The sequence below is a fragment of the Mirounga leonina genome, unplaced genomic scaffold, assembly GCF_011800145.1.
Source record: "Mirounga leonina isolate KUSES-001 unplaced genomic scaffold, KU_Mleo_1.0 Mir_101529, whole genome shotgun sequence".
Lineage (NCBI taxonomy): Eukaryota > Metazoa > Chordata > Mammalia > Carnivora > Phocidae > Mirounga > Mirounga leonina.
In genome coordinates, this window is record NW_023270143.1 from 1,224,794 (window position 1) to 1,356,759 (window position 131,966).

At 43.6% G+C, this 131,966-nt stretch overlaps 2 protein-coding genes and 1 pseudogene across 3 annotated transcripts; 2 read left to right on the plus strand and 1 right to left on the minus strand.

Annotated features, from left to right (window-relative positions):
- Window positions 1–65,869: 65,869 nt before the first annotated feature.
- Window positions 65,870–66,439, plus strand: LOC118026538 (annotated as a pseudogene).
- Window positions 66,440–70,431: 3,992 nt separating this feature from the next.
- On the plus strand, window positions 70,432–75,444 carry TSR2 (TSR2 ribosome maturation factor). 2 transcript variants are annotated; one of them, XM_034989525.1, is made up of 5 exons: window positions 70,432–70,518; window positions 70,681–70,771; window positions 73,286–73,377; window positions 73,991–74,161; window positions 74,389–75,444. In XM_034989525.1, the coding sequence occupies exons 1-5, from the start codon at window positions 70,438–70,440 to the stop codon at window positions 74,521–74,523; spliced, it is 570 nt and encodes a 189-aa protein (XP_034845416.1). In that variant the 5' UTR covers window positions 70,432–70,437; the 3' UTR covers window positions 74,524–75,444. The 2 variants fall into 2 exon arrangements, with proteins under 2 accessions (XP_034845416.1, XP_034845333.1); XM_034989442.1 differs by having other exon boundaries at window positions 70,437–70,518; window positions 70,636–70,771.
- A 259-nt stretch (window positions 75,445–75,703) lies between these two features.
- FGD1 (FYVE, RhoGEF and PH domain containing 1) lies at window positions 75,704–116,179 on the minus strand. Its single transcript, XM_034989218.1, has 18 exons — window positions 115,744–116,179; window positions 98,423–98,596; window positions 97,941–98,118; window positions 97,380–97,815; window positions 95,982–96,071; window positions 95,132–95,280; window positions 93,603–93,759; window positions 93,359–93,497; window positions 84,267–84,325; window positions 83,983–84,129; window positions 83,522–83,614; window positions 83,276–83,355; window positions 79,771–79,801; window positions 79,160–79,261; window positions 78,680–78,805; window positions 78,342–78,503; window positions 76,894–77,037; window positions 75,704–76,345 (listed from the first exon to the last, which is right to left on the minus strand). The coding sequence occupies exons 1-18, from the start codon at window positions 116,048–116,050 to the stop codon at window positions 76,040–76,042; spliced, it is 2,880 nt and encodes a 959-aa protein (XP_034845109.1). The 5' UTR covers window positions 116,051–116,179; the 3' UTR covers window positions 75,704–76,039.
- Between the last annotated feature and the right edge of the window lie 15,787 nt (window positions 116,180–131,966).

Consider the following 131,966-nt stretch of genomic DNA (forward strand, 5'->3'; position numbering starts at 1 on the left):
GTTATCCCCAGCCCTAAGGACAGGAAGTGCTAGAATCTCTCTCTAAGCTGGATAAAATCCTTTGCCCTTCATATTTTCTGACCAAGACACTTTGTCTTTGCCCCTAATCTCCTCCCCTAAGGACATGGGCTTTTGAAACACAAAAACAAAGAGATTGGCAAGTGAAATCTGCTTTTTGTCCTTCCACATTCCCTTCCCCTGAGGCAATAAAACCTGGGTATGGGGAAAAAGGGTGTGAGAGGAAGATACAGAAATTGAAAGCAGTAACTACAGAAACATTAAAATATGTTTCAGATATGTTATTTGCAAATATATTCTCCCATTCTGTAGGATGACTTTTAGTTTTGTTGATTGTTTCCTTCAGTGTGCAGAAGCTTTTTATTTTGATGGAGTCTCAACAGTTTATTTTTGCTTTTGTTTCCCTTGCCTCAGGAGACATAGCTAGAAAGAAGTTACTAGGGCCTATGTCAAAGACATTACTGCCTATGTTCTCTTGTAGGGTTTTTGTGGTTTCAGGTCTCACATTGAGGTCCTTAATCCATTTTGAGTTTATTTTTATGTATGGTGTAAGAAAGTGGTCCAGTTTCATTATTTTGCATGTAGTTGTCCAGTTTTCCCAATACCAGTTGTTGAAGAGACTTTTTCCCATTTCATATTCTTGCCTCCTTTGTTGAAGACTAATTGACCATATAATCGTGGGTTTATTTCTGGGCTCTGTGCTGTTCAATTGATCTATGTGTCTATTTTTGTACCAGTACCATACTGTTTTGATTACTACAGCTTTATAGTGTATCTTGAAATCTGGGATTCTGATACCTCCAGCTTTGCTTTTCTTTCTCAAGATTGCTTTGGCTATTGGGGGTCTTTTGTGGTTCCATACAAATTTGAGGGTTGTTTGTTCTAGTTATGTAAAAAATGCTGTTGTTGTTTTGATAGTGATTGCATTAAATCTGTAGATTGCTTTGGGTAGTATGGACATTTTAACAATATTGGTTCTTCCAACCCATGAGCATGGAATATTTTTCCATTTCTTTGTGTCCTCTTCAATTTCTTTCATCAGTGTTTTATAGTTTTCAGAGTACGGGTCTTTCACCTCTTTGGTTAGGTTTAATCCTAGCTATTTTATTATTTTTTGGTGCAATTGTAAATGGGTTAGTATCCAAAATACATAAAGAATTTATAAAACTCAATGCCAAAAAAACCTCAACACCCAAAAACCAAATAATCCAATAAAAATGGGCAGAATACATGAACAGACATTTCCCCAAAGAAGACATACAGGTGGCCAACAGGCACATGAGAAGATAATCATCATCACTTACCATCAAGGAAATACAAATCAAAATGACAATGAGATATCACCTCACACCTGTCAGAATGGGTAAAATCAAAAATACAAGAAATAAAAAGTATTGGTGAGGATGTGGAGAAAAAGGAATACTCATGCACTTTTGGTGGGAATGCAAACTGGTGTGGCCACTGTGGAAAACAGTATGGAAGGTCCTCAAAAAATTAAAAATAGAACTACCCTACAATCCAGCAATCACACTACAAAAACACTAATTCAAAGGGATATATGCACCCTTATGTTTGTTTGTTTGTTTATTTTACAGAGAGAGTGAGAGACAGAGACAGAACATGAGCAGGGGGTAGGAGGCAGAGGGAGAGGGAGAAGCAGATGCCCTCCTGAGCAGGGAACCTGACATGAGGCTCAATCCCAGGACCCTGAGATCATGACCTGAGCCGAAGGCAGACGCCTAACAGACTGAACCCCCCAGGCACCCCCACCCTTATGTTTACTGCAGCATTTTTTACAATAGCCAAAATATGGAAGCAGCTTAAGTGTCCATTAATTGATGAATGGATAAAGAAGACATGGTATAAATATATACAATGGGATATTATTCAGCCATTAAAAAGAATGAAATCTTGCCATTTGCAACAACATGGATAAAGCTAGAGAGTATGATGCTAAGCAAAATAAGCCAGTTAGAGAAAGACAAATACCATATGATTTCACTCATATGTGTAATGTAAGAAACAAACAAACGAGTGAAGGGGAAAATAAGAGAAAGAGAGAGAGAAACAAATCAAGAAACAGACTCTTAATTATGGAGAACCAACTGATCGTTACCAGAGGGGAAGGGGGTGGGGGCATGGGTTAAATAGGTGATGGGGATTAAAGAGTGCAATAGTCGTGATAAGCACTGAGTGATGTATAGAAGTGTTGAGTCACTGTATTATACACCTGAAACTAATATAGCAGTGTACATTAATGAATTAAAATAAAAACTTTAAAAAATAAAAATAAAGTATCTGTTTCAATTCTGTGCAAAAAGGATAGTTTATTTAATAATCGGTGCTTTCAAAATTGGTCATCCAACTAGAAGAAAACAAAAATCTCTACCTTATGCCATATACAAAAATAAATTCCAGATGAATGTCTATTTACCTGCTTCCATCCATTGCTGATAGAAGTAGGACTCACACTACCTTTTTTGAATGTAATCTGAAGAATCTAATAAAATTAAAAATCTACAGTATTAGTTCAGAATGGTTTGGGCTGCAAGTGACAGGATATCTGACTAATAGTGGCTTAAACAAACAGCGGTTTGTTTTTCTTTCTCACATATCAAGAAATATGGAGGGACACACATTGGATCAGCTGCTCAACAAGGTCTCAAGAATATAGGCTTTTTTTCCCTCCTTCTAATCCACCATCTTTGACATATTGTCTTTTTATCCCTAGGCTTTTTACTTCATGTGTGTAAGATGGGCTGTTGAATCTAAATATCACAACTGCATTCAAAGGTAGAAAAGGAGAATGGCAGTGGCCAGGGAAGCAAGGGAGGTGCCATTCTCCTTTTCTGAAAGAAGGGCAGTTTTTTCCAGACATCCCCCAGAAAACTTGTCCATGCATCTCCTTTGCCATAACTGAATCACATGTCACATACATACCAGGGAGCAGGACCACCTTCCTTGAGGTTAGGGTTCTCTGCCTAATACCTGAACAAAATTAGCATTCTGTTAGCAAGAAAGAGGCGGGAAAATGCCAACTGATTTTGTCTGCTACATACACTTACCCTTTGACCAAGCTGTTTGGAGTCTATCCTACAGAAATAAAAGCACCAAGAAACCTGCGTGCCCATCAATAGAAGAATAGTTGAATAAAGTATGGTATATCCACACTAAAGTATATTATGCAGCTATTAAAAATAATGCGTTACATTTATTCCTATTGACCTGGAGAAAATTGTGAAAGAGTCCACACCATATTTTTAATAATGATTACCTCATTTGGGAGTGTGTGCATTTAGGGATAGTTAGCACATGTTACTTCTATAGCAAAACTTTTACCTAGCTGAAATGGAAATGGCATAATAATATCTTTTACCATAATTTCTTGAGAGAAAATTGCTTTTGATTTGCACAATTTTAAACCATGCATGCCTTTGGGATGCTTGGGTGGCTCAGTCGTTAAGCATCTGCCTTCGGCTCACGTCATGAACCCAGAGTCCTGGGATCAAGTCCTGCATCGGGCTCCTTTCTCAGTGAGGAGTCTGCTTCTCCCTCTCCCTCTGCTGCTCCCCCTGCTTGTGCTCTCTCTCTCTCTCTTTGACAAATAAATAAATAAAAATCTTTAAAAAGAAAAAAACCATACATGCCTTTTCAAGAATACATCCTTGCATATGCCAAGGGATACTTATAATTACCTTGGTAAACTATTTATGTTAAGGATGCTGGTTAGTGGAATAGTTAAACAAGAGTATTGGACTGAGAGTCAGGAAACCTGGGCAAAATAATTATACTAATGCTGCTACTTGGGAAAAAGAGAAACACACAATTATAGTCCCTGCTTATGGTGGACAGAGACTACAGAAGAAGAGAGACGGCATAAACAAGTAAAAATGAAAATAATAATTCAAGAATTGTTACAGGATACTGAAGAACAAATTAACATGTACATATTTTTATAATAAGTGCTACAGGCAGTCAGGCATTCATTCATTCATTCATTCATTCATTCATTCATTCATTCATAGGGTTTTAGTGCATAAGCTAAGATGTCAGACCTTGCCTGGTAAGGAAGCTTCTGTTCTAAAAGATTATATTGTTTCCAACAAGAAGTCTGCTATCATCCTTATCATTGTTCTGTACATGAAGTATCTTTTATTTGGAGAGAGAGGATCCTCAAGCAGACTCCCTACTGAGCACAGAGCCCGATGCGGGGCTGGATCCCAGGACCCCCAAGATCATGACCTGAGCCAAAATCAGGAGTCAACCCCTTAACCAACTGAGCCACCCAGGCACCTCTATAAAGTATCTTTTTAAAAACAAGTTGCTTTAAGATTTTTTTGGACATTGGACATTGCAGAAGAAAAGATTAATGAACTTGAAAATATAACAATAGAAACTATCTAGTTATGGGGTGCCTGGGTGGCTCAGTTGGTTAAGTGGCCAGCTCTTGGTTTCAGCTTAGGTCATGATCTCAGGGTCCTGGGATAGAGCCCTGAGTCAGGCTCTGCATTCATGGGGAGTCTGCTTGAGGATTCTCTCTCTCCCTCTCCTTCTGCCCCCCTGCCCACTCACATGCACTCTCTCTCTAAAATAAATCTTTAGAAAAAGAGAGAAAAAAAAGTTTTTTTAAAAAAGAAACTCTCTAAAGTTAAACACACAGAGAAAAAAGACTGAAAAAAAATGAACAGAGCATTAGTGAGCTGTGAGACAACTTCAAGAGGCCTTAATACACATGTCATTGGAGTCCCAGAAAGGGGGAGGGTGTCAGAAAAAAATATTTGAAGAACTATTGGCTGAAATTTTTCCAAATTTGTTGAAAATTAGAAAACCACAGATCCAAGAAACTAAAAAACAAAAGCAAAAACAAAACCCCAAGCAGAAGAAACAGGCAGAAAACTACACTAAGTCATGTCAATAATGAAATTTCTTAAAACCAATGATGAAGAGAAAATCTTAAAAAAGCTTGTTTTTAAAAGAAGATAATTTACGTACAGAACAATGTTAAGGATGATAGCAGACTTCTTGTTGGAAACACTATAATCTTTGGGAACAGAAGTTCCTTTCACAAGTAAGCCTTACACTTGAAAGCATTCTACTTTCAAGAACTGTATTATCTCTTCTGTGGACCTCAGCAAATATTTGTTGGAAAATAGTGAGGTTCATTTATTTATTACATTCATTAATTTAATACTTTATGCTTAATTTATGGTGAGAACCTATAGTCCTAGAACCCTTAGGCCAAGTCCTAGCACTTGAGCTTACAATTTAGTCAAGGGCTGAAAAAAAGGTCTGTGGTTTTATAATCAACAAATTTTGAAAAAATTTGGCCATTAGTTCTTCAAGCATTTCTGGTTTTAATGTTGGGAAGAAGGACTTGATAATGACTTTCAAAGGATTAAGCAGGGAACTTTCATGTTGACTTTGAGGTATCTTTTCAACTCTCTCTTTTTTTAAGATTTTATTTATTTATTTGAGAGAGAGAGAGAGTGCATGAGTGGGGAGGAGCAAAGGGAGAGGGAGAAGCAGGCTCCCAGCTGAGCAGGGAGCTGGACGCAGGGCTTGATCCCAGGACCCTGAGATGACCTGAGCCAAAGGCAGCCGCTTAAACAACTGAGCCACCCAGGTGCCCTTCTTTTCAACTCTCTTGACAAATTTGTTCAAAGGAAGTTGAACACCAGTCTTCTTTTTTCATTTGATAGCACTATACATAGTAGTTGTGCCCTAATCGATAGCTCTGTGGAATGGTGAATTTCTTTGATTCTAGAAGCCCATATATATATATTAGAAATCTATACTGATTCTCAGACTAAAATCTTAAAAAATTCTCCATTTCCTTCATCATTACACTGTACCTTTTTTGACTCAATTTTCAATGATGTATTTTCAGTCATCTGCCCATATTCTTTTACCTTGTTCTTTTCCTTCACAGTTGAATCCCCTGTTGACCAGCTGCTCTAATATGTTTGCCTCAAGTCATTGCTTTTGACATGTTTAATGATATTAGTCTTTGTCTAAATTGTAGTATTAGCCCTTTCACTTTTTTGGCTTTCCATTTGTATTTTTATAAAATAAGAGAAAATATAATAAAACATTTGATCACTGTGCAAAATCTGTTCTACCAAGATGGTTTCACTGTAGGAACTGGAGGGTTGAATGGCAGGCAATAGCTTGAAATGTTTGTTGTCTGATGGATTCAAGTTCAAATTCAGTCAAAAAATATGGTGTGGGTGTGTTAATATATATGACTATGCAGATGTTATAAAAATCAAATGCAAAAGCTGAAAATCTCTTGTGAATCAAATAACCCTAATACAAAGTAGAAAGTAATATGTGCTATAAAAAGATATCCAACTTTGAAGAGCTGGGGAGTTATGGGGGATCAGGTAAGGAAACATTGATGTGGGCCTTAAAAGTTTAGTAGGATTTAGACAGGCCAAGATGGTGGGAAACGACATTCTAGCTGGAGACAAAGGCTTAGATTTTGGAAGTTTACAACTTACTTGGGTTCATGGGAAGAGTTCAAGTTTTCCTTATTCCCATCTACTCCCAAAATGGAGCTCTTGTAATAATATTCAAGGACACAGAATTGAATCACTCTTCTAGGGGTGGAGTTTTATGAGGTAAGAGCTGAGAAGTTAAAAGCTGTTGCTATGGGGATCTCTCTTTTGGCATATCTCTGTCTTGACTTTGTCCTTGTTTGGACATCTTTCTCTCTCTAGTTAACCTATTGGACTGTGCCTTTTTTCCTGTGCAGGTAGTGGGGTAGAAATGTTCATCCCTAGACCATTATCCTTCACTGAGCAGGCTAAGAGGGAACTTGAATGGAGTCCAAAAGATCGGAGGCCTGATGGGAGTGAGGCATATTCTGCTCTAAGCCCTCTAGGCCAAGGCTTCTCAACTTCAGTACTATTGATATTCTTTGTTTGGAGAGCTGTTCTGTATATTGTAGAATGTTTAGTAGCATCCTTGACCTTTACCAAGTAGATGTCAGTGGTACCTCCTCCCAACACACTTGTGACTACCAAAACTGTCTCCAGGCATTGCCAGATGTCCTCTGGGCATGGTGGTGGGGAGGGTACAAAGTCATCCCTGGTTAAGAATCACTACTTTGAGCCTTATGAAAAAGTTTTCTAGGGGCTAGCTCTGTCAGGAGCATCTGACTCTCGATCTTGGGATCATGAGTTCAAGCCCCACATTGGGTATAGAAATTACTTAAAAAAAAAAAAAAAGTTTTCTCTGCCTCCTACTGCCCATAGTCAGGGTAGTAAGACTGAGAGGAACAGAACCCAGGGTATGAGCCCAGAGGGAAAGTGACAAAGGAGCTTAATTGGCCAGTCTGTAGTTTAGACCTTAAGCTGGAAAGATTCATCCCTTTTAGATTCCTTGTGGCTCGTACACGTTCTAGTTCCTCTTACTGGGATAAGACCTAGAAATCTTCCTGGGACACCTGGGTGGCTCAGTTGGTTAAACGCCTACCTTCGGCTCAGGTCATGATCCCAGGGCCCTGGGATCGAGTCCTACATTGGGCTCCTTGCTCAGTGAGGAGCCTGCTTCTCCCTCTGCCTGCCACACCCCTCCCCCACTTGTGCTCTCTTTCTCTCTGTCAAATAAATAAATAAAATCTTAAAATAAATAAATAAATAAATAAATAAATAAACCTAGAGATCTTCCTGATCCTGCATTGCAAATTTTCTTCTCATGGAGCACAATTAACATCTAGTGTGGCTCAGTCACCTGTGGTTGATATATACACACATGATGTGGTGATGCCAGTACCTCTGCTTACTATCTGGGGAATGGTAGTGGATGCCTCTCAATATCCTATGGAGGTTTGGAGGGTGGGCAGAGATCATAGGAAGGGGCCTGATGATCACTCACTGGCCAGTTTGTAGATCTTGGCATCTGACACAGAGTAGGAAAGACCAGGGCAGCTCTAAGGTTCATCTCAGCAAGAGCTAGGCCTCTCCTCTTCTTGAGGACTTCTTTCCAAAGCCAAACAAAACAAAACAGAGGCAGAAGACAGCCAAGGACATGACAACAGAATTAGGAATTTGGGCTCCCACCAGGCACCCATGTGAGATTCCTCTGACTAAAAAAATGAGAGAGATAAGATGCTTTGGATATATTTGGGGCTTTAATTTTTCTTTGGGAAGAAAGAATCACTTGCTTATTGGAAGGACTTAATATTATTTTTTTAAAGATTTATTTATTTATTTGAGAGATTGAGAGTGGGGAGGGGGAGGGCAGAGGGAGAGAGAAACTCTAAGGAGAGTCTATGCTGAGTGTGGAGCCCAATGTGGGGCTCAATCCCATGACCCTGAGATCATGATCTGAGCTGAAACCAAGAGCTGGATGCTTAACCAACTGTGCCACCCAGGTGCCCCAGGACTTGATATTATTAAATTATATTAGGCATTGTATAGGTTATTGTAATTACTTGATACATATTGTGAAATCCAATATGTAAAGCTGGTTCATTGTTTTCAATTGCCTTACTCCCTATACTCACTTCTTATAGAGCCTTCCCACTGCCCCACTGAATGGGCAATGTGCCATTATCACCTCATTCCCAGACTGCAGCTGATTGGACCAGGATAGACACCTCATCTAAGCTAAGCTAATCAGCTTCTCTTCCCTAAGAGTTTGGAAGGGGACCCAGACCCTCCTGTAGTTAACTACAGGTGCTGAACTGATAAGGATATAAATTTGTAGTTTTGGAGGTCACATTTGGGCTACATGAACCAATGAGCTGGCAGAGAAACTGAATTTTATCCAGTCCATTTAGTGTCTGTCTCCTCTACAAGAGCATAAGCTAAGAGCACAGGAACTACATTTCTTTTGCACACTACAGTAGTCTTAGAGTCTGGTACTGTGCCTCATGTATAATAGACAGTAAATACTCATTGAATGGAGTTACGACCCACTTTACCACTTAAGAGTATAAATAATGGTTACTTGTCTTTTGTCTCTGATCAACCGTTTAAGTACTCATCTGCTTTTGTTAATAAGAAGTTGCCATCTCCCTTTTGAGACCTCTGTCCCTGCTAACTTAGTAAAGAAACTAGGTACCTATTCATTCCAAGGTGATGAGTCCTATTTCTAAACTCTAGGCAGAAAGAGAGAGATCTAGAAAGTCCATTCAGTCCACTAGCTCTGTTACTTCTCTTGCCATCTCCCCCTTATCCTGCACAGTGCAAGAGTTTGGAGTGCCAAGGTTACAGCTCTTTGAGTTAATCCTTCATTCTTAGCTGTTGACCCTGAAAACATACCATTGTGCCTGCCAGGTTCAGTCCTGGGGCTTTAAACTTTAGAACCAGTCCAACCCTCAAGAACCCTTAGGTTCTGGTGTTGAGATTAAGGGCCTAGATAAAAAGCCTAGATTCTTGCTAGCCATCCAGGTAATTTCTCCTTTGGGACCACTGGCTCCTTTCTTACCACTCCAACAGATTTCTAAACTTTAAATCTAAGCAAGAAGGGATTGAATTCTCTGCTCCTTTCCTCTCTGAAAGCACCTTGCCTTCTTATGCTAATTGGGTCTACTCCCTCCCAAAGACTCTTCAGAACTCTGAATAACAATGCTAAAACACAGAAAAAAAGATCTTGTAATTCCTTAGCTAAGAGTAATAAAAAACCTGCCCAGAGTGAGTCACAGTCTTTATGACATAATTTTTTTAAATTCCACTTTACTAGGTACCTAGTTATAAAAGAACAAACAAAGGTGCAGTTACCTGGAATGTGTTTTCAGCATAACTCAGGAATCTGCAGAGGTAGTACGCCAAGGACTTGGGCCATCAGGGCTCTGACTGTTCTCTAAAGTGCCTAAAAACATGCAAGGGCAAGAGAGAGGAGTATCCAATATGACCTCATCTTAACTTGATTACAACTGCAAAGACCCTATTTCCAAAGAAGGTCACATGTACAGGTACTGGGGGTTAGGACTTAGATCTTTTGGGGGAACACAATTCAACACACAGCAGAGGATAACATCCACCATGAGAACACCAATATCTGCATAAAGAGTTGTGTCTCTTGCTTCTTCCAATCTTTGAATTGGTAGAGATATATTGTATTCTGTGTAGAAGTAAAGACAAGTTCCATTTTCTCCACCTTGTGTCACCTTTTGTCCCCCTGTGTCTCATGGCATCCCTTATAAAATCAGCCCCTCATATCCTGCTTGAAACCTCTCTCTCCATGAGGTTTAGACACCAATCCACAGGGTTAATCAGGTGACAAATATAGAGTGGTCAAAAATATACACTCTGCAGTTAGATTTCCTGGATCTGCTAGCATGTATGGTGTTGGATAAATTATTTTCTTAAAGATTTTATTATTTTTTTGAAGTAATCTCTACACCCAACGTGGGGCTTGAACTTAAAACCCCAAGATCAAGAGTTGCATGCTCCACTAGCTGAGCCAGCCAGGAGCCCCAGATGTTGGTTAAATTATTTAATCTCCTTAAGCCTTAGGCTCCTTATTTGGAAAATGGATATGAATGGTAATCCACTTCATTTGAGGATTAAATGAGATAGAAAATATATAAAACATTTAGCAAAGTTTCTGGCACATGGTAATTGCTTAAAGGAGTATAAATCCACCACTAAGATTAAACATATTAATATATTTCCATAATTGCTGCAAATATTTTTTTGAAAGACATAATGCATTAAAGATACTTTTAGAGCCCTATCTCACATCCTTTACTCTCAGAGGGGCAGTCATTCTGAGGTTGGTATATATTATTCCAATGGATATATATATTTTTTTCTTCTTTCTTTTTTTTAAAGATTTTATTTATTTATTTGACAGAGAGATAGAAGAGCACAAGCAGAGGGAATGGCAGAGGGAGGAGGAGAAGCAGGCTCTGCACTGAGCAGGGAGCCCGATGCGGGACTCGATCCCAGGACCCCGGGATCATGACCTGAGCCAAAGGCAGACGCTTAACCATCTGAGCCACCCAGGCGCCCCAATGGATATATTTTTTAAAGATTTTATTTATTTATTTGACAGAGAGAGACACAGCGAGAGACGGAACATAAGCAGGGGGAGCGGGAGAGGGAGAAGCAGGCTTCCCGCTGAGCAGGGAGCCCGATGCAGGGCTCGATCCCAGGGACTCTGGGACCATGACCTGAGCCAAAGGCAGACGCTTAACACCTGAGCCACCCAGGCGCCTCCAATGGATATTTTTAAAGATTTTTTTTTTTTGAGTAATCTCTACACCCAATGTGGGGCTAAAACTCACAACCCTGAGATCAAGAGTCACATTCTTTACTGATTGTGCCAGCAAGGCACCCCTCCAATGGATGTTTTTATAGGTTTCTTTCATATGACACTAGCCATAAACCATACTTACCTTGTTTTTACATAAATGGTCTCATGGTGTATGCATGATTTTGCAGCTTGTATTTTAAACTCAACATTGTTTTTCAGATTTATTCAAGTTGATTGATGTAGATCTAGTTCCATTGTATGTTATATTCCATTGCATGAATAAATCACAATTGATCTATCCATTCCTTTACTGAGGAACAGGTGAGTTGGTTCCACTTTTTTACTATTACGTACAGCGCTGTAGTGAACATCCTTGCACATGTCTACCTATACTCATGTTTGAGATTTCTCTGTAGGGCAAATACCTAGAATTGGATTGCTGGGTAATATGGGATATGCATCTTAAATTTTTCTCCAACATTTATTATTTATTATTGTTTATTCCAAGCATACAGAAAAGTTGAAAAATTGTACAGTGAATTTACATGTACCTACCACCTAAATTCTATAATTAATATTTTACTATACTTGTTTTTTCTAATTTAAATTCAATTAACCAACATATAGTACATCATTAGTTTCAGATGTAGAGCTTAGTAATTCATCAGTTGCATATAACACCCAGGGCTCATCACATCTCGTGCCCTCCTTAATGCCTTTCACCCAGTTACCCCACCCCCCACCCACATACCCTCCAGCAACCCTCAGTTTGTTTCCTATAATTAAGAGTCTCTCATGGTTTTTCTCCCCCTCTGATTTCTTCCATTCAGTTTTCCCTCCCTTCCCCTATGATCCTCTGCATTATTTCTTATATTCCACATATGAGTGAAACCATATGATAATTGCCTTTCTCTGATTGACCTATTTTGCTCAGCATAATACCTTCCAGTTCCATCCACGTTGATGTAAATGGTAAGATTTCATCCTTTTGATGGCTGAGTAATATTCCAATAAATATTCCATTTATACACACACACACACACACACACACACCATCTTCTTTATCCATTCACCTGTCGATGGACATCTAGGCTCTTTCCATAGTTTGGCTATTGTGGACATTGCTGCTATAAAAATTGGGGTGCAGGTACTCCTTCAGATCACTACATTTGTATCTTTGGGGTAAATACCCAGTAGTGCAATTGCTGGATAATAGGGTAGTTCTATTTTTAACTTCTTAAGGAAACTGGCTGTACCCAGTTTGCATTCCCACCCACATTTACTACACTTGTTTTATCATATATAACTATCCATCTACCCATTTCTCTGATAACTCATCAGTTCATCTTATGTTTTAAAAAAGATTTTAATTAAATATTTAGAGAGAAAGAGAAAGCACACATGAGTAGGGAGAGGCAGAGGGAGAAGAATCTGAAGCAGACTGTGCACTGAGCAGGGAGCCCAATGCAGGGCCCGATGCGGGGCCTGATCTCATATGTGTGAGATCATGACCTGAGCTGAAACCAAGAATCAGACACTTAACTGACTGAGCCACCTAGGCACCCCTAATCCATCTTATTTTTTTGATGCATTTCAAAGTTGCAGATATCAGTACACTTCATTCCTAAATATTTCAGCACACACCCCATTAAATACAGTTGAATATTTGTTTATATTTTTTTTCTTTTGAGGTAAAAACTTACATGTAATAAAATGCACATGTAATTAAATATAATTTTAAGTGGTAATTTAACAAATTTTGACAAACGCACATACTTGCATTGTCAAAACCCTTATCCAGACACAGAACATTAGGGGCACCTGGGTGGCTCAGTCGTTGGGCATCTGCCTTCGGCTCAGGTCATGATCCCAGGGTCCTGGGATCGAGCACCGCATCAGACTCCCTGCTCAGCGGGAGGCCTGCTTCTCCCTCTCCCACTCCCCCTGCTTATGTTCCCTCTCTCCCTGTGTCTCTCTGTCAAACAAATAAATAAAATCTTTAAAAAAAAAGGAAAGACACAGAACTTTAGCATCAACCCAGAAAGTTCCTTCATACTTCTTCCCGAACTATTACCCCCCACACACAGGCAACCACTGTTCTGCTTATTTCCACTATAGACTGGCAGTTTTGCTTGTTATAAAACTTCATATAAATTAAATTATGCACTATGTATTCTTTTTTCAATATTTATTTATTTGAGAGAGAGAGTGAAAGAGAGCATGAGAGGGGAGAGGGTCAGAGGGAGAAGCAGATTCCCTGCTGAGCGGGGAGCCCAATGTGGGACTCGGTCCCAGGACTCCGGGATCACGACCTGAGCCGAGCCAAAGGCAGCTCCTCAACCAACTGAGCCACCCAGGCGCCCCTGCACTATGTATTCTTTTGTGTAAAGCTTCCTTCATTCAGCCTTTTTATTACTGAGTGTATTCTATTTTATGAATGCATCATAGATTGTTTATCCATTCTCTTATTGATGGATGTCTAAACTGGGTGGGCCTGTTATGAATAAAGATGCTGTGGTAGGCAACCTCTAAATGGCCCCAAATTGATGCAGCAAAAGTGTTCTAAGAGGGAAGTTTATAACAATAGAGGACTAACTCAAGAAGCAAGAAAAATCTCAAATACACAACCTAACCATACACTTAAAGGAGCTAGAAAAAGAAGAAAAAACAAAATCCCAAACTAGTAGAAGGAAGGAAATAATAAAGAGTAGAATAGGGATAAACAAAATAGAGACCAAAAAAGCAATAGAACACATCAATGAAACTAGGAGCAGTTTCTCTGAAAAGATCAACAAAATTGATAAACCTTTTAGCTAGATTCATCAAAGAAAGAGAAAGAGAGAGGATTCAAATAAACAAAATAAGAGTAGGGTGCCTGGGTGGCTCAGATGGTTAAGTGTCTACCTTCGGCTCAGGTCATGATACCAGGGTACTGGGATCAAGCCCCACGTCGAGCCCCACATTGGGCTCCCAGCTTGGTAGGAAGTCCGCTTCTCCTTCTGCCTCTGCCTCTCTCCCCTGCTCATGCTCTGTCTGTCTCTCTCCCTCTCAAATGAATAAACAAAATAGGAGAAATAACAAACAATACCACAGAAATACAAAGGATCATAAGAGAATATTAAAAAAAAGTATATGCCAACAAATTGGGCAACCTAAAAGAAACAGATAAATTCCTAGAAACATATAACCTCCCAAAACTGAATCAGGAAGAAATAGAAAATTAGAACAGACCTATTAGCAACAATGAAATTGAGTCAGTAATCAAAAAACTCCCAACAAACAAAAGTTCAGGGCCAGATGGCTTCACAGGTGAATTCTACCAAACATTTAAAGAAGAGTTAATATCCTATTCTTCTCAAATTATTCCAAAAAATAGAAGAGGAAGGAAAACTTCTAAATTCATTCTATGAAGCCAGCATTACCCTAACACCAAAGCCAGATAAAGACACCACAAGAAAAGAAAACTACAGGCCAATATCCCTAATGAACATAGATGTAAAAAATCCTCAACAAAATACTAGCAAAGCAAATCCAACAATATATTTAAAAAATTATTCACCACATTAAAGTGGGATTTAGTCCTGGGATGCAAGATTGGTTCAATATTTGCAAATCAATCAACATGATACATCACATCAATAAGAGAAGGATAAAAGCCATGTGATCCTTTCAATAGAAAAAGAATTTGACAAAGTACAACATCCAATCATGATTAAAAAAAAACAAACCAAAACCCTCAACAAAGTAGGTTTAGAGGGAACATAACTCAACATCATAAAGGCCATATCTGAAAACCCACAGCAAACATCATACTCAATGGGGAAACACTGAGAGCTTTTTCTCTATGGTCATGAACAAGACAGGGATGTCCACTCTCACCACTTTTATTTAACATAGTGCTGGAAATCCTAGCCTCAGCAATCAAACAACAGAAAGAAATAAAAAGCACCCAAACTGGTAGGAAGAAATACACTTTCACTTGCAGATAACATGATACTATATATAGAAAACACTAAAGACCACCAAAAAAACTACTAGAACTGATACATGAATTCAGTAAGGTCACAGGATACAAAATCAATGTACGGAAATCCATTGCATTTCTATAAACCAATAATGAAGCAGCACAAAGAGAAATTAAGAAAACAATCCTATTTACAATTGCACCAAAAATAATAAAATAGCTAGGATTAAACCTAACCAAAGAGGTGAAAGACCCATACTCTGAAAAGTATAAAGCACACATGAAAGAAATTGAAGAGGACACAAAGAAATGGAAAAATATTCCATGCTCATGGGTTGGAAGAACCAATATTGTTAAAATGTCCATACTACCCAAAGCAATCTACAGATTTAATGCAATCACTATCAAAACAACAACAGCATTTTTTACAGAACTAGAACAAACAACCCTCAAATTTGTATGGAACCACAAAAGACCCCCAATAGCCAAAGCAATCTTGAGAAAGAAAAGCAAAGCTGGAGGTATCAGAATCCCAGATTTCAAGATACACTATAAAGCTGTAGTAATCAAAACAGTATGGTACTGGTACAAAAATAGACACATAGATCAATTGAACAGCACAGAGCCCAGAAATAAACCCACGATTATATGGTCAATTAGTCTTCAACAAAGGAGGCAAGAATATGAAATGGGAAAAAGTCTCTTCAACAACTGGTATTGGGAAAACTGGACAACTACATGCAAAATAATGAAACTGGACCACTTTCTTATACCATAAATAAAAATAAACTCAAAATGGATTAAGGACCTCAATGTGAGGCCTGAAACCACAAAAATCCTATAAGAGTGCACAGACAATAATTTCTCTGACATCTGCCATAGCAACATTTTTTTTCTAGCTGTGTCTCCTGAGGCAAGGGAAACAAAAGCAAAAATAAAGTATTGACACTACATCCAAATAAAAGTCTTCTGCACAGCAAAGGAAGCTATCAACAAAACTAAAAGACAACCTATTGAATGGGACAAGATATTTGCAAATGATATATCCAATAAAGGGTTAATATTCAAAATATATAAACACTTATACAACTCAACTCCCTAAAAAATAATCCAATTAAAAATGGGCAAGAGACATGAACAGACATGTCTCCAAAGAAGACATCCAGATGGCGAACAGACACATGAAAAGATCAACATCACTCATCATCAGGGTAATGCAAATCAAAACCACAATGAGATATCACCTCACACCTGTCAGAATGGGTAAAATCAAAAACACAAGAAACAAGTGTTGCCAAGGATGTGGAGAAAAAGGAACCTTCATACACTGTTGGTGGTAATGCAAATTGGTGCAAACACTGTGGAAAACAGTATGGAGTTTCCTCAGAAAAGTTAAAAATAGAAATTCCATATGATCCAGTAATTTCCCTACTGGGTATTTATCCAAACGATATGAAAACACTAATTGGAAAAGATACATGCACCCCTATGTTTGTTGCAGCATTATTTACAACAGCCAAATTATGGAAGCAGCCCATGTGTCCATTGATTAAGGAATGGATAAAGAGGAAGTGGCATATATACGCAATGGAACATTATTCAGCCATAAAAAAGAATGAAATTTTGCCATTTGTAACAACGTGGATGGATCTCGAGGGCGATGCTAAGCCAAATAAGTCAGTCAGAGAAAAACAAAACCTTATCATTTCACTCACATGTGGAATTTAAGAAACCAAACAAAGGGAAAAAAAGAGACCAAAAAACAGACTCTTAACTATAGAAAACAAACTGATAGTTACCAGCGGGGAAATGGGTGGAGGGATGGGTAAATAGGTGAAAGAGATTAAAAGAACGCTTATCATGATGAGCACTGAGTAATATATAGAATATTTGAATTACTATATTGTACACCTGTATATGACACTGTATGTTAACTCTACTGGGATTAAAATTTTTAAAGGTTTAATAATAAAAAAAAAAATGGCCCCAAACTATCTCTGTCTCCTGGTATGCATGACCTTTTGTGATCTGCTCCCTTTAATTGATCTTTCAGATAAGAGCACAGCCCCAGATGATGCATTAATTGCAGCCCTGTGAGAGACCTTGAGGCAGAGGCATTCAACTAAACCATGCCTGAAACTACAGAGACTGTTAGATAATATTTGTTGTTTTAAGCCACTAAATTCTGATGTAATTTGTTATGTAGCAATGGATAACTAATACAGTGGCTATAAACATTATTGTAGAAGTCTTTTTGTGAACATGTGTCTTTCTTTCTCTTGGACATCAATATTTAATATTACTAGGTATTTCTGAATTAATGTCCAGTGTAGTTGTACTGATTTATACTGCAAACTTTTCCTTTTTCTTTCCTTTTTCCTTTTCTTTTTCTTCACATTTTTACCAATATTTCATATTACCACCTAATTAACTTTTTAAAATTCACTTAATTTTTGCCAATATGATTGTTGTGAAATATTAGCAATAAGATTGCATACATGTGGGAATGTGTCCCATTCCTTTTACTTTGTGTCACCCTACTTTTAACTTATTTTATTTTATTTATTGATTTGAGATATATAGAGAGTAAACGAGAGAGAGAGAGAGAGAGCATGAGTGGGGTGGGGAGAGAGGGGCAGAGGGAGAGGGAGAAGCAGGCTCTCTTCTGAGCAGAGAGTCTAACATGGGGCTCAATCCCAGGACCCCGGGATCCTGACCCAAGCTGAAGGTAGATGCTTAACCAACTGAGCCACCCAGGTTCCCCTCTACTTTTAATTTGTTGATTACATGTAAGATTTACCATCTTTTCATATGTTTATCAGTTCTTTTGTGTGTCATACTGTGTAAATTGTCTTCATATCATTTTCCCACTTTTTAATTGAGTTGTGCATCTTTTTTGTTTATAGGAGTTTTTACATATACTGGATATTAATCCTTTGCTGCTATATTTATGGCAATTTGTCTTCTCCCAATTTGTGGCTTAAATATTCATATTCATCTCTATCCATCCATGATCCATCTTTCTTCTATATATCCTTCTTGCTGTTTGAATACATTCTACAGAGAGACCTCACCAATTGCTAACTCTGGTTATACTTGGGTGGTGGGATTTGGGGGTATCTGTTGCCTGTTTCTTTGTTCTTTTTTTCTATTGCTGAATTTTTCTATAAAAAGCATACTTTTTTTTGTAAGAGCAATAAAGTTTGGCATCTTCTGTTAGTTGAAGGTGTGAATTGAGAATCTGGAAAAGGAAAAAAAGGAAAAGAAGAAAGATAATTGCAATTTGTCAGAAGATGGATGAGTTCGGGCATCAAGTGAAGTTGGGCAAGTAGGTTCAAATGAATTGCTGTCCCTCATTTCCAGCTGAGGTAGGTATAGACTACCAAGTTTTCCAATTTGTGACAGCCTACCATATTTAATGAAAACCTACATATGTGCCTAGATTACTTTATTCAGTTTCAGTAAAAGGACCTATAAAAGAAATTTTGCTGAGTCCTCTGTGTTCCAGGAAAGTCTGCATAGGGGTATAACCAGGAAAAGTGGAAGGGCAGTACTTAAAAAGCTTTAAAGAGTCATTGGTTATTTTGGTGAATCACATTTCAGAGTCTGGCCCTCAGATTTGCAGGTGCAATGTGGCTGGATAAATTTCAGGTGAAAATTTTATAGGTAAATTTTTAGTGAAGTATTACATATATATGGAAAAATGAACAAATCTTAAGTGGAGAGTTTAATGAAGTTTCATAAAGAGAACACAGCTGTGGAACCAGCATCCAGATCCCAAAATAGTAAATGGCCAGTCCCCTAGAAGCTCTCCTCATATGCACTCCCAGTCACTATTCATCTCAAAGAAAACCACTATTCTGATTTCTAACACCAAAAATTAATTTTACTTCTTTTAAAACTTTATATAAATTGAATCATACAACATGTACTCTTCTGTCTGTCTTTTTACACTTAATGTTGGGTTGGTGAGATTCCTCCATATTTTATGTAGAAATAGTTTCTTCATTTTCATTGCTGTATGTTATTCCTTTGTATGAATATACTACTCTTTATCTGATTACTGCTGATGAGCATCTGGCTAGTTTCCATGTGGGGCTATCATAAATAGTGCCTCCATAAACATTCTTAGATATGTCTATTGTTAAACATATATATTTATTTCTTTTGGGTATATAGCTAAGTGGAATTGCTACAGTTGTTCAGCTTTAATGGTTAATGCCAGTTTTCCAAAGTGGTTGTACCATTTTATGTTTTCCATCAAGATGTTCCACATCTTTGCTAACATTTGGTATTGTCAGTCTGTCCCACTTTAACCATACTGGTAGATGTAGAGTGGAATTGCATTATGATTTTAATTTGCATTTTCATGATGACAGGAAGTTGAACAATTTTTCATGTTTACTGGCCATTAGGATAACTTCTCTTGTGAAGTGCTGGTTTTAAGTAATTTTTCAATTGGATTGTCTGCATTTTTTTATTGATTTATAAGACTTTGTTATATATTCTTAACATGAACCCTTTATTTGATGTATGTATTTCAAATATCTTCTTCTTTTTTTTTTGCCTTGCCTTTTTACTCTCTTAACAGTGTATTTTGATAAACAACAGTTCTTTATTTTAAGGAGTCCAATTTTTCCCCTCTACAGTTAGTGCAGTTTTTTAAAAGATTTATTTATTTATTTTAGTGGTGGGGGGCAGAGGGGCAGAGAGAAAAGGAGACAAGCAGACTCCCTGCTGAGTGGGGAGCCTGACATGGGGCTGGATCCCAGGATCCTGAGATCATGACCTGAGCTGAAACCAAGAGTCAGACACTTAACTGACTGAACCACCCAGGTGCCCCAGTTAGTGTTTTTTTGAGTCCTATTTGGAAAACTTTTGCTTATCTCCAGATAGCATTTTGAAATATCGGGGGTTTTTCTTCCTGTATTTCACCTTTTCCTTTTCTCCTTTTCTGGAAGATGCAGATTCTGTACTTCTTCGCCTTCTAGAAAGCATGTGGTTGAGCTAAAAACAGGGCAGCTGGCAAGATATTTGAGCTTTCTTTTCTAAAAACACAAGCACATAGGAGAATTGTGTTTGAGGGAGAATGGGACTTCCATCAGATTCAAAAGCAATGTCCCATGGGCTGGGGGGCAGGAAGGTGGGAGAAGTCAGCTGGCAGCTGGGCCTTTCTTTCCATAGCCACCCCATGAGGCCCCAGAAAGGAATGTCTGCTTTAATAAACTTGAGGGACAGGAATGTAAGGCCTGGTGTTACAAATATTATAATGATTTCTGTGTCTTAAGGCAAGCACAGAAGCCACAGAGAGACTGCCAATCTGAAGATGCCAAGTGGACAATGTCCCTCAGTAATAACCTGTAAAGACAAATGATCCTCCTCAACACCTATTCAAGATTTGGCATTGCATAAGACCCCAGAACCAGTTAGGAAAACCCCAAGAATGTAACTGAGACTGGTTCCCCTCTAGCACCAGTAGAAGTAGCTCTATCTACTTCCTTATGTGGCAGTTTCTGAAGTTTGAGATTGATTTGAGAAGGGAGAGCATTAAAAACTATTTAAAGATGTAGACGTGGAACATGGATGGAAATTACTTGATGTGAACTGCAGGTGAATGTATAATCTTCTTAATAAATTCCTGTTTTAGCCAGAATAGCTTCCTGAATGATCTAGGATTAAAATAATAACGTAGTTTAGAATGGAAGATTTTTTCTTTTTCCCTGAATTGTATTCCTTTTCTTGATCCTCTTAGGAGCTCACCAAACTTTTCTCCCTTCTGTATTTTTCCTTTCCATTTAAAAAATGAACTTGGTTGCTTTCTTTAGATGTAAAAAAATGCTCTTAATTTTCCATAATAAAAAATAAAAATGCTCCTAATTTGTTCTTTAAAATGTTTTAAATGAAGTAATATTTGATGCATTTAAAAGAATATTTGTAACTAGGTCTAAGTTATAAATCTTAATAATAAAACACCCATGAATCTACCACTCAGCCTAAAAACTGGAAATTACCAATAACTTATATTTATCTATATGATTCTCTCTATTCCACCCCTACCTCTCCACATAACTAACCACTATTTTGAGTTTTATATTTATCATTTGTTTAAAAAATTCTGTTGCCTATGTATGTATGCATAATCAATATATTGCTTAATTTTTCCTTATATCTAACAATAAATATAATATGCTCTCCATAGTCGTCTGCATCTTGCTCTTTTCATTCAGTATTATGTTTCTAAAAGATTCATTTTGTTATATGTAGATGTAATTAATTCATTTCCAAAAATATATAATATTACACTGTATGCACTTACCACAATTTAATTTTCTCTCAACAAACATTTAAATTTTTTTCCATATTTTCACTATGACCAATAGTGTTGCTGTGAACATGTTTCATGGGGCACTCATGAAAGACTTTTACCAGGGCATATACCTAAGATTGAAGTGTCCAGATTGTAGAATATGGGCATGCTCAGCTTTATTAGGTAATACCAAAATATTTCTGAAATGGTTGTCTCAGTTTACATTCCCACTAGTAGTGTATAAACATTCCCCTTTCTATTACTTTGTATTGGCAGACTTCTTAACTTTTGGCAGTTTAATGAGTAAAATGAGATCTTATTTTGCCTTGGTCTGATTATTAATGAGGTTGAGTGTCCTTTCATATACTTATTTGACATTCCTCTTTCTCACTCTGTGAAATGCCTATCTTTGTCTTTTGCCCATTTGTCTATTGAGCATTTTTTTTCCCATTCTCATCTGTGGAAGTTCTTGATTTATATTCTGGTTATCAGTCCTTTGACAAGCATGTGTATTTCAAATATTCTCCTCACAATTTATAGCTTTGTAGTTTCTCACTTTAATAGCATGTCTTTCGATGAACCCAAATCCTTAATTTTACTGTGGTCTATATTAGCTACTTATCAATATGTAATAAATTACCTTGGAACTTAGCAACTTAAAACAACAAACTTTTATTCCACATTTTCTGTGGGTCAGGAATTTGAAAATGGCTTAGCCTCCAGCTCAAGGTGTATCATGAGGTTGCAGTCAAGCTGTTGGTTGAGACTGTGGTCTCATCTGAAGGCTTGACTGAGGGAGGACCACTTCCAAACTCACTTATGTGGTGGTTAATGAACATTGGTGCTTGTCATGGATGCTTCTCCGTAGAGCTTTCTCAGGACATGGCAAATGGCTTCTCTGAGGGTGAGCAATCTAAGAGGGAGAGTGAATAAGAAAGAGAACCCAAGATAGAAGCCACAGTCTTTATGACCTAATCTCAGAAGTGAAATCCTATCACTTCTGCCTTATTGTATTCATCAAAAGCAATTTACTACACCCAGCCCACTGCCAACAATAAGGATTACAAGAGTGTGAAAACCAGAAGGAGGGGATCATTGGGACCATATAAGAGGTTGCCTAACACACACTCAAATTTATCAATTTTATTCTATATTGTTAATGATGTTATATATTATTTAAAAAATACTTCACTACCCCAAAGTAAAAATATATTCTCCAATATTTTTTGCTCAAGGTTTTTAAGTTGTCAATGCCCTCTAGTCAAAGACCACCTGAAATTGAACAAGTTGAATTTATTATTAATTGAAACAAGGAAAAAAACACACCAGGAGGAATCCAGGGGTATCTCAGTAAAATTGGATTAGAAAAAACCTTTTACTGGAATTGAACTTTGGTTGAGTGATTTGGAGGAGGGCCTAAGAAAGTGGGAGTTTGTTCTAAATTGGATGCCAACAGACAGTGGGAGGGGGCAATTCTATGATCAGGTATCTCAATAAATCTTATCTATGGGGAGGGAAAAATAGCGTAAAGCTAAAGTTATAATTGGTAAAGTAAAAGTCACTCATTTTGGCCTAGAGAGGGGGCATTTGGTACTTTGTGAGTTGGCACAGTGTTTAGACAAAATTATGAAATGACCTTGCTTTGTCTCAATTTATTATGGTCTCAGCATAACCTTGTCTGAGGTGGATGGTCTGTGTTTATGTCTAAATATGAGAATAACATGGCTTAGCTGTGAGTGCCAGGCCAGCTTCTGAAAATCAAGGGCCATTCTTTTTTTTTTCTTTCTCAAAATATTGCCTTTATTTTTAAGAGTCTATTAAGGCTGGAGTTGGATTTTGTATATGGTATAGTATTAGCCTCCAATTTCAGTTTTTTCTTATGTATAACCAATTGTTTTACCATCATTTGTTGCCAAATCTTTGGTCTTTAACTCCCAGTTTTGAGAGCTTTTAGTAAATGTTATGAGTTGATTGTTTTAATAATACTTGAGAGTATGATGTGTTACAGATATATTCAGTGTGATATATATTTGGCTTTTTTCTTTCTCTTTAAACAAATTTTGAAGAGGGGGTGGTTCATGTAGTGTTTCTCAGAGCAGGAAATGTTTTACTTGATTCTTTGAGGACCTCTACTGATAAAAACTCCATGTACCTTTGTGTTTACCTCAAAGGGGATCTCTGAAAGAAATAATCACCAGAACCTACTGAGGTTAGTCAACTGGAATGTGTTTAGAAAGGGGAAATGAAAGCAACAAAATGATTGAATCACCTAGATATCTAGTTCCATAATAGATGTTTATGTGGTACTTTTAACTAATGAAGGGCTAAATAGGGACAGAACATCACAGAAGGGGTTATAATAATATTTTTTAAAAAATAGTTTTAGATGGATATAGGTCAAATATAAGGAAACTCTTTGTGACCCCAATCAGCTCAGCGGAAGTAGCCAGTGTTCACACAAGATGCTTAAAATTAGGATTGATGGGTGCCTGTCTGACTCAATTGGTAGAGCATGCAACTTTTGATCTCAGAGTGAGTTCAAGCCCACATTGGGCCTAGAGCTTACTTAAAAAAATTAGGATTTAATTTAAATCCTATTAAAATCCTTTAAAGCCAATAGCTCAATACAAATTGTTTGTTGTTGTTTTTAACAAACATAAAAGGGACCTTAGAGATGAGATAAAAACTGGAGCCCAGGGAAGTAAAGTAACTTATCTGGGTGCACTAATCGCTAAACCTGAATCTAAACCCTGAGTAGTATAATACTGTATTACTGTGAGCTACCATTTATGGATCCCTTACTATGTGCTCACTGCTTCACTTATAGTACTGTTTAATCCTCACAGGGGGCCGGTGAAAATTAAATAGTCTTATTATCATCACTGTTTTACGAATGAACAAGAGAGGTTGCTTGCATAGGGTCACACAGCTGATAACTGGCAGGAGCTAGAATCAAATCTAGGTGTTCTCCCTCCAAAGCCTATGCTCTTGACCACAGAGCATTATGGCTGGCTTAGTGGTAGAAAAAGCAGGCACTTTTGAGTCAAAATAGCAGAGTTCAAATTCTGATTCTTCTACTCAATAGTTGTGCCACTCTGGTCTAGTTACCTACCCTCTCTGAGCCTCAGTTTTCTCACCTGTGAAATGAGAATCATACTTAACCATGGTGGGTTGCTGTGAAATGCCTGGTTAGCCCATGTAGACACCTGAGCCATGTTAGTTCTGATTGTTTCTTTCTTCCCTTTGCATTCCAGTTCGGTTCTTTTTTCATTGAACCCTGCTGCCTCCTACTTGATATAACATTAAATTCAGCAACTAATGTGATCTCATATCTGGCCCTTCAAATTCCAGTGGTTTCTGTGAGTGTGGATGTGTGTGTATAAAATACCATGATTTCACCCATTTCAAATTTGAGTAAGTTGCTATCCACATAGGTTAGAACTTATTCTAGGTCCTTGAATTTCTAGAAATATTTTGTTTTAGCTTCTTTATTTTTAAGTGAATTACTCATGGTCATTCATCTGTGGCAGAAATAGGACTGGAGGCCTGCCCTCCAGGATTCCAATCCAGAGATCTCTCTGAAGGCTAAAAATGAAATATTAATCAGATCTACCATTTCTTTAGCACTTATTAGGAGCCAGGCACTATTCTATGTCACACAGATTAATTTTTATATATCTCACAACAACCTATTTTCACTTTACAAATGAGAAAACTGAGGCACAGAGAAGGGAAGTCATTTGCTCCCTTAGTGTGTGGTAGTTAAAGTTCAAGGACTGGATGAGATTGTCTGGAGAAATATCTAAGAACTGAGCCTCCCTGAGGACTAAGGGAAGTCAACGTCACACTACCAGCAAGTGGCTAAATCAGAACTAGAACCAGGCAGTCTGACTCTAAACTCTGTCTTAATCTGTATGGTATCATACACTGTCTCCCAAGAAGAAATAAAGATCTTGGTTAATATTCACTGACCTCAGATGGTGCCAGGTGAGACTGTAGAGCTATTGTCACATTCTTTTCTCTTCTTAACTCATTGTAAGTAGGTATTGGTCCCTACTCCTCCAGTAAAATTGTCCTTGGCAAGGCCACAAGTGAGCTCTAGGTTGCCAACTGTATTCGGTACTTCTTCATCCTCATTTTACTCAACAACTTCCAACTTTTATGGGCTGGATGTGTCTCCTCAAAATTCATATGTTGAAATCCTAATCCCCAATGTGATGGTATTAGGAGGTAGGATCTTTGGGAGATGATTAGGTCATGAGGGTGAAGCCCTCATGAATGAGACTGGTGCCCTTATAAAAGAGGTCCTTGAGAACCCTCTTGCCCTTTCCACCATGTAAAGATAAGTGGAGAAAATGGCTGTGTGCAACAAGGAAGAGGGTTATCACCAGAACCCAACCATACTGGCAACCTGATCTTGGCTTTCCACCCCCAGAACTGTGAGAAATAAATTTCTACTGTTTATAAACCATGCAGTCTATGGTATTTTATTTTAGCAGCCCAAACTGACTATGACACCAACATTCAATAGAGTTAATAATTTCATTCTTACAATACTTTCTTCTCTTAGTCTTTATAACACTGAAACCTTATAGTGTTCCTCTTATCGCACTGGCTGCTCCTTCACATTGTCTTATGCTGACTCCAGTGTTTTTCCCCCGGCCCCCAAACTTTAGAGTATTCAGAACTCAGTCCTCAGATATTTCTCCAGACAATCTCATCCAGTCCTTGCACTTTAACTACCACCCATTTATATACTAATTACTCCCAAATAGTCAACCCTATCCTGAACTCCATACTTGTGTCCTCAACTGCCTACCTGAACTTTCCACTTGGCTGTCTCATAGGCTTCTCTAATTTAGCATGTCCAAAATAGAATCTTGATCTTCCCACCACAACAAACCTGCTCCTCCTGCAGTCTTCCTCATCTTAATGACAATTTCATCTTTCCAGTTAACCTAGATAACCTAAGAATTATCCTTGATATCTCCCCTTCCTTCACATTCTACATCAAATCTACCAAGTCCTCTCAAGCCCAATCTCCAAAATGTATCCTAAATCTGTCTGCTTCTCACCATCAACACTGAGAAGTCTTAAAAATCATTCATAAGAAAAGTAGGAAAAGAAGGAGCATTTGTATTTTCCATAATCAGAGTACAGCACATTTTTTGTACCCATGGCAGATGAGCCAGGGGTGGGGAGTGTAAAAATCATAGTGACTGTTGCCATTAATCATAATTGAAGTCCACAGTGTGATAGGCTCACTAATAGCCTCTTTATTTACTTGTTCAGAGGAATATTTAAAAAACTCCTCAGGAGCATCACACACCTTGCCTTCTAAGGAGTTAGAGAGTGTTCTTATTATACCTTGTATATATGTACACTTTCTCTCACCTGCAATTCCCTCTTCATACTTGTCTGTCCAGCCACCACTTAACTCCTTCAAGTCTTAGTCTAAATCAACTTTCCCTTTAATAGCTATTTATTAAATTGTATCTATAGACCAGGCTATGGCTTTAGGTGTTAGAGAGATAAGGATGAATGATACTCTGTCCATTTTCAAGTAACTTCACAGGTTGGTATCAGAGAAAGAAACATAAAGGAACAGATAAAACAAAAAGTTACAGGTACTATGACAGAAGTCTGAATGGATTTTGATATGAGCATGTCCAGTTCTACCTGAGGGCATCAAATGAGTCTGGAAAAATAAATAGGTGTTCACCAGGTGCAGAGAGAAGCAACAAAAAAGATACAAAGGTGTGAAACAGCCTGGTGAATCCAATTCAAAATGGATGGGACATTAGGCTAGTAGTTTGGGTGGTTTGAGAAATGAAGCTGGTAATGTCTATAGTGGCTAAATCACAAAGGAATGTGAATGATGAGCTGAAGAATTTGGGTTTTATCCTCTGGGTAAGGGAGAGTCATTGAAGTTTTAATCAAGGGAGTAACTTGGTAAAATTTGCATGTTACAAAGATTCATTTATACCAGTGGTTTCCTGCAGCTGCCTCCAACCAGCTCAAAGACAGATGATTCTTAAAATTTCAGGAATTTTGCAAGCTAACTGACATGCTAGTAGCTTGAAATCAGTCACAATGGGGATATTTACATAATGGATGTCAACAAATGCTACAAATTAAAGCTTTTTTTCCCCCTAGAGAACCTGTTGTTAAACATTTACCAGGACACAATTGCCAGGGGCCACTGTGGCAAGTAGACTGAAGGATGAAAATTTGACTGAAAGAGGCAAATGGAATAATCAGGAAGAGTGATGTTGAGGCCAGAATTAAGGAGATGGCCATGGGGATGGAAAAGAGAGTACTGATTTGATAGACCTTTAGTTGTAGAGTCAAGTCAATTGGAGGAATTTAGCAGGGAAAGGAGAGATTGTTGCTTAGTTCCTGACTTAGGTCATTGTGCACATGGTAATGCCACCAATTAAGGTAGGAAACATAGGAAAAGAAACAAGTTTGGGTAAGAAGATGGCGAGTTTAGGCCGCCTGGGTGCCTCAGTCAGTTAAGCATCTGCCTTCAGCTCAGGTCATGGTCTCAGGGTCCTGGGATTGAGCCCCACATCAGGCTCCCCACTCAGCAGGGAATCTGCTTCTCCCTCTCCCTCTGCCCCCCCACCCACTCGTGCTTGCTCTCTCTCAAATAGATAAATAAAATTTTTAAAAAAGAAGATGATGAGTTTAGTAATATTTGTTGAATTTGAGGTGCTTATGGGGCATTCACAGGGAGATATCCAGTAGGTAATTGGAGACCTGGGTCTGGAGCTCAGGGAAGAAATCTGGGCTGGAAATAAAGATTGAGCATCATCTGCATAAACAGCTATGACCCATGGGTTTATTTGGTTCACTGATTTATTTAAGAATTTCACACCAGCTCTGGATCTTAGGAAAATGCACATCAACCCGATTGATAATGTATTTAATTGCATTGAGAATAGCAAATACAATAAATCTATTCAGGGAGAAGACGATGGCAGCAGAGTAGGAGCCTCATCCTATGAACAAAACTAGATAATTACAAAATCATCCTAAATATCCCAGAAATCAACCTGAAGACTGACAGAACAAACTCCACAACTAAATGGAGAGAAGATGCCACATCGAAGAAAGTAGGGAGTGCAGAGATGAAATTTAGAGGAGGAAAGGATCACACATGCTGTGGAGAGGAGGGAGCCTTGGCTGTGGAGAAGGGTGAGAGAGACTGGAGCACACAGGGGAACACACAAAAAGAACATTTCCCAAAGCCATTGGCTTGGAAAATGAGAGGAGTTGAATTTCACGAGTTCTTGCAGCCAGCAGGGCTTAAAGTGTGGAGTTTTAAAGGTCAGTGGGCTTGGCTGGGATAGAACCCAGAGGACACTGAATTGCTCCTAGAGAGAAGGCAGGCAAACAACTCAGGGGCAGACAGCAAGAAAAGAGCAATCTGAAGAGCACCTGGGGCATGCAGTAGGGAGATTATTTGCTCTTCTCAGAGCACATCCCTGGGAAGCAGCGTTCAAGGAGACAACTCTTCAGGAACAAAGGAGCTGCCTGGCACCATTTCCCTCCCCTGCCCCTCAGCATAAACACAGAGCCACCTAGGGGAAGCAGCACAGCACCAACACTGGCTGCCTAACTTGCTTACAAGCCCCATCCCCATGCACTCTTAAAGGACTGCCCTTCTCAGTCACACTTACTTCAGAAGACTAGCACAAAACTCTGCTCACACATCTCCTGACAGGAGACTTTTGCAGGGCCTCAGTTCTGCTGGAGGTGGTAACAGTATTATTTCACAAGCAGACCAGAGAACAGGTAGTTAAAACTTGCCACATACAGGCCAGGGACCAAACACTGCCCATAGTAGGCAAGGAGAGCCTATGCAGATGACTGGCCTGAAGGATGGAGTGGCCAAAACACAACAGCACAGCACATGCAGCACACACCAGAGATATTCCCTGAAGCACCAGGCCCTGGGCATTACATGATCTCTTCATCATAAAGCCATTACTTTCAGAAGCAGGAGACATAACTGGCTTTTCTAACACAGAGAAGAAGGCAGAGACAGACAAAATGTGAAGATAGAAGAATTTATCCCAAACGAAAGAACAATATAAGACCATGGTCAGAGGGGTGCCTGGGTGGCTTAGTTGGTTGAGCATCTGCCTTTGGCTCAGGTCATGATCCCAGAGTCCCGGGATCAAGCCCCACATTGGGCTCCCTACTGAGCAGAGACTCTGCTTCTCCCTCTGCCCCTCACCCCACTTGTACTCTCTCTCTCTCTCTCAAATAAATAAATAAATAAATAAAATCTTTTTAAAAAGACCATGGTCAGAAATCAAAGTGAAACAGATATAAGAAACATGCCTAATGGAGAATTTAAAGTGACAATCATAAGGATACACACTGGGCTTGAGAAAAGAATACAAGACATCAGTGAGACCCGCATCACAGAGATAAAAGACTTAAAAATGATTTAATCAGAGGGGCGCCTGGGTGGCTCAGTCAGTTAAGCAACTACTTTTGGCTCAGGTCATGATCTCCAGATCCTGGGATCCAGCCCCCCATCAGTCTCCCTGCTCGCAGGGAGTCTGCTTCTCCCTCTGCCTCCTCCCCCCTGCTCGTGCTCTGTCTCTGTTTCTGTCTCTCTCTCTCTCTCAAGTAAATAAATAAAATCTTTTTTAAAAATGATTTAATCAGAGATTAAAAATGCAATAAATAAGATTAGAAACAGGCTTGATGCAATGAACACCAGGCTGGAAGAAGCAGAGGAACAAATTAATGACCTAGAAGACTAAGTAATAGAAAGCAATGAAGCTCAACAAAAGAGAGAAAGAATTATGCAACATGAGAATAGACTTAGGGAACTCAGTGACTCCATCAAATGTAATAACATTTGTATTATAGGAGTCTCAGAAGAAGAAGAGAGAGAAATGGGACAGAAAATTTATTTGAAGAAATAACAGCTGAAAACTTCACTAATCTGGGGAAGGAAAAAGATATCCAGATCAAAGAAGCAAAGAGAACTCTCATCAAAATCAATAAAAGCAGGCCAACAACAAGACATATTATAGTTAATTTTGCAAAATATAGCAATAAAAAATTTTTTAAAGCAGCAAGACAAAAAGAGTCCTTAACTTACAAAGGAAAGCCCATAAGGCTAGCTGGAGATTTCACAATAGAAACTTGGCAAGCCAGAAGGCAGTGCCATGATATATTCAAAGAGCTGAATGGAAAAATCTGCAGCCAAAAATACGCTATCCAGCAAGACTATCATTCAGAATTCAAGGAAAGATAAAGAGTTTCCCAGACAAACAAAAAGCAAAAGGAGTTCATGACCTCTGAACAGGCCCTGCAAAAAATATTAAGAGGAGTGGCAAGTAGAGACCAAAAGCGACAAGGACAAGAAAAGAACAGGAAATCTCCAGAAACAATGACAAAAAAGTAATAAAATGGCAATAAATATATATCTATCAATAGTCACTTTGAATGTAAATGGATTAAACATTCCAATCAAAAGACATAGAGTGACAGAATGGACAAAAAAAAAAAAAAAAAAAAAAGACCTATCTATATGCTACCTACAAGAGACTCAGTAGAGACCGAAAGACACCTGCAGATTGAAAGTGAGGGGATGGGGAAACATTTATCACACAAATGGAGGTCAAAAGAAAGCCAGAGTAGCAATACTTATATCAGACAAACTAGACTTTACAAAAAGACTGAACAATGGGGTACCTTGGTAACTCAGTTGGTTGAGTGTTCAACTCTTGGTTTCAGCTTAGTTCATGATCTCAGGGATGTGGAATTGAGCCCCACATTGGGGTCCATGCTCAGCATGGAGTCTTCTTGAGAGATTCTCTCCCTCTTCCTTCCCCTCAGCCCCTCACCCAACATGTGCTCTCTCTCTCTCTCAAAATAAATAAATAAATAAACAAACAAATAAATAAATAAAATCGTTAAAAAATGACATAACAAGAGAAAAGGAAGGGCAGTATATCATAGGAAAGTGGAAGACCAAACAAGAAGATATAACAATTTTAAACATTTATGCATGCAACATGGGAGCACCCAAATATATGAAACAATAACAAAAATAAACGAACTAATTGATAATCATACAATAATAGTAGGGGATTTTAACACTCTGCTTACATCAGTGGGCAGATCATCTAAACAGAAAATGAACAAGGAAACAATGACCTTGAATGACACGCTGGACAAGATGGACTTAAATGTTCAGAACATTTCACCCTAAAATAGCAGGATACACATGCTTTTCAAATGCACAAGGGACATTCTGCATCACATACTGGGTCACAAAACAGGCCTCAACAAACACAAAAACATTGAAGTCATACCATGCACTTTTACTGACCACAATGCTCTGAAACTAGAAGTCAACCACAAGAAAAATTCTGGAAAGACCACAATTACATGGAGGTGAAACAACATTCTATTAAACAATGAATGGGTCAACCAGGGAATCAAAGAAAAAATTAAAAAGCACACCAAAACAAATGAAAAAGAAAACACAATGGTCCAAAACTTCCGGGATGAAGCAAAAGTGGTCCAAGAAGGTAAGTGCACAGCAATACAGGCCTACCTCAAGAAGCAAGAAAAATCTGAAATAAACAACCAAACCTAACATCTAAAGGAGGTAGAAAAAGAACAAACAAAACTTAAAGCCAGCATATGGAAGGAAATAATAAAGATGAGAGCAGAAATTAATGATCTAGAAACTAAAAAAACAATAGAACAGATCAATGAAATAGGGAGCTGGTTCATTGAAAAACTTAAGAATATTGACAAAACTCCAGCCAGACTTACCAAAAGAAAAGAGAAAGTATCCAAATAAATAAAATCACAAATGAGAGGGGAGAAATAACAACCAATACCAAGAAATACAAAGAATTATAAGAGAATATTATGAAAAACTATATACCAACAAATTGGACAAACTAGAAGTGGATAAATTCCTAGAAACATATAAACTACCAAAACAGAAACAGGAAGAAATAGAAAAATTGAACAGACTATTAACCAGCAAAGAAATTGAATCAATAATAAAAAAAAAAACTCCCAACAAACAAAAATCCAGGGCCAAATGGCTTCACAGCAGAATTGTACCAAACATCTAAAGAAAAGTTAATACCTATTGTTCTCAAACTATTCCAAAAAAATAGAAAAGGAAGGAAAATTCATTCTATAAGGCCAGCATTACCCTGATACCAAAACCAAATAAAGACACCACTAAAAAAGAGAACTACAGGGCAATATCCTTGATGAACATGGATGCAAAAATTATCCACAAAATACTAGCAACCTGAATCCAACAATATATTTAAACAATCATTTAGCACAATAAAATGGGATTTATTCCTGGGATGCTAGGGTGGTTCAATCTTTGCAAATCAATCAACACAATACATCACATTAATAAAAGAAAGGATAAGAACTATATGATCATTTTAATAGATGCAGAGAAAGCATCTGACAATGTACAACATCCGTTCTTGATAAAAACCCTCAACAAAGTAGGTTTAGAAGGAAATACCTCAACATAATAAAGGCCATAGGTGAAAAATCCACAGTGAACATCATAGTCAGTGGGGAAAAACTGAGAGCTTTTCCTCTATAGTCAAGAAAGAGACAGGGATGTCCACTCTCACCATTTTTATTTAATATAGTACTGGAAGTCCTAGCTCAACAATCAGACAACAAAAATAAATAAAAGGTATCCAAATCAGCAAGGAAAATTAAACTTTTCACTATTTACAGATGACATGACACTGTATATAGAAAACACTAAAGACTCCATGAAAAAACTGCTAGAACTGATACACTAGTATGTAGAATATAATAAGGAGCTCTCAAAACTCAATAGTAAAAAAAAAATTCAGGGGCACCTGGGTGGCTCAGTTTGTTGGGTTTCTGCAGTTGGTTCAGGTCATGATCCTGGGGTCCTGGGATCAAGCAAGCCCCACATCGGGCTCCCTGCTCAGTGGGGAGTCTGCTTCTCCCTCTCCCTCTCTCCCACCCCCCACTTGTGCACATGCTTTCTCTCTCTCAAATAAATAAATAAAATAAAAAATAAAAAAATTCAGCTAGAAAATGGACAAAAGATGTGGAAGCATTTCACTTAAGAGGATATAAAGGTGGCAAAGAAGCATGTGAAAAGATGCTCAACTCCAGTAGCCATTAGGGGAATGCAAATTAAAATCAAAATGATATTTCACTGCATACCTATCAGAATGTTTAAAATTAAAACAGTGACAATTTCTTCTATGATTAAAATTATAGAACTTCCCTAATCTGGGGAAGGAAACAGACTTTCAAGTCCAAGAGGCACAGAATAGTGAAGCTTGGAAATTTCAGAGATAAAGAGAAAATCCTGAAAGCAGCTCAGCACAAGAGGTCCCTAACATACAAGGGTGGAAACATAAGGCTGGCAGCAGACCTGTCCAAAGAGCCCTGGAAAACCAGAAAGGACTAGCATGATATATTCAATGTGCTAAATGAGAAAAATATGCAGCCAAAAATACTTTATCCAGCAAGGTTGTCATTCAGAACAGAAGGAGAGATAAAGAGTTTCCAGGACAAACAGAAGCTAAAGGAGTTTGTAGACACTAAACAAGCACTGCAAGAAATATTAACAGGGATCCTTTGAGTGAAGGCAGAGCCCAAAAGTAACAAAGACCAGAAATGAACAGAGACGATCTACAGGAACAGCGACTTTACAGGTAATACAAAGGCACTAACTTCATATCTTTCAATAATTACTCTGAATGTAAGGGGACTAAATGCTCCAATCAAAACACATAGGATATCAGAATGGATAAGAAAACAAGACCCACCAATATGCTGTTTACATGAGAGTCATTTTAGATCCAAAGACACCTCCAGATTGAAAGTGAGGGGGTGGAGAACCATTTATCTTGCTAATGGACATCAAAAGAAAGCTGGAGTAGCAATTCTCATATCAGACAAACTAGATTTTAAAGTAAAGACTGTAATAAGAGATGAAGGACACTATATCATCATAAAAGGGAATTGTAAATATTTATGCTCCCAACTTGGGAGCAGCCAAATATATAAGCCAATTAATAAAAAAGTTAAAGAGACTCATTGATAATAATGCAATAATAATAAGCAACTTTAACACCCCACTCACAGCAATGGACAGATCATCTAAGCAGAAGATCAACAAGGAAACAAGGGCTCTGAGTGACACACTGGAACAGATGAACTTCACAGATATATTCAGAGCATTTCATCCTAAAGCAGCAGAATACACATTCTTCTCATGTGCACATGGAATATTCTCCAGAATAGATCACATACTGGGTTGCAAATTAGGTCTGAACTGGTACAAAAATTTTATGCATATTTTCAGACAACAATCCTTTATTTTTTTAAAGATTTTATTTATTTATTAGACAGAAAGAGATAGAGAGAGAGAGCACACAAACAGGGGGAGCAGCAGAGGGAGAGAGAGAATCAGGCTCTCCACTGAGTAGAGAGCTCAATGTGGGGCTCAATTCCAGGACCCTGGGATCATGACCCAAGGCAAAGGCAGATGCTTAACTGACTGAGACACCCAGGCCCCCCCAGACCACAGTCCTGTAAAACGTGAAGTCAACTTCAAGAAAAAATTTAGAAAGGCCACAAATATGTGGAGGTTAAAGAGCATCTTACTAAAGAATGAATGGGTCAACCAGGAAATTAAAGACAAATTTAAAAATACATGGAAGCAAGTGAAAATGAAAACACGAAATTTCAGAACCTTTGGGATGCAGCAAAGGTGGTTCTAAGAGGGAAGTATATAGCAATACAGGCCTTTCTCAAGAAACAAGAAAAGTCTCAAATACACAACCTAACCTTACACCTAGAGGAGCTGGAAAAAGAACAGCAAATAAAATAAATAAACAAAATAAAACTTAAATCCAGCAGGAGAAGAGATATAATAAAGAATAGAGCAGAAATCAATGATAGAAATAAAAAAAAAAAACCAATAGAACAGATCAATGAAATTAGGAGTTGGTTCTTTGAAAGAATTAATAAGATTGATAAAACCCTAGCCAGACTTATCAAAGAGAAAACAGAAAGGACCAAAATAAATAAAATCATGAATGGAAGAGGAGAGATCACAACCAACACCAAAGAAATACAAAGAATTATAAGAGAATATTATGAGTAATTCTATGTCAACAAATTAGGCAATCTGGAAGAAATGGATGCATTCCTAGAAATATATAAACTACCAAAATTGAAACAGGAAGAAATAGAGAAGCTGAACAGACCAATAACCAGCAAAGAAATTGAATCAGTAATCAAAAATCTCCTAACAAACAAGAGTCTAGGGCTGGATGGCTTCCCAGGGGAATTCTACCAAACATTTAAAGAAGACTTAATACCTATTCTTCTGAAACTGTTCCAAAAAATAGAAATGGAAGGAAAACTTCCAAACTCAATGTATGAGGCCAGCATTACCTTGATCCCAAAACTAGACAAATACCCCACTACAAAGGAGAATTACAGACCAATATCCCTGATGAACATGGATGCAAAAATTCTCACCAAAATACTAGCTAATAGGATTCAACAGTACATTAAAAAGATTATTCACGACTGTTGGAGCAAGATGGCGGAGGAGTAGGAGACCTGGATTTCATCTCCTCTCAGGAATTCAGCTGGATAGGGATCAAACCATTCTGAACACCTACAAACTCAACAGGAGATTGAAGAAAAGAATAGCAACAACTCTCTGAACAGAAAAGCAACCACTTTCTGGAAGGTCTTTTCTGATTTGTTTAGAGTATATTTTCTGGGGATGTTGTTATCCTGCTAGCATTTTGTTCTCTCATTAATCTATTCTCCTCTGCACAAAATGACAAGACAGAAAAAATCACCTCAACAAAAAGAACAAGAGGTAGTACCGACTGCTAGGGGCCTACTCAATACGGACATTAGTACGATGTCAGATCTAGAGTTCAGAATCATCACTTTAAAGATACTAGCTGGGCTTGAAAAAAGCATGGATGTTATTAGAGAAACCCTTTCTGGAGAAATAAAAGAACTAAAATCTAACAAGTTGAAATCAAAAAGGCTATTAATGAGGTGCAATCAAATATGGGGGCACTAACTGCTAGGATAAATGAGGCAGAAGAGAGAATCAGTAATACAGAAGATGAAATGATGGAAAATAAAGAAGCTGAGAAAAAAGAGAGATAAACAACTACTGGATCACGAGGGCAGAATTCGAGAGATAAGCAATACCATACGACGAAACAACATTAGAATAATTGGGATCCCAGAAGAAGAAAGAGAGAGAGGGGCAGAATGTATAATGGAGCAAATTATAGCAGAGAACTTCCCTAATTTGGGGAAGGAAACAGGCATGAAAATCCAGGAAGCACAGAGAACCCCTCTCAAAATCAATAAAAATAGGTCAACACCCTGACATCTAATAGTAAAACTTACGAGTCTCAGAGACAAAGAGAAAATCCTGAAAGCAGCTCAGGAGAAGAGATATGTAACCTACAATGGTAGAAACATTAGATTGGCAACAGGCCTATCCACAGAGACCTGGCAGGCCAGAAAGGACTGGCAGGATATATTCAGAGCACTAAATGAGAAAAATATGCAGCCAAGAACACTATATCCAGCTAGGCTGTCATTGAAAATTGAAGGAGAGATAAAAAGCTTCCAGGACAAACAAAAACTAAAGGAATTTGCAAACAGAAAACCAGCCCTACAAGAAATCTTGAAAGGGGTCCTTTAAGCAAAGAGAGAGCCTAAAAGTAACATAGACCAGAAAGGAACAGAGACAATATACAGTAACAGTCACCTTACAGGCAATACAATGGCACTAAATTAGTATCTTTCAATAGTTACCCTGAATGTAAATGGACTAAATGCCCCAATCAAAAGACAGAGGCTATCAGTTTGGATTAAAAAACAAGACCCATCGATATGCTGTCTGCAAGAGACTCATTTTAGAACCAAAGACACCCCCAGATTGAAAGTGAGGGGGTGGAAAACCATTTACCCTGCTAATGGACACCAAAAGAAAGCTGGGGTGGCAATCCTTAGATCAGACAAATTAGATTTTAAACCAAAGACTGTAATAAGAGATGAGGAAGGACACTATATCATACTTAAAGGATCTATCCAATAAGAAGATCTAACAATTGTAAATATCTATGCCCCCAACATGGGAGCAGCCAATTATATAAGGCAATTAAGAACAAAAGCAAAGAAACACATTGACAACAATACAATGATAGTGGGGCACTTTAACACCCCCCTGACTGAAATGGACAGATTGTCTAAGGAAAAGATCACAAAGGAAATAAAGACTTTATTTTTTTTTAAGATTTTATTTATTTATTTGAGAGAGAGAATGAGATAGAGAGCATGAGAGGGGGGAGGGTCAGAGAGAGAGGCAGAACTCCCTGCTGAGCAGGGAGCCCGACGTGAGACTCGATCCCGGGACTCCAGGATCATGACCTGAGCCGAAGGCAGTCGCTTAACCAACTGAGCCACCCAGGCGCCCGGAAATAAAGACTTTAAATGACACACTGGACCAAATGGACTTCACAGACATATTCAGAACATTCCATCTTAAAGCAACGGAATACACATTCTTCTGTAGTGCCCATGGAACATTCTCCAGAATAGACCACATCCTAGGTCATAAATCAGGTCTCAAACCGTACCAAAAGATTGGGATCATTCCCTGCCTATTTTCAGACCACAATGCTTTGATACTAGAACTCAATCACAAGAGAAAAGTCGGAAAGAGCTCAAATACATGGAGGCTAAAGAGCATCCTACTGAAGAATGAATGGGTCAACCAGGAAATTAAAGAAGAATTTAAAAAATTCACGGAAACCAATGAAAATGAAAACACAACTATTCAAAATCTTTGGGATGCAGCAAAGGCAGTCCTAAGAGGAAAGTATATAGCAATACAAGCCTTTCTCAAGAAACAAGAAAGGTCTCAAGTATACAACCTAACCCTACACCTAAAGGAGCTGGAGAAAGAACAGCAAATAAAGCCTAAACCCAGCAAGAGAAGAGAAATAATAAAGATCAGAGCAGAAATCAATGAAATAGAAACTAAAAGAACAGTAGATCAGATCAAGGAAACTAGGAGCTTGTTCTTTGAAAGAATTAACAAGATTGATAAACCCCTGCCCAGACTTATCAAAAAGAAAAGAGAAAGGACCCAAATCAACAAAATCATGAATGAAAGAGGAGAGATCACAACCAACACCAAAGAAATACAATTATAAGAACATATTATGAGCAACTCTGTGCCAGCAAATTAGATAACCTGGAAGAAATGGATGCATTCCTAGAGATGTATCAACTACCAAAACTGAACCCGGAAGAAATAGAAAACTTGAACAGACCTATAACCACTAAGGAAATTGAAGCAGTCATCAAAAATGTCCCCCCCCCCCTCAAAAAAAGCCCAGGGCCAGATGGCTTCCCAGGGGAACTCTACCAAACATTTCAAGAAGAATTAATACCTATTCTTCTGAAACTGTTCCAAAAAATTGAAATGGAAGGAAAACTTCCAAACTCATTTTATGAGGCCAGCATTACCTTGTTCCCAAAACCAGACAAAGACCCCATCAAAAAGGAGAATTATAGACCAATATCCCTGATGAACATGGATGCAAAAATTCTCACCAAAATACTAGCCAATAGGATCCAACAGTACATTAAAAGGATTATTCACCATGACCAAGTGGGATTTATCCCTGGGCTGCAAGGTTGGTTCAACATCCACAAATCAATCAACGTGATACAATACATTAACAAAAGAAAGAACAAGAATCATATGATCCTCTCAATAGATGCAGAAAAAGCATTTGACAACGTACAGCATCCTTTCTTGATCAAAACTCTTCAGAGTATAGGCATAGAGGGTACATACCTCAATATCATAAAAGCCATCTATGAAAAACCCACAGCGAATATCATTCTCAATGGGGAAAACCTGAGAGCTTTCCCCCTAAGGTCAGGAACGCGGCAGAAATGTCCACTATCACCACTGCTATTCAACATAGTATTGGAAGTCCTAGCCACAGCAATCAGACAACAAAAAGAAATAAAAGGCATCCAAATCGGCAAAGAAGAAGTCAAACTCTCACTCTTTGCAGATGATATGATACTTTATGTGGAAAACCCCAAAGACTCCACCCCAAAACTGCTAGAACTCATACAGGAATTCAGTAAAGTGGCAGGATATAAAATCAATGCACAGAAGTCAGTGGCATTCCTATACACCAACAACAAGACAGAAGAAAGAGAAATTAAGGAGTCGATCCCATTTACAATTGCACCCAAAACCATAAGATACCTAGGAATAAATCTAACCAAAGAGGCAAAGCATCTGTACTCACAAAACTATAAAATACTCATGAAGGAAATTGAGGAAGACACAAAGAAATGGAAAAACGTTCCATGCTCATGTATTGGAAGAACAAATATTGTGAAGATGTCAATGCTACCTAGAGCAATCTACACATTCAATGCAATCCCCATCAAAATACCATCCACTTTTTTCAAAGAAATGGAACAAATAATCCTAAAATTTGTATGGAACCAGAAAAGACCCCGCATAGCCAGAGGAATGTTGAAAAAGAAAAGCAAAGCTGGCGGCATCACAATTCCGGACTTCCAGCTCTATTACAAAGCTGTCATCATCAAGACAGTATGGTACTGGCACAAAAACAGGCACATAGATCAATGGAACAGAATAGAGAGCCCAGAAATGGACCCTCAACTCTATGGTCAACTCATCTTTGACAAAGCAGGAAAGAATGTCCAATGGAACAAAGACAGTCTCTTCAACAAATGGTGTTGGGAAAATTGGACAGCCACATGCAGAAGAATGAAACTGGACCATTTCCTTACACCACACACAAAAATAGACTCCAAATGGTTGAAAGACCTCAGTGTGAGACAGGAGTCCATCAAAATCCTAAAGGAGAACACAGGCAGCAACCTCTTCGACCTCAGCCACAGCAACTTCTTCCTAGAAACATTGCCAAAGGCAAGGGAAGCAAGGGCAAAAATGAACTATTGGGACAAGATAAAAAGCTTTTGCAAAGCAAAGGAAACAGTCAACAAAACCAAAAGACAACCAACAGAATGGGAGAAGATATTTGCAAATGACATATCAGATAAAGGGCTAGTATCCAAAATCTATAAAGAACTCATCAAACTCAACACCCAAAGAACAAATGATCTGATCAAGAAATGGGCAGAAGACATGAACAGACATTTTTCCAAAGAAGACATCCAAATGGCCAACAGACACATGAAAAAGTGTTCAATATCACTCGGCATCAGGGAAATCCAAATCAAAACCTCAATGAGATACCACCTCACACCAGTCAGAATGGCTAAAATTAACAGGTCAGGAAACGACAGATGTTGGCGGGGATGCGGAGAAAGGGGAACCCTCCTACACTGTTGGTGGGAATGCAAGCTGGCGCAGCCACTCTGGAAAACAGTATGGAGGTTCCTCAAAAAGTTGAAAATAGAGCTACCATATGATCCAGCAATTGCACTACTGGGTATTTACCCCAAAGATACAAAAGTAGGGATCCGAAAGGGTACGTGCACCCTGATGTTTGTAGCAGCAATGTCCACAATAGCCAAACTGTAGAAAGAGCCAAGATGTCCATCGACAGATGAATGGATAAAGAAGATGTGGTATATATATACATATATACAATGGTATATTATGCAGCCATCAAAAGGAATGAAATCTTGCCATTTGCAACTATGTGGTTGGAACTGGAGGGTATTATGCTGAGCGAAATAAGTCAAACAGAGAAAGACATGTATCATATGACCTCACTGATATGAGGAATTCTTAATCTCTGTAAACAAACTGAGGGTTGCTGGAGTCGGGGTGGGGTGGGAGGGATGGGGTGACTGGGTGATAGACACTGGGGAGGGTATGTGCTCTGGTAAGTGATGTGAATTGTGCAAGACTGTTGAATCTCAGATCTGTACCTCTGAAACAAATAATGCAATATATGTTAAGAAAAAAAAAAAGAAGAAGGTAGCAGGAGGGGAAGAATGAAGGGGGGGAAATCGGAGGGGTAGACGAACCATGAGAGACGATGGCCTCTGAAAAACAAACTGAGGGTTCTAGAGGGGAGGGGGGTGGGAGGATGGGTTAGCCTGGTGGTGGGTATTGAGGAGGGCACGTTCTGCATGGAGTAGTGGGTGTTATGCACAAACAATGAATCATGGAACACTTTATCTAAAACTAATGATGTAATGTATGGTGATTAACATAACAATAAAAAATTAAAAAAAAAAGATTATTCACCATGACCAAGTGGGATTTATTCCTGGACTGCAAGGATGGTTAAACATCGGCAAATCAATCAATGAGCACTGGGTGTTATACACAAACAATGAATCTTGGAACACTACATCAAAAACTAATGAAGTACTGTATGGTGACTAACCTAACATAATAAAAAAAAGAAAGAGGGACGCCTGGGTGGCTCAGTCAGTTGAGCATCTGCCTTCAGCTCGGGTCATGATCCCGGGATCCTGGGATCGGGTCCCATGTTGGGCTCCTTGCTCGGCAGGGAGCCTGCTTCTCCCTTTGCCCCTCCCCCTGCTTGTGTGCATGCTCTCTCTCTCTCACTCTTTCTCTCAAGTGAATAAAATATTTTAAAAAATCATTAAAAAAATAAAATAAAATAAATTTAAAAAAGAAAAGAAAGGACAAGAACTACATGATCCTCTCAATAGATGCAGAAAAATCATTTGACAAAATATAGCATCCTTTCTTGATAAAAACTCTCTACCTTGTAGGGATAAAGGGAACATACCTCAATATTATAAAAGCCACATACAAAAAACACACAGAAAATATCCTCAATGGGAAAAAACTGAGAGCTTTTCCCTTCTTAGGTCAGAAACATGACAAGGATGTCCACTCTCACCACTGTTGTTCAACATAGTACTGGAAGTCCTAACCTCAGTTATCACACAACAAAAAGAAATAAAAAGCATCCAAATCAGCAAAGAAGAATTCAAACTTTCACTCTTTGCACACAACATGATATTCTATGTAGAAAACCCAAAAGACTCCAGCAAAAAAATTGCTAGAACTGACACAGGAATTCAGCAGTCTCAGGATATAAAATCAATGCACAGAAGTCAGTTGCATTTCTATACACTAACAATGAGGCAGAAGAAAGAGAAATCAAATAATTGTTCCCATTTACAATTGCACCCAAAAACATATCTAGGAATAAACCTAACCAAAGAGGTAAAGGATCTGTACTCTGAAAACTATAGAACACTCATGAAAGAAATTGAGGAAGACACAAAGAAATGGAAAAACGTTCCATGCTCATGGATTGGAAGAAGAAATATTGCTTAAATGTCTACAGTACCTAGATCAATTTATACATTCAAAGCAATCACTATCAAAATACCATCAACTTTTTTCACAGAGCTGGAAAAACAATCCTAAAATTTGTATGAAACCAGAAAAGACCCTGAATAGCCAAAGGAATGTTGAAAAAGAAAACCAAAGCTGGAGGCATCACAATTCTGGACTTCAAGGTCTATTACAAAGCTGTAATCATCAAGACAGTAAGTTACTAGTACAAAAACAGACACACAGATCAATGGAACAGAATAGAAAACCTAGAAATGGACCCTCAACTCTATGGTCAATTAACCTTTGACAGAGCAGGAAAGAATATCCAATGGAAAAAAGGCTCTTCAACAAATGGTGCTGGGACAATTGGACAGCCAGATGCAGAAGAATGAAACTGGATCACTTTTTCACACCATACACAAAAATAAATCAAAATGGATAAAAAACCTAAATGTAAGACAGGAATCCATCAAAATCCTAGAGGAGAACACAGGCAGCAACCTCTTTGACCTCGGTCACAGCAACTGCTAGACATGTCTCCCGAGGCAAGAGAAACAAAAGCAAAATGATTGGGACTTCATCAAGATAAAAACTTCTTCACAGCAAAGGAAACAGTCAACAAAACTAAAAGGCAACCTATGGAATGGGAGAAGATATTTGCAAATGTCTTATCAGATAGAGGGCTAGTATCCAAAACCTATAAAGAACTTACAAAACTCAGCACCCAAAAAACCAACCAACAACAACAAAAAAACAGTCAAGAAATGGGCAAAAGACATGAACTGACATTTCTATAAAGAAGTCATACAGATGGCTAACAGACACATTGAAAAATGCTCCACATCACTGGGCCTCAGGGAAATACAAATCAAAACTACAATGAGATATCACCTCACACCAGTCAGAATTGGCTAAAGTAAACAAGTCAGGAAACAACAGATGTTGGTGAGGATGCAGAGAAAGGGGAACCCTCCTACACTCTTGGTGGGAATGCAAGCTGGTGCAGCCACTCTGGAAAACAGTATGGAGGTTCCTCAAAAAGTTAAAAATAGAGCTACCCTATGACCCAGAAGTTGCACTTCTAGGTATTTATCCAAAGGATACAAACATAGTGATTGGAAAGGGCACATGCACCCTAATGTTTATAGTAGCAATGTCCACAATAACCAAACTATGGAAACAGCCCAGATGTCCATTGACAGATGAATGGATAAAGAAGATGTGGTGTGTGTGTGTGTGTGTGTGTGTGTGTATACATACACACTATGGAATATTATTCAGCCATCAAAAAGAATGAAATCTTGCCATTTGCAAAGACGTAGATGGAAATAGATGGTATTACACTAAGGAAAGTAAGTCCGTCAGAGAAAGCCAAATACCATATGGTTTCACTCATATGTGGAATTTAAGAAACAAATCAGATGAACATTGGGGAAGGGAAGGAAAAATAAAATTCGATGAAAATAGAGAGGGAGGCAAATCATAAGAGACTGTTAAATATATGAAACAAACGGAGGGTTGCTGGAGGGGAGGTGGGTGGGGGGCTGGGGTAATTGGGTGATGGGCATTAAGCAAGGCACTTGAAGTGATGAGCACTGGATGTTGTATGCAACTGATGAATCTGTTGCATACATCTAAATTCAGCTGCATTGAATCTAAATTCTACCTCTGAAACTAATATAGTATATATTAATTAAATTGAATTTAAATTTAAAAAATTAAAAAAACACAAGATACTACTCTACTTCACACCTACCAGGATGGCAATAATAATAATAATAATAATAATAATAATAATAATAATAGTAAATTAACAAGTTTTGGCAAGGATATAGAGAAATTAGAACCCTCTAACATTTCTGGTGTCAGTGTAAAATGGTGTAGCCATGCTGTATTGTTTGATGGTTTCTCAACAAGTTAAACATAGAATTACCACATAGTAGAAATTCTACTCCTCGGTACATCCCCAAAATAATTGAAAATTGGTTTTCAGGGACGCCTGGGTGGTTCAGTCAGTTAAGCGTCTGTCTTCGGCTCAGGTCATGATCTCAGGGTCCTAGGATCGAGCCCCGCATCGGGCTCCTTGCTCGGCAGGGAGCCTGCTTCTCCCTCTGCCTGCCGCTCTCCCGCTTGTGAACGCTCTCTCTCTCTCTGACAAATAAATAAAATCTTTAAAAAAAAAAGAAAATTTGTTTTCAAATAAATCCCTGTACATGAACATTTAGAGCAAGACTATTCACAAGTGCCAAAAGGTGGTAACACCCCAAATGTCCATGAACTGATGAGTAAACAAAATGTAGTATATCCATTCAATGGAATATTATTCAGCCATTAAAATTGAACAACTGATACATGCCATAACGTGAATGAACCTTGAAAACATTACACTAAGTGAAAGAAGCCAGACGTAAAAGGCCACATATCATATGATTCTGAAACCATTATAGAAACGTAAAGATGAATGGAAATTAAGATAGACATACTAATGCTTCAGCAAGGCTTGACTTTAAACTGAACCAATTTTTCTCTTCCTCATTCTTGAAGCCTCCTCCTCCCCTTCACTTTTTTTTTTTTCTGTAGAATCCTTTGTTCCAGGAACTCAGTATCGATATTGACATCTTGCTGACCTCAATGTATAGTTAGTAACGAACCTTGGCCTGCCGGCACCAGCACTAATCATGAGACCATACTGAGGACATGACAAACGCGGCCGGCAACACATAACAGATTTCTATTGCAACTGCCTAGGTCCTGTATTTTCCTATAAAACCCCTCAGCCTTTTACCCTTGGTGGGCCTGCAGTTTTGAAGGCATTAGACTCCTGCAGCCTCCTTTGCCTGACAAAGTAATAAAACTATTCTATTGTTCCTCTTTATTCCCAAACTCTGTCTTTATGTTATATTTTGGCTCCAGAGCACAGAGGTTGGTTTTGGACAACAATTCCATTTATATGAAATACTTAGAATAGGCGAATTCATAGAGACAGAAAACATATTTGTGGTTTCAGCAATTAGGGATGGGGGGATAGGGAGTGACTGATTGATGGACATGGGGTTTCTATTTGGAGTAATAAAAATGTTCTGGAAATAGATACTGGTGATGGCTGCACTTAATGCCAACGAACTGTGCACTTTAAAATGGTTAAAATGGTAAATTTTATGTTATGTGTATTTTACCACAATAAAAAATGACCAAAAAAGAGAAAAATGAAGAGATCTTGTCAAAACAGCTAAATTAAATATATTGTCCTCTAAGCCAGAATACAAGATGGTTCTGTCTGTGATAGTAGGAGTTTAATTTTATAAAGGACTTAGAACAGTTCTAGGCACATATATATGTATTTAGGGTTTTTGTTTGTTTTTTAAAGTGGCGGATGTGGTCTTAATTTTAATTGTATAAAGGGCTTAGGACACTTCTGGCACATATATGAAAGTTTTTAGGGTTTTTGTTTGTTTTTTAAAGTGGGGGGATGTGGTCCCATCTTCATCCCAATAGCTTTCACATTTGCATTATTGAGACTTGCTTCTATTGTCAATGAAGCCTCCTACTTCATTGCCTAAAAACATGACAGTTGTTGTTTTTTGGGCTATCCAGTTTCATACTTTCCACTGCATGTAGTCCTGGCAGGAGGGGAATTCCCAACACCTGCTCCCCACTACTGGCTCCCATTACAAAAGCCAATGGGGCCAGATCCTTTTTTTACCTCCCCCTGGTATAGACACTATACCAAATTTGGCTCTCTTTTAAGACTGAATCCTGAGTGAGTAATGCAATGATGGAGGAAAGTTTGAAAGTGAGAACATTCGCTGCAATTCCAATGATGTCACAAACCTTTTTTTAAATAGTTTATTTATTAATTTATTTTTAGTAATCTCTACATCCAACATGGGGCTCAAACTCATGACCCTAAGATCAAGACTTGCACGCTCTTCCAACTGAGCCAGCCAAGCACCCCTGTCACAAACCTTTTTTTCTTCCCACTCCTCAGGATCAATAATCAAAGAAACATGTGCTCTTACTACTTTGGATCTTGTAGAACTGAGGGTATGTTGTCTGTGATGAGGAATCAGTGATGCAGATATCTGGAGGAAAAGGAATCCAGGCAGAGAGAAAAGCAAGTACAGAGATCCTGAGATGAGATGGACTTGGTGTGTTTAGAAAACAGTGAGAAGTCCAGTGTGGCTAGGATAGAGTGATGAGGGAGAGAAAGGTGAGAGTTAAGATTATAGAGGTATTGGGAGGTGAGATCATGTAGGGCCTTGTAGGCCACTGTAAGGACTTTGATTTTGACTCAGAGTAAGGTAGAAGCCACATGAGGATTGTGAACAAAGGAGAGATGGGATTCACTTAAGTTTTCACAGGGCCCCTTTGGTTGTTGTGAGAATAGACTGAAGGAGGCAAGGGTGAAAGCAAGTACAAGGTTGCTGTTTAGGTGTTATTTGCCTGTCAATGTATGACTTTATAAAAGGTGCCATCTCCAAGTGGACATAGCGTTATGGCACTTGGCTTGGGGAAGAGGGCCTTTGTCTAAAGAGAAATATGCCCCTTCTTCCTGCAGATGCAGTCCCACACCAGCATGCACGACTTAGCACCAGAATACAGGCTGGATTTCAGCCCCTACTCGGCCCCTCAACCAGATGCCCTTGTGCAGTGCATGAACTGCACAACTACTGTCTACAGTCCTCATCAAAGAGACTAGTAGGAGGTTGTTGCAGTAATCCTGTGAGAGACGGTGATGGTTTGGATGAGGGTGGAAGCAGGGTAGAGGGAGGAAAATGCACAAGGGATATGCTGAGGAAATCCTAGCCCTGGGTCCCAGCCCTAGCCCTTGGAAGAATGGAATATTATTGCTTTTCTAAGAGCAGCTCTAAGGTCTACCAAATATGTAGGCTCAGACTCATTCCAGCCCTGAACAACTACCCCAAGGGAGGGGTAGGGGTGGTTATGAGGGGTTTCTCTCCTCATGGAAAGAAGCTGTAGCCCCTAGGAAGCTTTGACCCCCAGAAAGAATAATAGCCAATAGGCCGCCCTCCCAAAGGAATCCAGGAGCAGCTGTACATTTGTGCAAATTGTGAGAAATGAGGATATTAATACCTCCTTAATGTTATAAGGTTGCTGTGAGGATCAAATATATGTTCAAAGCAGCAAGACTGGGCCTGGTACTTAACAGACACTCGGAAGACCTTGGCCCTAGTCCTAGTTCCTCCACAGACACACTAAGAGATCTTAGACAAATCTCTTTCACTTTCTGAGACTCAGTTTCCTCATTTGTACAATTGATATAATATTCCCTGTAAAGAAAAAATTGTTGGAGCAGATAAAATGAAATCCTGGATGTGAAGAAAGCTCTTAGAAGGCTGGCCTTGAGGTAACTGGTGACATCATGATATTGCAGCCCTTCTTTCCCTCCTCACTATCCCACTAGTGCAGTTCTTATCCCTTTGCCAGAACTTCTGAAAAAGCTTTCCCGCTAGTTACCTCAACTTTGGTCTCCTTGCTGTCTGATCCAGTTTTCCTGAATCTCAGCTCTAGGTATGTCTGCCCTTGTTCCCAGACTTGCATTGGATCCCTAAAGTCCACCAGATTTGAACAGAGAGATGACAGCTAGGTGCCCCGCAAGCCCTGCAAGGACTAGGATGTGGGAGAAATTAGATTACCCTAAGAAAGTTGAGTGGAGTGGTACTCAGAAAATGGTGATCATTCCGTCAGGGAGGTTAGAGGATCTAGTTCCTGCTACTTTTCTTTCCTCTTTCTTGTCTTCCTCTATTTTTGTCTTTCCTTCCCTTAGTCTTTCTCTGACTTTTTCTCCTTCTTGGCCCCTCTATGTGTTGCCCTTTCTCTTCTCTGTGATTCAGATTTCTGCTTTTCTGTTTCTTTGTCTCTCTCTTCTCCTTCCCTTCAATGGGTTGTTGGCCTTTGGGTCAATCTAATGCCCCACCCACCCCTCAGCAATCTTTCTTGTGACCACCCCACCCCCTCTCTACACTCCTCCCTCCTCCCAGGTTTAAGGATGAGCAACTTCCAAGATTCTGAAGCTTCTGCAGCTGTTCAAAGCCACTGGGGCCTCCCACCTCCCAGGCCTGAATGAAGCTGACCCTCAGGAGGGGTGGAGGGGGAGGAGAAGCAGGAAAAAGGGGGTGTTATTACACTTGTAGTCTTCTTTTTTACCATTCATTTTGGAGGGGAAAAGTGAAACGAATGAGGAATTTAAAACTCTCCTTTTGTCTTGTCCCGGTACAATTAATGATGGTCAGAGTTTGGTTTGACTTTCTAGGAAAAAAAAAAAACTCCTCTAAGAAACCACATCATTGAAATGCTAGGTTTGCCTGGACCACATCATCTGATGAGAAAATAAAAACAGAAAAGGCTTTTAAAACCAATTTAACCCCCACACAAATGTAATTCTAAGGAAGAATCAATAGTCTAGTGGATCATTTTTCCTGCGACTCCTTGGAGAGGCTTAAAGAGACTTTCAATCAATGGTGTGGATAGTGAATAAGATGTTCTTTTTGAAATAAATTGAGTTGAATTAAAGATGAAGATTACATAAATAATAGCCAAGGTGGTGCTTGATCTTGGCAAACATTCTAAGGTTCTTCTCCAGCAGCTGCTGTTTAGCAAACACCGATCTAATGAAAGCAATATATAATGGGAGGCAGCCAAGTGCCTAAACAAATTCATCAGGGCTATGAACACATCTGAAGGAAAAATGGTTCCATGGACAACCATGCCCAGCCATGAAAAGGAGAGATGCAGAAATTAGAAGAGTGTGTCCAATGGACAGTAGTCCTGTCCGGGGGAGAGAGAGTGGGGATACTGCTTGTTGATTTATGTTTGCTCAGATGCACTTCTTCCCCTTCCTTTGTTGTCTTTGGGGAATTCTCTCTGACCCACTGTAGCAGGCCCTGTCAATTACCTTCCTCTTCCAGGCTGTCAGGACCCTGCTTTGGTTCCAGGGCCCACTCTTCCCCTGTGTGACTCAGGACTAAGTCCTGATTGATTTAAGCCACTGGTTCTGAAGGTGTACGTGAGACTCCTGGGGATCCCCAAGACCTTTTCATACTGCAAGGTCAAAACATTTTTCATGATGTTCTTTTCCTTTTTCACTCCCATTACTTAACCCTTTTCATGATGTTCTTTTCCTTTTTCACTCTAATTACAAGTATATGAAGGAGTTTTCTAGAGGTTACATGACATATGATGTCATCACTCTGACAGAGAATAGAATGTGTCTTTGTGTATTCTTGTATTTTCTAGAATTTTTTAAGATTTAACATAAATATATGTGTTTTTACAGATTAACTCAGTTTAATATCAGTACTTCTGTGCTGTTACTAGCTATAATCTCTGCAACCTTATTATCATCCAATACATCACTACTTTTATTTTTTAAAATTTTTTAGCATATACTTTTTTTCTTTTTTAAAGTTTTTTTTTTTAAGTAATCTCTACACCCAAGTGGGGCTCAAACTTACAACCCTGAGATCAAGAGTCACATGCTCTTCCAACTGAGCCAGCCAGGCACCCATCATTACTTTTAAATCCCAAAGTTTTTCATGCATCTACATAGAAACACACAAGAAGTTAGTACATTTTGTTGTTTTGTTTTGCAACCATATTTTTAAAATTTCTCAGTCTGAATTTTTAATATTATAAAAGTTGTCAACTATTGCTCATATAAACAAAAGCTTTTTGAGGTCCTCAATAATTTTTAAGGGTATACAGATGTCCTGAAGCCAAGAACTTTGAGAACAGTTGGTTTAAGCCAATCATAGGGTTCCCATTCCTTGTCCCAGAAATTGGTTAAAGAAGGAGAATGTGACACTGTCCTGACTCATGGGACAGAAAGGGTGGTCCTCTATGGGGTGGTATTATAAGAAAGGTTTCCTTGATCTGAAAAGGAAACACATGAAGAAGCAACCATTCCTTTGTTTGTCTTTTAATATTGTCCTGTCTGGAAGTGATGCAGGGACTTAGCAGCTAGCAAGGCAAGGTAGCCTCTAAGAACAAAGTCAATGCACTGAGTTTCACATAATGGTGAGGTAGAAAGGACTGGGTCCTTGAGGTACTGAATTAACCAACCCAGAGGTGTCCCCCAGTCACCTTAAGACTTCTTGTTTTGCGAAATAATACATTACCTCTTTTTCCCTAGTATGTTGAGGGGAGTGGGCTTATAAACTAAACTTAGCCAACCAGATGCTATCTTTGAATCATGAGCAAAGAATACAAGGATGGAGGGAAGAGTGTGAAGTTGTTCATTTCCTTTAGCATTCCTGTAGTCCCCGTCCCCCTTCTCAGCCTGGTCCTCCAGGAGAGCATGGATTCTACAAGCACAGACATGATTTCTATTGTTCACAACCAACAACCTTAACAGAGATGCAGGCCCAGAGACAGAAATATACCAATCACTAGGAGGTACTCTCTGTTTCATTTTGTTTCATTAGGCAAGTATCATCAAGACTCTTGATCTCTCTTGGCACTGGTTCTCTGCTCAACAAGCAACCACTCCATAAATTAATTAAATGGGATCTGTTTTGTGGAGTAATTGATTGTACTGTTTGCTTGTGTCACCCAGCTCTGAGTTGGATCATCTCTGTGTGTTCCTTCAAAGTCAGGTTTCTGGATCCACATAACTGAAGTTCCTAGGCCTTGGATTATAGGAGGTAAGGAGCTTGAACCCATCAATGAGTAGGTCATTCATTCAGTCAGCAAATGTTTACTGAATATCTAACTGTTCTAGGAGAGGGATACAGCAGTAAACAAAATAGACACAATCCCTGTCCTTGTGGAGCTGACATTCTAGTTGGAGACACAGACTTTAAACAATGGGTTGTATAAGTATTTGATGCAATCCACATAAGGAAGGAAAAGTACAGGGTGTCTTTAGAATGTCCAGTTGGAGGTTGAGTTGGTCTATAGTGTCAGGAAAGGTTTGCCCCGAGAAAGGGACATTTGACATTAGGCAATATGATAGGGGAAGTGCACCAGGCAGAGAGAACCACATCTTGTCAAAGTCCACAGGTGGTATATGCGGGGAATAGAAGAAACTCCAGGTTGTTTGGGGCACAAAGTAAGGGGACAATGGGCCAAATGAGTCTAGAGAGGTGGCAGAAGCCAGAAGTGACTTTATAGGCCAGCCCTTCTTTTTTTATTTTTAATTGTGGTAAAATGCATATAACATAAAATTTACCATCTTAGGGGCACCCGGCTGGCTCAGTTGGAAGAGCAAATAGCTGTTGATCTTGGGGCTGTGAGTTCAAGCCCCACGTTGGACATAGAAATTACTAAAAAAAATAAAATAAAAACTCTTTTAAAAAAAATGTACCATCTTAGCCATTTTTAAGTGTATGGTTTAGTGGCATTAACATTCACATTGTTGTGCACCCATCACCACCATCCATCTCCAGAACTCTTTTCCTCTTGCAAAGCTGAAACTCTGTACCCATTAAACAATAAATTCTCATTTCCCCCCGCTCTGCAGTCCTGAGCAACCACCATTCTACCTTCTGTCTCTATGAATTTGCCTGCTTTAGGTACCCCATAGAAGAGGAACCATACAGCATTTGTCTTTTTATGACTGGCTTATCTCACTTAGCATAATGTCCTCAAGGTTCATCCATGTTGCAGCATGTGCCAGAATTTCCTTGGGTCAGCCCTTCTTAAACTGTAATTCTGCTGCTCTTTGGACCTACTTTGATTAGCAAGGTTGTAGATCATATTAAAAATCTCAGGATACAATCTTGAAATCTTAATCTTTGTGCTTTTCTTTTTTTGTCTTACCTTTCCTAGCTCTTCTACCAGGAGACAAGAGCATCCACGTTTGTATTGGTTTCCTAGGGCTGCCATAACAAAATGATACTTACTGAATGGCTTAAAACAACAGATATTTCATCCTCTCACAGCTCAGGAGGACAGAAGTTCAAAGTCAAGGTATTGGCAAGGTTAGTTCCTTTGGGAGGCTCTGAGGAAGAATCTGATCCATGCCTCTCTCCTAGTTTCTGGTGGTTGCTGGCAATCCTTGGTGTTCCTTATTTCATAGATCCATCATTCCAATCTCTGCCTCCATCTTCACATGGCCTTCTCCCTGTGTGTCTGTCTTCTGTGTCTCTGTGTTCAAAATTCCCTCTTCTAATAAGGCCACCAATCACTGGATTTAAGGCCCAACTTAATCCAGTATGACCTCATCTTAACTTGATTATATCTGCAAAAATAGTATTTTCAAATGAGGTCATATTTGTAGGTTCTGAGTGCACATGATTTTGCAGAGAGGACAGCTCAATGCAGTACATTATTGCCCCAAATGGAATTTGGAATTAGAATTGTTAGAGAAGAAACATAAAGAGGAAGAGGTAGATAATGTTCAGTTTTTTGTTTTGTTTTGCTCTTAACTTAGGCTTTTGTGCAAAGATAATGCACTTTGACTCTGCAAAAGAGAAATCCTTAATTAGAGCAGAACATATTATAATAAAGATTGGAAAGAGAAGAGAGGAAAATAGAGGCCATCTTGTGGGGCTCTCCCCCTACTGCCAGATATTACTTGACAGTCACTTAATCTGGTCTGGGGAGGAAAGAGTAGTGGCAGTGACCTTAGAGGAGGTTAAAAGGTCTAAGAAGGAAGGATTGAATGGGAGGGGGACTATGAAGAAAAGTAGGTACAGGGTAAAAACAATGCCAAGAACTGTTGGTGGCAGCTCAGGGAAGCCTCAGTGAAAAGGACTGCTCCTGGTGTATGTAACAACGGGAGTGGCTATGGCACCTCGCAGGGCAGTGCAAAGTAGCAGATGGGCCCAGAAGAAGTAGGAAATCTGGCCAGAATAAATGAGATTCTGCCAAGAATCTTCAGAGATTTCAGGGGAGATACTGGATTTTCTAAGTGGCTAGGATTTCAGCCATTTTATGAGAATGTTAAAGAACTAGGAAACCATATCAGGCTGTACTTTTTGGGTACATCTAGGCAGAAGGCATTTAAATGACTTTTGGATTTGGCCAGTATCATTACCTGTCTTGAAGCCCCACAACACTGATACTCCATCATATTCATTCATTCATTCAGTAAATGTTTGTTGAGCATCTACCATGTGCTAGGTTCTGGGGATGCAGGCATGAATAAGACAGGCAAAATCCCTGCCCTTCTTGGTATTTTCTGGTTGGGAAGAAAGACACCGAACTAACAATTACATACAAACACATGTAGACTCTATGAATAGCTTTAGAACTCTTGAGGTGCAAGTAGAGTCATATCTTTTGTATTTCTCCAAAATAAATGAAAACAGGCTTGAACCTTCATGGGCCAGATTAGCAACAAATTTAATACCACCCGCTTTGGCTCTTCTCTTCCTCTGGCTTATCCAGAATGGTAAGTCCACAAAGGACTAGACCACAGTCCACAAAGGAGGTTGACTTGTTGTCTATGCCTCAGCAGAGAAAAATCTCCACTGACATTGTGCCTCAATGCCACAATGTAACACTCCTGAACACTGGTCTGTTTCCATCTGGCACTTCTGGTCCACTCTAGAGCAAAGCTTTGCTGATTCCACCTTCCAGCATAGGTCACTATGGTCCTTCAAATATTCCCCAAACTGCAACTCTAAGTAACCAGTGTTTCTGAGCTTACACTTAGCTCTTCTCGGAGACCTCACTGCCTCAGAGGCACAGGATTCAGAATGAATTGGGTATTTGCCCATCACAGACTCCTCTTCTTTCCATTCCCTAGGGATTTATCCCAGGCCTTGTGAGGCTTTCCTTTTCAAGCCCCTGAAATTCCCTTTTATAGGCAAAGTAACTTCCGTTGCTTACAAGGAAGAACCAGAGCTAATGAACACACAAAGCTTTATTAACCCTTCCTGGGGGGAAAAAATACCTTCCAAACCTCACCCTCCCAAAGAAGACCAAAGGTGAAATGGATGTTTATTTGGTTCTTGGCTACGCAGCATTTATTCCCCATTCTTTTGGTAATAGCACCTTGACTTGGGAAATTTAAATGATCACTTCCCCTACTGGATATAGTTTGGCAGGAAGTTCAACCATCGTATATGCCCTCCTCCGTCAAGGGATGGGCAGAAGGCCCAAACTAGACCAGCTGGATCTTGACTGAGACAGGCTTCTCTGAAATCTAATATGCATATGAATCACTTGGGAGTCTGGCAGGTTCTGAGTCAGTGAGGCCTGAAATCCTGCATTTCTAAAAAACTCCCAGATGATGCCAACAGGTCGCCCTTTGAGCAAAAAGAGAGCAGAGTGGGCAAACAGCTGGAATACCTTCATCCAGATGCAGCAAACCTTAAAAGATTATCAGTCGAGAGCTGCTCTGGATCTGGTCCTCCTTTCTAGAGGAAGGAAGAAGGAAAGCTGGAGGGAGGGAAGTAGAAAGGGAGGGCAGTAAGGAGGGAGAGTGAGGAGCAATTTCCTTTCAACACGCAACTGGGTCAAAGTGCCATTGTCTGTCCCTATAGCCAGCACCTAGTTTTCAGCCTTTATGTGTTGCTGATGTCATCAAAGACATTCTATTTTGTGAGCCCCTTTGGGGGACTATAAAGGCTCTTGGGCATCTTCAAGGTGGGGTTGAACATTTCTTTGTCCAGCAACAGCTGGAAGAAAACTTTGGGAAACTATGTGCATAGATGCATGACTGTTCATCTAGTTTTACTGCTTTGGTAAAGAAAGAAGGTCTGCACATCACTAAGATTCTTCGCATTGATGTCAGAGTCTCCATTAATAATTGTTTTGGTTCATTAAGTTGCTGGAAGGCCATGTTTAAAAGATTTGGCATTACAAAATGCAGTAGCTTATTAAAGGGTATGTGGCAGAAGGGAGATATGGTTAAGGGGTGATCTGAACTCCGTGTCCCAAACTCACCGTTCTCACAATTCAGATACACAGCTACAAGACAAAGTACAAGTTTCTCAGTGTGTACCCAAGATATTGCTACCAGGTGATAAGGACAATTCAGAAAGTTCTTCCTTAAAAAAATAAATAAAAATAAAAACAGCCTTAACTTCTCCATGAGGGTTAATCTTTGAATAAAACCTTCAAATGAAGCCCTGGTACCCAGAGATAGAATGAATGCCTAAGGACATAGGCATTATTGTGGATGAGGCCCAGCAGCTGGGAATTCCAGGAACTGTTCAGCTCTGGTTTCTCCCTGGCAAGGTAACAGGACACTCTTATGGGATTTCCATCTAGGGCCATATTTGGTATGGAGCAGATTCCATAGTGGAGGAAGCAAAAATATGGGTGAGTTCTGCTTGTCTGAACTGTTCTCACAATTGTTAGTTCCAGCTTGCCCAATATTTTGCCCAAATGACTCTGTCACCAAGGCTCCAGTAATTTTCTGACAGTGAATGGTATAAAGTATTATGTTGACTCAAACTTTGGTTTACAATAGGCTTACTACTCCATATCACATAGTAATTTATTAGAGTCCACCCATAAAGAGCAAAACTTGAATCTGTAAGACTTCATTCATTAGTATTCAGAATGCTATTTGAGGGTCTCCCCTCAAAATCATTCTTATAAAGTTAGCAGAAGGCCAGCCCAATTTCATCTCTCCACTTATAAATGTGGATTTTGATGAGAATTCTTTGGCTGCAAGTAACAGAAAGTAAGAGAAACTCACAGGATTGAAAGGAAGGTTGGACAGACAAAAGCCCATCAGGGAACTTGACAATAGCATAAAATTATTAACAGGTTCCCCCAGGCACGACTCCTGGAAGAAGTGAATGAGCACCAATCATTTTCCCCATCTTTGCATTGCTGGATACAAAGCCCCAACATCCCAACATAAAAATAAGCAAGGGATATGAACAGACCATTCACAGATAAGGAAATATGGTGCAGAAATGAGTGTGAGAGTACACTGTGAGACATTAGATGACCAGAGGTGGTCCCTACCCACATGAGGTCACATACATACACTATCAGGTTGTGCCTCCTAGGGCATGGCCCAGGTCCCATGCCCCTCTCGAGGGCTCCCCATCAAATGCTTTGCATTAAGTAGTCCTTTTAATCCTCAGGACAGCCCTGTAATATAAGTATGATTATGTCTCATTCGTCCAATGAGGAAACTGAGGCTCAGAGAAGGGAGGTAGCTGGCATTAGGTTGTTTAGCTAGGAGATGGCAGAGCTAAGGCTCCCTCACAGTGGTTATTTCCCCTACACATGCTGCCTTGGCTGCTGTATATGGTTGTGTAGTTTATGCATTTACAAGAATACCCAATCTAGAGGCTCAGTGGGGACTGGGCTGAAATCTAACCTGTGATGCACTCAACAAGGCAGCTACCCCTTTATAAACTTGTGCCTATCCAGTGGAAGGGGCTCATTTTTGTAATTTGTCCAGCCCCGGGAGTGCCTCTTTCACTACATTCAGAGAACATTACTGTATGGGCTAGTAGCAGCCTTACCTGCTGCATCTCCCTGGGGTAGGTTGTGGAGGGGATGGGTAGGGGTGGCTGGGAAGGATGAGACAACATAGGATAAAAGGCTGTTAGCTTGAGAGAGACTGAGGGAAACAAGATGAAACCTTGCAGGATACCCAGATAGATACTCAGGGTAGGAGATTATGTATGGAAAAGGACAAGTTAGGGGCATATCCTCTCCATGGGAATTTACTCAGGCCTATGTGAGCTTCTTCATTCAATCAAGGGGCTTGATTTAGGGGGCATCAAATCTATGGGGCTCTACCTTAGGATCTCAATTTGAGGGCTCCATTTAGGGGGGGCTCAATTTATGAGGCTCTCCTGGATGGCTAGGTCCTAGATGTAGATGAGCAATCCACCATACTGGCCTATCTCTGACCTCCTCCTTTCCAACCTTCCTCTCCAGCCACCTCAGCCTCCCACTTTCATGGTCACAGCCTAACCCTTATCCTCAGCAAAAATGGAACCTCTTCCCCAAATCTTGAGTTCAAACATACCACCCTCTAATCATCATTTCCTGGTCCTCTAGCTGATTTACTTTCATACCTAACTTGCATAGGAATTCTTCAAACACATCTCAACCTCTGATTCTTTCACCCCACCACCTTTTCACTGCCCTGCACTCCCCTTGTGCTCTCACTTCCCTCCTTACCTAGTGTGGTAGGCAGAACTCTAAGATGGTCCCCATGATCTCTACCTCCTGGTATTACGCCCTGTATAATAATTTTCCCTGGAGTATGAGCAGGACTTATGACTTGCTTCTAACCAATAGAATATGGCAAAGGTGTTGGGAGATATCTCTATCTACCTATCTAGCTATCTATCTGGCTTCATCTTGCTAGCATGCAAGGAACTCAACTGCTGGCCTTGAAGAGGCAAGCTGCTATGTCGTGAACTGCCTATGGAGAGGGCCACATGGCAGGGAACTTTGGGCAGACCCTAGGATCTGAGAACCTCAGGTCTGTAACCACACAGAAGTGAATTCTGCCAACAACCATGTGAGATTGGAAGAGAATATGAAATAATATGTGGCTTCATATGAGACCTGAGCTCTGGCCAAAATCTTGATTGCAGCCTGTGAGACCCTGAACAGAGAACCGAGGTAAGCTGTACCTGGACTTCTCACACATGGAAACTGTGACATAATAACTGTGTGTTGTTTTAAGTTGCAATTTTGTGGTAATTCATTATGTATCAATAGAAAACTAATACACTCAGCTTAGATTTCATTATCCATCATTATAATCACTCCCTTGCAAACATCCTTACTATTCTAGCCCTTGTGCCCAACAGACCATAAAGCAACTCCCAGTAATCCCCACTACCTGGTGTTCATTGTCCCGTGTAATCTCCTCCCATTGAGTGTAAGCAGAATCTGTGACTTGCTTCTAGCCAATAGAATATGACAAAAGTGATGGGATGTCGCTCCCATAAGACTGCATCTTAGCAGATTAGAATTAAAGACACTCTTGCTAGCTTTGAAGAAGTAAGCTGCCTTGTGAAAAGGCCTATAGAGAGGATCATGTGGCAAGGAACTTGGCTTCTAGCAGCTGAGAGCCATCCCCGCCTGAAAGCTAGCAAGAAAATGAGGACCTCAGTCTTATAGCTTCAAAGAAGTAAATTCTTTCAACAGCCTGAGGGAGCCCGGAAGCAGATGTTTTCCCTTGTCGAGCCTCTGATGAGACTGCAGTTCTAGTTGACATCTGTATTGCAGCCTCATGAAACCCTAGAGAAGACCCAGCTAATTTATTCCTAGACTTCTGATACATAGAAATTGTGAGATAATAAATACATTTTGTTTTAAGCCTCTAAGTTTGTGATAATTTGTTCTGTAGCACAGAAAACTAATACAGCCCCTCCCTCCCATCTTAATACTTGCCTGGCCAAACACAACCCAGGTTAGTCACAATGAATGCCCCACCTACGCTACATCTGTATCTGAGCAGCTGAATGTTATTAGAGAAAACCAAAAACCACACAACAAGTCAATTGATTTCACTCTAATTCATTGATTGCAGACCTCAAATGGGCATTAATAGCATAGCAATCCTGCCATGCTCACTTCCCCACTCTCAGAGATTACTGTTTTATATCTTCTCTGCACCTCCCAAACCTCCCACATTCCAGCCTCTGTTCTCACCTTCAGCTTGTTGGTTTCACATGACCTTCCATTAAGAAGATAGCTGCATTCAAATGGAAACTCCCTTATCTCACCACCGGATCTACAATCCTCTCTGCATGCAACTTCCTTTTCTTCTGACTTGTCACCTGAAGGAACTATCCCTCTTCATATCAGAGACAAGTCCCTCCACTTCTGCTTTACACTCCTTTCACCTACTCAAGGTCTTTACTCCCTCAGGTACTCCCATCTCTTCTGCATCACCAGGTTCTCTTTTGGGCCATCCTAATAGTGCATGAATGTGCTCTGTTATGTACCATTTTGTTGTTGTTGTTGTTATCTACCATTTTTAAGAGTACTCCTTGAATTCCATGAGACCCTCCTGCTACTGCCTATTTCTCTCTTCCTTTCATAGCAAAACTTCTCAAGACATGGATTACGCATTGCTGTCCCCACTTCACCTCCCATTCACTTTTCAACTAACTCCAGTCTAGTTTTGTACCACTCCATGAAACCTGCTTTTGTCAAAGTCACCAAAGACTTCATGTTGTCAAATCCAACAGACGGGTACTTGTCTTTGCTCATCCTAATTGTGCTCTCAGTAGCCTCTGACATGGTTGGTCAACCAGTTCCTCCTTCTTGAAACATATCTATGTCTTCTCATCCTTCCTTGCTGGCCTCTAAATGTTGACGTTCTGAGCTTGTAGACTCATTGCCCTCTTGTTATCTCCACTTGAGTATCTAATAGGCACCTCAAATTAAACATGTTTAAAACATAAATCTTGGTATTTTCCCCAAGTCTGTTCCTCCCACCACCTTTCTCTATCTCAGTACAACTACCAGTTACTAAATTAGAAAACTGAGAATCATGCCTTTCCCTCATCTCCTCCACACTCAGTAGTACTTTACAGAGTACTATGGGTTTTATCTCTAAAACTTGTCTTGAATTTGTCCACCTGTCTGTCTCCACTATCACTAACCTACACCAAACTACCATTGTCTCTTATCTGAACTATTGTAATAGCTTTCTGACAGTCTCTTGCTTCTGCTTTTGCTTCTCTATAATTCATTTTCCACCCAGTAGCCAGAGTAGTCTTTCAGAAAGGTAAATCATATCATTTTATTCCCCTGCATAGAACATTTTCCATAGCATTTCAGATAAAATTCAAATTTCTTGCCATGGACTAACAAGGCCCTTGCCGTTGTCACACACCTCACACCTCACACCTGTACCTATTTTCCTCTCATACTAAGTTCCATTATCCTTGTCTTTGTGCTTGTTACCTTTTTTGGAACCATCTTCTTCTGGCCTTCTATCTCCTCCTTATGGGAACAATTTAAATGTTACATCCTCAGAAGTGTTTTTCCTGACCACCATATTAAAAACTGTTCCTCCCTCCCCTGTTATCCTACTTGAATGTAAGCTCTGTGAAAGCAGAGCCTTGTTAGCTCAGAGCTTAATGTAGTGCCTGGCATATATTCAGCACTCAATCAATATTTGGTGAATGAGTAAATGAATGAATGAATGAATGAGGCACTGAGGATTTAAGTGCAATGTACTTCAATGTGAGGACTGAGATTGGCATGAAAGACAGAATACACTGGACAATTAAGGGGATATTTTTATTCAGCCTATTGCAATAGAGAGACCATACATTAATGAGAAATGTCTTAAAGGAAAGAAAGGGAGACTGAAATTTTATGGTGGCAAGTAGACAAGGGTGGACAGTCTAGGAGTCTTACAGGGTGATTAGGAAGAGTAGGGACTGATCTTATCTGAGTCACTGAAGAAAGGGAGAGCTGAGTCTTATCTCAGAATATGTGGGAGCAGGAAAGTCCTTGGTAGTCCTTTCTCAGAGCACAAAGCGTGGAGGAGTTTCGGACCATGGCTGTTTTCCAGGAAGACAGGACTCAGATAAGTTCTGACATTGTCACTGGTTATCTCAATTTTAGTACAGGACCTTGATCTGAAAATTTCAATCTGTGGAATCTATTTGGGGGCCTAGCCTAGGCACTCACTCTGAGGGCCTATATTTGGGTTCAATCTGAACAACCTGAGTGGACCACCTAGTGCTATCATTGGACGTGATTTTGGAGTTTTAGCTTGAGGGACTTGATCTTGAGACCTCAGTTTGGCAGATCAGCTTCAGGGAGATTTATCTGGGAATTCTAATCTGGAAAACTCAGTTTGGAGGCTACAATTAGGGGATTCTGTTTACTAGGCACAGTGAAGGGGCTTACTGTGGATGTAATGGACTGGTGCTCCATCCAGTGGTTCATTCTGAGGTTGGTAAGGAGTTTCCTTTTGCGGGGCTGAGTGTGGCCTCAGTATGGGGATCTGAAACTTTGTTCTGCAAACTATCTCTTGTACACAATCTGGGAAACTTCTTCAGGGAGCTCAGGCAGGATATTTGTTCTGGAGACATCATTTTGGGGGATTTGGTCTAGAAACTGAACCACTTACCTTATGGTTGCCTGTCTAAGGGCTAAGGCACTGCTAACTTAGTACTGGGGATTAGTCTCACTGTACTGGTCAGTCAGGAGCTCTGTCTGGATCACTCACTGTTAGGTGATCAGCATCAGGATTTGGGCTTAGAATGCTGAGTCGTTGTGGATCAGACTTCAGCCCAGCCAAGGGAGCTCAGCTGGCATCAGATGCAATTGCATGTAACAGAGAACCAACAAATACTGATGGTTCAAACAAGATAGAAGCCTTTATTTCTCTCATGTAAAAGCAGTCCCAAGGAACTGCCTCACTCTTCCATTTAAATCTTACTGGCCAAAGCTTATATCACATGGTCATCAGTTGCAAGGGGTACTGGGAAATGTAGTCTTTTAGCTGGACTTATGTCCACCCAGCTAAAATTATGGGTTCTGTTCCGAAGGAGAAAAGGGAAAATGTAAGTTGGAATGTGAAGCTAGCAGCCTTGCTGCACAGATGTCTCAGCCTGGGATTCTCAGTCTAAGCCCCTGATTCTGTGGATACCATTTTGAGTACTCATTCTGGGGGTATGAATTTAGGGTCTGAGAGATTGGAAGTTCATTCTGGGAAATCAGTTCCATGATCACAGTTGGGGGACCTCGGTCTAGAAGCTTACTTTAAAGGATTCAGTTCAATTTCTGAGTCTGTAGACAGTCTGGTAGAATCAGTCTACAGATTCCCGTTCTTGGTCTTCCATTTATAGGAAGTTCAGTCTGGGGGTACTAGGACTAAGGGATCATTCTAGTATTTCAATATGAGAGTTCAGTCTGGGAGCCTGATTTTTGGTGTTCTACCTTTGGGCTCAGTCCAGGGTATGTCTGAGTCTCTGAATTGCTAGTTTGGTGCTTCATTCTGGGCATTGGGTTTGTGAGCCCAGCTTTTGGAGGCTCAATCTAAGAGAACTAGCTCAATTTGGGGGATCAGCCTTTATTCATCATATTTGAATTCAGTGTGGGGTCCTCAGTCTGAATTGTCAAGGACCCCCTCTCTCTGCATACCTATCTGGAGATCCATTTTTGGCATATGTCTTAGGAGCTCTAATATTGGGAGCTCAGTCTAGGGCTTTGGTGTGGGAGCTTCCTCAGGGGAGTCAGTTAAATGGATAATCTAGTAATTCATTCTGGGGCACTTTGACTGAGGGCTCAGTCTTGGAAGCTAATTCTACAAACATAAACCTAAAGTTTTGAGAGTGGGAGTTCAATCTGGCAGCCTCTGGAGTCCACCTAGATTGCTCCCTCTTCCATACAAGTTTGAGGACTCAAACTGGGATATTAGTTTGAGGTTGAGACCTTGTTAGCTCATCTGGGAACACCGTGGCTCCTGATCTCCATCTATATGCTCATTCTAAAAATGGAAGCTCAGTCTGGAGCAATTAACACAATCTCATGCTCAGGAGCTCATGTTAGTCTTGAGAAGCAAACACCAAGATGGGATTAAATGAGCAAGATTTTATCAGGGGAAATGCCCATGACAAAAAATGGGATAGGTGCCATGGAAAGCTGAGAGAGCTATCAGAACACAGTGTAGTCTGACCCAGCTAAGGAGAGAGGCGGGGGAGGTTGAATGGAAGTGTTCTAGACGGCTGTGCAGTTCAAGGAAGGTTGGCAAGGCTGTCTGGGATTCCTGAACCAAAGTCATCAAAGTATCTCTGCCATACTCAGGCTAGGAGTAGCTTGTGGGAAGCATGGTTTTTGCAGAAATGTAGGGATGGATTTCAGAACACAGCAGCTGTGCACTTGATTACTTATGCTCCCTGAAGTCTAAAAAGTCTATGAGATGGGCACCCAGGTGGCTTGGTTGATTGGGCGTCTGCCTTCGGCTCGGGTCATGACCCCGGGGTCCTGGGATTGAGCCCCGCATTGGGCTCCATGCTCAGCGGGAAGTCTGCTTCTCCCTCCCCCTCTGCCCCTCCCCCTGCTAGTGCTCTCTCTGTCTCTGTCTCTCTCAAATAAATAAATAGAATCTTTTTAAAACAAAAGAATTTAAAAAAATAAAAAAATAAAAAGTCTATGAGATGCTTTCTCATGGCTACCATTGGATAAATACTGGTGGTTCTTTCTGGGGATTCCCTCTAGGGCTCATTCTGGGCACGTTAATTGGGGGCTCAGACATTAGGTTTTCATTCTGGAGGAACTTGTTTCAGAACATGGGCTCACTTTATACTTACAGTGAGGAGAGGTATCTGTGGCCTCAGCATGTGAGGGGTCCTTTTGGGAACTCAGCCTTGGACTACTTCCAGATATCATCCTTATCCTCCTTCAGGGAGCTAAATTTAGGGTCTCAATCCCATGCCTCTGCCTAGAAGCTCATTACAGGGACATGACTTTGAGGGCTTAAACATTGACAGTTCACTCTTGAAACGCCCAAGGATTCAATATGGAAGCCTGATTTTTGGTCTAAGATATGACTGAGCCTCTCACCAAGTGATTGCCGGGCTCAAGGCTCAGTCTGGGTGGCTGGGTCTGGCCTGCTTTGGGACAATCAGATTTTTGGAGTTCAGTCCAGGATATTTTAGCTTGAGGAGCCAAGCCTAGGGAATTTCAGTATGATGACTTCACCTGGGGATCTCTGTCTGGTGGGCTCTGTCTTGGGATTCCAGGCTGGGTTCTAGTATGAAAAATTTCCATCTGGAAGCACCTGCTGCCTTTAGACACTAGCAGTTCAGTTTGGCAACTCAATCTGTGTTTTAATCTTGGAGCTTAGTCTCAGGTCTCATGTTGGGAATTGAGTTTAGGCTTAGGTTTTGGGAGTTCAGTCTTTACCACATCAATCTGGTCCTCTTCATCTGAAGGCTTAATCTAGCCTGAAATGTACACTTAATCTAGCCTGAAATGTAGAATAAGGTCTAGAGTAGGAGTAGAGTAAGTGTCATGCATAGAACTGAGTGAGCATTTAGATGTGAAAAAATACGTCTTATTTTCACTAACCTCCAATGAAATTAGGCATTTCTTTCAATAATAAATGTAGGCAACCAACCACAGTAGTATTAGCAGAATACTAATTTGTCACCAACACAAATATTTTTCATAGTAGATCTTTTTTTAAGAAAGATTTATTTGTTTACTTTATAGAGGGGGAGGGCAGAGGGAGAGGGAGAGAGAATCTTGAGCATACTTCATGCTCAGCATGGAGCCCAACGCAGGGCTCGATTTCACGACCCTGAGATCATGACCTGAGCAAAACCAAGATCAGACGCTTAACTGACTGCACCACCCAGGCACCCCTAATAGCAGATCTCTTAAAATGTTATTTACAATCATCATTAATTTGAAATCACAGTAGTCACTTAACTGCTAACCTGCTAGTAGAGCATTGTATTTAAGGCATTAATAAAGAAACATGTATATTACAATTAATTTTTGTAATGTTTTGATAACTATATTTTAACATAATTGGTTTCCTTTGTAACCTAGATTTTATTTTATGCACTTAAAATCATTAATCTGGGAAGGGACATATTGGCTTCACCAGATTGCCAGATGGGTTCAAGGCACAGAAAAGGTGAAGTTTGTCACTTAGTATACTCAACCTTGGACTTCAGTCTCAAGGCTAAATCTCAGGGTTCATTCAGAGGTCTTGGTTTGTTGGAGCCCAGAGTGGGGCTCCAAGTGTAGATATTTCTAGAAGATCTACTGTGATATTGTGATTTATAATAAGAAATACATATTTGGTCTTTGACCCTGTTCCTGGCACAGAGCTCCTAAAATCTTTGTAACCTCCTAAGTGATGAGAACGGTAAAAGGTATCTATTGTTATGTTAGTGAGGTGACTTTTGGAAAGCCCGTAGGTAACAAAGGATGGGGGCTGGTTGCCTATAGAGCCAACCCTATGATTATAAGTTTGGAAGTTTCAGTCCTCTTGGGAGAGGAGAGGGGCTGGAGGTTGAATTCAATCACCAAAGGCATTGCAGACACCACTGCCCTGGAGCCTCCCATGTCACCAGCCATAGTCAACCACACTGTGCACATTGCCGTGGATAGTGAGCCCTTGGGCTGCATCTCCTTTGAGGTAAGGGACCTGGAAACCAAGAAGTGACTGCTCATCTAATCCATAAAGCTGTTTTAACAGATTGCAGCTCTTTGCAGACAAAGTTCCAAAGACAGCAGAAAACTTTCATGCTCTGAGTACTGGGAAGAAATGATTTGGTTATAAAGGTTCCTGCTTTCACAGGATTATTCTGGGATTTCTGTGCCAGGGTGGTGACTTCAAACGCCATAATGGCACTGGTGGCAAGTCCATCTATGGGGAGAAATTTTGATGATGAGAGTTTCATCATGAAGCATATGGGTCCTGGCATCTTGTCCATGGCAAATGTTGGACCCAACATGAACAGTCACCAGTTTTTCATCTGCACTGCCAACACTTGAGTGGTTGGATGGCAAGCATGTGGTCTTTGCCAAGGTGAACGAGGGCATGAATCTTGTGGAAGCCATGGAGCGCTTTGGGACCAGGAATGGCAAGACCAGCAAGAAGATCACCATTGCTGACTGTGGACAAATCTAATAAATTTGACTTGTGTTTTATCTTAACCTCCAGACCATTCCTTCTGTAGCTCAGGAGAGCACCCCTTCACCTCCATCTGCTCGAAATATCCTATAATCTTTGTGCTCTTGCTGCAGTTCTCTGGGTTCCATATTTTCCTTACTCCAAGTCTAGTTGGATTGCAGAATGAAGTTTATGATTATGAAATAAAAGCTAAACAACAGCACCAACAACAAATCACCAATGTCTGATCATGCTTATGTAATGAAGCCTCCATAAAAACCCTGTCAGAGAGCCTCTGGGTTGATGATCACAGGGAGATTCACAGAGAGCATGGAAGCTCCCTGCTCCTTCCCACACACCTTGCACTATGCATCTCTTCCATCTGGCTGTTCCTGACTTATATCCTTTTATAATAAACCAATAATCTAAACTTTAGTTAGTTTATTTATTTATCTATCTACACCCAGTGTGGGGCTCCAACTCATGACCCCAAGATCAAGAGTCACATGATCTTCTGACTGAGCCAGCCAGGTGTCCCTAAACTGATGATCTAGTAAGTAAAATGTTTCTCTGAGTTCTGTGAGCCACTCTAGCAAATTAATTGAACCAGAGGAGGGGGTTGTTGTGCCCACCCATATGTAGCTCTTTGGTCAGAAGGGCAGGTGACAACCTGCACTTGTGTTTGGCATGTGATGTGTGTGTGTGTGTGTGTGGAGGGGGGCAGTTTTGTAAGACTGAACCTTTAACCTGTGGGATCAGAGGCTATCTCCAGGTAGGCAGTATCAGAAGTGAGTTGAATTGGAGGACACACAGCTGATGTCAGAGAATTACTTGGTGGTGTGGGAAAAACCTCCACAACACACTGGAACTGGTGACCAGCATCTTACCTACTCTCTCCATATACATTTGAGGCCTTAGACCCTGGAAACTCATGCAGAGGTGATTAATCTCAATATCTTTGGGCTTCTTTGAACTCAATTTAAGTTGCTGAGTCTGTTGGAATGAGTCTCAATAGTTCTGTAGGAGTTCATGGCTCCTGAAGTTATCAGCCTGGGAACGCTCATGGTTATCATTACACACCATGTTGTTTTCTGCCTCTGTGTCTTTGTATATACATTGTTTCCTCAGCATGAAAGTCTCTTTCTCTCTCTCTCTCTCTTTTTTAGTAACACATCCCACCACCTGGCAAAATTCCACTCAAACTTCTAAGAATCAGCTCAAGCATCATCTCTGAGAGCCTGCCACAAGCCCCGAGGCTGGGTCAGGGGCCCCCTCTGCTGGACTCTCATGAGCTCTCTGTGCTCCCTTCTCCTCACATTGCACAGAGACGGATTTATTATAGAACTAGTAAAGCTTAAGCCTCAGCACCCCATACTTACACAGGCCACTTCCCAGTCCCTGATTATTGAGCACTGTCAATTGGAAGAGCATTTAAGATTTGTCACTGCACAAGAACAGTTAAAATACTCTGAAATTTTATAGCTCACATGTAAAGAAACTAGATAGAGGTTCCCCCAAATTTAACAACAACCTTAAAATTTACCTTACTAATAACAAATTGTGAAGTCAAAACTTTTCTAACCTACCAATAAAAATTTTCATCAACTGAATGACATTGAATTCAATTGAATTCTTTGTATTCTCTCTAGAAAATGTTATTATAAAACAATTGTCCTATTCATTTAGAAGAGGGTATCAAGGAACTTGCAACCAAAGCAAAAATTAGTGGAGATGGGGCACCTGGGTGGCTCAGTTGGTTAAGCAGCTGCCTTCAGCTCAGGTCATGGTCCCAGGGTCCTGGGATGGAGCCCCACAGGGGTCCTTGCTCACGGGGGAGCCTGCTTCTCCCTCTCCCTCTGCTGCTCTCCCCGCTTGTGCTCTCTGTCAAATAAATAAATAAGATATTTAAAAAAAATTAGTGGAGAGGCAAGTCAAAAAATTGATAAAAAATATTTTATTTGGGGGGGTTGAGAATGTTTATGGTATTTGTCAGTTTTTTAAAATTTTTGTAATTTGTAACATTTGTGATTTCTTTTATAAAAATAAAGCAATACTTCCATACCTAATTTGTACTATTTCTCTTAAACACAGTTTGCAAAATTCTATCTGCTTCAAGCCCTTTAACACCTAGATTCACCCAGAGCACTGATCATTCTCTAGGGTCCTTGGCCAGTCTTGCATGACAGACTGTAAACTCCTTAGGCATTTGATCAAACCCCATGCATAACCCAGCAGCATTCAGCACAGGCCCAGGCACAGAAGTTTCAGTACTGTTTGTTAACATGGTCTAGTCCAAATTTTGCAATCCTTGCTGTGAGAGGAAAGCACCTATGCTATTTTTCTAAGAACAGCTTTATTGAGATATTATTTATATGTCATAAATTTCACCCATGTAAAGTGTAAAATTCAGTGGTTTTTAGTATATTTACAGTGTTGTGCAACTGTATTCGTTTGCTAGGGCTGCCATAACAAAGTACCACAGACTGGTGGCTTTAACAACAAAAATTTATTTTCTCGAACTTCTCAAGCTTTGAGACCAAGGTGTCAGCAGGTTTGATTTCTTCTGAGGCCTTTCTCTTTGGTTTGCAGATGTCTACCTTCAGTGTTTACAGAGTCATTTCTCTGTGTATCTTGTGTCTCTCTCTATGCCCTATCTCCTTTTCTTATGAGGACACCAATCATATTGGATTAGCATGTACCTCTAAGGCCTCATTTTACCTTATTTACCTCTTTAGAGGCTCTGTCTCCAAATACAGTCGCATTCTCAGGTATTGGGGGTTAGCTCTTCAACATATGAATGGAGGGGATGACACACAACTCAGCCCCCAACAGCAACCATCACACATCTAATTTTAGAACATCTTCATCTCCCCCCAAAGAAACCCCATTTCTCCCCCTCCCCAAGACCCGGGCAACCCATTAACCTATTCTCTATCTCTGTAGATTTGCCTATTCTGTACATTTCATATTAAATGGTATCATACAATATGTAGTCTTTTTTGGCTAGCTCGTAGTGATGCCATCTCTTTCATTCTGATTTCAGTAATTTGAGTCTTCTCTCTTTTTTATTTAGCCAACCTAGCTAAAAATTTGTCAATTTTGTTGATCTTTTCAAATAACCAACTTTTGTTTCACTGATTTTCTCTATAGCTTTTGTTTTCTATTCCATGTATTTTCTGTCCAATCTTTATTATTTCCTTCCTTCTGCTTGCTTTGGGATTACTTTGTTCTTCTTTTTCCAGTTTCCTAAGGTGAAAAGTTAGGTTATTAATTTGAGATCTTTCTTCTTTTTTAATATGGGTGTTTATAGCTATAAAATTCACTTTAAGCATTGTTTTAGTTGCATTTCATAAATTTTGGTGTGCTGTGCTTTCGTTTTCATTCCTTTCAATTTGTTTTCCAGTTTCCCTCATGATTTTTTCTTTGACCCATTTGTTATTTAGAAGTGTGTTAATTTCCACATATTTGTGAATTTCACAAATTTCTTTGTTATTGATTTCTAATTTCACTCCATTGTGGTGGGAGAACACACTTTGTATGATTTCAATCCCTTTAAAGTCTATTGAGGCCTGCTTTATGACTTAGCCTATGGTCTGTCGTGGAGAACGTTCCAGGTGCACTTCAGAAAAATGTATATTCTGTTGTTGCTGTTGGGTGCAGTGTCCTATGGGTGTTAGGATGCTTTTTTTTAAAATGCGGATTTTAAGGCGATGCTCCCTGAGGTTGATTCCTCTGTTCCAAGGCCTGGAATCCGTATCTTTATTAAGTTCCCACATTTTTCAAGAACCCATGGCCCCGCGCGACCTCCACTCCTGGCTTCCTTTGGTTTATTACATAGGCGTAACCGAGGTGATGTCATCCATTGCTCTGACAGACCTTTCTATTGCTCTAGTCTTGCTGCCAGGTCCGCGGAAAGGCACATCGGCGTTCTCAGGTTCGGCTTTCGGCTCCTTCGGCCTGGGCCGTGCTGCGTAGCGATTGGGCCTCCTGGGCATCACGTGGTCTGAGGCTGGATAATGGCAGGAGCTGGGGAAGATTCGCGGGCGCTCTTCGGGGCTGGCGTCCGCGCGGCGCTGGAAGCCTGGCCGGCCTTGCAAGTGAGTGGGGCCACGGCTAGGATAAAGGTTAGGGTCTGGGGCAGAACAGGAGTTGGCTGGACTTCGCGCCTGAGGCTCCACCGGGCCGCATAAACAGCCAACCCTACACCTCCCCAGGCCGGCTTCCAGGCTGACGTGGTGGGCTCGGGCCTATGTTCGCAGATCGCTGTGGAGAATGGCTTCGGGGGCGTGCACAGCCAGGAGAAGGCCGAGTGGCTGGGGGGTGCAGTAGAGGAGTACTTCTTCCGCAATGGTGAGTGAATGTGAGGCGCTGCGACCTGTCTGTGGGGGCGTGGGGAGGAGGAGGCGGGTCCTAGGGAGCACGCACTTCCTCTTGAACAGTTGTGGGACGGTACCCAAGGTCGAAGTAGAATGAATACAGGCTTTGGGAGTCAGAATCTTGAATTCTGATGCCTTACAGGCTGTGCCATCGACCCGCGGTATCACTCTGGACAAGTTATTTTACCTGAGACTCCGTTTCCTAATTCCTGAAATGGATATTAAAGTACCCATCTCAGCACTGTCCAATAAAAATACAGTGCGAATCACATCATGTCATTTAAAATTTTCTAGCAGCCGCTTCAACAAAGTAAAAACAAGCAGATGAAATTGTTACTGAACTCAGTATATCTAAAGTATTTCAGCAGGTAATCAGTATAAAAGATTACTAATGAGATATTTTACATCCCTTTTTAGTATTAAGTTTTCAAAATCTGGTGGGTATTTTACAATTTTAGCACGTTTGCAGTGTGCCTAGCCACATTTTGAGTGCTCAGTAACCACATTTGGTTATTTGGGCAGCACAGATCTACACCTTCGATGTGTCTTGAAGGTCGTGTAAGAATAGGGGACCCTGTAGAGGGTCTTTTGCATATTAAGATTTTTACAAAATTCTTTATTCAGGTATTTAGTCTTGTAGATGACATTAGGCAGAGTTCTGTCAAGGAAGTTTACCATCTAGTGATGGATCCACTTAAGTAAGTAGGCATTTACACTCGGGGTGATAGATGTTCTAATAAGGAGGAGCTCAGGGTGCTTGGGTAGCCTGAGACTGAGGAGGCTTTTGGAGATTGTTCAGGGAGGTAGTGATTGGATTGAGTCTTAAGGGATGAAAAGGAGTTAACTAGGTGGGGGACACAGAGAGCAACACACAAATAAGTTCTGTGGTATGAGAAGATGATGTGTTATATTTGGAAAGTGGCAGGGAGCTCAGTATTGGAGTAAGGGTGTGGGTGCGCTTGTGGGTATAAGGAGGGTAGGAGTGGTTGAGAATGAAGCTGGGGGGGTGGGGAGGCCCCAGGAAGAGGTTAAGACGTGGAAGACCTTACATGCCTTTGGTTTTGTCTGTTAGGCCAGCATTTGCCAAAATGTAGGCTGTGGAAGACTAGTTCTGTGAAGAAAAAGCTTCTCCAGTCAAATTATGTAAGAACTTTTTTTCAGCTCCTCCTTAGGAGTCATAATAATCATTAACATAATAAAAGCTTGGATAAAGATAAGAACCACAAAAAAGAAGCCTCTTTTCCTTTGTTTCCCGTTAGCTTTCTATGGATAGCTTCCTTTAAAAACCAGCAGGACAGCTATTTCTGAAAAGCAGGATATGAAACACTGCTGTAGGTGATAAAAATTCATGGGCCCTTTCTAAGGTGAGTAATGGGATGGGATTTGTTGACTAGAAAGTTCAGAAAATAATCCGTATGGAGCGTGGACTGGAGAGGGAAAGACTGATGAGAAGGTTATTTCTGTCTAGAAAATAATGAGGCCCGAACTAGGGCAGTGGCAGTAGCAATGGATTAGGGCCTTGGAGATTGTTCGGCTGTGAAGAGGGAGGGAAAAGGAGGCAGGTTTCTGGTTTGAGTCGCTGGGTGGATTAGGTGCCTTTCATGGAATAGAGGAACCCTGGAGGACGAGAAGTAGGTTTGAAGGGTAAGGTGATGAGTTTGGCTTTGGATATGGAGGGCCTGAGGCATCTGTGAAACAGGTAGAGTGTAGTCTGGGTTGGAGACAGCTTTGGGGGATATTAGATGAGAGTGGTAAGGAAAGTCAAGGGAGTGAATTGAGCTCTCCCAGAGGGAAGGGAGAGTGAGGAGCTTTGTGGAAGACTCTCTTGAGTAATTCTCTAATTCAGAAAAAGTAGAGCATGGGCCCAGAAGGTAACTGAAGCCTAGAGGGGAGGGATTAGCCAAAATCACACAGTAGGATGTTGATGGCAAGGCTGTGATGATTTCATCATTGGAAGTACATAACATCCATTTTTTCTTACCTATCCCGTTCAGTGGAGCACAGTTGTGAAGGGTTTCTACATTTCAGAAACTTCAGCCCTTGAGTGATGGAGATTAACATGGATTATGGGTCTCTCCTATGTTAGGCATTATTTAGGGGACTCCTCATAACAGACCTCCAAGAAGGCCACTATTAGCCCCACTTTGTAGATGAGAAAACAGGCACAGAGATAAGTAACTTGCTCAAGGTCACAGAGAGGAGGCCAGTTAAAATAGGTCAGATGAAAGAGGGTGAGTGTGGTTGGGATGCTGTGGGAATAAGAAGGTTTGGTAGGATGCAGGAGATTGGAAATTAGGTATTTATATTTAGTGTTTGTTTGGTGGGTTTTTAAAAATCACGTAAAAACCTGGAGTACAGAGCACTACAGTGAATAAAAGGCTCGCAGTTTGGGCCTTTACCCACCAATCACATGTGGACTCACCAAGTAGGTATTGAATAGTAGTGGGCCAGAGTGATTCAGTTGGCTGGTCTTTGCTTTCCTACTCAGCTGACTTGGAGCTAGATGAGGTGGAGGATTTCCTCGGGGAGCTCATGACGAACGAATTTGATACAGTTGTGGAGGATGGGAGTCTGCCCCAGGTGAGCATATCGTGGACATAACTGCCATTTCCCTGCCCGCAGTCTTTCCTCTCCCTGTCTGTTTTTAGGCCAAGACTCTTGGGTCTAACCATTCTTTTCTTGAGTCCTGCACAAGAACCTTCTGTGACTCCCTTTTGCCTAAAGGGAAAAGTCTCGTCTTCCCAGGTCTTTCCAAACTCTGCCTCTTCTCTTTTATTTCTCTCCATACAACATTCTCAGCCGGGTCCGTTCTTCACCCCCATCCCAAGGGCAGGTCAGGCCAGGTACATTTCCACCCCTCTTCTGGTTAACATTTCTCCCCATCAATTCCTGCTGGGCTTGCCTTCTCTTTTACCTCTTCTGTCTTTCAAACCGAGTTCTAGTGCCTTCCTTGCTAGGAAGCTCTCCTTCTGTACTTTAGGCTCTTACCTGAGTCTTTCATATATGGTTCCTTCATTAGTGAACTCCTTGGGGAAGAAAAAGCCCCATTCTCTTCTGGAAAATCCCAAACCCCTCCCTACTCTTGCTGCAAACACGTGCTGGTTGTATTGTAGGTTCTCTAGAAAATCTCTAGAAAATCTAGAAAATCTCTCTAGAAAATCTAGAAAATCCTGGTTGAATGTTTTCTTGGTAGGTGAGCCAGCAGCTACAGACCATGTTCTACCACTTCCAGAGGGGTGATGGGGCTGCTCTGAAGGAGATGGCCTCTCACATCACCCAAAGAAAGTGCAGGGTCAGAGCCACTGCAGTTACAACAGCCAGAGAAACGGATGAAGATGATGCGGACAGCGTGGAGGAGATGGAGGTGAAAGGGGTGCCCCTTGGGTGGGGAGATGCAGATACCTTCAATTTTCTAGGAAATCAGCTAGTTTCATAGGGAAATGATCGGGGGGGTTATATCATCCAGAGAGGGCAAGGAACTTTCCTAAGGTCACACAGCCAGTCCTGGCAAAACTGGGAAGAGAGCCTGGGTCTCCAGTGGCCACAGCCAGCAGGTGTTGTATTTAGCTCTCTCCTGTATTTCTCCTCCAGGTCACAGCTACGAATGATGGGGCAGCTACAGATGGGGTTTGCCCCCAGCCTGAATCCACTGGTCCAGACTCCCAGACTATTAAAGAAGAGGATATAGTGGAGGATGGCTGGACCATTGTCCGGAGAAAGAAATGAGTGGGGCTGGAAATGGTTTGGGCCCTTGCTTGCTAGTTGTTTTGAGACTTGTCTGTAGGGGTTTGGGGGAGGGTTGTGGACTCCTGGACTGGTTGCCCCATCTCCACCCTCTTCCTGTTCCCCTGTCCAGTTTCCTCCAGGGGAAGAAGAGCGCTAGGGTCCTTGCTCTCTAGGTAGTGTGGCCTGGTTCACCACAGCCCCTTGGGCCTTAAGTTACTATCTGCACGATGAGGCCTGGTTTCCCAGCACATTGCCTCTCAGGTGCGGTCAGTGTGAAGAGGGAGGGATGAACGGGTGAGGGCGTGACTAGAGGAGAAGCTAAACACTGGTTGACAGTGACCAGGTGGATCTGTGAAGGGAGAGGACCAGCAGGAGAACCAATAGCCCTGTTGGGTCAGGAATGGTGAGATGAACTTGCAAACCAGAAGCGAGATGAGTCGAAGATGTGAACGAAGATAGCTGTGGTACCTCTCCTTCTCCCCCCGCCCATACACGCACAGAGCAGCTCTGTACTCCTGGCCAGAAATTGGAACCTCCCAGGAACACTCCCTTTCTGCAGCTTAGCCTCCAGTCCTGGGTGCCCTCAGGAAGTCTAAGACTTTGGCTAGGTGGTGAGCTTGGGGGACCTGGGCTTTGTTTTCTGGCTCCTCCAACCTCTTTCTGTACACTTATCCAAATCCTGGGATGAGGCTTAAAACCTCAATGAATAGTACCTTATTGTTTAATCTGTGACTTGACCCATGGAGAGCCTTGGAATCAGCCTTTTAGGAGCCGGGCTTCAGAGCTCCATAGGGGAGCAGTTTCTGGGCCCATCCTAGTAGCCTGTTACTTTGAACAAACAAACAGATGGACAAATGGTACACAGCAGCACTCTGAAAGTTTCCATAAGCCCGAAATAAACTGTATTTTTCTTTAAAAAAACAAAACAAAACAAAGAGTATCCATTGTCCTCCCCACCCATTCCCCTGTCCTGCCCTGTGGCCCTGCCATGGGTCTGGACGATAAAATACTGGGTAGTCTTGGGGCCGGGTGGAAGCTGTAAGCCATGGGAGAGGCAGGAGGGGTCTGCTCCCCGCCCCATGTAACACGTGTAAAGACACCGACTGAGGGGGCAGGGCTGGGCCAGGGCCGTAGGGTCAGTGGCAGAGCTGGCACTTGAATCCAGATCTCCTGCCTCCAGTGCTTTGGGGGGAATTGGGTGGAGGCAGGATCTGTAGGGTGTTGAGGGGATGGGGGACAAAATGGCCTAATTCGGGGGGGGGGTCTAGCAACAGCTCCCACCCTTCCTGGGGACAGGGATTTTAAAAAAATTAACATCACTGTAGGAATTTTTTTTAAAGCCCATGTTTTGTGAAAAGATGAATTAAAAAAACCCAAGACCCAGCACTGGGGATTGAAAGTGCCCATGATGGGAGTTCAAGTATTGACTGAGCTGGGAGGGAGGGGGCTGGGGCCCCCCAACTGGACATGGGCAGCTAGGGTGTGGGGCAGGGGGCCCCAGTTCCTCCCAAACCCTCTAGGTCTTGTCTCGGGTCTGGGGGGCTTCGGAGGGTTCAGCAGTGGCTCCTGAAGCTGCCACCGGTGCCTCCTCCATCTCCCTGTCCTCCGACAGTGTGGGCCCTGGGCAGAACGTGTCCCCACGGCCTGCCCGACCGAGCACTGCCATCCAGCGCCGCTGCAGCTCCTCCGTCTCGGGGCTGAAGTACCAGCTCAGGTGGCTCTGGGTGATCTTGAAGACGTGCCTTCTGTCAGGCCGCTCCCCTGCCTCAGGAGGTCCCACCTCAAAGCCAATGAGGGGCAAGCTGCGCTGGGCTTTCACATCCTAGGGAACAGGACAGAGCTAGGGTCACCTTGAGTCTGGGCTTCTCACTAGTTTTGCATCTGCTGAACCCTTCTTTTCCTTCCCCTGCTCAGGAACCTTCCGTGGCTCCAGTGATAGCAATAGAAAAATGTCAACTGAGGCAACTAGCATGCAGGCTAGTTCAAATACCTGTTTCCTCCCACAACCAAAACCAGTTGGGCTAGTCTCTTTAGCACATGTACCAAATAATGTTTGCAGGCCTTTGTCTCGGCTCTTGCCTCCACTTACATGTTCTTCCCCGCTCCAATTGGACCTAGCAGTGCCTAACCTCCACTCTGGCTTCCTCCAGGAAACTAGCTCCGCCAGCTCACCCCACTTTTCCCTACACATGTTGGCCCACAGTCACTCCTTGTCTCTACTTGGTCTTTGTCTCACAAGGGTAGGGGTTCTGATTTCCTCTTAGCCTTACCCAATCCCCCAAGGCCAAGGAAAGGTCAAGGACCGAAGGGGAGGAGGAACAGCCTGGTTTTGCCAGGTGGCGGGAAGGACCGAAGGAATAGGATGCACACCTGAGGGGCTCCGTAGATGTACAGCACCAAGGGTTCGTTCTCAGGCACCACGAACCATGCCTTATGCCAGCCTTTGCCACCTTTCTCCATGTAGTGTAGGAAGCTGCAGATGACGCTGTTCTCCGCAGCCACTGAGGCCTGTTTCTGTGGCCAGAGACATGGGGGACATCAGTGTCAATAGAAGGCCTGGCTTGGCTCCTCTTGGCTTTGACAACCCCTCAGCATAGGGATTGATGAAGCTGACGCTCGGATGGCAGGAGGGATTTGTCCAGTGCCCCTCGCCCTCCCTCCCCCCACAGTGAGTTAGACTGGAGACCAAAAGCCAGGCTTGTCTGCTGAACTGCCATGGCTGCTGCCTCCGAAGAGTTGGTGGGAGGGGTGTCTCAGCAGGGGCACCTGGCTGCTGCGCAGGCATTCTTCCATCAGTCACGCATTCCTCAAGTCACTTAGGCCTTTACACCTCCCCTGTTCGTCCTCTTCCATCATACACCTGTGCCTTACATTTAGCAAGAGGCAACCTAGCATCGTGGTGAAGAGGACTGGGAAGCTGGGTAAGGCAGTCTGGCTCAGAATCCCAGCTCGAGATGAAAATGTACTGACTTGGAGAACATACAGGTCCGTTGTAAGGATTAAATGAGTTAATGTATGCAAAATGCTCTGAATAGTGCCTGGCACAGAGTAAGCATTCTTTTTTAAAAAAAGATTTATTTATTTGAGAGAGCGAGAGCGAGTGCGCATGCACGCTAGTGGGAGTTAGGGGGCAGAGGGAGAGGGAGAGAAGCCTCAAGCAAACTCCCCGCCGAGTGAGGAACTCACCACAGGGCTCAATCTCAGGACCCTGAGATCGTGACCTGAGCTGAAATCAAGAGCCAACCGCTTAACTGACTGAGCCACCCAGGCGCCCCCAGAGCAAGCATTCTTTGAGTGTTAAATAAAATAAATACCTCAATTTGGTTAAAAAACAAAACCAAAAATGTGTGTACATGCTATAGCACAGCTATTAATAGTAGTGATCTAGTGGGTAGAAGCAATACGGTGTTTTATTATTTCTGTTTATATTGTCTAATTTTCTTCAGTGCACATATCCTACTTTGTAATAAGAAAAGATAATTTGTTAATTGAGAAAACATCCTAGCTCTGCCATTCGCTGGCTGTGTAATTTGGGCAAATAACTCCCTGGGCCTCAGTTTCCTCATTTGTAACCCAGGGATAGTAATAGCATGGATAGTTTAGTTACTGTGAGGATTAAACGTCTAAAGCACTTAATAAAAATCGGTCTTTCATTGACTCTTGCACTCATTTTACTCACTCCGAGCCTGGGTCACTTGCTCAGTGGATGCACATGGCACCCTAGCATTTCAGAGATGCCCAGGCGTCAGTCACACCGGCTGGGTGGCTGGGGCCCCTGTGGTCAGCGTGGGAGCGTTAGTCGGGGACCTGGCTCTTACCTCCAGGATAGACCTCCGGCGCTGGGGTGTATGCTGGCTGCAGGCCGGGCTGCTCCCGGGCACCCCATGCAAGGCCACGTAGCAGTCCGTGCACACACGGTTGGAGCGGTTGTTGTCATAGATGAGGCGGGCCCGGAACTCGGAGCACTTCCCACAAACCACCTGGGGTGGCAAGTGGGCAAAAACAGCCTGGTTCCTGCAGGTCTTTCCCTTCAGTGGACCAACTCCCACAGTGGCCTCGTGGCCTCCCGCGCTTGGAGGGTAACCCGCTGAGAAGTGGGCCTCTGGGCTGCCAGCCTGTCCCCTCCCTAGCTCTGCCCCTGCCTGCCAAAACTCACATGCCCGCAGGCCTTGCAGTGGTGCCTGCGTTTGGTGATGGAATTGAAGGGCTCCTGGCAGCGCATGCACATGGTGACTTCCTTTTCTCGGATGGGTGTAGGTGCCCGCTTCCCAAGATCCACGTTCTGGAGAGAGGGCCAGGTCCCAGGTCAGAGATAGCTACTCCCCAGCCCAGTGCAGCCAGCCCCTGCCCTCTGCCCCAAGGCTTGGATCATCATTGGGAGGCAGCACATACGTTCAGAAGACCTGCCTTTGAGTCCTTGCTCTGTCCCTACCTCACTGTCATTTTTACTTCCTGGGCCTCAGTTTCCCCCGTGATTTCTCTGCAGCATACCAAAAGAAGACTGTGCTTCCGAGGTCATGCACTGCCTCTCTGGTCTTTACTCTCTGGGAAGGGGCAAGGATCATTTCAAAGTAAAGTGGGGACTTGGAAACCTGGAAGGGGTCCCAGGGCAGGGGGAGAGGGTGGGGACTCTTACTGGAGAGTTAGGGGGTGTGTCTTCATCTTCCCTGTTTGTTGAGTTCAACAGTTTGAAGGTCTCCAGCGTCTGTTCATGCTTCAGGAGAGTGGAGTTGATGGCCTATAAAGGAGGTTGTAGGAAATAAGAGGTCAGATCACCTCACAACGCACCCACTTCCACCCTCACCTCACCTTCTTGTGACTTAGCCTGGAGTCAGAAAGTTGGCTTCTAGGCCAAACTCTGCCCCTTGCTAGGCATACGATTTTGAGCAAGCCCAATCCCAAATCCAGTTCTCAGTTCTTAAATTTGTGAAATGGTGGAGGGGATCCGTGGTTGAAAAAACTCAGGTCTTCCTGGCCACTCTCTGGGCTTAAGGTTTTACAGGATTTAACTCACTGGGGTTACACCCTCAGCGGAGCCAGCTTTCTAAGGGGAGAATTTGTGAGTTTCTGTTTAACTCCTGGACCTTGGCTTGCTTCTCTGTAAAACGGGGATGGTAAAGTTTGTTGGAAAGCAGGTGTCCAGGCCCATTCTGGTCTGATATGAGTTTTAGGGGAGAGTCCACCAACCCCAAGGAGACCTGTTAATACTCCTCCAGCCCCCTACCACAAAGCCTTCTTGGATGTTACCTGGACCCAGTCTTTCTTCTCCTCCTCAGTCCTTGGGGAAGGGGGGGGGGGTGGAAAGAAAAATGTTGGGTTAGGCAGGCCAACCAAAAGCAACGGGAATGGTAACAAGTAGGTATTTTGGAGTCAGACAGACCAGGGTTTTGACCCTCTGGTCCTTAACTTACTGTGTGACGTTAGGCAAGTCATGTAGCCTGTCTGAGTTTATTTACTCAATAGTTACTAATACTTTCCAGACCCTGTGCTAGGAACCTGGGGCTTAGAGAGGACCCTACCCTCAAGGAGCTCATGGTCTAGGAGGGGAGATAGACAGGGACAATACAGGGGGATCAGCACTGTGACAGAGGGAAAATAGGGCTGAGAAGCCCTGAAGAAGAGACTTGCCCCAGCCTGGAATTTGGGTGGGGCTGTTAAGGAAGGTTTCTTCAAGGAGGTGCTGGGCCTCAGGTAGAGGGCTATGGGTGAGGTGTGTGTAAAAGTATGGAACATACAAGAAACCATAAATAGTTCCCTGTTGTCGGAATGGCAAATTTGAGAAAGGGGGGCAGTTTGTTTTCCTTTAGTCCATTTTCTTCTCCATTTTATATGGAGAGAATTATCAGTCTGGGTTGTTCTGAGCAGTAACTGAAGTGGTATGTAAAGTGCCCAGCACAATCCTTGGTCCACTAGGTGCTCAGTCAATGCGAGTTACGTCTTCCTTTTGCCTTCCTTTCCCACCTCTCCTTGTCTGCCCCGTAGTCTCCAAGGCCTCTATGCTGGGATAACTCCATAAACCTCTCACTAGGAATAGGACCCAGTTTCTTGGCTGACTCCTGCCTGGCCTCCTTCTAATCCCCTTCCACATCTACCCACCAGACATCAAAAGTATTTTTCTAATATGAAAATCTGACTACATCCTTAGAACCGCTTCATGAAAAATTAAGGATAGGAGTTAATATTTAGGTTTGCAATGCTATTTATTATGAAAAATTGGAAGCAGCCTAAGTGTCCAACAACAAGGGATCAGATAAAGAAAAAGAAATGATGGTACATCATTACTGTCAGACAACAAAAATGGTATAGAAAGCTGCTTATAATATGTTAAGTGAAATATAGTATGTTAAGTGGTATAGAAAGCTCTTTATGTTAAGTGAAAACATATAAAATACACATAGCATTCCATTTTTGTTGAAAAACATGTGACATGAGTGTTTATATTTGTCAAAACTTACTGATGGTACACACTTAAGACCTGTGCATTTCACTGTGTGAAAATTTGGCCTCAAGAAAAGGAGAGGACATTAAATACTGATCTCTAGTTAATAATATGCACACCAAAGTCTTTAGGGATGAGGTGTAGTGATGTCTGTAACTTCATTTGAAATACATGTTAAAAAACCAGATGGATTGGTGGATGGATAAAAGGATAGATTTGTGATAAAGTAAATATAGCGCAATGTTAACACTTGTAGAATCTGTATGGTGGGATTACAGTTGTTCGCTGTATAATTCTTTAAACTTTTCTGTATTTTGAAATATTTTCATAATAAAATATAGAAAGGAAACGTGTGTGTGTGTATACACATACACACATATATGCAAATAGAGGAAAGGCCTGGGGTGAAGTATCATGTCTTTAATTTACTTTAAAATGGTTCAGCCAAAGATATATATGGCAAAATGTCAATAGTTGTTGACTCCTAAGTCAGTGGTTCTAAACCCTGGTGCACACCAAGGGAACTTTGAAAACTCCTCATGTTCAGGCTATGCCCGAGACAAATTCAATCAGTCTTTGGGGGTGGGTTTCAGACATTGGTATTTTTTAAAAGATTTTATTTTTAAGTAATCTCTACACCCAACATGGGGCTCGAACCTCTAACCCCGAGATCAAGAGTCGCATGCTTTAACTGACTGAGCCAGCCAGGTGCCCCTCAGACATAACTATTTTTTAAAAGCTCCCCAGCTGATTCCTGTGTTGCCAAGGTTGAGCACCAGTTGTCCAAATGGTAGGTATATGGGTGTTTGTTCTATTTCTACTTTTCTGGATATTTGAAATTTTTCGTTAAAAAAATTTTTTAAAGGGCAGTACAAGCAATTGCAAGGTAAGCCCTCCATGCCTTTCCTCTGCCACTAGGAGGAAACCCTACACTGCTTAGTGCTCCTTTCTGGCTCCATTGTCTCAGCAGCCCCCTCCCTCCCATCCTCCTAGCAGAAGACCTGAGTCATGTGACTTGTCACTCAGGTTCTACTGAGCCCTCTCCTGGATGTGCCCAACATTGGCTTTGTTCTTGCTTCCTGGCTGCAGGCCTTGGGGATGCTCTCTGGTCTCCCAGAGCTTCAAAGGTAACACTCATCTCTCTTTTCTGCCTCCATGCAGTCCCAGCAATGAGGGTTCTGATTCTCATTTTTCACTTCCTTGCAGCCTGTCAGAAACAGATCATCTACCCATATGCATCCATGCCCTGGCCCTGACCCTGACCTCGATTCCCTATCAATCACTTGGGCCCTCAGAAGGCAGCATGAGCTTGATTTCCCACTCTGCTCCTTTCTAGCTATAGGATCTTGGGCAAGGTACATAACTCTTCTGTGCCTCAGTTTGCTCATATGTGAAATGGGATTGATGGTAACAGTAGCTACTTCAAGGGTTGTTTTAAGGATTCAACTAGTCAGTTTAAACAAATTGTTTAAGTTAAAATTAACTTAAAACAGTGCCTAACATAAGAGCAAGTCTTCACTAAATGTGAGCTACTATTATCATCCAAGTAGAGGATGGATATGAAAGCCCCTTTGTAAAATGGCTAGACATTATTTTAAAATGTTATTATTTTAAAAAGTTTTATTATAAAACATTTCAAGCATACAAAAAAGCAGACAGGATAGCACAAATTCATTAAATGTATGCCTATTATATAGATGCAAATTTAAAAAATATTTTGCTGTATTTACTTCATATATATGCATATATTCACATATAGTCATATAGGTACGTATATATATGTGTGTGTATATGTATATATGTGTGTATTTTTTTGGTTGATAAGTCATTTAAAAATAAATTACAGATATCATGATACTAAATCTTCAGCATGCTTCACGAAAAAACAAGGCCATTCTCCTGTATAAACATTATACCATTATCACACCTGAAAAAGTTAGCAGTAATTACCCAACAGCTATTGTTCAGTTCATATTTAGATTTTCCCTATTGTCTTGCAAATGTATTTTAGGGTTTTGCTCTAATTAGGCTCCTATCGGGGACCAAGCATTGCATTTGGTTGTTATTTCTCTTAAATCTCTGAATCTTCAATAAACCGTGTTGTTATTCTTCCTGTTTGGATTAATATCTCATTCTTCCCTCTCTTCTAACAAAACCCACCAGAAGAGCAAGCCTGCATCTTTGGGAAAAGGTGCCCATCTTTTCTCTGGAAGGATCTCTTTCTTAGGGAGGTAGCCTGGCACTAGGCCTAGAATGCCTCATATCTGAAGGAAAAGAGGGGGCTGGAGGGAAGGTATAGGTAAGGGCAAGTACCTAGCCTGGAGCTCCAGGGAGCGCTGCTTTCCTGACACCAGGAAGGTCCGAGGCAGATTGAGGTTGGAGCTTTCCTTTAGCTGAATGGAGGGAGAAAGAGGCTTTGTGAGGACTACTAAGCTCCACGGGGCCCTTACCCTCTGCACACATGCACACAGAGACTTGGGGTCAAAGTCAGAACAACTTTATTCCTCCCAGCACCAAGGCCCCACTCCAGGTCCCCATCTCCCACCTCCTGGTGCTCACCTCCATGCCATCTACATCAATGCGTGCCCGCACGCTAAACTTCTGGCCAAGGAGCCGCAGCCTGGGCACGCAGTAAAGGAGGCGGTCGTTGAACTAGGAAGGAAAAGTTTGGGGATGTATGTGTGGAAGACCCAGGAGAGGTGTGGCCCAGCTCCCTACCCTTATGGGACTCCTGAAGCTTTACTGCTGGGGAATCAAGGCAATAGATGGAGAATGCACAGCCCAGATTGGGCACAAGGGTCACAAGGAAAGAGCCTAGGCATGAGAGTCACCCCCTAGTTGGCTGACCTTGGGCAAGTCACTTCTAAGTCTTAGTTACATCACCTCTGAAGTAGAGAAAACAAATTCCTAGTGTAGGTAGTGAAAATAAAATGAATCAATAGAGGAAAGAATGGCCAGCAGGAGGTACAGTCTTGAGTGAGTACCAAGTCAATGTGTGCAACCGCACGCCTGGCACTTACTAGTATGAGGTATCGGTCTTGAGTGGTCCCATTCTTTGCTGACAGCTTAAGGATATGGCCTTCTTTTATGAGCTCTTTGGTGGGGCTGACAATGTCTTCCTCACCCCCTAGCAGCTCGTATACCTTCAGCAGCTTGTGCATTCGCTCCTGGCAGGAGACAGTAAGCAGAGGGCAGGGCTGAGGTGCTGGCCTCCCCTGACGTGTCCACACGTCACAAGTCCCCCAGGACAAAGACACCACAGGTGGGTGACCGAGGAAGGGCAGGGGCTGCAAGGGCCACTCACCATTTTGCGGATGGCAGCGTTAGAGTGCTCTGCTGCTGTGGCTATCAGCTCCAGAGACTCTGTGGGCAGAGTGGGAGGTCAAGTGGGGGACCAGCAGAGGAGAGGCTCTAAGGGCTTCTTTGCTCCCTGAGTACCTCCTCCTGGCCTGACTACACCCGCCCCGTCCCGGAAAGCACCAGCCTCAAAGATGTCCATAGCAACATCACTTAAAATCAGAAACTATCTCAATTAATCCCACAACAGCAGAATCACAGTACATGGAATAACTGGCAGTGAATAAAATGCAAGCTTAACAGGATTATTATTACCATTAAAAATAGCAAAAATAATAATTACATCGGTAACTAGAAAGAAACATACCCATGTTTAACAAGTTGTCTCTGAATGGTGGGACTATGGGTGCTTTTTATTGTGTTCTTTAGATTTTTCTGTATTTTCCATATTTTTGATGAAGAGCATGTATTACTTTTCTAATCAGAAAAAAAGCCATATAAGGAAACAAAGAGGGGCGCCTGGGTGGCTCAGTCGGTTAAGCATCTGCCTTCGGCTCAGGTCATGATCCCAGGGTCCTGGGATGGAGCCCCGCATCGGGCTCCCTGCTCAGCGGGGAGTCTGCTTCTCCCTCTGTCTCCCCCGCCACCCCCGCTCATGCTCTTTCTCTCCCTCTCCCCCCTCTCTCTCCCTCTCTGTCTCGTGTGCATTCTCTCTCTCTCAAATAAATAAATAAAATCTTAAGAAAAAGAAACAAAGAGATGAGCCTATTCTTTGTCTCAATAATACTGATTATAGGAATCTATACTAAGAAAATATATGTTCTAATCAACAAAACCAATAACTCCCTAGCCAGACTCATTGAAAAAAGGGGGGAAAGGACTCAAATAAATAAAGTCACAAATGAGAGAGGAGAAATAACAACCAACACCACAGAAATACAAACAACTATAAGAGAGTATTGTGAAAAACTATATGCCAGCAAATTGGACAGCCTAGAAGAAATGGATAAGTTCCTAGAAACATATAGCCTAATAAAACTGAAGCAGGAAGAAATAGAAAATATGAACAGACTGATTATTACCAAGGAAATTGAGTCAGTAATCAAAAAACTCCCAATAAACAAAAGTGCAGGACCCAGATGGCTTCATAGGCGATTTCTACCAAACATTTAAAGAAGACTTAATATCTATTCTTCTCGGGACACCTGGCTGGCTCAGTCGGTTAAGAGTCTGCCTTCAGCTCAGGTCACGATCCCAGGGTCCTGGGATCGAGCCCCGCATCAGGCTCCCTGCTCAGGCGGGAGTCTGCTTCTCCCTTTGCCTCTGCTGCCCCCCCCCCCCCCCGGCTTGTACTCTCTCGCTCTCGCTCTCTCTGACAAATAAATAAATAAAATCTTAAAAAGAAAAATTATGTTTCTAGAAAAAAATACCTATTCTTCTCAAACTATTCCAAAAAAATTGAAGGGGAAGGAAAACTTCCAAAGTCATTCTATGAGGCCAGCATTACCTTGATTCCAAGACCAGATAAAGACACTACAAGGAAAGAGAACTATAGGCCAATATCCCTGGTGAACATACATGAAAAATCCTCAACAAAATACTAGCAAACTGTATTCAAAAATACATTAAAAGAATCATCCACCACAATCAAGTGGGATTTATTCCTGGGCTGCAAGGGTGGATCAATATTCGCAAATCAATCAACGTGATACATCACATCAACAGGAGACAGGACAAAATTCATATGATCATCTCAATAGACGCAGAAGAAACATTTGACAAAGTACAACATCTATTCTTGATAAAAACCCACAACAAAGTAGGTTTAGAAGGAACATACCTCAACATCATAAAGGCCATCTATGGAAAACCCACAAGGAACATCATACTCAATGAGGGAAAACTGAGAGATTTTCCACTAAGATCAGGAATAAGACAAGGATGTCCACTCTCCTCACTTCTATTCAACATAGCACTGGAAGTCCTAGCCACAGTAATCAGACAACAAAAAGAAATAAAAGGCACCCAAATTGGTAAGGAAGAAGTAAAATGTTCACTATTTGCAGATGACATGATACCCTATAGAGAAAACCCTAAAGACTCCACCAAAAAACTACTAGAACTGATATATGAATTCAGTAAAGTCACAGGATACAAAATCAATGTACAGAAATCCGTTGCATTTCTACATACTAATAATGAAGCAGCAGAAAGAGAAATTAAGAAAACAATCCCATTTAAATTGCACAGTACCTAGGAATAACCTTAACCAAAGAGGTGAAAGACCTGTACTCTGAAAACTTTAAAACACTGATGAAAGAAACTGAATATGACACAAAGAAAAAAAAAAGAAATGGAAAGACATTCTATACTCATGAGTTGGAAGATAAGATATTGTTAAAATGTCTGTACTACCCAAAGCAATCTACACATTTAATGCAATCCCTATCAAAACAACAACAGCGGGGCGCCTAGGTGGTTCAGTCGTTAAGCGTCTGCCTTCGGCTCAGGTCATGGTCCCAGGGTCCTGGGATCGAGCCCCGCATCGGGCTCCCTGCTCAGCGGGGAGCCTGCTTCTCCCTCTCCCACTCCCCCTGCTTGTGTTCCCTCTCTCGCTGTGTCTCTCTCTGTGAAATAAATAAAAAACAAACAAACAAAACAACAACAGCATTTTCCACAGAACTAGAACAAATAATCCTAAAATTTGTATGGAACCACAAAAGACCCTGAATAGCCAAAGCAAATTGAAAAAGAAAAACAAAACAGAGGTATCACAGTTCCAGACTAGAGGGAAGAGGGGTGGGGAATGAGTTAAGTAGGTGATGGGGATTAAGGAGTGCACTTGTCTTGATGAGAACCGGGTGATGTGTAAAATTGTCACTGTATTGTACACCTGAAACTAATATAACACTGTATGTTAACTATACTGGAATTAAAATAAAAACTTAGGGGTGCCTGGGGGGCTCGGTTGGTTAAGTGTCTGCCTTCGGCTCGGGTCATGATCCCAGGGTCCTGGGATCGAGCCCCGCGTCGGGCTCTCCACTCAGCGGAGGGCCTGTTCCTCCCTCTCCCTCTGCCTGTGGCTCTCCCTGCTTGTGCTCTCTCTCTGTCAAATAAAGAAAGAAAATCTTAAAAAAATAAAAATAAAATAAAAACTTAATAAATAAAAAAGAGAAAATACATGTTCTATGTACAAACACACTTTCATTGCAGTGGTGTTTACAACAGTGTCAACCGGAAACAAAAATGTCCAACTGTAGGGGCGCCTGGGTGGCTCAGTCGGTTAAGCGACTGACTCTTGATTTTGGCTCAGGTCATGATCTCAGGGTCATGAGATCAAGCCCTGTGTCAGGCTCCATGCTCAGCCGGAAGTCTGCTTGGGATTCTCTCTCTCCCTCTCCCCCCACTGCACACGCACTCTTTCTCTCTCTCAAAAAAAAAAAAAAAAAGTCCCCCTGTAGGGGGTCAGTTAAATAAATTCATGTGCATTCATATAACGGAATACTGAACATCCTTTACAAGTGATGCTTATGTAGAGTTTTTCATAATTTGTGAAATGCTCAGGATATTTTAAGAAAAGGATACCAACTTGTGTACACTGAGTGATCTCAATTTCGCAAATATATATGTATAAAAACACTGGGAAGAAAATATGTCAAAATGTTCATTGTGCTTATTCTCTGGGGGCTTGTATCACAGGTGATCTTTTTCCCTACCTCTTTCATCTTTTCTGTAATTTCCATATTTCAGGTATAGTGACCAGGTATCATCAGGGGAAAAAAAAAATCTTGAAGTAAGTCCCTACATATCCCCACACTAGAAAATCCTGCCCACACTTGAGGCCCTGCTACAGATGTACTGCATCCCACTCTTGTCTGTATGATGCCAAATTTTCCCACTGGAAAATCTGCCTGTGATGGAGGAGTACAGGTGCTTCTCAAGAGGGTCCATATGCCTGGCAAACCAAGTCTTGCTTTTCTAGGAGGCTCTGCCTCCATGACCAAGTCTTGGTACTCAAGATCTGTAGCCCCTGTCTCAGCTCAGGCCTTTCAGGAGTCTCTAATCTTCAACCCCTCTTCCACCCTAGCTGCCAGAGGGATCTTTCTCACATATAGCTTGCTGTCACTCTTCTGCTTAAATCTGTCAATAGCTCCCCTGTATCTGCAGGGGAAAAGACCCAGCCCTTTAGCCTGTCATCGAAAGCCCTTGGAGATCTGGCTTCTGCTGACCTCTCCAACTTTCTCCACTTGTACCTCCCTAAACATGTCCTGTCTTGCTTCATCTGGCTAACTGCCACTCAGTCTTCTGGATTCAGCTTACCTCCTCTAGTAAACCTGCCCTGAGTTCCCAGGCTGGGCCGAGACCCTGTCTCGGTTCCCACATTCCTCTGCACTCCCCTCTGTCCCACCAGCCACACTGTGTATTCATCATGTATTGACAAATCTGCATCCCTCAGTAGACTGGGAACTCCCTAGGATGGGGCCAGAGTCCCCCCACCCTCTCCAGGGCTCCCCATCAGATGCTTTGCATAAATTAGCTCCTTTCAATCCTCACAACAACTCTGTAAGATAGGTGTGATTTGTGCCCTGTTTGTCCAAAATGAGGGAACAGACTCAGGGAGAAGATGTGGTGGCCTTAGGTTGTCTACCTGGAAAGTGGCCGAGTTGCCATCAGAGCTGGAACTGCTCGGCCATCTGCCTTTTCTCCTAGCTGTTCTGTATCTCCCCCACCCCAGGGCAGGGGGCATGTTGGGTGGTAGAGGTAGGAGGTAACCAGGGAAGGGACAGGAAGAAGACTCTGGTAAGCTGTGGGCATACTTACTCAGGCCAGGGCAGGTCACTGGGCTCAGACTAGAGGCTTTCCTATCAGGAACTCTGTCTGGAGATGCCTTGTGTGGAGTACAAACTGGTATTTCCAGGGGTCCAGTGTGTGTAGGCTCTGTCTGGGATGTCAGGCTAGGATTTCATTTGGGGGTGTGGACTAGGGAGTGCAGTTTGGGGAACTGAGTGTAGGGGCTTGGTCTGGAAGCTCTGGTGGGGCTTTGGCAGCCTGGGTTTGTAGTTCAGTCTTGGGCTCAGGGTATGCAGTTCAGACAGTAGTTCCCTCTAGCCTGGTTTGAGGAGCCCAGTCTACAGTCCAGGTTCCAGAGTTCAGTCTAGGAAGTAGAGAGTGGGGGGAGTGGGTGCCTGGGTGGCTCAGTCAGTTAAGCATCTGTCTTCAGCTCAGGTCATGATCCCAGGGTCCTGGGACTGCATCCCGCATCAGGCTCCCTGCTCAGTGGGGAGTCTGTTTCTCCCTCTCCCTCTCCCCCTCTCCCCCGCTTGTGTGCTCTCTCTCTCTCTCTCATGCTCTCTCACTCTCTCGAATAAGTAAATAAAATATTTTTTAAAAAAAGAAAGTGGGGGGAGTGAGTCTAGGGAACCAGAGATGTGATTCAGTGGGGCTCAGACCCTGAGGCACTTTCTGGGGATTTTAGTCTGAGGGGTAAAACATTGGGCGGTCAGTTTAAGATCTTGGGCTGGGTAGCTTAGTGAGCATATCTTGGACTGGCTCTCATTCAGAGATTCTCATTCTGAGTGGCTCAGAAAACCGGACTGGAAAATTCTTTCTTGGGTGGTGGTGGTGGGGGGGGTGTTCATCTTTGGGCTTAGCATGGGGAGCTCAGTTGGGCAAGCTCAAGCCCTGAGGCTGAATCTGGGGACTCAGATAGGGTTGAGATTGGTACAAAATAGGAACCCAAGTTAGGTAAACTCAATCTACTTTTATGGGCATTCAGTATGGAGGGCATCAGTCAGGGCATTCAGTAATAAAAACTGCTAACATTTATTGGACCTTTGCCATGCGCTAGGCACTGTGCTAATAGCTTTACCTGGATTATCTCATTTATCCTGAGAACAACTCTATGAGGGAGGTATCCTTATCATCCCCCTTCTACACACGAGAAAACTGAGCCCAAGCAGCTTGCCCAGGGACACATAGTTGGTAAAAGGGACTCTATCTGGTGCCCAGTTTAGGAATATTACACTGGCAACTCACTTTGGGGGTTCAGTACAGGGAGCTCATTTGGGGAATTTCAGTTTGGAAATGTCATGCTAGAGATCCAGTGTGGAAATAAAATTGGAAGAACTCAGTCCTGAAAGCTCACTGTGGATATGTGATTCTGTAGAATCCATGGGCTCTGAGTGGAGAAATAAGCCAGGAGGCTTCTTCTGGGGATCCCAGTTGGAGGGTTATAAAATGTGGAGACTCAGTGTGGCAGTGAGGTGTCCTTCTTGGGTCTCAAGATGGAGCCCAATCTGGAGACCTCATTCTTCAGGACTCAGCCTGGGAATCTCAATCTGTGAATCCAAGGCTGGGATGTAGAAAATTGTGGGGGGGGGCACTGTTTGTGGGGAGTCAGTCTGGGAGTCAGGACTGGGAAGATCAGACTTGGAGGATCAGACTTAATTTGGGAGAAAATCTAGGGCATTAGTCCCAGGGTGCAGTGAAGGGGATGGAAAACAGGGGTCTTCAGTCTGGGGGATTGGGGTTAGCAAGAACACAATCTGGAGTCTCTGTTTGGAGCTCGGATCGGGCAGCTTAATCTCAGGGTTCCCTCTGGGGTTCACACTGGAGTACTGTAGAAATCAGTCTGAGGCCTCAGTGGTCTCAGTCTGTGGCATGGATCGGTCCCTGACAAAAGAGTCAATCTTTGGGGCTAGGATAGATGTCTCAATCTGAGGGACAGTAAATGGGGGATGAATCTGGGGTGCTAAGTTTGGCAATATCTGTTTATAGAATGGTGGCCATGGAGATCAGACTGGGAAGTTGTTTGGGGGAATCTCCCTGTGGGACCTCAGGCTGAGGGCTCAGATTGGGAACCTGCTCTCCGAGCTCAGGGTGGGGAGAACATTCTGGAAGCCCAGATCTTAGTTTGGGGAAACCAAGTGTGGGAGGTCCTATAACTGGGACCTTATACTGGATTCAGCCTGAGGGCTCAGGTTGGAGATGTCACCCCATGGAACTATTCCCAGGGAATCAGTTTGGAAGGCTGTTTCTCAAGGTTTAGGTTAATGTAGCTCATCCTGGCACTTCAGTGGGGGCTCTCATTTGGGGAGAGGATTGAGGCCCTTAGTCTGCAGATGTCTGTTTGTAGAGTTTAGCTGTCAAACGTTCTAGGGTTCTCGCTCTTTCTAGAGGTCCAGGCATGGTAGCAAAGTGTCCCATGTGGTAGGGTGGCGGGGCCTCAGTTTGGGGAGTAGACACAGCAGTGGACACAACTGTCTGCTCCTGATTCTTGTGGCTTCCAGCATCCCACATTTTCCTAACTTTCCTCCTCCCTGTAGGGCTGCTCCTTCTTAAGTCCTTTGCTGATTCAACCTCCCTCAGCTTTGTCGTTGGTCCCCATTTCTTCTCCATTTACATTCACTCTCTTGGTGATTGGGGCCAGCCTCACAGCTCTGAATACTGTCTATGAGCCGGTGACATCCAAATCTCTCTCCCTGGGATTCTAGACTCATCTAACTGCCTACCTGGCAGCTCACTTTGAACATGTCCAAAATCAACCTCCTAAGCTCATCTCAAGAACCATCACCACTAGCCAAAAATCTGCAAGTAATTCTTGACTCTTTCTCCCAAGTCTCACACCCACTCCATCCTGGTTCTTTCAGTGCTGCTTCCAAATATAATATATCCTGAATCTAACCATTTCTCTCTACTTCCACTGCTACTACCCTCATCCAAGCCAACTTTTCTCACTTAGATTATTGCAAAGGCTTCTTACTGGTAGTAATCCCGATCCAAATCTTCCCTTGGCTACCCACTGCACTCAGAAAAAAATCCATCTCCTTATCCAGGCCTTTAAAGTCTTGCTCCTCTCTCCAACCCTTCTTCTACCATTCTACCCTCACTTATCATGCTCAGGTCACACTGGCCCTCTTGTTGGTCCGGAGATATGCAAGCTGCCACCTCCTCCCCCCTAGGAACTCTGCACCTGCTGTTGCCTCTGGGGAATATGTTCCTCCCCAGTCAGCACGTGGCTCCCTTCTTCATGTCATTCAGGTCTGACTCAAATATCTTCTATTCAGAGAGGCCACCCAACCTCAAGTAAGCCCCCCAGTCCCTGTCACATCACCCTCTTATTCTCTGAATTACACGTAGCACCTATCCAATGTTCTCCTGTGTATTTATTACTTCTCTTTATTATCTGCTGTCTGTCTTGTTCACTTCCATATCCCCTGTGCCTACAACAATGCACAGAATAAGGTGCTCAGTAAATAGCTGCTATATTAATGAAGGAACGAATGGAAATAACACTCTGGGGGGAGAAAGTTGGGGAGACTCTAGGGAAGCACTCTTTGAGGCGTGAACCTGGGGGCGGGGTGGGTCTCATACTGGAGGAATCAGAATGAAATACTTTCCTAGTGGTTCAGTGTGTGAAGACTCAGTCTGAGGAGATGGTATCTCAGCCTAGAGATCCAAATCTTGGAGGCAGAAAATTTGGGGTCCAGTCTGGGGTGCTCAGTTCTGAAAAGGTGATTCTGTAGGGCTCTGATCAGACTTGGGAGGTTCTTTATGAGGTTCATTTTAGGTAGTGGCTGGCGACACAGGGTGGAGCTCTAAACGTGGATGATGTAAAGTCAGGGTCTTGATGAGACACCTCTCCTTGTAGGGAGCTCAGCTGTGGAGATTCAGTAAAGAGGGCTTGGCCTGAGGGGTCAGTCTGGGCTCTTGGCCTGGTGGCTCAGTCCCTGGGGGTTCAGGCTCAGTTTCATTTTGGACTTGGGACAACTTCATTTGAGGATGAGTCTAGGGGTGAGCTTTGGGGTCTTGGCCTAGAAAACAGATGGCTCCCTCTAGGGGATCATTCTGGTATACTCTTCCAACTCTGGGATTCCAGCTGGGGACTTCAGACTGGGAGACCCCTGACTGCTCTGTCTGGGTACTCAGGCAGAGACTCAACCCAGAGGTACATCCTGGGGTCTTACTCTAGAGCCTCAATGTGGGCCTTTCAGTTTGGAGATCCTCTTCTGGGATCTCATTATGTTGCAATGGAAGGCTGACCCTGTGAGTTAAGTCTTGGGGGCTGGGGTGGGGCAGGGCCCGGATGTGTGCACTCACTTTGGGCGTCCTTGCTGTCCGGGGAGCCGTGGGGCAGCTTTAACAGATAGTCCTTGAGAAGCAGCTCATAGCGGGGAATGCGCTGCACGGGTTCCAGCATGTGGTGCTGCAACGTCAGGTTGCCACAGGCTTCCTCCTTCTGTGACGGGCAGAAGCAGAGGGGCTCAGGTCCGGCCACAGACCCCTCACTGGGTCCCTGCAGACCTCTCCTCCCCAGTCTGTCCTATCCAGCTTCGCTGCTTACCTGCACCTCATGGATGATTACTTTAAACTGGGTGGAGCGCTCTGTCCAGGTGTTGACCAGCTCCACGGCCCGGTCGAAGTTCTTCACGTACTCGCCATACATCTTGAGGAAGGGTGCCAGCTTCTGCAGGATGTCTCCGATGCGTGGGTAGCGGTCCCTGGGGTGGAAGCGGGGGCTGGCACGGTCCTGCTGAGCCTTGTCCCCCAGAACTCTCCCAGGGTTCTTCCTAGGTCTCTAGTCCCAGGGAAGCTACTCTCATCGCATTCCTGGAAATCTACTCGTCAGCCAGTTCTGCTCCTCTGGAATTGCTGCTTATGTTATAGGCCAGTTAGGCCAAGAGGCTCAGCTTGACCTGAAACCATGGCCCGGGCTGCCACCGGCCCCGACTCTGCCTTTCTCAAGTACCAGGAATAACATGTCCTGAAATACCTGCCCAGACCTCACCGTGAGGGCCACTTCATACACTTCTTATTGATTCTGTGCCCAGCTGTATGCCGGGTGATTCCGAAGACACAAATGAGTCACACTGAGCTAAGCCCGACAGGGTCACTGTCTGATAGGGGAGACAAAGTGAACAAGCCTGGTCATACTCCTCAGGAGTCACAGTTCGCTGAGGGACACATGGCACTAGACCTGGTTTTAGCCCTCATTGGTCACGGTCTGCTGGGGGACACACAAGAACCGGGCCAGGCCTATCCCTCAGGGGTAACAGTCAATTAGGAAGATGCAGGAACTGGCTTCATGCCAGCCCTCAGTGGTGACAGTCTAGGGAGGGAGACACACTTTATCCTGTGGGTGTGGGGAGCATGGAGATGATTTTCAAGCAGGAAGTAACGCAGTCTGATTGTTCAGAAAGACCATTATGGCAGGTGGTGTAGACTCCAAAGGATGGATGGGAAAAGGAGAGCCTGGCGGCTGGGAGATTGCCTGTAAACCCTGCCCTTCTACCTCAGGACTCAGCTCAGGAATCAGCTCCTCCTTGAATCCTTCTCTAACCCCAGCCTAGGTTTGGTCCATTCGTCTGGATTCCTACAGCCTCCCGTTCTCAGCTCTATCATAGGTCTGATAAAAAAAAACACAACAGCTCACATTGAGCACTTATTATACGCAGGATACTGTTCTAAGCTCTCGACATGTGTCAACTCATTTATCCTTCAAACAACCCTCCAAGGTAGGCTATTATTATTATCCTCATTACACAGAGGAGGAAACTGAACCACAGTAATTTAAGAAACTTGCTTAATATCAAAAAGCGAGCCAACGGCAGAGCTGAAATTTGAACCCAGCCAATTTGGCTCCTAACCTCATACTCTTAAGGGCTGTGCTATTCTGTTGTAATTTTCTGAGTCCCGGTCTGTGTTTCGTATTACATTGGGACGGCGTAGAGGGCAGAGCTTCGGTCTGATTCTCTTTGTGAAAGGCGCTAAGAGGAGAGGACAGGTGGGAATGACCTCGAGTGCACACTTGTGCCCTGGGCTTGGCAGGCGCGTGGACAGGAAGGCAGGCAGCCTAGATCTGGGGTCCCTCACCATTCCTCCATGCGCTTCTCTAGCTCAGGCAGCAGGAACTGCTGGTGGAAGCAATAGATGGAGCAGATGTTAGAGAAGATGCCATGGACGACGTCAGCAGGGAAGGAACTGCGGTTCCGAGCTTCTTCCAGTAGCCGGGCACAGAACACCTGTGGGGCAGGGCAGGAGTGTTGAGCCCAGCTGGGCCTGGGACTTGGCTGGGGAAGGGGCAGCTTGGAGGTGAGGGCAGTGTTTGTGGGCAGCTCTGTGGAGCTTTGGGATCAGCACTGGTCTTGAGACCGAGGAGAGAGGGAATGGAGTTAGGCTTCTATGTGGGGTTGGATTTCGGGTCATCGAGGTTAGGACTTGGAGGTAGGCATGGGAACAAGGAGAAGTCAGGAGCAGGGTCAAGGTCAGAATTAGATTCAGGGTCAGACTCATTCATTTAACACATATTTTTGAGTGCCTACTGTGTGCCAGGCACTGTTGCAATGGCTGGGATAACAGAGTGAACGAAGCAAGCAAAAATTCCTACCCATATGGATTCTAGTGGATTTGGGGGCAGGAATAGGGCCAGGATTAGAATGAGGATCAGGGTCTGGTTTACAGCTGGGGTCAATTCAGGATCTAGGTCAGAGTTGCAGTCAGGGCTGATGTACCCCACCAAAGTTAGGAATGAGGGTTGGTACAAAGATCAAGCTTGGGGTCATGATCAGAATTGACTTCAGAGACAGGACGGGGGTCAAGGTCAGAAAGGGGTCTTACCAACTCTAGATTGGTAATGGTACGGCTGGGCTCAGGCCCTATTACTTCCCCCTTGGCACCCACCTACCAGGTCCTGGGGCCCTGGGACCCCCAAGGGGCCATTCACCTGATCCAGGAGATGGAGCCTGGAAACGTAGGCCTTCTCAGTTTGCAGGAGCTCATTGGCAATATGGAACACTTTCTGCTGCACAGTCAACTGGAAAGGAGAAGAGGCAACCACTCATCCATCACCCCGTACCCTAACCTTCACCCAAGCCCACAGAATTCTCAGAACAGCTCAAATGTTACTCTAAGCCCAGTGCCACCCTGGGTGAACCCTACTTCCCCATCTCTGGACCCATAAGCCTCCCAGCTTCAATCTCTGACTCCCCAGTGTATCCTAAAGGCCACTCCTCGATTCCGATGATACGCACTCTCTTACTTGGCCACTCGTGCACCCAGGCATCTGCTCTCTCTATTCATTTAGCATAGCGCAGTGGTTAATTGTGTGGGCCAGGAAGTCAGACTTCCTGGGTTCAAATCCTAGCTCTGCCATTCATTAGCTTGCATAAGTTGTGTAACTGCTCTGTATTTAAGTCTCCTCATCTGTATAAACTGATAGTAATAGGACCTAAGTCCATTGGTAGTTGAGATAATTAAATGATTTAATGTAAGTAAAACATAGCAGACTACAGATTAAGTACTCTATAAATGTTATTTATTCACCCACTCAGTTCACTGTCAGCAAAAGCTTGCCGAGTACCCGGGGTGTGAAGAAAACACCAAAGTACAAAAAGGTATACGACTCATCGCCTGTTGGCCCAGTTTCCAAATCACTGGACACATATTTGCTGAGTCCCTGGCCTCAGCCCCCACATTTGAGCTGGGTTCTGGTGAAGAAGGTGTTCTGGAGGCAACCTAACTTAAGTGCGAGGAAGCCTTTGAAAGCAGCCTTAGGCTGCTGGGGCACAGAAAGGGTTTCCTGCTGCCAAGGGCCTTCATGACCACAGCCTCAGGTCCTTCAGGCAGGAGGAGCTCTAGCTCTCGTGCCCCTCTGGCGGCCAGCTGCTGGGGAGTCTCTCTGGATGTGAGAGACTTTCCATTTTATAAATAAGGAAACCGAGGCTCGTGGTAGGGGAGTGGAGTCTTGCCCAGTGTCACATAGCTACCGAGTCTTGGGATTTTCCAGCTGGAGGAGGACTTTAAGGATCCCCAAGCAGGATGCACATCTTTAAGACAGAAAAAGTGAGGTCCAGCTAGTGGTTCTCTGATGAGGGAAGAACAATTTTCCCAGTGGGCATTTGGGACCATGCATGGTCATTTTGGTAGTTACAGTGAAGCGGGGCGGCAGCGAGGTACAGGTTTGCTACCGATATTTAGTACCAGGGGACCAGGGAAGCCAAACATCCCAAGTGGAAACAATGCCCTGTTTTGAGAAATAACGAGCTGGGGAAGAACCAAGTGTAAGAGCCAGGCTCCTGGTTTTTCCACATGGTCTCGTCTCTTGGTGAACATGGGTCAGTACCTCCACAGATTCCTGTCTCTCCATCGGGGGCACTGGGATTTCTCTGTCCTTCTCCTCCTCCTCGTCATCCTCCTCCTCCAGGTCGCTATCAACTTCCTGGGAGCCGGGCCGGTGGGGGTCAGCCAAGGCAACAGGGACACTGGCCAGGGCAGGGGGCCCGGGGCACAGGCTGTGGCTGGGGGGCCCGTCATCACTGACGAAGCAGGTCTCCTCACTGTTGGATGGCGAGCTGATGCTGTCAATGCCGCTGTCCCGGTTGGGCACCTTCTCGCCATCCCGGGGCCCGGGAGCCAACAGGAACAGGCAGCGGGAGGCCTCGCCCTCGGGAAGCTGGGGCACTGGAGGCTGCGCGGGTGGCTGTGGCAACACGGCTGGCTCTGTGGGACCTGGGCTGGGGCCAGGGGCTGGCCTATCCGAGGCGACAATCACAGGCTCTCTGAGGTGGGTGGTGGACACACACGGAGGCAGGGTATGAACTCACTGAGAGTCCCGTCTTAGAGCTGTCCTTCCTGTCCCAGGCCCACCCTCACCCCCACAGGGTCCCCCGGGGACCAGACTCACCTTTCAAATTTTTCAATCAGTGAGGATACTGCTGCAGAACTGGGGCTGGCCTCCACCCTGGGGGCCAGGCCCTTGGCCACTCGGGGGTCTGCAGGCAGCGGGCGTGATGGTGGAGGGGGAATGGGCTCAGGTGGGGGGGGCATCCGGGGCATCTGCAGGTAGCTGGGCTTTGGGGGGACTGGAGAAATGCACAGGGAAGAGAGGGGAGATCCCAGTGAGCTGAGTTTGGAGGTGGCTGTCATGGTCAGGCCACAAGGCCCTCCACAAACCCCCAGTCTGCACCTTTGCCCAAGGCGGGTACAGAGCAAGCCTGAGGCAAAATGCCAGCGTGTACGCATCAGCCACAGGCCACAGCCCTCTGCCGCTAGACCGTGGTGCTTCCTAGCCTTCTAACAAGCATTCTCCTCTGCCACTGGTCAGCCTTTCCCCTCTGTCATCCCCTCTCCTGGGCCATTTCTCTGCCCCTCGCTGGAACCACTTACCTTGTGGCTTTGGACCGGGTGTCCGCTTCAGTGGCGAAGGACGCTGGCTGGGGGTTTCAGTGGGGGGGCCTGGGTCTGAGCGAAGCCGCTGGGGACCTTCTGGATGAGGTTCAAGGCTCTGGCCAGGGTCAAGGGACAAACTTTTAACCAGGATCCGGTTTCCTTGGTGCAGCCCTGCAGAAAGGGAGAACCTGGGTGTGAAGCGATTGATGTTACCCCAAAGGGGCCAGGGGAGTCGTATGTCTTAGCAGGTATTGGGGTATTGGGTTTCCCTGAACCCCTTTCCAGGGCACACTGCCTTTCTGGGAAGCCCCTACCGCAGCCCTCAGATGGGGAGCCAGGCCCGGGGCTGTGGCTGGCTGTTTTCATCAATAGACAAGAGTTCTTTGTGATCTGTGCATTGATTCCTTGTATGTCAGCAGGCATCATTATTAGGGCGTTTAACCAGACTGGGGGTGGATGCGAGCACCCTCCAGTTTGTGTATGTGTTTGCAGCCCTTGTTTATATGGCCACAGTGAGTATGCTGAGCCTAAGCCATTCATCCTTTTTCTTAAGGTCCTGAGGATACTTGGTCTTCCTTGTCTACAATTGTATTCAGCCGAGTGTGCTCAAAAATGACAAAATTGGATTCACGAACAAAAGTTTTGCTCCTTGAAAACCCAGCCTCTCACTAATCTGTTACTACCCTCCTCCACTTCCACACCCACACACAACCACACACACCCAGCACGCAGAGTTCAGGTCACGGGAATGGCTTTAAAACGGCAGGCAACAAATGCAGAAAATGGGAGGTCTTTTTGCACTGTCCCTCTTCCCTCACTGTGGGCTCCCTAAGTCCACCTCTGTCTTTGGTACTAGGGGAAGACGATGGTTGCCTTTGGGAGAGAAGATTCCATCTGGAAGACAATGAGGGACCCTCCAGGCTGACATGTCCCAAAGGGAAGAAGTGTGGCGCTCAGGTGGGCCTGGCTCGGTCTTCACTGAGAAGTCAGTGGGGGGTGGGGGGACAGAGCAGAGAGGGCCAACCCTGGAGGCAGGCTGAGGAGCTAGGTGACTGTCCTGCGGGCAGAAGGAAGTCATGAAAGTCCACGGCGTAGGGAAGGACGTAGGCAAACAGGTGTGAGGACAGGAGAGTGAGTGGCGGCCAAGAGCCCCTTCCCACCCACACGTGGTGTTGGTTTTGCTGGGCCCCAGCCACACACCCTCTCACAGCCACAGGATCTGCTAGCCTGTGTTACAGAGTCTCATACTGACCAGTCACAAAAGGGCCCACTCAGTTACGGAGCCACATGGTGTTATTTAGACTGTCTCAGGCAACTGCAGGGCCCCACAAATTCAAATATCCAATCAATCACATGCTATCACGCTCCTGAAAGCCTGCTCACAAACAGTCACCAAGACCCACAGTCACGAACTCACGTATTATCACGCGGCCCCACGGTATCACATACACAAGCACACAGGCACGCACACTCACAAAGACAGCCACACGGTGGCAAGCCCATCGTTTTATGCAGTTTCATATGATAATTTCCCAACCACTTACCATCATACACACTCCTCAAAGATGGTTACACTGAGTCACAAAGACATACAGAGTCATTTATATTGCGTCTCACAGTCGCAGGGCCACAGTGTGTCACACATACTGTAATACGGTGTTACAGGTTCACACACCTGCAAGTGGTTCACACAGCTATGAGGACTATAGCCATGCAGGGTCATTGTACCCTGTCAGATATGACTGCACACAATGGGATAACATCCCGAAGTCACACACCACCATGTATCCAGAAACGCAGACACACGATCACAGACGTATGGCCTCTTTTACTCCCATGTCGTACTCATGAAACAAACATGTCCAAGGTGTCTGTAGGTCTTGGGGGCTCAGGCACACTGACACACCTGACATCTGCTTACTGGTCTAAATGGTCACGGTGTCCCATGTGCCCTCCGTTGCAAAAACATACAGCTACAACACACAGAGACACCCTGTGGGGTCGCATGGGCAAAAAAAAGGCACAGGGAATTTTAGGTCTCCCAGTCCTGGAGGGAAGGAATAGCCCAACACACAGTGTTCCAGCAGCTTCCCTGGGTCCCTGGCTGCACTCTGGCCCCAGTCCAGCCAGGCAGGCCCCAGGGGACCTGGGCTGTGGTCCGCTCCCAGCCCTGCAGCAACATGGTGCCCCAGGCCCCAGGCCGCACCCACTCCTCCACCCTGCAACTTTGCCTTGGGTGCAGGTTCCTCCTTCTTTTCCCACCTGAGCAGGCAGGGCCCTGACGGGGAGGGAGGACATACTCCTCTCAGTTCGGCTTACCCTGCCCTGCTCAGCACATCCTGGCCTGGTCCTGCCCTGCCTTCCCCCTGGGTGTGGGGTTGAAGAGGATGAATCACTTGGAGGGTGGCACATGACGAGACACAGTTTGAGAGACACATGGCCAGAGCAAGAGAGACACAGAGTAGCTGACAGTGTCAGAGACCCAGCAGGCAAAGCCAGGCACCCCGTTGTGCAGAGACCCCCCCCCCGAGAGATACACACATAGATGCCAGGGTCTCAGGTGCCCCTTGTCTGCCTCCTCAAGGCTCCTTCTCGCCCTGTCTCCACACCTCAAAGCAGGCAGGCCTCCCCGGTGAGCCCTCCCTACCCAGTCTGTGCAGAGCAGCTGGGGGGCCCCTGGCCAGGCTTCTCTCTCTGTCCACTCCACTGCTTGTTCTGGGGATAGGGTGACCACACCATTCTTTGTGGCCCTGCTCTGGCCTACCCTCTACTCTCTTTACACCCACCCCACCAGTGGGCCTGCTCTCCTTTCTCTCTGCCTCCTTGCGGGCAGCCCTGCAGAATGGAAGGCTGGATAAAATTCAGATATTCTGGCACACTCTGGCTTCGCAGGAGAGAAGGGCAGGGACTGTGAGCTCAGGATCTAATGAAGAGATGAAGGCCGAGAAAGGGGCAGTGACTTGCCCGAGGTCACACAGCAAGTCAATGGCAGAGCTTCAGCAGATGGGTCCTGCACTGGACTCCTTTCTGAACCCTGCCCTTCAAGGGGAAGCTGGAAAAGGGGGGAAGTAGGAGGGGCAGGGTTGTACCCCAGTGCTTCAGAAAGTTGTGAGCTGCAGTGTGGCTAGTGAGTACAATACCTTTACGCCCACCTCCAGGGAGATGACATCAGGGTTCCAGTTCAGGAGCCTAGGCCTGGCCAAGAACGGCTGAGGCTCCACTGAAGGAAGAAGGTTCAAGATCCCTCCCTCTCCTGTGTCAGTGCTCCTCATGCCTGTCCCTCTGCCTCCATTTCCTTGTCTCTGCCTATGTTTTCCCCCAGTGTCCCCCTGGTCCCCAGGTCTTGCTTCCTCCATGAGGGTAGATGGACCTCCAGCTCAGGGCATGACACTTACCTGCGCAAGAGCCTTTTATGACTTCCCACTGCCCATGGGGAAGATAGGAACTTCTCAGCTAGGCCCCCATGGCACCTCACGGTTCTGTTGAACTCTCTGGTTTCCCTAGGCTTAGGTCAGTTCCCCCAGGTATTTCTGAGTCCTACTCTGAGCCTAGTAGACTCACTGCTGGAAGATGTGAAATCCCATCTCTGCCCCTAGGGAGCTCCCAAGGGAGGCCTTCTCCCTTCCTGGATGCCACAGCCTTTCCCACTGCTCCATCCCATCCCCACCTGGCTAGGTTCTGCACTGGTTTTCTCCAGCCCATTTTTTATAGTTGACCGTCACCGGCATTATCTCTCACGTGAGCATACCTACACACCTGATGGAGTCTTCCACCAGCACTGCCCCCTCCACTACTGGGTTTACCAGAGTCCCCAGGGCCCATTAGAGCAGAGGCCACAAAGGGCCCCACCCCACAGAGAGAAAGTCACACCACCGAACTTTATAATACATTGTGAAAATGTACCCAGCCACACGTTGGCAATGCAGAGCCCTCAAAGACCTCAAGAGAGCCGCAGAGTTGTTCACGTGTCCATATGCCACGTGCTCGGCACGTTATGCTCACACACCACCATTGTTGCCATTTTGGCATCTCTTGTCACCGACCGGAAGCACATCCTGGGCACTGTCTCAGCTCTTCTGCGGGGGTGGGGGTATGCCATCCCGGCAAGCCTTCAGCAGGCAAAAGGTAATCTTGATCTTAACCCTCAGGGAGCTCCCAATCTCAAAGACAAGAGACTTTCATTTAGGAAAAGCTAAGTGGGGCTCAGGAAGTGCCGTAGGGGGGGGTCAGTCTGTTGGGATGGGGAAGCTCAGGGGAGGGAGAGGCCATGGACAGGGCGACCAGATAAAGTACAGAATGCCCAGTTATATTTGAATTTCAGATCAACAATGAATAATTTCTTAGTATAAGCATGTCTCATGCATACTTACACTAAAAATTTATTATGCCATACTAAAATATTGTTTGTCGAATACCTGAAATTCAAATCTACCTGTACTTTATTTGAGCAAATTTTAGCAACCTCAGTCAAGGAGGGCTTAGAGTGAATGAGGCAGAGCCGGGCCTCTGAGGCGGCACCTGGCAACCAGGGCCCCCTAGTCTCTTGTCCAGTTAAGCCTCAGGCAAGCTGTGGACTCTACCCAATTTCCTTGCAGTGGGCACCTGAGTGCTCATGACAGTGACATTATTTCAGGGATAACCTTGAATCTGGTCTTATTTATTAAAAAAACAAGGACAGTCAATTAGAACCTGTGGTATATGACTATCCCAAAGAGGGGTGGCATGACTGCACTCACTGACTGGACTGTGCATGTTGAGGTGTTGTGGCACCTTCATTAGGAAGAGCTGATTCAGGGGGCGCCTGGGTGGCTCAGTGGGTTGGGCTTCTGACTCTTGATTTTGGCTCCAGGCATGACCTCGGGGTTGTGAGATCAAGCCCTGTGACAGGCTCCGCCCTGGGCGTGGAGCCTGCTTGAGGTTCTCTCTCCCTCTCCTCCTGTCCTTCCCCCACTCTCTCCCTCTCTTTAAAAAAAAAAAAAAGGAAGAGCTGGTTCAGGAGTCATAGAGAAGCTGGTTAAATCCCAACACCCCCACTTACTAGTTGTGTGACCCTGGGCAAGCCTCTCTATCTACTGAACCTCAGTTTCCTTGTCTGGAAAATTGGATAGTAATCACAGCCCCTGATTTGGGGTAGTCCGTGAAACAAAAAAGGGAGAGAGCATAGTGCCCCCCACCCACACAGCAATGTGAGTGAAACTTGAAATCCCACAGAACTACACATCCGCAAAGACACAAAACTATGCACACAGATAATAAACCCCCAGGCCGCAGGCTGCAACCCAACACAAAGCTATTGACACACCAAGAAGCACGAGCAAACCCAGTCAAAGAGGGACACAGAATCCAGCTCCACTCTCCTCGACAGCTCCTCAGATCAGGGCAGGATTCCTACTAGAGGTGGCATGGCAAAGAAAAGACAATGGTACCCCATCCTGCAATTCAAACTCAATTGAAAATACAAATCATACAAAACTGTAATATAAGTGTTCAGAAGTATAATAGAGTTTTGAATTTTTCCATGACAACATTTTGTTATTGAAGTAACAAAATCATTCCAAAAATTGTTTCTGGTTGCTGCATGCCCCTACTTGGCAGGTGCCCTGAGCGCATGCTTTGGGGCTCCTAGCAGAGCAGGTCTGTCCTCTAGCTGTTGGAAGATAAGGATTCTTGCCTTTGCCCATTTCCACTGGAATGACCCTGCCTCTCCCTCACCTCTTTCTGGTAATTTCAGCTCCCAGCATCCCCCTTCCCTGGCCAGCAACACCCCCTCTCCCATCTCCTAGTTGTAGCCTTGGCTTAATCTCAAGTCAGCTAATAGGGCCTCAGACTGGACCTCAGCCATTAACTCCATGGTGACCTGGGGAGTTGCTTCACAACTCTGGACCCCAATTTCCCCATCTGCAAAATGGGGGAGAATATGTGTGCGCTCCTCATTCTGAGGACCTGGTGAGATGCTAGAGTGGGCAGAAGCTGGCCCCAGCCCTCAGGCCTCCTGACCCCCCACTGCATACTTCTCCCTACAGCCCCCAGATCTCTGTCTCTCCAGGCTAAGAGGTAGGCCCCAGGGACAGCTGGAATTCCTGGGGGTGGGGTGGGGTGGAGAAAGGGAACAGAGGGAGTGGAGAAGAAAGAACAACAGCAAATAAGAAAGTGCCTTTTGGAAAGCCAGCTCAGTTTGGGGGGGGAGGGGAGCCCCTCAGTTTGAGGAAAAAAACAGGGGATAAAGGCATAGCTGCCCCACTTTTTCCACCTTCCCCTTGAATGTGAGGTCCAGCCCTGCTGCCCTACACCCTTGGGGCCAAACTGACCCAGGCCTTGCTTGGCCTGACAGATGTTCTCTCTGAGAGCTCAAACACGAAGCTCTGTCGAGTGTGAGACGTGCAGGGGGAGCTGTTCTACAGGAACCCTGTGCGTAGATCTGAAAGTTCCTTCCCTGAAGTGGACTGGTCTTCTGAACATAAGGACTCTGCAGAAAAACAGAGGCACCTTCTGCAGAGTGAAGGCGATTTTGGAAAGTGGGAGCCACTTCCAAGAGTTTCCTAGAGTATTCCTTCCTGCAAAATAGAGAAACTTTCAACAAAATGGAGGCCTTTTTGATAAAAAGAATGCCCCTTCTGTAAAGGGAAGAAATTTCTAGAAAGTGGAGGAGACTTCTTCAAAATGGAGGGACGTGCTGTAAAGCGAGGAGAGTTCTATAAAGACCTTTTTGTAAAACGGATGACCTGTCTGTAAATGAAGGACTCTCTGCCAAACAGAAGGCTTTTCTGTGAAATGGAGGAAGTCTCTTATAGAGTGAGGCCCCCTTCTATAAAGTGAAGGATGTTTCTGTAAAGTGTGTACTCTCATGTAAAGTGAGGACCTTTCTGTAAAATGGAACAGTACTAGCCATTAGGGAATGGTAGGGACTGGGGTAAACTGGAGACCACGTGCCTCACCTGAAGTTCCTCCCTTCTATCTAATTGTCACTTTGCAGGAACAGGGCCCTGTGTTTTCGGATCTTCCAATATTTCAAGAGAATCAGAAATCCAGACTTTTACATGAAATCCCCTAATTTTGAAAACAGTGAGTAGGTCAAACAATATTTGTGAGTCCAATTCAACTTGTGGGCCACCACTTTGGGGTATCCGAATTAGATGGTCCTTTAGGCCCCTTCCACCTCTGCCGGTTACCTCCTGCCCTATCTGACATGCTCTGGCCATTGGGTGGCAGCCTTGGAGGTCCCTTCTTCCACCCTCTGCTAGGGCCCAATCTTCTCTGGGCCTGAGCAGGCTCATGCAACACTTGTCAGCAGTTCCCTGAACTGGGATCCTTTGGTTCCACCTGGTCCAGTTTACACTTTGCCCTGTGCAAGACCCTTGGAGAAGAGAGCAGGGCATTTCAAGAACCTCCAGAACTGTCTGGAACTCAAGGTGTTCACTTCTTAGTGGAAGATATAAAGTATGGGGGTTCAACTGTTTGTTAAGCACCTACTCTGGGTCAGGCTTTGTGTTGATGCTTTCCGGTATGGCATCCTCCTAACAACCCTGTGTACTATTAGCTCCATCTTATAGGCAAGAAAAGCGAGACACAGAGAAGCAAAATAACTTGTCTGAGGATACACAGTTAGAGCTGGGATGGGATCCCAAGCATGTCTGTGTCCAGAGTCACAGAGCACATCCTCAGCCAATGTTTGCTGAGTTGGGAAAGAAATGACATTTGGAGGGGGGAATGGGGTGACTTTCTAACGGAGGCGGTTTTTGAGTTCAGCCATCCAGGATGGGGTATGTTTTTGTTGTTGTTATTGTTGTTTTTTGGTTTTAGGTGGACTGGGCATGGTCCTGCAGGCAAGGGAAGAAATTGAGCAAAGGTGGGAATACTAGGTAGGAAGGTGAAGAGTGTGTTTGAGGGCACAATGAACAGAGTCCTGGGTTTGTAAAAAAAAAAACGTTCCAGAACAGGAGGAAGAGGGCAGGAAGGGCCCAAAGACAGGCAGGCACCCCTGCCCACACACACACCAACTACAACTACAACCAAGATACAGACCTCATAGGGGGCATACAGAGACAGACATGGGCACAGAAACACACACACACACGCACACGCACGAGATCTACATACAGAAACCCACATGCAGAAACATCTAGAAACTCCCAGGGGCTTAGACAGAACCAAGGTGACACACAAGCAGGCAAACAGGAACACACAACAAATACAGACCCAAAGACACACATAGACACAGAGAGACATATACAGACACACACTCAAACATACAGACAGACATACAGAAATAAGAACATTAAGATACACACAAAACAGACCCTTGGGGACAAAGACAGCCAGGCAGCCAGGCACATGTGCACACATGCACGTGCATGCACGCACACATGCGTGCGCTCACACACACACACACACACACACACACCACACGGCCACATGGGAGCACAGGCAGCCCATCCCTCTTCCAGTTGCTGGACTGCTGTAAGGGCCTGGCCACCTCCTCCCTGTGTCTCTGGACCTGAGGCCAGAGAAGGATGGGGGTGGTTGCTCCACCCCCAGGAGGGGCTGGGGACTTCAGAGGACAGGAAGGGAAGGGAGTGGAGCTGCAGCTGGGAGCACTGGGGGCAATAATTACCCAGTGCTGGGGCTACCACGCTGGCTGGGATTTCCCTTCCTGTGAGGACAAAGCCACTAGGGGATGGCCCCTCTGACCCCTGCTGTGTGTGACCCCAGGGATCCCAAGATCCACCCATTTCCCTTCCCCTGTCACCAGAAGCCTGGTCAAATTTGAGAATTAGTAACACAGAGAGATCATGAGGGAAAAAGGCAGAGAGAGAGAGAAAAAGAGAGAGAGAGGCACTGGAACCAAGACAAGGAAAGAGAAGACCGGAAGGAAGACTGCGGAGAGCCCGACAGCTAGAGAGGGAAACGGTAAAGGGGGGGGCAAGTCAGAAGGGAGACAGGGACAGTGAGGGATGCAGGCTTAGAGAGGCAAATGTGAAGAAACAAAAAGGGCAGACCAAGGCAGACCACGGCCATTTGTTGAACATGGCTACAATGTGTCATGCTGAGTGCTGCGGGGGTTTTCTCTACCTGTGGCAAATTCTTAAGACAACACTAAGAGGTGGGCATGATAACCCCATTTTACAGATGTTAAAACTGAGGCTCAGGGAGGTGAAGAGACTTGCTCAAGGTCACGTGAAGCTAGAAAGTGCCAGAGCTGGGTCTGGGGCCGGGGGGTCGGGGGACACTCTCACCACTGCCTGACCCTGCCGGAGACTCAGGACCCAAACAGAGATCCCTGAAGGAATTTTCCAGAGAACAGAAGCAGTCAGTGAGGCCTGGAGACTGGAGCCCCTAAGAGATGCACAGCAAGAGAGACCCACACCTTCCCTGCCCTACTTCCTGCCGCCCCTGGGGCTGTGTCAACACCTGGAATGCATTAGGCAGGGAGGCCCTGCCTAGGGGAACTGGGAAGAAGCTCGGGCGGGGGAGCAGGGAAGGTGAAGGTGAAGGCAGAGGTAGAGGTGTGGGCAGCTGCTGCGCGCCCAGCAGGCCCAAGCGGAAGGGCTGCTATGCCAGCTGCAGCTCCCTGGGGCCAGCCTTGCCAGTCCTGCCTTGGCCGCTTTCTACACGCGCCTTCCCTCTGTGACTTAACCCCTTCCGTGCCCAGGCTACATACAAGAAGGCACCACAGATGGCTGGAGGCTGCCAGCGCCCCGAGGAGCCTCCCAATTCCCTCTGGGCCTCAGCCACACACCTGTGCCCCTCACCCTCCTGCCCTTAACTCTGGGGCCCGGGGGCCGGGGCACAGCCGATGCCTGCTGGGCACTGCCACCGGGATGCCCCATCCCCTGTCTTCGGGCTCCCTCAGACTCAGTGCGTCCCAAGCCACACCCAACCCCTAGGGGCACCTCCTCCTGCCTTCCCCATCCCAAGAGGGGCACATCCAGCCCTGCAGTTCTCCAAGCCAGAGGCTGGGCTTTCTCCAGGTCTCCTCCCTCTCCCTCAACTCACACATCCAGCCAGACCCCAACCCCTAGCAGACCTGACTTTCATAGCTTTAGAATCCATAAGCTTTGCCCCACTCTCCAGCTTCCTAACTACTTTCCCTCTCATCCTCTCTACAAGGCGTTCTCCACACCACAACCAGCCTATGAAAACAGTCAGCTTCAATTCCTGTGGCCCTGTGAAGGGCTTCCCCTCACCTCCCGGGTGAACGCCAACCTCCTGAGCTTGGGGACAAGTAAGGCCCAGCTCAAGAACACTTCCCCGCCCCCACCCTCCAGCCACAATGGCCTCTTGTCTGTTCCTCGAAAGTGCTCTCTTCCGCCTGGGGCTTTGGCACATGTTGTTCCCGTGGCCTGAATGGCTTTTCCGCTTTGCCTTACCTCTGGACTCCCATTTATCCTTGGAGTCTCAACTCAAGTGTCCTCTTTTCCCTGCTTACGCCACTCCTCATATGTTCCTGCAGCATCTGTGCTCACAATTACTTGTCATGTAGATCTTCCCTGCTAGGAAGAAGCTCTGTCTTCTTGCACAGGGCCACGCACATAGTACTTCTTTTTTTTTTTTAAAGATTTTATTTATTTATTTGAGACAGACAGAATGAGAGAGAGCACATGAGAGGGGGAAGGGTCAGAGGGAGAAGCAGACTCCCTGCCGAGCAGGGAGCCCGATGCGGGACTCGATCCCGGGACTCCAGGATCATGACCTGAGCCGAAGGCAGTCGCTTAACCAACTGAGCCACCCAGGCGCCCCCATAGTACTTCTTCAATAAACATTCGTTGAATAAAGAAATGCCCTTCTTCCTCCCCTTTCACTTTCCCTTATCTGCCAGCTATTTATTACCAAGTATTCATTGATGCCGTGTTATACACCAGACAAATGTGATAATCAGGTCCCAGGGTTATAAACGGGGAAACTAAGGCCCTGAGAGGGGAAAGGACCCCGGGGTGGGGTGCAGTGCGCCAGTGGCAGAGCCAGGAGCACTGAGGTTCCTTCAGCTACTGCCCTGCATCCTTGTCTTCAGCTCTGTGTGGGTTTTGAAGCACCTTTTGGAGATGCGATGCCTTCCAAGTCCAAGGAACTGGGCATTAGAACCCAGAGTCTGGACTTACTGCTCCAAGGATGTCTGCTCTCTCCAGAGGAGGGAACATAACTCTGCTGGGCTGGCCAATGGCAGACTGTGCTTCCTGCCCTCATTCCAGACAGGTCCTAGCCCCACCCAGCCAGGATCTGGCCAGCTCAACATCTGCCTAAGGCATTTAGCTAACTGGCCCCCAGAAAGCTGTGCTTGGAGTCTGTCTCGGACACAGCTGCCACTCACCGCTGAGGAGGCAGGTAGCTCCCACCAGGCCCTCCCACAGGGACAGAGGTACCTGAAAGGGCCAAGGAACGGGGTGCCAACCATCTGCAACTTGGAAGCTTCAATTCCTTTAGTCCTGTCTGGGGAAGTCCTTTTTCCAGCTATCCAGAGTCTTTTATGTTTTGTTGTGTTTGTTTGGAAGACCCCAGCTTACTGAACCAAATCTGGGTCTTTTCCCAGACATTCCCTCAGAATCTCAAACTGCTGCTCTCCCAAAACCCCCAGCAGAGCCCACCCCCGCCCCCGTCATAAGCCCCCTCTTCTTCCCAAAAGCGACCTTCCTCTGTGACCTCTCAGGATGCCCTCAAAAGGGAGAACATTGAGGGAGCCACAGGAATTTCCTTTATCAGTGTTTGATTTGCTTTTCAGGAGTACTGCCTCAGTTCTTTGCAACAAGCCACTAGCCTGGGTATCTGTGAAATGGGTCTCAGCTTTATGCTAATGTGCTTTAAAACACTGCCCTCCCCCCTCAAGGCATTTCTAAGGCAAAGTTTTGGCGGGTAATGAATGACCCACCTGAGTGTGACTCTGCTGACCTCACTATCTATGTCTTCAGGGATGGGACTGGCCCCCAGAACTGCACACACTTCTCCCCATGAGCTGCTTTGTGATCCACGGTATGCATTGGTGGTGAGAATTCCCAAACATCTCTGGCCCAGTCCTCTCTCTTTTGAGCTTTCCAACCCTACATCGAGATGCCTGCTGGCCGCTTTCACCTGGATGTCCCCCAAGGCCTTTCAAACTCAATATCCTCCCTCAAACCTGCTCCTTCTCTTGCAGGTAGATGGCCCCAGCACCAACCACTGGGTCACTGTAGTTGGTTTCAGACAACAACCCAAACTCATCCTGGACTTTTCCTTCTTCCTTGGCCTGTACATCCAAGCCACCACCAAGGCCTGTCCATGTTAGCCCCTAAATATCTCTCAGATCTTATTGTCCTTCCTATTGCCATCACTCTAACCCAAGCTATGATCACCCATCACTGGGATGACTATGACCCCCACCTGCCTGTCTCCCTGTTCCCATTCTTGCATCCCTACCATCCACTCTCCACATGTAGCTATGGGGATCTCCCAAACACCCACCTCTGAACACATCATTCCCCTGCTTAATAAACCCTTCCATAGTTCCCCTTTGCCCTCAGGATAAAGTTCCTTTCCTAGCCTTATCCCTTAGGCCTCTCAATACCACTCCCAGTTCCCAGCATGCCTCAAGCCTCAGTGCCCTTGCTCCCACTGAAATTCTTTTTTTTTTTTTTTAAGATTTTATTTATTTATTTGAGAGAGAAAGAATGAGACAGAGAGAGCATGAGAGGGGGGAGGGCCAGAGGGAGAAGCAGACTCCCCACCGAGCGGGGAGTCCGATGCGGGACCCCATCCCAGGACTCCAGGATCATGACCTGAGCTGAAGGCAGTCGCTTAACCAACTGAGCCACCCAGGCGCCCCTCCCACTGAAATTCTTACCTGAACTGCCCTCCATGTTCCTCCTCGTTCTACAAACCCTGCTGACACCTTTTAGAGCCCTTGCTTTGGGCCAGGCCCTGTGGTGGGTGCTGCTGATGCTACAGTTTCCCCTGCCTAGAGTCCCAGAACTACAATTGCTTTCCAACGTGAAGTGCCAAATGGCAGCCATTCACTAGAGCTAGGTATAGATGGTAAACTAAGGCAGCCGGTGTTTGTGCGTATATGAGTGAGGGGTTGACTCACTCCCTTTAGCTTAGATCCCCTGCCTTCCTTTGGGGTTGGGAGGCAGGGAGGTAGGCCCACATAGGGTCCTGAGGAGAGGGCCTCAGAGGGGAGGCCAATGCATCCTTCTGGCCCTAATCATGCTGATTCACTGTAGGACCATGAATAAATTGCCTCTCTGAGCCTCTACTACCCCAACTAAAAATCAGTTCCCACTCTAGGCTGTGTATCAGAATCACCTGGGAAGCTTTAAAAATATATTCCTAGATTGCAACCCCAAGATTCTGGAGCTCTGAGGTGGAGTCTGGGAATAACATTTATTTTTTCAAAGTCATCAGGGGATTCTGATGTTCACCCAGTTTGGGAAACCCAGAACCAGATGGTGTCCAGGGCCCTTTCCAGCTCCCATTCTAACTCTTGGAGTCTCTGATGATGCCCTAGGCTCCAAATTAGAGGGAGCCAGCCCTATTGCTGCCCCCCTCAATTGGCTCAGTTCTCCCACTACCCATGAAAAGACTCTTACATCAGGTGCAACTATTTTGACTGAGACAGGTCCCAAGCTACTCCGCACCCAGCATCCAGAAGGATATTCTAGGTCTCAAAACTGAGGAATAGGGTAGGGTTTCCCTCAAATCTGTATGAGCAAACCTAGGCTCGGAACTCCTTTCCAACTCTCTCAAAGCTCTCTCTGGCATCTCTTTCCAGGTTTTATTAACCTGGAAAATGGGTATAAAAACAATTGCCCCCTCCCCGTACCAGAAATCAGGGTAACTCAAAGAGAAAGCACTTTGAAGAAATTGAAGGTTTTTCACATGGATAAGATTTAACTACAGTGGACCCTTGAACAACACGGTATGAACTGCACAGGTCCACTTATATATGGATTTTTTCAATAAATATAGTATAGTACTATAAATATATTTCCTCTTCCTTATGATTTTCTTTCCTTTTTTTAAGATTTATTTATTTATTTTAGACAGAGAGAGAGGGAGAGTGCGTGTGCAAGTGGGGGGAGGGGCAGAGGGAGAGAGAAAATCCCAAGCAGACTCTGCTGAGCACAGAGCCCAGTGTGGGGCTCGATCTCACCACCCTGATATCATGACCTGGGTTGAAATTAAGAGTTAGACGCTTAACTGACTGAGCCTACCCAGGCACCCCTTCTCTTCCTTATGATTTCTTAATAACACTTTCTTTTCTCTGGCTTACTTTAAGAATAAAGTATATAATACATATACAAAATGATTTGTTACTTGACTGTTTATGTTATTGGTAAGGATTCCGGTCAAAAGTAGGCTATTAGTAGTTATGTTTTGGGGGAGTCAAAAGTTATACACAGATTTTTTGACTGTGCAAGTAGGGGCATGGAGGCTCATAACCCTAACTCCCCCATTGTTCAAGGATCAACTGTATTATTTTTAAGAGCACCCCCCCCACCAGGATGGGTCACTGGTCCCTACGGGTGGTGATTCAATAAAAGCCTCAGCAGTCTGAGGGAGGAAGTCGGCAGGCACACAGAAATCTTAACATGTGGACTAAAATGTTCAACCCTTTAATTGAGAGGACTCTCTTTCTCTCTCTCCCTCTTTCTGTCTCTGTCTCTGTCTCTCTCTCTCTCACACACACACACACACACACACACACACACCCTACAACCACCAACCCTGCCCTCTTTGGGCCAATTATAGGCGAGTCCTGTGGAGAGAGAAGCAAGTCACTTGTGCCTACCCTTGGGCCGGCTGGGCAGTGGGGGAGGCGGGCCTCTCACACCCCATGCTGCTGTGAATCACATGGCCCGGCGCCTGCTTTGCCAGGGCCTGAGTAATTCCTCCACCTCCTCTTCGGAAGGTTTTTCCCTTATTTTTAAAAAATTTCATTTTATTCTGCAGGTTTCTCACCAGTGTCTCATAGACTTCTCGAGGCATTCTATAGATGGGGAAATCGAGGCTTAGAGAAGGGAAGTCACTCACCCAGGGTCACACGGTGAGTCACATAGGAATGGTTGGTTGGGAAGCCAGGTCTTTCCCTAACACTCTTCTTATTCTTAATCCCCATCTTGGAGTATATACATATATAGACAGCCACCAATTACAGACACAGGGATTTGACTGGCAAAAAGGATCCTGGAAACTTTGTTTTGCTTTTTTTGGGGAGGAGGGGAGTTCAGGCTGGGTATTGTGACTGGTAATGTGTAAGGACTGGGAGAGTGGGATGTGGGACAGCAACTCCGAATCACGGCCATGGGGGCGGCAGCGGTAGCAGCAGCAATCAGAGGCTAAGAGACCAGGGGTCGAGACGCGGCCCAGCTACTGACTCTCAGACCAAGAGCATCTGGAGGCCAGGAATTCCGTTGTCCTTCTTTTAGACAATAGTTCCTGAGGGCCTACTATGTGCTCCCTTCATATCTGTTCGGGCATTTGTTCAACGAGGATTTATTGAGCACCTCCTGTGTGCTAGGCACAGCCCTACTCACTGGGGATACAACAGTGAACAAAACAGATACAATCCCCTTGCCCTCACAGAGTTCACCTTCTAGTGGAGGAAGATGGCCAATAAACAAGTGGACACATACAATAAGATAATTTCAGACTGTACGAAGGGCAAGGACGGAAGCTGTGATGGAGACTCACAAGTGCACCACCCCCCAAAGTGGTCAGGGAGGGTCTCTGGAGGAGGTGACATCTGAGCTGAGACCTGAAAGATGAAGAACAAGCCAGGTGGAGAGCAGGGGGAAGAGCTGCCAGGCAGAGGGAAAAGCAGACGCAAAGACCCTGAGGTGGGAGTCCTTGTGGCTTGTTTTGGGATTTGAAAGAAGGTGCCGTAGTAGGGGCAGCCAAGTAGCCTGCTCCACACAGTGTCTGTCAAGGGGTGTTTGGGAAGCTAGCAGGAGCGAACGCAGGGCAGGGCGTTAAAGGCCTCTTGTCAGCTGGATATCTCCAGCCCACAATGAAGGAGCCCCTGGAAACTCCCAGAGGTTCCATGACTAGCCCAAGGTCACAACAGCAGTAAGGGGCACATCTTGCCAGTGCTTTGTTTCACTACTGCTAACTGTGCTGGGCCACAGTCCCAGAGACCTATGGAGGCTGGGGATGTGAGCCCTGGGGGGGGGGGGGTCCCAGGCGCTCAACAGCTCTGTCAGTGTTCCAGTGGAAGGCAGACCAGAAATACACTGCTCTTTCTCTGTGGCTCCTGGGTTCAGGTCCACATGGGGATGTCCCCAGATGGGGGTGGCCCTGCTGGACTCCTCAGACACTCAGGTCTGTGCAGGGCAAATGCCTCTCCAGGCAGTAGTCTGTGGCCCCAGCCTGACCCAGAGCTGCTCCACCTCTGCGAATCCAAGTTCGAGCATCCTGATTTCTCTTTACAACCATCCTTGCAGCCCTGCAGCTCTACAGCTCTGCTACAGCTGACTTTGCCCCCCACTCCTTCTGCTGTCTCCCTACTTATCAGCCCTTCCAGCCCGCCCCTCCAGCTTGACCCCCAAGGCCCACCTCCTCCACCTATCTCGCTCATCAGCACCTTCTACTCCCTCCTTCCCTGGTCCTCCCGCCACACACACCTTGGCAAAACCCCAATCTGGATCAATCCACCATCTCTCTCTCTTTTTTTTTCCACTCATACTCCAGAGCTGCTGAACAGTACAGGAGAAAATCACATAAGCAGAAGGCTTGGCATTACTTTCATGGTCTCCAACCTCAGTTTGGGGAAAGAGAAAGACCACAGACTTTGGACTCAAATGCATCTGGTTTTGAATCCTGGCTCCATTCTAGCTGTGGGATGTTGGGCAAGTTACTTAACTTCTCTGGGCTTCAGTTTCCTACCCTACAAAATGGGGCTAATGATACCTACTTCACAGGAAGCTCCTGAAGATGATATGAGAGCCCATACAAAGCACCCAGCCCAGTGCCTGGCACAATGTAGGCGCTTGGCAAATGGGAGACTCCTTTTCTCCTATTCTCCCAAACTCCGTTCCCCCAACCAAATTCCCCTTACTGCTTTGCAATTCTGACCGTTTTTCTTGGAGTGCTCCTTCTCCCATTAGTCTCAGCAGATAGACAAGAAGGCGGTGGGAAGGGTTGAGGGGGCAAGGGGACAGAGAGAGGAGACCGCGGACAGAGGTTGAAAGGACTGGACGGAAGAGGAGCGAGGGAAGGGGGTGGGGGTTGAGAAGACTCGAAGGGCCAGGGTGAGCGGGCCGGCTCCGAGGTGGGGCTTAGAGGGCCCGAGAACAAGAACCCGCTCCCAGTACCAGGCCCGGGGCCCAGGCTCCCATGCTCTCTGGATCACTCACCAGGCCGGGGCTGAGAGCCCTCCAGGTGGTAGGAGAAGCGCAGGGCCCGGTGGTGCTGTGGACTGGGGCCGCAGGGTAAGACCCGGGGGCCTGGAGCAGCGCCCAGGCTGGCGTCCGAGGGTCCGGCAAACTGGGGATCCAGGGGGCCGCCGAGAGCGGAGCTTGAGCCCCTAAGTACCGGCAGTCCCGGCTCGGAGGCCCCAGGGTCCGTGTCGGCACTGACCGGTGGAGCGGCGCCGGAGGCGTTCGTGGTTGGGTGTTCGGGCTCGGAAGGCCCGGCGCCCCCCGGGGCTCGGTGGCCATGCATGGTCCGGGCCTGGGCGCGGGGCCCGGGCTCCCCGCTTGGCTCCAGCTCCTGGGGCGGAGGCGCGGGCGGAGGAGGCCCGGCGCCCGGCAGAGCAGCGGCCTCAGGCTCGGGGGGCGGGGCTGCGGGCTCAGCCCCACTGCGGAGATTCAAGCCCCCGGCCCGGGCCCGGGCCAGCAGCCGTGGCAGCAGTGGCAGTACCAGCAGCAGCCGCAGCCACCGCCGCTGCCGTGCCAGGCATCGCCAGCCCGGGCCCTGCGCGGGGATTGGGCTCGGCGGGGCCGGGGGCCCGCTGAGGAGCGCTGTCTATGCGGCAGCGGCTGGGTGAGGGTCGGGGGGCTGCGCTCGGCGCGGGCTCCCTCTTAGGAGGCGAGCCACTTCCGTGGCCCCGGGGCGAGCGGACGGTCTGTTCGGTGTGCGGGGTCTCTTTCTCCCCGAATGGGAATCGATCTGGGCTCTTCTGACTGGTCGGAAAGGGTTCTTCCTCCCGCCGCAGCGGAGGCTGGGGGGCGGAGGGGAGGGGAAGGGAGGGCAGGGCAGGGGAGGGAGGGAGGAGAGGATGGCGCTGGCGGGGGGCGCGCGTGTGCGTCGCGCGCTTGGGCTGCGGGGCTCGCCCTCAGCCAATCCCTCTGGACGATGCTTCAGCCGCGGGGGCAGGGTAACAGCTTCGGCCTAGGTCTCCGCGGCGGCGGGCAGGAAGGAGACGGCGAAGGGGGGTGGGGAGGCGGGAGCCGTCGCTGAGGCAGCCGCAGCCACAGCGGCGCTGGGACCCAGTTACCCGGGCCCCGCCCCCTCGCCCGGGATTTGCGCTTGGCCACGCCCCCTGCCTCGGACCCGCCTCGCTTCTCGCTGCGACCGCCCTCAAAGGCCCTCCTCCCCCTTAAACATTCCCCTCGGCCTTCGTTCCCCATCCCTCTGTGGTCCCACACAGGCAAGTCTCTGGGCTCAAACCCCCTAATGTGCCTTTCTGTCCCTCTCTCAGGTCTTCCTCTGTCTGCTCGTCCTTCAGTCTCTTCCAGAAACCTTTCCACAGGTTCCAGAGTCTCCCTAGTGCTTGGCTTATAGAGGACTTGTCTTTGATACACTTCACTCTGCTCAGACCAGACCTTATGGTCCTTAACTTCGTCACTCTCTTGCCAAAAGCCTCAGTTCTCAGGATTGTTGCATCCGCCTGGCAACATCCCAACCTTGGATCAGTCCAACTGTCCGCTTTTTCCATGCCTGCGCAAAGGCAGCTAAACAGTGCTGGAGAAAACCGTTCAGTCTCACAGATTTGTGCCACTATAAACTCATGGTCCCCATCATCTATGAGGCCCTCAGTACTGACCCACAACTTTACTGTGTCCCTCGGCTGCTCTTTCCCCCATGCTCCACAGCGGCCCTTTCAAACCTCCCTTCTCCTCAAACCCCCAACTTTTCCATCTGCCCCCAAGCCTCAGCAGATGACCCGACCAGGTCCTACTTCACAGAGTAAACAGAAGTCACTGAAAGGAAGTTCTGGACTTCTTGCTACCAAACCTACAGAGTCCTTGCCCCTTCCCATCATCATCTAAACATATTCAGGTTGGTCTCTTCCATCTGAAAACAAGTAAACAATTGCTGAAAAGCCTCCCTCTCCAACCACCACCCTCTCTTCTCCTCTCTGTAAGCTTCTCAGAAGAGTTGCCTACACTTAACTCTCTTCATTTTCCCACTTCTCATTTATCTTTCAACCCACTCCAATCTGCCTCCACTACTTGCCTAATACTGCTCTCTCATCAAGGTCTGCCATGGCCTAGCTCACAAAATATAATAGAATCTTTTCAGAGGTTATTGACTTGACTTCTTGGTAGTATCTGGCACTTGTGACCACTCCCTCCTCCTTAACCCACTTTCATGACACCACACTCGCATTTTTTCTTCTACTGCTTTATTTATTTTTTAAATTTTATCTTATTCTGTTATGTTAGTCACCATACAATACATCATTAGTTTTTGATGTAGTGATCCGCGATTCATTGTTCTCGTATAGCACCCAGTGCTCCATGCAGTATATGCCCTCCTTAATACCCATCACCAGGCTAACCCATCCTCCTACCCCCCTCCCCTCTAACACCCTCAATTTGTTTCTCAGAGTCCATAGTCTCTCATGGTTCATCTCTCCCTCTGATTTCCCCACCTTCCTTTTCCCCTTCCTTCTCCTAATGTCCTCCATGCTATTCCTTATGTTCCACAAATAAGTGAAACCATATGATAATTGATTTTCTCTGCTTGACTTACTTCACTTAGCATAATCTCCTCCAGTCCCAACCATGTTGATGTAAAAGTTGGGTATTCATCCTTTCTGATGGCTGAGTAATATTCCATCGTATATATGGACCACATCTTCTTTATCCATTCATCTGTTGAAGGGCATCTCGGCTCTTTTCACAGTTTGGCTATTGTGGACATTGCTGCTATGAACATTGGGGTGCATATGGCCCTTCTTTTCACTACAACTGTGTCTTTGAGGTAAATACCCAGCTATCACCTTGTTTAAATTCCTCGTTACTTTCCAGGCTCCTCTTTGCCTAACCCTTAAACGGCAGTGCTCCTTAGGGATTTGGCCTGAGCTCTCTCCTCTTTCTATGCTCTTTCCTTCAATTATTACATTCGCTCCCATGGCTTCAATTATCATCTCTTTGCTGATGACTCCCATATTGATACCTCAAGTCCAGATATTTCTCCTGACCCATGCATTCAACTGGTTATTAGACAGCTCTACCTGAGCACTCCAGAAGCACCTAAAACCTCAGTTTTTTACCACCTCAAGGCATCCTCCTCCCAACCTGTTTGTCCTTCTTTGTACATTACTTTTGTGAATGACCCCAAAGCAGAAACCTGAGTTATACCCCGACTCTTCTCTCTCCTCCACCCCCATGCAATCACCAAATCTTGTCGTGTTTACTTCTCAAATATCTCCCATATTTATTTATGCAGTCTCTTCATTTCTGCTGACATGAACCTAGTATAGGCCAGCACCACATCTAAACTGGTATACTGTCACAGCCTCCCTGTTTCAGTCTTACTCCCTGGAATCCCTTCTCTCCATTGTAGGTGGTGTGATTTTTTCAAAAGGTAAATCAACTCATATCCCTCTCATATTTAGAACCCTTCAATGAGTCCCCACGGGCTCAAAAGGAAACCTACCTTCTTCAACAAGGAAGATTAAGCTGCACCCTTGATGATTTATTTGATGCTGGCAGCCTCTCCAGGCTTCATTCTTGAGTCTAAGTTGAAAGTCTTAGACCATTCCTTAGTCTCTTTAGCCTCTGAGTCTTTGCATATGCTGTTGCCTCTGTGTGAAACTCCACATTTCCCCAGTTCCACTTCGTTTGTTCTTCCGATCTCTGCTCATTTGATGAATGTCTTTTTGAGCACATACCATGGGCCAGGCGCCGTGTGAGGCACTAGCTATGCAGCAGTGAATAAGACAGATGTGAACAAGACCATGAGTTTATGGTCTGGTGCTGGAAAGGACGGGAAGTGAACAAACACATAATTATAACACATAAACACACACATAATTACAAATTGTGATAAGGCTATATAAAGAGATAGAACAGGGTGATATGAGAGGGAGAGTAACGGGTGGGGGCAATTAAGTCTGAGGGGTCAGGCAAGGCCTGATATTTAAGCTGAATGTGAAGGAGTGGGAGTTAGCTGATGAGTAGAGGCAAAAGTGTTTCACACAGAGGACACAACATGTGGGAAGGCCCTGGGGAGAAATGTAAATGGTATACTTAGGAACTGTAGGAAGGCCACTGTGGCTGGAGCATAGTGAGCTGAGAGTGAGAGGAGTAGGATATGAGGTCAAAGAGGTAGGCAGGAGCCATATTATGTAGGGCTTTATAGGCCATGGTAAGGAGAATGGATCTTATTCTGTGAGCAATGGAAAGGTATTGAAGCAGTGCTTTTAAATGTGGGTCAAACTGCAGAAGGTACTGAAATCAAGTTGAGATAAGAATAGAAAATATTGATGTACCATAGAATCATGTAGGAAGGGTAAGTTTCTTTCATGAAACTTTTGTTTCAGGTTGTATCATATAAACTGAAACATGATGAAATAGTATCTCAATTTTTTATTAATTTTATTATATTATGTTAGTCACCATACATTACATCATTAGTTTTTGATGTAGTGTTCCATGATTCATTGTTTGCGTATAACACCCAGTGCTCCATGCAGTACGTGCCCTCCTTAATACCCATCACTGGGCTAACCATCCCCCCATCCCCTCCTCTCTGTTTCTCAGAGTCCATAGTCTCTCATGGTTCGTCTCCCCCTCCGATTCCCCCCCTTCATTTTTCCCTTCCTACTATCTTCTTCTTCTTCTTTTTAACATATAATGTATTATTTGTTTCAGAAGTACAGGTCTGTGATTTATCAGTCTTACAGAATTCACAGTGCTCACCATAGCACATACCCTCCCCAGTGTCCATCACCCAGCCCCCCATCCCTCCCACCCCCCACCACTCCAGCAACCCTGTTTGTTTCCTGAGATTAAGAGTTTCTTATGGTTTGTCTCCCTCTCTGGTTTCATCTTGTTTCATTTTTTTCCTCCTTTCCCCTATGATCCTCTGTCTTGTTTCTCAAATTCCTCATATCAGTAAGATCATATGATACTTGTCTTTCTCTGATTGACTTATTTCACTTAGCATAATACCCTTTAATTCCATCCATGTCATTGCAAATGGCAAGATTTGGGGTTTTTTTTTGATGGCTGCATAATATTCCATTGTGTGTATATATATATATATACATATATACATATATATACATATATATACCACATCTTCTTTATCCATTCATCTGTTGATGGACATCTTGGCTCTCTCCATAGTTTGGCTATTGTGGACATTGCTAGTATCTCTTTTGTAGATAATTCACATCTCCCAAATGCTGAAATACCCTACACTGAAAGGTTTTTAATTGGGGATTGAAGTGGTATGATTTAAAAAGAGTACTTTGGCTGCTGTGGATTGAACTAGAGGTGGGCAAGATTAGAAGCCTACTGTAGTCAGAGATAATGGTAAGTGGACTAAAGTGGTGGCTGTGGAGATGGAGAGATCTAGACAGATTTGGGAGATATTTAGAATTGAAAGGGGTTGGTGTGGTGGCTTGGGGGAGGGAGGGAGAGGGAGGCATCTTTGATGCCTCCCATGGATCTGATGTGGGCTAGGTCATTCATTGAGATGAGGAAGACAGAAAGAAGAACAGGGTTTCAGGGGGAAGATCAAGGGTTCAGTTCTACAGTCCCTTAAGATAATCAAGTGGAGAGGTCAAAGCAGGTAATGGTGTATACATCCCAGAGGAGAGGTCTGAGTTTCAGATATAAATGAGAGTTGTCACTATAGAGATGGCATTAAAAGCCACAAGAGAAGAGGTCAGTCTGAAAGAGAGCAAAGAGAAAGAAAGAGGATCCTTGACTGAGCTCAAAGGAACTCCAACTTTAGAGACTGGGTGAAGGAGCAGGAGGTGGCAAGGAGACTGAGAAAGAAATAAAGAGATCGGGATATAACTAGGGTTGTGTTGGAGATTTTTGAAAAGAGTACTGAGAAGTCAACTAAGACGAAGATTGAAAAGGGTCCATTGGATATGATAACACGGATATTGGTAGTGACCTTAATAGCAGTTTTGGTGGAGTGGTAGGGGTGAACACCAGAATGGATGAAGAGGGAATGGATACACCATTGGTAAGAGTGTAAATTGATACAACCACTCTAGAAGAAGCTGGACGTTTTCTAGTAAAGCTGAATGATGCAAATATTCTATGACCCAGCCTTTTTAGGTATATATCCTAGAGCAGTGGTTCTCCCTGTGTGGTCTGGGTTATCCTGGGGGCAGAAGTGGGGGGCAGGGAGCCAAAACCATAATGCTAGTAAGGTGTTATTTGCTTCTTTTACTCTCATTCTCTCAAGACTGTAGAGTGGAGTGTTCTAGATAACACAACAGATTGAATGCAGAAGCAGATATGAGAATCCAGCTGTCTTCTATTAAGCCATATGCTAAAGAGATGTGCAAAAACGTAAAACAATGCCACTCTTCTCACTGAATTATTTTTGTTTTGGAAAATAGTTATTTTTCATGAAATATGTTATTTATTTGAAAATGATGGATTTATTATTATTTTTAATTAATATATTGAAGCTTTTGCAGTTTTAATTTCTAATGCAGCAAGTATCAATTGATAAAACCCACATTCGTGAAAGCTCTTTGAGGTCTTGCAGTGATTTTTTTTTTAAGATTTATTTATTTGAGAGAGAGAGAGAGAGCATGCACGAGTGTGGGGGGGAGGGGAAGAGAGAGAGAGGGAGAGAGAGAATCTCAAGTAGACTCGGAGCCTTGGGTGGGGTGGGGGCTCGATCTCATGACCTGAGCCAAAATCAAGAGTCAGGCGCTTAACCTACTGAGTCACCCAGGCTCCCCCCCCTTTTTTAAACATTTATTTATTTATCTTACAGTGAATTTTAAGAATGTAAAGGAAGTCCTTAGATCAAAAAATTTGAGAATTGCTTCCCTAGAGAAATCCTTGCACATGTGTACTGGGAGACACTACAAGAATATTCACCAAAGCCTGTTAGTAACAGCAAGAAATGGAAACAAGCATGGGATGAATAAATTCAGACATATTTATACGATGGACTACTATAAAGAAATAAAAAATGAATGAACTCTAGCTACACATAATAACATGGATGAAACTCAGAAAACCTAATGCTGATTCAAAAAAGTTATGGAAGAATGTTTATGTAAAGTTGAAAAACATGAAAAATTATGCAATATATGGATACAGTCATATGTTATAAAACTATACAGAAAAGCAAAGAATGAAAAATGAAAAATTCAGAACAGTGGTTACCTCAGGGAGGGGAAAGAAATGTGGCTGGGGAGGGTACCCAGGGGGTTTTGTCATTGAAAATGATCTGGTTTTGAAGCTAGGTGATGGGTATACAGATATTTATTATTTATTCAAACTGTCTGTATATGTAGATTCTAAAATACATAAAGTATATACTGAAAAATAAAATTAATTTAACAAACAGTAATAATTGTATAGAGGGCTGGTGAGAGTGTAATTTGTTACAGGACCCTCCCTGAGATCAAAGGGAACAGAACACCTCCCTCATCCCCATTGAAGTAGAGCTAGGTGTATAGGCAATTCCACTGAGAAACTTGGCTGTGAATGGGAACAGAGCCCAGAGAGATAAGGTGATGGTAGGAGGAGGGTCAAAGAATGATTTTTTTAAAAGATAGGAGATAGTAGACTATGCTCATTTGCTGCTGGGAATGATCCAGTAGAGAGGGAGAGGACAAGATGCAGAAGAGGAAGAGAAAGGAGGGGTTGGGATCTGAGACAAGAGGAGGAGAGGTCTTCAGGCCCCTCATTGTAACTGGTTAGGAACAAGACAAGGATGAACACAGTTACTGGGAGGTTTAGAGATTTGGCGGTGGGAAAATGAGGGCCCAGTAACCATTCCTGATGTCCAATGGCTTCAATCTTGTCACTGAAGCATGAGGTAAGGCCATTTTCTGCAGAAAGAATAAAAATATTAGACTTTCTTAATAGCATGGTCGATAGAAATTTGTTTTTTTACTATTGATAGTTTAAAAAGTTTCAGCTTCACAATAATGTACATTTTTAGGACTTGTCAAATTTGGGAAAACTTCTGTTTGGTTTCCTTCATATATGAGCTGTAAGATGTTAGGGCATTTCAATTTTCTTGAAAAGTAACAAATCCTTAGTACTCTTTGATTTTTCACTGTTAAGCAGGGCCTTTGAAGGGACCTGTGCAAATAAGGGGTCCTGAACCTTCACTGACTTCTGTGTAAATCTGCTTCTGGCCTCTTTGAACTACCTCCTCCTCCAGGAAGCATTCATTCTCTGATTGCCCCAGGCTGGGGTTCTTCCACAGAAGTTTATTACTGCCACTCATAAGACTTTTTCAAGTTTCTCTGAGCTAGGCAGGTTAGCCTTCTTCACTGGATGGAGGGAGCTCCAGAGGGTGAGGTGTCAGGACATGTGCACCTTGGCTTAGCAGGCTTCCATCAGTGTCAGCAAGCCTTCACTGAAGCAGTGTGTCATGGTGGTCAAACGTGTAGACCTTAGAATCAGGCAGACTAGAATTTGTTTGCACCTCAAGTACATGGTCAGGGCAAGACTCATCCTAATCCTTGGTTCATGAAATACTTTTGCCATTGGATCCGGCTTGAGCTTCACTCCTAGTTCCTCTGTGTGACCTTGGCCAAGTTACTCATCACTCTGGGTATCAGTTTCCCCATCTATAAACTGGGAATGATGATAACAATACCTACTACGTCAGAGTTGTAAGGATTCAATGACAAAATCCATGCAATGCATGCACATTTTCTGGGACCTAATATTTAACAAACAGTAGTCCCCCATATGATTGGGACTATATTGTGGGTAGAGGATACAGTAGTGAATAACAAAGGCCAGGGCTTTGTCTTCCTAAGCTCATAGTCTAGTGGGTACCACACTGCCCAGTGCCAGCCCTGATATATCCAAGAGACTTGTAGGTTGTCGAATCAAGATGACCTTATCTTTGTCTCTATTTCTCTTTCTTATTTTTGACTGTCTCTCCCACCAAGTTCACCATCACTGTTGACCACCTCTCAGACACCCCCCATCTCGGTCTACATTTTGCTTTCTCTTGTCTCTCTGTTTACATCTCTCTGGTGGTTTCTCTTCCCTGTCTCTCCTATTCTCTTTTCATCTCTCTTCTCTTTTTACTCCATTCTTTTTATATTGCATATGTTGAGGATTGCCTTGTCTCCATCCCATCCCTATCTAACTTATGGTTCTCATCTTGGTCTGGGTCTCTGTCCTCATATATATAATACCACATTGCTCTACCTCATCTGTTTCTGAGTTTCTCTGTGTTCCAGAATTTCTGTCTTTTCTATTTCTCTTTCAGTTTCCTTTGGCTCCTTGGCCTCTTTACTGTCTGCCTTTCTGTCTCCATCACCCTGTCCCTACTTCTCTCTGGTTGTTTCCCAGTTCTCCTCTTTCTGTTTGTACTGCTGCATTCATCTGTCTCTCTTCCCCTCCTATCTTTCTCTATTCTCACCTTTCTGTTCCATTCTTTCATCTCCCCTCCTCCCTGTAATATTTATACTCTTTGTCTCTGTCTCTCTTACCCCTCTATGTAGGTCTTTTTGCCCTCGTTTCCCTATATGATTCTCTCCTCATCTATCACCCCTTTTCTATCTCTTACCATCTCTCTTATTGGGTTGCTCTCCTCATGTGCCTGTCTTTTGTCTCCATTTCTCTGTCCCTATGCAGGTTTCATCTGTTTCTGTTTGCTAACTTGTCCCCAGTTCCCCATTCCTCTGTCTCTCTTTGTCACTGACAGTAGTCAGGAGTACAGTCACTGGTGCTAGATTTCTAGTTTGGATTCAAATCTTAGTTGTGCCTCTGACTTGCTGTGCCTCAGTGTCCTCATCTGTAAAATAGGGTTGATAATAGTACCTGCTTCACAGCATTACTGTGAGCATTAAATGAACTAGCACACGCACAGTTTGTAGGGCCATGCCTCAGACATAACAAATGCTCAAAAATGTCAGCTGCTACATCATCAACCTCTCTACTCATCTTCATCCCTATCTCTTTCTGTCTTGGTTTATCTCATCCAAACACCCCCTTCCTATATACCTGGCTGTTACCATCTCTGTGTCCCTCTCTCTCCTCATCTTTTATGTAGCTGCCTCTCTGACCTCATCTCTCTCTCTCCCCTACTTTCCTGCCTCATTTCTGTCCCTCTTTTTGCAGCCTGCCTACTCCATCTCTCTGTCCCCATCCTTATTTATTTATCCCCATTTCTAATTATTTGCTCCCACCTTTCAGGCCCTATTTCTTTGTCTCTGTCTCATTATCTCCTGTTATCATTTCTTTATCTGTTCCTCTCTTGCCAAATTGAATCTTTATCTATTTACTCTAAAAACTCTTATTCTGTTTGTTTCTCCTCATCTCCCTGTGTTTTCCCCTGGCCTCGCTGGAGAATTTGGATCAGAATTGGTCTGGTAGATAATGTGGAACTATAAAAGGCTTTAGGAGGAAGAAGTAGGCCTGGCAAGAGGCAAGTGGCAGGGTGTGGAATTTCATGGCTCTGCCAAATCCTCCTGAAAGACAAGGCCTCTGAGGTCAAGGTTAGCATAAACCCCCTCAACCCAGCCTCTTGAAAAAAGACAAAGAATGCTGCAGTTATTGGGAGGACCAGGAAGGGGTATTTTTCTGAGTGAAATTCCATCCGGAAGCTGGAATCCAGAGCATTTCCTGTTGTAATGTTTCTTCCAGACTTGGAGAGTCTGAACTTGCCACGTAGCATGTGCACTCCATGCATATATTTCTACAGTGAAACACAGAGATGCATACAGAATCTGCACCCCCCACACTTAGAGACAAGACTTTTGCAGAGACATAAAGATGTACATAGAATCACGAACCCTCATAGCTGCAGATATTCTGAGACATTGAAAAACACCCAGAATGAATCAACACTGGCAGAGATGCAGACATACACAGAGACACTGAGAGACCCATGGAATTACCCCCTCACAGCTCAGAAATAGACACAGAAAAATAGCTACACAGAGAATCATCCAGCTAATTTCCCTTTGAAAAATTTTCTTTTCGTCAATTTTCATATAATAGAAACACACTAGAGCATCAGGTGTAAACACACACATTTATAAAAGTGCACACATTCATATACAATCACGAATTTCCAAAGCACACAGAGCCATTGCTTTGCTGGAAGTACAAAGGTATCCAAACTCCCTCTGGCCCCAAATGACAGATATGCTGCTCCTTCAGGGCCCCTGTCTATGAAGGCACTAGGCAGTCAAGCCAGAAACCTGACTATTAGGAACTAGGCAGAAATAATTAGAAAATCTAGATAAAATTTAATTCCTAGAAAAATATAAAATGGCAAAAATGGAATAGCAAGAAGTAAAGAACTTGAATAGACCACTAAGTATTAATGAAACTGAAATGGTATGCAAGGACATCATCCCTTTCCCCCAAATCCAGGCCTAGATAAGTTTACAGGTGTATTGTGCCAGACACACAAGGAATAGTTACTTTTCTTCTTATACAAGTTATTCCAGAAAATAGAAAAGGAGAGAAAGCTGCCCAGCTCATTTTATTAGTTTAGTACAATCTTCAAACCTTGAGTCTAAAGCTAGACAAGGATAAGAAAAGAAAAGAAAATTATAGGCTCATTTCAATTATGAATATAGATGCACAGATCCTAAATAAAATATTAGCTAATTGCATCCAACAGTATGTTAAATAATACATCACAATCAGATCAAGTTTATTCCAAGAATGCAAAGAGAATTCGTTCAACCTCAGAAAATCTATTGATGTAATTTGCCACATTAACAGACTAAAGGAGAATACTCGTATGATTATCCCAATTAATGTAGAATAAGTTGTTACCTTCTCACTTATGATGAAAACTAGCTATAAAAGGCAAATTTCTTTTTTTTTTTTCTTTAAGTAAGCTCTATGCCCAACTTGGGGCTTGAACTCATGAACCTGAGATCAAGAGTCACATGCTCTACCAACTGAGCCAGCCAGGTACCCCAGAAGGCAAATTTAACTTGGTGAAGGTTACATACCAAAACCTTACAACATATTTTATACTAAATGGAGAAACTTAAGATGCATTTCCTTGAAGATCGAGGATAAGACTAGATATTTACTCTCACCAGCTACTGTTTAACATAGAACTGGAAGTCTTGGTCAATACTATAATGGGAGAAAAGAAGTAAGTTGTATAAGGATTGGAAGAGAAGAAATAAAACCAACAGATTCAACAGACATACTATTAGAATTAAAAAAAAAAAATTTGTGAGGAGGCCAGATACAAAACCAACTTATAAAAATCAATAGTATTTCTTTTTTTTCCCCATTTTTTATTTGAGTATAGTTACACACAGTGTTACATTAGTTTCAGGTGTACAATTTAGTAATTTGACAAGTTTATAGATTATGCTATGTTCACCACAAGTATAGATAGCTACCCTCTGTCCCATTACATTGCTATAACAATATCATTGACTGTATTCCTTTTTCTTTTCTTTTTATTTTTTTAATTAGGCTCCATGCCCAGTGCAGAGCCCAGCATGGGACTTGAACTCAAGACCATGAGATCAAGAGCTGAGCTGAGATCAAGAGCTGAGCCGAGATCAAGCATCAGATACTCAACAGACTGAGCCACCCAGCTCAACTGTATTCCTTCTGCTGTGCCTTTTATTCCCCTGACCTGTTCATTCCATAACTAGAAGCCTGTATACCCCACTCCCCTTCACCCATTTTGCCTCACTCCAACCCCTTCCCCTCTGGCAACCATCAGTTTGTTCTCCGTATTTATAGGTCTGATTCTGCTTTTTGTTTATTCATTTTTTAGATTCCACTTATGAGTGGAATTATTTGGTATTTGTCTTTGTCTGACTTATTTCACTTAGCATAATACTCTCTAGGTCCATCCATGTTGTCTCAAATGGCACAATCTCATTCTTTTTTTTTGGCTGTGTGATATTCCATTGTGTATATATACCACATCTTCCTTATGCATTCACCTATTGATAGATACTTAGGTTGCTTCTGTATCTTGGCTATAGTAAATAATGCTGCAGTAAACACAGGGGTGCATATATGTTTTTGGATTACTGTTCTCACTTTCTTTGGGTAAATACCCAGTAGTGGAATTACTGGATCATATGGCAGTTTATTTTTAATTTTTTAAATTTAAAATCAATTTAACATATAGTGTATTAGTTTCAGGGGTAGAGTTTAGTGATACATCAGTTGCATATAATACACAGTGCTCATTACATCAAGTGCCCTCCTTAATGCTCTACATCCAGTTACCCCATCCCCCCACCCACCTCCCCTCCAGCAACCCTCAGTTTTTTTCCTATAGTTAAGAATCTCTTATGGTTTGCCTCCATCTGTTTTCATCTTATTTTCTTATTTTTTCCCTTCTCCTATGTTCATCTGTTTTATTTCTTAAATTCCACATATGAGTGAAATCATGTGATATTTATCTTTCTCTGACTGACTTATTTCGCTTAGCATAATACCCTCTAGTTCCATCCACGTCGTTGCAAATAGCAAGATTTCATTCTTCCTGATGGCTGAGTAGTATCTCATTGTGTGTGTGTTTGTGTGTGTGTGTGTGTGTGTGTGTACCACATCTTCTTTATCCATTCATCTATCTATGAACATCTGGGCTCCTTCCATAGTTTGGCTATTGTGGACATTGCTGCTATAAACATTGGGGTGCAGGTGCCCCTTCAAATCACTGTCTGTATCCTTTGGATAAATACCTAGAAGTGCAATTGCTGGGTCATAGGGTAGCTCTATTTTTAACTTTCTGAAGAACCTCCATACTGTTTTCCAGAGTTGCTGTACTAGTTTGCATTCGCACCAACAGTGTAAGAGGGTTCCCCTTTCTCTGCATCCTCACCAACACCTATTGCTTCCCGAGTTGTTAATTTTAGCCATTCTGACTGGTGTGAGGTGGTATCTCATTGTAGTTTTGATTTGTATTTCTCTGATGCCAAATAATGTGGAGCATTTTCTCATGTGTCAGTTGGCCATTCGTATGTCTTCTTTGGAGAAATGTCTGTTCATGTCTTTTGCTCATTTCTTGACTGGATTTTTTGTGTTTTTTTGGGTGTTGAGTTTTTTAAGTTCTTAATAGATTTTGGACACTAGCCCTCTATCTGATAAGACATTTGCAAATATCTTTTCCCATTCCACAGGCTGCCTTTTAGTTTTGTTGACTGTTTCCTTTGCTGTGCAAAAGCTTTTTTTTTTTTTTTTTTAAGATTTTATTTATTTATTTGACAGATAGAGAGCACAAGTAGGCAGAGTGGCAGGCAGAGGGAGAGGGAGAAGCAGGCTCTCTGCTGAGCAGGGGGCCCGACGTGGGGCTCGATCCCAGGACCCTGGGATCATGACCCAAGCTGAAGGCAGCTGCTTAACCAACTGAGCCACCCAGGCGCCCCTGTGCAAAAGCTTTTTATCTTGATCAAGTCCCAATAGTCATTTTTGCTTTTGTTTCTCTTGCTTTTGGAGATGTGTCTAGCAAAAAATTGCTGTGGCCAGTGTCAAAAGAGGTTGCTACCTGTGTTCTCCTCTAGTATTTTGATGGATTCCTCTATACTGTTTTCCACAGTGGCTGCACCAATTTGCATTCCCACCAATAGTGCACGAGGATTCCTTTTTCTCCACATCCTCTCCACACTTGTTATTTCTTGTCTTTTTGATAATAGCCATTCTGACAGGTGTGAGGTGATATCTCACAGTGGTTTTGATTTGCATTTCCCTGATAATGAGTGATGTTGAGCATCTTTTCATAGGTCTGGTATAAGTTCTTTATATATTTGAATATTAACCCCTTATCATTTGATATATCATTTGTAAATATCTTCTCCCATTCAATAGGTCATCTTTTTGTTTCGTTGATGGTTTCCTTTCCTGTGCAAAAGCATTTTATTTTGGTATAGTCCCAACAGTTTAATTTTGCTTGTCTTAGGAGATATATCTAGAAAAATGTTGCTAAGGCTGATGTCAAAGAAATTACTGCCTGTGTTCTCTTCTAGGAACAGTATTTTTTTACATTAGCAGCAAACGAGTAGAAAAAAATGTAATTAAAAATAAGATACCTAAAATTAGTCACTAAGCCAAAATGTAAACTTTCCTAAATATCAGGGTAACTACAAAAATACCAAACAAAACAGACTGCATAGTAAAATACTTTTAATATATGAACATAGAGCTAAAAAAGAAAATAAAACTTAAAATAATATGACAATATTAACACCAAACATCTTTTGTATCAATAAATATAAATGGTCTTAACTTATTTGTTTAAAGAAAAACATTTTTTCTATTGGATCACTGAGTAAAACGCAAATGGTGTATTCAGGAAAATCAATTAAGGGGGTGCCTGGGTGGCTCAGTCAGTTGGGCATCAGACTCCTGATTTTGGCTAGGGTTATGGTCTTGGGTGAGGTCTTGGAATCAAGCCCTGCGATGGGCTCTGCACTCAGGGTAGAGTCTGCTTGTCCCCTCCCTCTGCTCCTCCCCTGTCTCATGTGTGCGTGCGCTTTCTCTCTCAAAGAAAGGAAGGAAGAAAGAAAGATGGAAAGAAAGAAAGAAAAAGAAAGAAAGAAAGAAAAAGAAAATCAATTAAAAGAAATTGATTCAGAAAGGTTAAAAATACCAGAAAAGACAAAGGTATACCAGGCAAATGCAATTAAAGAACACATGGGTTGCAATCTTAATTATCAGACAAGTCAGGAACTCAGAACCAAAGGCATTAACTGACTATCAAGGTCATGAAAAACAAGGATAGACTGAGGAAGTGTCACAGATTGGAGGAGATATGATGACTAAATGCAATATGGGATTCTGGATTGGGGTCCGGAACATAAAAGGGATATTAGTGGAAAAATTGGTGAAATCTGAATAAAGTCTGGAGTTTAGTTAATAACAATGTACCAATACTTAGTTTTGACAAATGTCATACAAGATATTAACATGAGGGGCAACTAGGTGAAGGGCATATGGAAACTTTGCACTAACTTTTCAACTGTTCTGTAAATCTAAAATTATTCCAAAATAGAAAGTTTGTTATAAAAAAGCATTAATTGAGGCAAAAAGGCCACAATTTACAATGAACATATAAAGTTATGACTATTTTTATACCAAATAACATAGCAGCTTTCATAAAGCTAAGATATTAAGGGATACAAGGAAAAATAGATAACAGATTGAAACACACTAAAAATAGGAGAAATTTAACTCACCTTTCTCATTCCAGGACAGATCAAATCAACAACAACAACAACAACAACAAC

Bases quoted from the DNA above. Each gene is read 5' to 3' on its own strand.
- TSR2 (XM_034989442.1), top strand. From the start codon at position 70,438: ATGGCAGGAGCTGGGGAAGATTCGCGGGCGCTCTTCGGGGCTGGCGTC. The intron at 70,772-73,285 runs GTGAGTGAATGT...TTTCCTACTCAG, and splicing joins GGAGTACTTCTTCCGCAATG to CTGACTTGGAGCTAGATGAG. The intron at 73,378-73,990 runs GTGAGCATATCG...TTTTCTTGGTAG, and splicing joins AGGATGGGAGTCTGCCCCAG to GTGAGCCAGCAGCTACAGAC.
- FGD1 (XM_034989218.1), bottom strand. From the start codon at position 116,050: ATGCATGGCCACCGAGCCCCGGGGGGCGCCGGGCCTTCCGAGCCCGAA. The intron at 93,760-95,131 runs GTGAGGGACCCC...CTTCCACCCCAG, and splicing joins GAGAAGCGCATGGAGGAATG to GGACCGCTACCCACGCATCG. The intron at 79,802-83,275 runs GTACTTGCCCTT...CCCTTCCCCAAG, and splicing joins TCCCTGGAGCTCCAGGCTAG to GACTGAGGAGGAGAAGAAAG.